Raw genomic sequence first — 144179 nt, 5'->3', positions numbered from 1 at the left:
AAGTACATTAACCCTTATTATCTCCATATGACAGAAGAAGCAACAGAGGCACGAATCTGTGAAATAAATTGCCCAAGTTCATAAGGCCACTAAGCATCAAAGCCAGGATTTGAAGCCAATTAGACTGACTCCATAGTCCATTCTCTTAAGCATTACATATACTGCCTTCTTGCAACTGCTCAATAGTGAGCTCTTTGTAGGTAGAGAACACATCCTGTTCATTTCTGTATCCCCAGGGAAGCACCTGGCTCATGAGAACACTCAGTAAATGCTCACTGCAGGAATGAAGAACAGTTCTTCTTTGAGACACTAAGGGCCACTCTTTTTGCCAGTCTCATGACATCTCCCTATAAACCCTGAATATATAATGAAAATATACTATTCTTCCTCTGCATAGAGAACATTATTGATCTTCTGTCCATAAGCTATGAAATATAAGGCTGTTTTTCCAGAAATGGTGATGAATTTTCCTTGAACCACCTACTTGCATTTGAGAAGGGTCTGGCAGGGATTGAGCTATATTTTAAAAGTCCAGAAAATGTGGTGCCAACAAGACAGAACACATAACACTTCTCCTTTATTTTGAAAACCAATTAAATACCCCAACCACACTCAATACATCTCACTCAAGGCCTGAGATCTTCCACTCAAACATCTCTAACTCTTCACTCTTCTCAGGACTATTTATGAACATACTAGTTGAAATCTGAGTGGGCCACAACTGAAGGAGATGACAGAAGCTACTACTAACACTCCACTGTGTGGGGTGGAGGCAGAAGAAAGAGGAGCTCCCCTGGGACTAAGATTGACAGTTCAATAGAGCTAGCTAATCTGCACTAAATATGGCCAGTACTTGATCAGTAGTAATTATAATTATTATCATGTTATATTATATTAATTGAATTAATGGATTGTTATACATTATATTAGATGTTTATGTTTTATACTAATCATATTACTAATATAGTATATTATTATTATTATTACAAGTGCCATTTATTCAGAAAGCCTCCTAGGTTCCTTCTTTTTTTCATACTATCTCACTTAATCCCTTCAATTACCATCCATAGTAGCAGTATAATCTCTGTGAAGGAACAAAGTAAGTTCCTTTAACAAAGGCACCCAAAAGGCAGTGGTTTAAACATGATAGTTTTTCCCCTATTGTGTAACAATCTAGAAAAAGTATTATGTACCTTCTAAGCTGCTGTAACAAAGGTAGAAAAAACATGATTTAAACAAGATCAAAGTTTCTCTTCCACATAACAATCCAGGACTAGGAGGGCAGCCTACCATCACCAACACATGGCTTCCATTTTGGAGATCCAACTGGCTCCTTGACTTCCCCTGTCATATTCCAGCCAGCAGCAGGTGGAAGGAGCAGTGGGAGAGCATGCCCATTTATTTTAAGGATATGGTCCTGAAGTGGCACACATCACTTGCATCTCATTGGCTAGAACTTGGTCGCAAAGTTGTGATGAGGAGTAAACTGAAAAACCAGATGCCTTGAGTAAGGAATTGGATTAACGTCTACCTCTTTTCCTTGTCTTTTTGACATCAGTATCTTGAAAGGGAATCCTAGTATGATCATTTGATTATTATTCAGCAAAAAACTCACTTCCTTCCCCTTCCCATCGAGGACAGAGTATACTTCCCTGCTCCACTGATGTTAGGCTCAGCACGTAATTTGCTCTGTCCACTGGAAAGTTAATAGATATGATGCAAGCACAAGCTTTAAATGTGTTGTATGGTTCAACTTAGAGTGCTCCACTGATATGTTGTAAGAGGAGTTTATGCCCAGTGTAATCCTGAATTGAAAGCAAACTCCTATGGAAAATTTCTGAGCCCAGAACAGCCTGGAGCCAAACCCAATCACAAGCAACCTAAAACAGGTCCCCTTGCCGAACTCAGCCTAGATCGGCTGAATGACAATCCAACAGCAGACCTGCAAAAGTGAGATTAAGTGCTTATGATTGTAAGTCATGAGTTTTGGGGTAAGTTTATGACAGAGCATTATTGCAGCAATAGCTGGTCAACAGAGAAATTGGTATCAGAAGCAGAGTACTGTCATAATGAGAACCTAAAATATGAGACTGTGGTTTGGTGATTAGGCAGCAGATGATGAGGAAAGTGTTATAGAAAGCTGGAAACATGCCATCCATGTTATTTAGTGATGAAGCACTTGGCCAAACTCATCTGTGATAACATGGAGGACAGAAATCTGCCTAATGAACTTAAAGTACTGGACAAGAAAGTGTCAAGGCAGAATGTTGATAGTGCAATATGATTGTTACTAGCTGGATAAGGGATTGCAAGATGAAGTTGAGCTTGTAAAGGAAACTGACCAGTATGCAAGCAATACTGAGAGGAAATGTAGAAAGCCCAGAAATTCTAGGACTTGCAGGTTTGAAAAGTTAAACTATCTTTATCTTACCATCTTATCAGCCTCAGGACAATAACTAAATCACACATGTGATTGTCACATCCTTTGTTACAACTTCTTTTGAAAGGACTGAAGTGGTGCCTATCCACTTTTCAGCTGGACAAAGTGCTCCCAGAAATATAAAAGGCATGATCCCACAGAGGCCTAATCAACCCAAGGTAGCCAAAATTAAGTCTTAAGAGAGAGATTTGTCTCAAAATGAATCATAGATGTAACAAACATGGAGTTGAGTAAAATCAAATGTAGGAAACTCACAAAATTTTTGAGATACCTGTATTGGTAAATGTGATCAACCTGAGACTATAACTGTCTGAGATGGAAAAAGATCTCTGGCTCCCAGATTCCTATAAGCAGAAAATAGGCTGAAAAATTTGCTGATCCAGGAAGAAAGGCTTATTCTTTAAAGTTCTCTTCAGAAGTGTCATGCATGGTGTTGAAAAACACTGGAGCCAAAGACTGAAGAACAATGGACCAGTGGGCCACACCCAGCGAGAAGAACTAGGGCTTAGTCCAAGGGTCAGTGAAGCATGGCCCACAGACTAAACCCTATGTCACCTAGTTTAAATAAAGTTTTATTGGAACACAACCCCATCTGTACATTTATATATTGTCTATTGATGCTTTTGTCATAACACAGAATTGAAATGTTACAACAGATAACATGGTCTGCAAAGCCTAAAATATTTACTATCTGGCCCTGAACAGTTGCCTGGCCTAGTGAAAGAAGACTCTGTACCTACACAATAAGGAAATCTGGTTATATTATATACAGCAGGATTTCAGAATGGCTGGGGCCAGTGACTGCAATCTACTACCATTCTTCCTTTTTTTTTTTTTTTAGATTTTATTTATTCATTTTATTAGAGAGAGAGAGCAGGGCGAGGGGCAGAGGGTGAAGGAGAGAATCCCAAGCAGACTCCACCCTCACTGGGGAGCCCAATGCAGGACTGGATCCCACACCCAGTTTTGGATCATGACCTGAGCCAAAACCAAGAGTTGGATGCTTAATTAACTGAGCCACCCAGGAGTCCCTCTTCCCTTTTGCAATTAGGAATATTCATTTCAGTTATTCTGTCCGTGTCAATATTGTATATCGGGTGGTTAGAAAGCAAATAATTTGTCTCTTTATGTTGTAAATAGAAGTCAGTCAGTAGAAACCATATCAGGATTTGGTATAATTTCAAGATCTTAGACATCAAGCCTGATATTGACTGGATGACATTTAAGGGTATTGAGATGGGAGTAAATATATTTTGCATGCACAAAACAATGAATAATAAAACCCAGATTGTGATGGCTTATATTATTATTCACTCCCCTTCCCCTCCCATTGGGTAGTATATCCTTCCTCATTGCATGGCTGTGGCCATGTGACTTCTTTCAGCCAATGGAACATGACCAGGTGTGGGGGAATAGGGACTTTCTCTATGTGCTTATATGGTTCATCATAGATCTTGTATTCCAGCGATCTGTCCTGAGAAGAGCATCCTCTTCTATCCGGTCTTCAGAATAAATACACATGAAACAGATGTAAACCCAAGACATAGGCTTAAGCCAGATCCAGCCAACCTGAAACCTGAAGCAGGGCCAGCCAGGTGAGGCCTGGCTAGATTAGCTAACTTCAGTCAATCTTGGACAGATAAGTGATAGCATGAATACTTGTTTTGAGCTACTGAATTTTGAGGTGGTTTATTACACAGCATTATTGTAACTGATCAATCACTGATTGATACACAGGGCTCCCATAAAATGATAAGGTGGCTGGAACTTAGTAAATTACACTTTCGTTCTGAAATCAAAAGACCTCAGTTCAAGTCCCAGCTCTGCCAGTTACTTGTTATTTAATTGGAGGAAGTCACTATACTTTTCTGAATCTGTTTTAGATTTTATTACAAATGAGAGTATTCACAACCTAAATTAGAAGGTCATTAAAGATTAAATAAGATGATATACTTAAATGTTTTATAAATATAATAAGGTATACAAATACAAGATATTTTCATTATTAACTTCAGTTCACAGAAAGCAGCCCTGTTTTTTTTTTTTTAAAGATTTTATTTTTAAGGATAGCTTTATATCCAATGTGGGGCTCGAACTCACAACCCTGAGATCAAGAGTTGCATGCTCTTTTGACTGAGCCAGCCAGGCACCCCAGCCCTGGTCATTTTTAATGGATTGTGGAGAACGAGTTATGCCACTTCTGTCCTCTGACCCTGGAAGGTGGCCATGCTAAGTCTGGAAGGCTAAACATCTGTAAACTGTTAGCCTTGCTGCAGTGTTTTAATAATTCTTTCTTGATTTTGCTTAATATGAATGCTGAGTGTTTTTTTCTCTAATAAACATGTATAATTTCATAATAAAAATCCAAAACAATATAAAGGTTATTCTTTTTAAAATTGATTATGCTACCCAAGCCCGACACTTCTGAGCACTTTCTGCTTCCCCAAACCTCCCACATGAGGAACACACAGTGCCCCTGACAGCAGTAACCTAAGTATTAGAGTGGAAAGAAAATTCTCTGAGCCTGCGTTCCTCTCTCATTGCAGAATGAAAGAAAAATCAGAATGTTCCCCTTCCTATACCACCCACAAATCACTGAAAAGCCCAACCAGTTAGCTGGATTCCCAGCAGACAAGGAACCTCCATTAGAAATAAAAGCCCACATTATTCCACCAAATTATTTTCCATGGACTCCAGTGTACCACACATCCAGAGTTGTGTCTGGGGCATTGCAACACCATTATTTTGTGTTCATGTCAAAAAATCTTTTTCCATGCTGTACACATGAAACTAATGTAATATTATATGTTGATTATACTTCAATTAAAAAAAGTGTTTTTCTTTCTCCAAAATGTCAAAGGGAAGAGTGGGTTTCCTAGAAATGGCTCTAAATTGTCTTGCTGCACCCAAGAGAACAGAGCAGTGAGGGCCTAGACACTTCCCACCAGGATAGGGAAAAAGTCAGATCAATAACACTGACGATACCCATTTGTTCCACAAAGACAGGCAACACAGATTTCTCAGGAAGGTTATTTGAGAAATAAATCTACCCACACAGTTCCTCTCAATCCTCCAGCCAAAGTAGCAGAACCCACTAGAAATCAGATCATACCTCTCAGCTTGCTTCCTAACAGAGCAGCCAAGCTGGGCAATAACATGACAAAATGGAATCATTGATCAGATTAGCAGAGTGCTGAGAGCCGTGGGCCTGGGGTGCAGGACACAAGGGCTTTGGTGGAAAGGAGGGAATGGCCCCTGGGGAGAAGTCAAATACTTAGGACCAGAGTCCTCCCTAAGGCAGAGCAATTATGGTGCCCACCACGGGGCTAACTTCTGAGGGCCGCTATCCTGCTGTGGGCACCCCCAGGCAGAGAACAAGAAAGCAACAAGCAGCAGAGGAAGGAGAAGCAGAGAGAGTGGTGTTGCCAGCTAGTCCTCATGACGACCTCTAGACTAATGATAGAAGCTAGAACCCCGGGTCACTCATTCCCCCTGTAAATATCTGTTGCCCACCTACCACATGCTTCCACTATGCTAGGTGCTGGGTATGCAACGATACATAAGAGACCATTCCTGCTTTTACATTGTGTATGCCCCCTTGCACCTAGCACATAACAGGAGCCCAATACGTGTTCACTGTTACCTTACCATTCAGCTTTATGGGGCCTCTTTTCTCTGCCCTCCATGGCACTTTTTTAAATCCTTATTTAATGAGTACTTACAGTGCTCTGAATTTTAGTTACTGATGCATATTTTATTTCCCCCAAAATATAGGATTGCTCCGTATAGAATCTGTGTGTTCTTGTCACTGCATCGCTCAATACATATTTATTGAGTGAATGACTATGTAATCATAACTAGTGTGTCACCACCTGCTACTATCATCAGAACAGGATGGGAGGTCTAGGATCTGCAACTGAGGGAGAAAGCATGCTGGGTGAGAAGTCAGGAGACCTGCCTTCTAACAGAAGCTGCTCTCATCCACTGGCTGAGTGACTGTGGACCGCTCCTGAGTACCTTGTGCTCAGCTTTAAGAGGAAGGAGTGGGTAGATGATCGCTAAGGTAACTTCCAGCCTTACAATTCATCATTTTAATTGTAGATTACAGATGACATTCACTGAGCACTTGGCGTGGTTCAGGCACAGGGTTAAGAACTTTGTCTGAGTTATCTCATGTGATCCTCAGAATAACTTTTTGAGGTGCAATGACTATCCCTATTTTACATAAAGAAAGGAGGCCTAGAGAGGCTAAGTAACTTTCCTAATGCCACACAGACCAACTTGGAAACCCATACTCTCAACTACTAAGCCAGTCTGATTCCTCTTGCTCAGCCACATGCTGGGGACCTTTTGGGCCATCACCTCTCCTGAACAGCCTCATTTTCTATCATAGCCAGTTTTTTTTTTTTTTAATTTTAGAGAGAGAGAGTGAGAGATCACAAGCAGGAGGGAGAGGTAGAAGGAGAAGCAGGCTTCCCACTGAGCAGGGAGCCCGATGCAGGACTCGATCCCAAGACCCTGGGATTATGACCTGAGCCGAAGGCAGACACTTAACTGACTGGGCCACCTAGGTGCCCCCATCATAGCCAATTTTTAAAAAACTGTTAGAAACGCCTTTATCAGAGAGGCACAGCAGGCAAGCTGTGCATACCTCACAGAGGCAGGTGGGGAGTTTCCTTATGTTTTTCAAGACTCTGGAGCACCAGTCCAATTGCAAGGATCCCTACGACAGCAAGAGAACCTCAGCAACAAGTCACAGGGGGTGCCAGCCGTGGCCCAGGCATAAGGCTATTTGAGCCTCATTGAGAAACCATCGGAGAAGGCAAGAAAAAGAAAAGAAAGATAATATTTGGTTCAAGGAGCTTTGGGGAACTATAAAGACTTTGACCATATTCCAGATCCATCTGACAGATGCTTCTATTCATTCTCCCCCATATTTAAAGCATAGAGAGGAGAGATGTTTACTCTCCAACAGACAACTGGCAGAGTCTGCTTGGAGTCCAACAGTGAGCACTTTGAGGCCCTTCCCAGTTTCCGGAGAACATGGTACCTCACACATGGGCCTCAAAACACCCAGAGGTGACAGAGATCAATGGCACTGATGAAAGAATGTGGGACAATATAGGAAAAAAAAAAAAAAACAAGATTTCTCCAAAGGAACATATTTATATAAGGAGGCAGAAAAGTCAAGTAAAGCTCTAAACCTCTTAGGGTTGTACCTAAATTAAAAAGAAAAAATGAGGACATCTGGGTGGTTCAATCAATTAAGCATCTGCCTTCAGCTCAGGTCATGATCCCAGGGTCCTGGGATCGAGTCCCACATTGGCTTCTTGCTTAGTAGGGAGCCTGCTTCTCCCTCTGCCTCTACCCTGCTGCTCCACCTGCTTGTGCTCTCTCCCTCTCTCCCTCTCCCTCTGACAAATAAAAAAATAAAATCTTAAAAAAAATAAAAAGAAAAAATTATAAATAACAACAGTGAATTCAAGAACTGAAGGATAAACGTATGACCCCCAAAAGTGAGGATCAAAAACACATGCCACTTAAAGGAGAAAGGAGAGGAAAACAGCTCCTTTTTAGGAAGCAAAGATACTCAGAAATTTGGCAGGAGGAACGGGTCTGATTAATTAACCACATGCAAGTGAAAGGACCTCCCTTCCAAACCAAATGACCTTGAACCCAAGTCAGGCAAAGAATACAAGTATGGAATTTGGAAGAAGATGAATGCATTTTAATTGTCTCAAAGAGAAATGTGTGAGTAGAAATCCAGGAGTTCTTTGGTGTGTGTGTGTGTGAGAGAGAGAGAGAGAGAGAGAGTTTCTCTTGGTGACAGAAAAATAGAAACCAGTGGTGCTGGGTGGCTGCTATTCCCATAGTGAGAGGGAAGTCCCATTACATCTCATAACAAACGAGCACAGTGAGCCTTCCTATTAGTATTGGGCAAATGATCTTCCAGATATGCCTAAATCCAAACCACACAAAAGGAGCCAGGGCAGAGAAAGGCAGTTTGCTCCGAAGCAAAATGACATTTTTCATGCTTAAATTACCAATTCCTTCCTCCACCATCTTCCTTTAAAACGCTGAATTGTTAGAGCAGTGGGCATTCTGGAAAAATAGGCAGGTAGAGATTTAGATTTGTTACCAGAGAGCAAAACCCGACTGCATTCCCTGCCTTTGTTGGAGCTGGCCACGTCCACCCTCCGGGGCCCCGCCACCCTCAGTGAAGTTGAGCTCCCAGCAAACTCAGCCACCCTCCTCCTCGTGAGTTGAATGGAAACATGGCCTGATGATACAACCTCTCGTGCCCTCCCTAAACCCGGTTGACAAGTCAGTTTTCAGACCTGCCCAGCGAAGCCAAGTGCTCGGCTCAGCTCAGACACCCAGGACACGTCCAAAAGTGGAGGTAGATAGCCAGACGTGATGTGAGGCCATTTTGAATTATTTACTAGGCTGCTTCTAAAAACAACTGCTTCCTATCTCCCCTTCTCTGAAGATCATAATCCCCCACACCTCCAAAATTTAAATTGGATCTATTAGAAATATTAAAATCTACAATTCTACATGAAGGGTGTGAGGGAAAAGGCAGGGGTCTCCAGCCAGCCTTGTATGTTTTCCTCAGTGCTTACAATTATGCTCTGGTGTTTTTAAAAAAATCTGTGAAGAGATTTAATAGATGAAGAGAAACAGAGGTGGGAGGAGGCGGGGCGAGGGGGAAGAAAGGAGGAAGGGAAGGCCAAAGGGAGGATGGAAAGACAGAGAGAGGAAGACGAGACAGGAAGACAGGTACCCTAAGGGGTTGATACAATTTCCTGGCCTGCGGAGCAACTCCCTCCCTTTGAGCACAGTAACACTGCCATCTAGAGGCTAAAAGTGCCTTCCAGAACTTGTACAATAGTGAGCAAGATGTATTTATATGTGTAACTCAGCCTGCCAAGGATCTTTGAGAAGGGGGAGGTATATGATGGGGGGGGGGTTCTATCAAGAACTATAATATTTCAAAGTGGTTAATATTTATTAGGCGCCTACTGTGTGCCAGGGACTGAACAAAGCGCTGAGAATACAAACACAGGAAAGACATTCCCCTCCTCAAAGACCTCAGTGTAAGGGAGGAGACCGACACATGTAGAAATCATGCAGACGGTGATAATAACCATAACATATGGAAACATTGTGCTAAAGTATCAGTGAGATTAATTCTGGCTAGATCTGCAAGGAATTCAAGGAAGAGATGTGGGTGAGCTGGGTCACAGGAAATCTGGACAGGCGAGCAGAGCTCCAGGTGAAGGTAACCATCCAACTAGGCACGAAGAAAGGAGTGCCCAGTATGACTGGACAACAAGGAATGTGATATTACCTGCAGATGTGCAGAGAGACCATAAAGGCCAGAAAAATTAGTTAAGCCAAATTGTAGATGACATTGAATGTTTGGCTGAAGAGTGTGCACTTTTTAAGTGGCTCTGTAACTGCTTTGTTCACTCTGGGATGCCAGCTCCTAGAAAAATGCTTGGCACTTAGCAGTTGCTCAATTAGCATCTGAGGAATGAATGACTATAACAGGAAGAGGAGGAAGATTTTAGAGAAAGAGAATAATTAGATAAAACCAATGTTTCTGGAAAATATAACGAGATAATCTGTAGGAATGGAAGAAGAGTGGAAAGGCTCCATTAGACAGGTCCTGCCAAAGCCAGGTAATGAGGGTCCGACCTAAGGCACAGTAGTGGGAATGGAAAGGCTGGAATGGCCATGAGCAGTCTTGGTGAAGTCAAATCTAGAAGTCTTCAATACCAACACGCCCTGGATATGTTGAGCCTGAGTCATGGCGTTGGGCCAAGATAGAGAATGCAAAAGGAGGGACAGTGCCGGGGAGGAGATAGGGAGTTTAGTTTAAGAGATAGAGCATTTCAGTTTCCTGGAGAATAGCCAAGTGGACATGGCTAGTAGACAGTTATAGATACAGTGTGGAGCTCTGGGAGGGCTCTTGGCACCCACATACCCTGTGCTCACATAGACATGCACATCCTTGCCTAGCTGAATGCGACAGACATTTTTTTTTTCATCCTAGTGTCAAAGATAAGGTAAGCCTGTAACAACCTTGAGAGTCAATTGTAGTCTATGCTTTGGTAGATCCAGAAGCTAGAGGGAGCACTCTCAGCTTCCACATCTGGAAAATGGGAATTGTTCTAACCCGTGTAAAGTGCTTAGCCCAGTGTCTGGCATAAGATAAATACACAATACGTGTTGGATTACAATCTAATCTCTCATTATGACATGATAGACTCAAGATTAAAGTTCAAAGTCCAGCTCATCCCCTCATGATCTGTATGACCTTGGACAGGAAACATGGCATCTCTGAGTCTCAGTTTGCTCATCTGGTGAATGGGAAAAGTATTACCACATCTGCCTCACAAAATAAAATGAGATAATGCACATAAAAGAGTCTATAAACTTAAAGTTAACTTATAAATATTATGTATGATTTATCAAATGGAAGACCGAAGTAGAAAAATCTCCGAATTCCTTCAAGATACCGTGGTTCTAGGGGCGCCTGGGTGGCTCAGTCGTTAAGCGTCTGCCTTCAGCTCAGGTCATGATCCCAGGGTCCTGGGATCGGGCCCCGCATCAGGCTCCCTGCTCCACAGGAAGCCTGCTTCTCCCGCTCCCACTCCCCCTGCTTGTGTTCCCTCTCTTGCTGTGTCTCTTCCCTGTCAAATCAATAAACAAAATCTTAAAAAAAAAAAAAAAAGGATACTGTGGTTCTAGACAAGCATGTATCTTTTTAATACCTTTCAGCCCAAAGAGAGAGATTCTTCTCTGCCCCCATTTCGCAAGAAATTCCTCATTTGCCACGTTTCTATGTTCCAGACATTCTTTCATCACAGCACATTTCCTTTATCCCATCTTCAATTGAGATTTAAAAAGAAATCTTTGAAACTCCCCAGCTGGTAGAACCACTAGGGAATCAAAGTACATTTTTTCTCTCTTCTACATATTTTGCACATGGTTGACCAATCAAACTCATGCTGTTAATCTCAACTGACAGGAAATGGAGTATTATTTAAAGGAGACAAAGATGACCATAGCAGAGGATTAGAAACAAATAAGATTATTCAACTTCCGACCCACAAAGTGTTTTGTTTGTTCTTTGTGCTATCAATTCCCTCTAGAACATACCTGTAATGAAAGGCCAAGAACCTGGACAGCTGCTGGTTTTAGCCTTGTGGCCATCAACCCACCTCTGCACCTGTGTTGAGGCAACAGGAAAATCACAGAATCATTGGGCTGGAACTGAAGGAAATAGAATATGATGTGACTTTCTTCAGCCCAATTTATAGCACAACCCAGGAAGTCTTTTTGCAGTCAGTGACCAGCAAGCATTTAGCTTCAACTTAATCCCATTCAGGACCAGGTATTCATCAGTCGGTAAGAAGCTCATCCCACCAATAGGCAGACTGAATCAAGCGCTAGCCAGCTGGCCCTATTATAAGTTGAAGCCTACTCCCTGCCGCCTCCACTCACAGCTCACGGAGCTGCCCTCCGCTGCTGCATGGAATGAACCTCCTTTTCCCCTCAGCCTTCTCTTCTCTAAGTAGCCTTCATTCCTTCACGTGTCCTTGTTTGATGTGTTTTGCTGCCCCAACTCCTTGCTAAATAAAAACCATGACTACAAAAAATGATCTGAGATCTCGTTGTGGTCCAGCTACCCCCAGGTGGGCACTGTGTGTTAACCCCCTAAAGTACCCAAACTATACAGGGTGACCACTGCATTGCCCCCTTCCACCCCAGGGCAGCATCTCTGTGTGGTATTGTCTGCGCTACAACAAGCCTGGGGGTGACTGATGAAACACTTCATGTCCCCACAGCCCCTCCGATGGGGGATAACCATGCCCACAGTTTTTAGAGGAAGGTTGGAGGCATTTTCAACTTATCTCAAACCGAACGTAACGGCAACTCCCCTCCCTCCCCTAGTACGGCTTGTGGCACCACCATGCCCTCAGTCAGCCTGGTCCTGGGGACGTGGACCCAGCCTCAAAGGCTCCTTCTCCACATCCACATATCCGGTCGGCCACCCACTTCTGTCCATTCTCCACCTCACACCATCATCAGAGCATCATCAGAGTAGTCCCTGCTCTTCATTCTGACTGTTGCCACCTACCTCCGCTCGAGTCCTCTTGTGTTCAGAAACACTGAATGATTTCCAGGTTTCCCGATTAAAAAATATGTATCTAAAATCTTGAGCACAGCCCTCGATGTTCTCCAAAATCTAGCTAAATCCAATCTTTCGGGCCTAGTCTCCCACTACTCTCTGTATTGGTCAGGGAAACCAATGGCACACACACTACAGGGTGCAACTCCAGAGAATCCACTCAGGGGAGTGTCTGCAGGGCTGTGAGCAGGGTTTAAGGAACCAGCAAGGGAAGGTGAACCCCACAGGAACCAGCACTTGATGGGAGGCCACACTGCGGCTAGGTCTGAAGGAGCGAAGGCTAAGAACAGTGTTCCCCATCCCTGGGAGAGTCACAGGTAAAGGAAGAAGAGAAGACCAGTGGATTGTAGCTCTGCAGGAACCTCAGCAGCTTGGAGGTGGGGGGAGGGGGAGGCGAGAAGGAAGGAAATAAATAGCCCCACCTCTGCTTCCCCCATCCTCTGACGGCTTGCTGTGCCTCTTATTGTTCAATTCCAAATGGAAAACACAGGGCTAGGGAGTCCCTGTGATGGAACCACAGAAGTCAGCTTCCTGGGGCACAGAGCAGGGATGAGAAAGGCAAAGAACAGATAGACATCAGGGGCATGGAGAATAACCCAGACATTCCCTCCCTAGTATCCTATCTTCTGTCAAGTGCACGAGCTCACTATTTCCTAATGACATACACAATTTCCTGATCTTATGCCTTTGTTCCCACCACCTCCTCTCTTTGCAATGCCCTTCCCCTGCAGGAGAGACTTGCTCAGGGTCATCTGAGAGCCACTGAGGGTGACACATTCACTCAGGGGATCCTTGCTGCAAGCGTGGTTCACAGTAATACAGCTAGTAGAATGAAGGCTAGAGGAGGGGGGCAGTACTTGCAGGCAAAGCCCCGAAGGTGGGATTCATCAACTAGGAGGGATGCTCAAAGGAATCCCTGTAGGCCCTCAATATACTCTGTTCATTAAAAAAAAAAAAAAAAAAGGAGAAGCAGGTACTGGAAATGAAAAATGTGGACCTGTGTGTGATGACATCTGTCATCAGCAACTGGAAGGCAAAGCCTGTCTCTCTGCAGCACCTCTCACTCCCCAGGTCAGGGGCTGATGGCAGGACCACTGGCTTCAGATCCTGGGCCCTCTTGAGCCAAGCCCCCTGCCCCAGCTGCCAGGCTCCTGAGTCCTCTGAATTGCTCCATGGAACAGTAAGGCCGGCCCTGCACTTAGCAATTCTTTTCAGAGTAAAGGTTTTCCTCCCCACATAGTTCTTCCTTTTTGTCAGGGAAAAGAAAAGAAGAATCCACCCAGAGTGAATTCCATGTAGCTGGATGTTTGTAGGCAGCAGATGCTGCCAAAAGCACACACAGCATATTTGTCTGAAACTGGCTCCCGCTGCACAAAGGCAGGAGGTCCCTTCCTCCACCTCATCAGGGCCACCCTGGGGGCTGGAGCTTGGTTTCCATCCTTCGGGGGCCACAGAAGCCACATTTCCCTCCAAGTAGGGTAAGTGGGGCAAGGTGGGGGGCATCTAGGCATTCTAGATGGATCTGAAAAGCTGACAAGCACTTCTGCTATCATGTAGAACACTTTCAAAGAAAAATCAGGAAAGCTGATGAGGAAGCTCCTCATTTATATATTCAACGAACATTTGCACTTATCCTGGCAAAGCAGTAAAGAGCATGGGCTTGGAAGCCAAACTGAATGGGTTCAAATTTTGTCTACACCATTAACAAGCTGTGTGCCCTTGGGCAATTTGGGCAGTCTCTCTGTGCCCCTCTGCTGGGAGGCCTAAATCAATCCATGTTAAATCATTTGCACAGTACCTGGCATCGAGTAATAGCTCTCAAGAAAACTATCTGCATTTTCAAATGAGGTTATATGGGTGAAAGTTGGTTGTATAATTTGCCCAAGGTCATTCAGCCAGTAAGTGCCAGACCTTAGATTTGAAGAGTAGCAATGAACCAAAAGGTAAATTCATAACTACAGCTGGTAAGAAACACTATGAAGAAAATGCAAAGCATAGAGTGATAGAACACAGGGGAGGGAGCACTAGTGAGGTTGGTCAGGGTATCCCATGCTGAGACATGAAGTGAGAGAAGAAACCAGAGGTGCAAAAAGCAGAGAGAAAGAATTCTAGGCAGAGGGAGTGGCAGAGAGGAGATACTCAAGTGGGAAAGAGATCAGAAACTAAAGGAAGAGGGTGAAAGAAGGCTGGCATGGCAGGAATGGGGTGATTAAGGAAGAAAGGGAAGTGGGATATGTCCAGAATGGAGGGCAGGATCCAGATCATGGCAAGAACTCATAGGTAATTACAGAGACCTCAGATCCAAAAGCAGCTGGAAGCTGCTAGAGGGTCTTAAAATGAAGAGCAACATGATCTGAACGTTCGTGGCATGAGCCAAGAATGAAAGCATGGGGATTCTTAGAAAGCAACTGTGATCACGTTTAGTGATTTGGACTGGAGACATGTCAAGCTTATTACTGATAAGGGAAGTGCCTTGTGACCAGTATAGAATAAAGGCATCACTCATATCCTCAGCCTAGACTTGATACAAATAAGAAATTTTGTGTGTGTTTTTTTTCCATCATCACCATCATCATCACTATCAAATCATGGGTGGATTTTGGAGGGAAGATGGCGGCAGAGTAGGAGGACTCTAGGCTCATCATGTCCCAGGAATAAAACTATCAAATCATGGGCAAAGATCAAAATGGCTCTGGGCTAGTGATGACTCCATTCAAGCTCCCAAGCATAGGGTCTCCCCTCTGGGATGACAGCTGACGGCACCGTGCCCCAGCCAGCATGCATATCCAAGCACCTAAAGAAACCTGAAACATAAAAAGCCCAGAAAGAGAGTATATAATTAGGGCAATCATGGGAGTTACCTGTTAGATACAACTGTCCTTTTGGCTGTATCACCAGTGAGGGACCATAAGTGCCCGCCGCCCCATTCTCTCAGTGTCTGACTGTCTGATACACTACTGCCGAATATTAGGATGCTTATCCATTCATTCATACACCAAAAATGATTGAATAAACATGCTGTATCCCCTGTACTGGGTATTGGGAAAATACTAAGACAAATAAAACACCATCTATGCCCTCAATAATCATAAGTTTCTTACTGCACAGACAAGTAAAAGGGCAATATGATTGGAGCTAGGATAAAGGGGGGGACACATTGCTGTGGAAGTACTTAAGATGGCCATTAACCCAGGGGCAGGGACAGAGTCTCAGAGAAGGGGTACAGGGAAGACAAAAGAGGGGTGGGGCAGCATGTATGAGACTGGAGGGTACCTCTGGGATACAGAGGGACTGGAGGCACTTAGTGTGATTTAAGCCCAATATCCAAGAGGTGATAAAGGGACATGGGAAGAGTTTTAGGTTATGCTAAGAAATTAGGACTTTTTCCAGATACTATGGGAAGCCATTAAACATTTAAGGAAGGGTACAATGGTTGTATTTCACTTTAGAAAAGCCTTCTGTGTGTAATATGAAGAGCAATGTAGAGGGGGAAGGACTAGGGGCAGGAAAACCAGGGACAAGTCTTTTGCCATAATTCAATAATCAGGAGGGTGTGAGCCAAAGCAGGAGCCAAGAAAGTGGGCAGAAAGAGAGCCAATCAGTGGCATAAGAGCAGGGTAAATCAACAGGAGATACTGAGATACTGTGACTAATTGGATTTGGTGAGAAGACAGAGAAGGGTTAAAGTTGCCTCTCTCATATGAGAAATGAGGTCATACCTGAGAGGTCCTGCCTGCCAGCCTAGGGTGTCTGGGCTTGATATGGTAGGCAGTGGGGAGACACTAAATGCTTTTGAGCAGAGGAGTGAGAGACCATGGCTGTTACTTAATATGATTAATAGGCCAATAATATATAAAACAGGTTGGAGGAAAGACTGGAGGGGGCGAAGATAAGTAAGAATTCTCTTATGACAAACTACTACTAAGTGGGAGGAATCAAGGGGCCTGAACAAAGGGTTATGCCCACGGACAGGAAAAACTACGCAGTAGAGGCAGAGCCAAGCAAGTTTCTTGAAGGGAAGGTGATCAAGAGCAAAGGTAGAAGCTTTTGCCTTGACAAGGACATAGGGCTCATCAAGCCCTGAGGTGGGACAAAGGAGAGGGAGGTAGCTTCCTTACGGAGAAAAGCAAAGCTGGTGAACCCCTACTTGCCCCCAAGCTTCTCAGTGGCATCGACAGCCATGAAGAACCAGCTAAAAGCGCAGGGTATACATTAAAAGTTATGTTGAAGGCAAATATTGAAAGACATATAAAAATGTTCAGAATTTATTGTAAGTAAAAAAGCAAGTTACAAAATGGCATAGGTGTTATAATCCTGTTTGTTGGAAGCATGTGTGTGGACGGCAAAGGTCCATGCCAGAATGTTAACAGTAGTCATCCCTCAGAAGGGGAGTTCTAGGTGATTTTTATTTTTTTTCTAGATGCTTTTTTTTTTATTTTCTACAATAAACAAGCATGACTTTTGTAATCAGAAACCCAGCAGAGTTTAAAATATATTTGTTAAGCTTATAACAGCATGGCTGTCTCCCAGAACTGAAGAGAGAGACCTGTTTGTTAACTCCCTTTTCCAGTACATTTATGGTTCTTAGAGACACAGAGTAACTTAAATGCTCCTGAAAGGAAAAGTTGTGGGTTCCATTTACAGCATACATGATCCTCCCTCATCCCCCTGAAGGATGTCACTGTTCACCAGGGCATCTTCAACTCCCTTCCCCAATTCATAGGGTACTGGCTTCAGGCCTCCCTCCAGGGAACTCCATGCTGGAGCAGCCAGGCCCAGGAGGCTCTGAGCCCCTGAGGTTCCCAACCCTCATCCACAGCCCCAGCCCTCCCTCCTAGTCCCCGCTCCCTCCTTTCATCCTTTGGCCACATCCTTCCTCCCAAAACACAGCACCGTTCTTTTTTTCCCCAAGGCTCAACCCCAAAAATTCCAGTTCTGATGACCAACTTGCTTCTCTCTTCTCCCTAATCCCAAATTCTTCCTTTCTGAAATTATTAAACATGTTATTCAGATCCAAATCCCAGTGGGAGCCAGAGACAGAATAAAATAAAAGAACTCAAGTTTCTTTGAAGGGGAAGGGAGGGTTGGGGGGAACATGGGCATGTGAATCAGAAACATCTGGGCTATGTACCCCACTAAGGCCAACTGTGTTCACAGAAGCTTCTTAAATATTCTGCGTACAGTAGCCCCCCTTATCCATGGGGGACACATTCCAAGACCCCCAATGGATGCTAGAAACACAGATGGTATTAAACCCTATAAATACTATGTTTTTCCTTATATATACATACCTATAATAAATTTTAATTTATAAATTAGGCAGGTAAGAGATTAACAATAACTAACACTAAAAAAGAACAATTAGAGCAACATACTGTAATAAAAGTTATGTGAATGTGGTCTCTCTCTCTCTCTCTCTCTCTCAAAATCTCTGTACTGTAGTTACCCTTCTTCTAGTGATGATGTGAGATGATAAAACACCTACAGGATGAGATGAAGTGACATGAACAACGCAGGCCTTGTGACACGGGGAGGCTGCTATTGATCTGACAATTCAGCGAGGGAGGATCATCTGCTTCCAGACCTCAGTTGAAGGCAGGTAACTGAAACCACAGAAGAGAAACCCCAGATGAGCAGGACTGCTGTACCTATGGGTGTCTTGGACCCTGGTCATAAGTAGTTGTTTGCAGAGTATCTCCAAAGAAATGAAGGCTCAGGCCTTTTCAGCAGGATAAATTCTACCTGGTGGTGATGTAGAAATAAACAGGGATGAAAACAGGAAGTCCCTGGAAGTGCCCCCAACTCCAGGGAGGATTTTCTCAGAAACCTGCAAGTGCCAGGAACAGGCATGCCTGGAGCTTCTCCACATCCCCATGAATGGCAAACAGTAACAATGGTCCCATCCCATTTACTTCTCCAGACAGCCTGAGGTCAGTGAAGAGGGGGATGTAATCTCTTCTTACACTACCCACTCCTCAAGAGCAGGGACGCTTTTTGTCTTACATCTCACCCAGAGCCCAGCCCTGAATATTCTGAGTTAATGAAATAAGACATAGGGAAGTTAAACAAGGTGCCTAAGATCACCCAGTTATTTATTTTTATTATTTTCCTGATTATACTTTCTTTTATTTATTATTAGGTATTTGTTATATTGATGAGCACCGCAGGCAGCAGGGATTCAGTCCAGGTGTTCTTCTGGGAGCTAGGGAAACAGAGCCCTGCCCTCAAGGGGCTTAGAGTCTAATTATGACAGAGCTGGGATGTGAACCCAGGACCTCTGACTCTGGTCTGGTATATTTTCTCCTCTGGGACATCACTTTCCCTGCATTTGATCTCCTTACTTATGAAAAAGAAATCATTTTAATTATACCAAAAATTTGCAAACATCTTATAAAAACTTTTAACTACAAAAACAATTATTTATAACTCTAAGTATACAGGATGAAAAAAAGTATCCCTAAATTCTGGGGGAAGCATTTCCTGGAGACTCTAAAAACAAATAAACTACTCTTTTGTTACATCAGAGAAATCTTAAAATACTTATAGCTTAGATTTATAATAACTTTCTTATTATTTCATGAAACCCTCAAAGACTTTCCGCCGATGGTATCCCGTTTCTTCTTACAATACTGCTATGACTTTTAACAGAAGATTCTATGAGAAAAAAAAAGAGATACAGAATTTGAAATCATATGATTAATGAAAATATTAGCCTACATACCAGTTGCCTGATTTCCTGCCTATATATTGCTTTTTGGTTCCATGAATCTGAAGTGGAACTTCCTAAAACCAGCATTTATAGAATCATATAAAGTTAGTGCCAAAAGGACCAAATGTCTTTTAGAACAGCCCCATGCTTCTGCAGATAGGGAAACTGAAGCCATTCAGTAAAGTGCCATCCCCAATTCCCAAGTAGCTGTTCAATATCACATCCACCATTAAAATTTGGCCCATACTTGGCTTCTGGAAATCAGGTCACAGACACAGCCTTTAGGACATAAAAAGTAAGAGGAGGTGTCAAAGGTCGATGATAAACTGGGCATAGGAATTGAGAAGGGGAGTAGACCAAAAGAGCACAATTATTTGGGGACTGTATTCTCCTGACACCCCCAAGATCAAAAATCAACAGAAGGAGGTCTGCTTGGCAGGGTTAACAGGAGCGTGGCTGCCAGGCTACCCTCCCAGGCCACAGCCGAATGAGGTCCACATAACAAGCAGCAGGGAAACCCCCAAGGACCTTCTGGCAAAGGAAAGCTTGCACTCTCCAAGGAGAATGCAGTGTAGCTAGAGAGGGAGCTAGGTTTTATTTAAAATATAACCAGAATGAAAGGAAATGTCTGACATGTTCTGATTTCTAGCTTTGTGTTTTTCTGATTCAGGTCAGCCCAGGGCCACCACCTTGCACAAATCCAGGTCTCCTTACCAAGTGTGATGTGGTGGTCCTAACTAACGTGGCCAAGGGCACAGTGACCTTAGAGAGGTTCCTCGGTCTCTAATGTGGAATGAGGAGCCCCTAGTGGAGGGTCTGTAAAGGGGGAAAAGCAGGGACAGCAGCAAGCCAGAAGGCCCAGAGTTGCTGGCTAGGCTGACAGGGGGTCCCTCTGTGGCCACAGGCCCACTGGGGCTCAGACAATCGACTCTCATTTATCCATGGTAACCACAAGAAAGGTAGCCCAGCTAATTTAAATCCATGGCTATAATCAAAAAACCCCACTATAGCTAAAAGTCAGCCTCCCCATCTACCAAATCTTTTAAAAAGAACTGCTAATAAGGGGCAAAACTGAATAGCTTAAGTTTTATTTCCCTTTACATTTCCTTTCTGGTAGAGGTGTTAATGAGGATGGAAAGGCCCAAAGAACACAGAGAGAAGAGATGATAATGGCCTGGAAAATATAAACTGTACAGTCAACCTTCAAATAAGAGTGGGCTGATGCTAACATTAGTAGTGACAGACATTTGCAGGCAGTTCCAAGAGTTTCCTTATAGATGGCCGTGGAGATTGTAATGCAAGCGAGGGGGAGACATTGAGGAACAAAGGAGACCTGGCCTGAGAGTCCCAGTTCATGGCTTCTCTTGTCCTCGGCTGTTTCCAGTATAAAAAAGTGATTTACTGTTCTAAAATCTAGGATATAAATTCTCGCAACTCTGTAATATTGGGTTCTCTTTGTAGAATAGCAGTATAATCATACTTACTCTTCAGGATCTTGTGAAGATTAAATGAGAGCAGACAATATAAATTTATGATGTGCCAGGTAATATAAGCACTTGATATGCGTTAAGTCATTTATTTCTATCAGCCACCTCCCCAGATAAGAATTAATATGATCCCCATTTCACAAATAAGTGTGTTGAGGCTTGGAAAAGTTAGTGTCCGTGTCTAACATCACACATGTACCAACTCATAGAACTGGGACTTCAAACAGATCTGTTTAAGTTCCAAAGTCCGTATTAGTAACCTCAGTGCAACACAGCCACTCTGATAATGTGTGTGCAAGCTCCTGAAACATAACAGATTATCAATAAATATCAATAATGCTTAGACTATCACCCAGTATGATGCACTATTTTAACCTATGTTTATTGAATGGATGAAAAAATGCAAATGCAAATAAACCACATGTCACATAAGATTGCCACACTGAGACCCTGGACTTCCAGTGGCCATCCAACCCCATTGTATAACAAATCCAATTACTAGGGAAATTTTCGGGCATTTGCCTTTTCAAAGAGGAGGTAGAGTCAAGGAAGTTGTGTCTAGCCAAGGACTAAAATATGGAAGAGTCTCAATGAAACACGGCAACCACATTATAGCACAAAAGCACCTAAAATATACTTGGGCACTATGATTCTGGCTTTTGTTGAATTTTAAGAAGAAACAGACCAGGAAAGAAAGCATCTAATTTAATGACATTTTCCTGCTCAGCTCATTCAAGAAGGAAGGAAGGAAGAATTAGAATTCCAATAAGGAATTTTCCTATGTTCATATTGCCTTCCTGAAGTTCTTTTGACTTTATACAATCATATGCAAGACACGCTCTTCAGAACAGCGGTGACATTTAATGATGATCTGTTGAGCAGGGTATGTGCCTTCACTCACCTCCAGAACAGACAGAACAAGAGCTGAGCAAACCCCTCCCGGAGCTATGGTTATAAACTTGTCCCCTCACACCCTCACCCCCCATGGCAATCACAGTCTCCATAGCGAATAAGCTGGGTAAGAGATTGTCTCAAAGAAAAGAGGTGGGCTTCCTGGAAGCAGCTATCTGTGCAAGCAGCACCCCCTGCCTTTCCCTCCTTCCTGTTCAAATCAGCCCCATCTCTCCCTGTCCTCTCTTACTTCTATTGCTGCAGACCTGGGTTACTGGGTGCTAAATGGCCCTCTCTCAGCTCTCGGAGAACTCTCACAATCACACACAGCATCCAGTCCCAAGAGGTGAATTCTCTCTACTTCACCAACAAATTGTTTGAGAAACAAGAAAGAGGAGAAACTAACATTAGAAGTAAATAAATCACTAGAGCATGAAAGTAACCTTCTCAAAACATACAGACACAACAGGGAAAAGGAGGCTGGGGACCCAAGAACAATGTGTGCTGTCCTCCAAGGCACAGAAGAAACAAAATGTGTGTTGGAGCCCAGAGAATGCATTGTTTCAAATCGCTAATCAACGTTAGACACCAACACCAGCAACTGCTAATAACGAAGGAAGGATCACCTCTCTTCAGCTGTAGTTATTTCTGACACGGGTCTCCAGGAGGAGTGTCAAGACTCAGGTTAGCAGCTCAGTGTGATAATAACCCAAGATTACCAGCCATCCTCAATGTCTGAAGAAAAGGAGGGCTTGGAGGAAGGGAAGTGGCAATTAGAAATACTTGTCATGGTAATTGCATTGTGAATAGCAGGCATCCACTTTTCTTCCGCCTGACTTTAGAAATACATCTTCCAGACAGGTAGAGCAACTGAAGGAATACATCACATTTTCAGAATAGTGTGAAAAAAAGTATTTCTGTCCAAATAATGGTGTACTGGATAATAAAAACTCTGGAAATCCATAAGGCTGAGAATTGTATTATTCGATCAGACAGTGAAGCTGCCTTAAGCCAACTAGCAGCCCCCTAATTTTTTCATTCAGAGTGATAATTTCAGTCCATGTCAACATATTGTCCTCTGCCAAAACCAAGCTAGCTCTCTAAGGACAAAGAGTTGAGGCCCTTTGACATTATTCTTCAATTACTCACTTTGTCAAAAATGGGCACATCCAAAGCTCTCCATGCTGGAGCTGATCTAAACATTTAAACTGAAAATGGTCAACCAAGGTCTCTCAGATGCCAATCCTGTAGGATTCATAGCAGCCCACTCATGGCTCCAACAAATGGGACAATGTTACTCTTCCATGTGCTTTGAAAAACCATGGAGAAACCAGGAAATGTAAATACTCATTGGAGTCTCCAACAGACTCCTGTCTGAGCTCTAATACTGAATGATGCAGCTACTATTAAACTTGGAGCCTATGTGAGCAGTGAGCATTCTAAAAAGCATCTCTAACCATGTCAACCCATGTTTAAAATCAGTCAGTGGTATCCTTTTGTTTTTTTGGACAAACCATGGTCTCCTTAACATGAAATCCTTCACCTATAAGGCTCTGTATGATCAGGCTTCTCTCCAACTCTCATAACTCAGCCCTGATACACTCACATCAAAATTTCAAACTGGGACATGTGGATGGCTCAGTTGGTTAAGTATCTGCCTTCGGCTCAGGTCATGATCCCAGATTCCTGGGATTGAGTCCCACATCAGGCTCCCTGTTCAGCAGGGAGTCTGCTTCTCCCTCTGCATCTACTGCTCCCCTTGCTTGTGCTCTCTCATTCTGTCCAATAAATAAATAAAATCTTTTTTAAAAAATTTCAAACTGTATTGAATTCATGACAATTCTTTTTTTTTTTATTTTGTTATGTTATGTTAGTCACCATACAATACATCATTAGTTTTTGATGTAGTGATTCATTATTCATTGTTTTCATATAACACCCAGTGCTCCATGCAGTACATGCCCTCCTTAATACCCATCACCGGGCTAACCCATCCCCCCACCCCCCTCCCCTCTAAAACCCTCAGTTTGTTTCTCAGAGTCCATAGTCTCTCATTGGTTCGTCTTTCCCTCCGATTTCCCCGAATTCATGACAACTCTTTAGACACACCATGCTCTCCAAGGCTTCATTCTTCTGTATATGTTGTTCATTTCACTCTGAGAATCCCTTTCATCTAATTAACACTCATTGAGCTCACCTCCAGAGTCACCTCCATTCTGAAGTCTTCCTTAATCTTACCCTCCACCCTCCCCTGTCAAATCAGGTTCTGGTATCTCTTCTATATGTTGTTACTGCATCTAGTGCATTTCTGTATAACAGCTATCATACCCTATGCTGTTTACTTGTCCATTTCCCCACTAAACTATGAGCAACTTGAGGGCCAGGGCTTGCCTTCCCATCTCATTTTCCCTTGGGCAAATTATCATGAGGAACTCATTTGCCAGACTCAAATTGAATGGAATCCATAGATCAAGAAAGGAAAGAAGGAACAAAGTTAAATAATGAAGATAATGAAGAGTAATATTACTCGGTACTGTTGAGGAGAAAAATCTCTATACCCTTCTAGGTTCTTTGGCTGGTCTAATAATTAAATCAACACAAGCCAGATTAACAGGAGAAAAACAAACAAAAGTTTAATAACACATAAACCTCCTATATACACGGGAGAAACCCAGAAAAACTAAGTCCCAAAATGGCTGAAACCATCCCCTTAAATACCATCATCAGCTAAAGAGAAAAGATGTTGGGGGTGTGGAGTCAGTTGTGGGAAGCGAGCAGGAAGAGCATGGTAAACAAAGGCATAGTTGTTGTACAGATTTAAATTGTTGCCTTCTCTGATAAGTGTTTCTAGAGATTGAGTCAGCCCACCTTTCTGGCACAGTGACGGAGACACCCTTAGAAGGGGAGATTTCCTTTATAAATGTAACTATCTCTTACAAAAGGCTAACAGCTACCCAGTTTCACAGTTTCACCTGTGTCTGCTGTCTCTTAAAAATAACCAGCTTATAATAATCAATATGCCAGAGAAGTATATCTTAGGGTAGCAAAATCTGTTTCCCTTCAGGACATTCAGAAAGAATTAAATTTCTTTCAAGCTCTGTGCTCAGCACAAAGTCTGCTCCAGATTCTCTCCCTCCCCCTCTGCCCCCCCAAATAAATAAATATATCTTTAAAAAAAAAGAAAGAAAGAGGGGCGCCTGTGTGGCTCAGTCGTTGAGCATCTGCCTTAGGCTCAGGTCATGGTCTCAGGGTCCTGGGATCGAGCCCCTGCTCCACAGGAAGCCTGCTTCTCCCTCTCCCACTCCCGCTGCTTGTGTTCCCTCTCTCGCCGTGTCTCTCTCTGTCAAACAAATAAATAAAATCTTTAAAAAAAAAATAAAAAAGAAAGAAAGAAAGAATTAAGCTTCTTTAATAGAGAATGGTTTTGCAAAGTCTAGGCACCAGAGGCCTCTATTAGTCACATAGTACCCTCTCTGGCCAGATATCTGTATTTTAACAATACTTAAAGAGTTTTTCTAACATGGAAATTTATTAAGGATTTTTTTTACAAAAGGACTTACTGAGAATTTATAGAGAGAGGCAATGATTTCTGATATTCCTCTCCTCTGCCTCCTCCCTGAAAAATAGTGATGAACAGTAAAGCAGAGACTATCCTGGGCCTGCTTGGACTCTCTTCTGCAGGCCCCACATGGTTCTGCCTAAAGGTTGGAATGTAGTTTGAGTCTTGTCTTAGGCACTTGCCCAGTGAATAATCTTTTAAGAACTGACTTCAGTTAATTTCTAGAAAGGTGCTGCTCTTCTCTTCTCTGCAAAATGCCGGCTGTGCCTCTATAAGCCTACAGCACCAAATTCCCATTCTAAGCTCCATTTCCATGGTCCCTCTAACTAGTAGATTCTCTGGAAAGGCGCCATATTACTCTAGGCAAAGGGTGGTTTTAAAGTCTGTTTGGTAGAAAAAGTCTTTCCCTGCTCTGATTCAAACTTATTTGGACCACATTTGCATAATGCCACATCACTTCCTGCACACCACCAGTAAATATCCCCTGGGCAAGGCATTTGAGACTTGACATTAGTTGAATTCCTTGATGCTAAGTGATTGTGGCCTGTGTGGGACCAGAGACACTCAGAGCCCTCATGTCAGATACTTGCTTGCATGGGGAGAAAGTGGCTTACAAGGAGAGAGAGTTGGGGCTCCAGCTGTGGAGAGATAAGGAACGTAAGGAAATAAGATCCTATGTGTAAGATTTCTAGTTGGGCTTTGCTTAATACAGGCTGCGCCTACAAGCAGAAGTGAAGGCGCTGTTTTCATAGGAACACTTGTAATACTTCAGGCACAGGAGTGCCACACTAGGGCACAGAGGACAAAGTGCAACCCTGATGTACTTTATTAGCTTAGTAATGTCAGGAAAGTTTGCAGGTAAGAGTATCAGAAGACAGCAGCCCAGTCAGGAAAGCAATCTCCCATGGAAGTTACCAGCCATAGGGTACCCTCCTCGCAGTGTCTTTTGGGCTAAAGATACCATCAGGAGCCTGAACCAGAGAATATGAAAGGCCATTCATGATCAGTGATGAGACACCCCCTGCAAATGCCCAGAAATACCCAGATGGAGGATGGTGTTGGGCAAGACTTTAAAGAGGCTGCGATCCTGCACATGTAGGAGGGGCTAAAGTCTTGCACATGCAAATTAGCACTCATTAACCAGGAAACAAAATTAACATTATTGTTAAAGCAATTTCAGTCATACCTTTCATGTGCAATATTATCAAACGCACCTGAAACCATTCCTGGCATAAAGAAGGTACTCAGTAAATGTTACTACATTTGGAGCTGAAGCAGATCATGGAATATGAAACCAAAGCTGATATGCAGCTAGTACGCACCACAGGGGCCAAACGCTCACCGCCAATGTCTGCTCTGAATGGTCTCTGTGCTATTCCATTCATTCTTTTGAATACTGCCCCTGAACGAGACCCTAAGAAGTCTGAGATGACCCCACCCTCTCCTCTGGTGATTGTCAAAGCAGTTCTGGAGTGGCTCAAAAGTCTGCCGGTTCAGCAACCTTCCCTGAAAGAAGAGGCTGGAAGCAGTTCTCCCCCAACCCCTCCTGCCCCCACCCTCCGGCTCACCCCTCCCCGTCCACACCACACCAGAACCGGGTACATCCCAAACCAAGTTCTCCACAGTCTTCTCATGGAAAGACTCAACATCTGTGGCTTGGAAGTAACATAGCTCATCTTTTGTAGCATTTTGTAAGTTTTGCCCTTAACGTGGGTGCCGGCCCATCTGACAGTTGTTTTGTGAGGAGCGGGGAAGGGTGTTTTATAGCTCAGCTGCTGGGAAGCACAGATGTTGCAGGCTGTGTTGTGGTGAGGTGGTAAAGGCTGCAAGGAAGGTGGGAGAGCATTAATTATCTTCCTGCAGCTGTTCATTAGCCCGCAGATGCCTTGTCTTGCCATCTTCGGGACTGACAACCACATGATTCCAAAGCAAAGCAAACCAGGAAATTAGAAGGAGGAAGGAAAGAACTACACGAAGGTTAAAAGCAACATGCAGAACACCTTGAGAAGACATCCCCAATCTCAGCTTCTGGGAGCACCAGTGATCACAGGGGTCTCTGGGAGATGAGCTGGGGCTCAGCCCATCAGCGCAGCAGTGAATCCCAACACAGACTGCAGGTAAATCTCTCTATCCAGCTGCTGGAAGACCAGGCGTACAGGTGTCAGGAAACAAGACGCAGGGGCAAAGCTTCTCCTGTTAAAACTTAACTTGCAAGTGTTGATGAAAAAATGCTGCTTCACCGGCCTTGTCAACTCAAAACCTGAGCCAGTTCAGTCTGCATAGAAGCAGAGTTCTTGCCAACAATCTGAAGGACGGCATTTCAGACCTCAGTGTATCTTACCTGCTGAGAATATCACATGAGCTTCATCTCATTTTGCTCCACACAGGGAAGGCACACGTGATAGCCTCAAACACCGGTGGAACAATGCTCAAACCAGCACCCCTGAGTCAGCCTGCCCGTCCTGTCACCAAGTGCCTGGTTTGGAGATGGCATAATTCTATCAATATCTTCATTCCCCACATGTGGTGCTCCTTTGCTCCCAGACCCTCTTCCCAGAGCAAGTGCCTTTCTTGCTTCAAAAATGACTTCAACCTTCCATCATTTTGTGAAACCTTGAAGTCAAGGTGGAAAGATGAATACCTTTTCTTGCCTACCCTGTGCCTCATGTGTTCATCATGTGTCCCACTCAGAAAGGAATGAAAAGGATAATATTGTATTTGGCGCAGATTAAGAGTCTCCATCTGACCAAGCCAGATACCCCTAAAGTAGAGTATGTAATGTGCTTCCTGCCAAGGCTTGAGGGCAATAAGAAGGGGTCTCAGGCAAAAGATGAAGCCCTTCTCTGGCATTTCATGGGAGTTTCTGCAGGCTGGGATATGGCCTCAACCTGTCAGGCCCTCGGCTGGTTCCCAGCACAGGAGATTGCCCATCCTGGTCCCATGTGTTGAAGCCCCACTGTGAGCAAGAAGCAGGGCTCTGTCCTGCCCCTACCTCTTCTCCCTTCCTGCAGGTGATCGTGCTGACTGTCCTTCCACTGGGACTGTCACATCCCAGACAGCCATGTGGGTTTCTACTAGCCACAGAATACCAGTCATGGACAGTATGTCACAGCTATTTCTTTAATGACCTTGTGTATGGTCTTGGTTTAAGTGTTGCCCCATGCCCTGGAAAGCTACGAGTGTTAGTTTGGAAACTAGGGAGCATCCCAAGCAGGTGTAATCTGAAACCAGCCCCTGTACTCAGAGGGCAGGGAGAGATGGAAGAAAGAGGCAGCCATGCACGTTGGCAGGTGACAGGTGTAATAAGCCAAGAGAACTTACGAATGAGGCTTGCCTTGGATGGTCGCAAGATGAGTAGATCCCCACAACTGTCTGCACATCTTAAAAGGGCTTTTTTAGAGGCTTTCAATGGGTTCAGCCATGTATACCAACCAGATGGTCTCAGCACCACATTGCCATATCAAGGTTCTGTCCTTGGGGCCACCTCTGAGCGCCAGAAAGGCAAATGGAACCCGTATTCCCAGGACACGAGTTGGGGTGAGGAGCCTCTCTGAGCGCTGGGGTCCATCTCATGGGTCAACCAGAGGCCACATCCTTTCAGTGACCTCCCCAAACATAACAGAACCCGGGCTGAGGGGGAGTCCCAGGTGCCATCTTGTCCGTCCCCCCACCCAGACCCAGCCTAAGTCATTTGAAAGAACTGACTTTCATTTTAAAGATCTCTGGGCAAAGAAACTCATTCTTTCCTCTGTCATCAAGTCACCATTTGGCCTTCTCTAAAAAAGTTCTCCCTCGTGTCTAACCTGAACTCTGTCGAAGCTTTGAATCCTCTCTCCCAGCTGTGCACATTCCCTGTCTCCGTGAAGTTTCATGATCTATTTCACATATAGGCAACAGGGGTTAAAGGCTGTTCTCTGACAAATTAATATCATCAAGGACAAGGTATTAAAAGCCTGTCTGCATCCCAGGGGCAGTCACTCAGCCACTTTTCTGGTCCAAAATCCCTAATCAAATCCCTAATCAAGATCTGGGCTCTTTCGAAAGCAAGCACTGAGTCCTGCCCTTTTCCTCGTCTTCGTCCCTGAGTGGTAACTCAGAGCTATCCATTTTTAAGTGATTTTCTTCTTTCTCAGTAGTTCCACTTTGGGCATTTTGCTATTTTTATATTATTTATATGGGTGTGATCTTTTTGTGATGATTATCTGTGATTAATCCTCGCAGCTATGGGAAAATCAGTGTAACAGCTTGTACCGCATCTAACAAGAGTTGATGTCTGCGTAGCTTTTTTGTGTTAAGCAGCTTTGCAAGTTCACTTTAATTGACAAGAGAAAAAGAGGATATGCAATTAAAAAGGTGTTTATTATTTATTTTTAATTTATAATTTATAGAAATTATGTGTATAGTAGATAATAAGGCACACTTTCAGTGGGATTTAATGAAGCAAGGTGGCACATCAGCAGGGCCCTAGTGCCCTCTAGCAAAGGGCATCGCACACTCTCCTTCCTGGGTCTGGGTCTAGGCTGCCGTCAGAATGAAACCACCCTCTGCCAGTGGAAGTCAAGAGAAAGGGAGATGCCGTGATAGTCCAAGGAATATGATCACGGCATGGATCTCCAACTCCTGTTTAAAACAGGAGCTTCATCTAAATCATCACACCTCTGTGCTGACAATGTGGGACAAGGAGAAGCCAGTTCTCCCCCTCCCTCCCAAGATAGTGGCTAGCTGTTCAGACACTGTCAGTCAGGCAAAAACAACTCAGCCCTTGAGTGTAAAGGGTTAAAGAGGAGATCTATAGCTCCATATTTCTTTCCCCGAAACATCAGGCAGTTCGTATGTACACGTTTCTCTCCACTAAGACCTAATTTTCCACAATTTCCCTTGATTTGCAGCTCCCTTTTCCCCATTTCCTTGATTTAATGCCCAATTATTTTTTGTCCCATTGCCAGTAAAACAAAATATTTCATAACTGCTTCTGTGAGGTTTTTGGATACTGTTTTAAACACACGACTTACACACCTTATATTGCAAAATTTAGAGAAATCTAGTGAACGCTTCCATATGAATTCTGCATTTTTCTTAACCAGCTGACCTAAGCTTGACATTTAAAAGCACCGTGCCATTCTTTAACTAATCCTCTACATTCGCCTCTCAGTTCCCACTCAGCATCGTTGGTGTCCACTTGGGAGCAGGGACGTTTAGACCCCATTTCTCCTCCTTTCCCTCCTCTGGTCATGAAGGGACACGAGAAGACAGAGAACTAGCTGGGAAGTCTGGAGATTGGCACCTGGTTCCATGCCTGCCACCAACTGATTGTGGAGCCTTGGCTGCCTCATCTCACCAATTTGGTTATTAGTTACTTCATGTACAGAACGGGGGTTTTGAATCAAATCACTTCTAGTTTTCTTACAGCTCTGAAAACTCTAGATTCCCTTCTGTGTCCTAGAAACAAAAACTAAACACCCAGACTTACGGGTCTGGTTTTGGTATTTGAGGAGAGAGAAAATAAAACATCAAGAGGCAAGGTTTCTCTACTATTAAAATCTTTTTTCCCTACTTAAGCCTCTTTTGGCCTAATTTTCACATGCCATAGACACAAGGACAGTGGGACAGAAAGGAATCTTATAGAAGTTGTCTCTGATTAGTTTGATAATCCTATTTATTTTCCTGCTCGCCAGCTTTACACCTTATTGTTCAGTTCTCAATAAAATAAAAGTAAAAGCAACTTTGTTCTGAGAATGTCACAAAAGCTATAAAAATACTGGAGACAACCTGGAGTATCCAAAACCATTATTTCCAAACCCACTCTGGAAATATCACAGAATGTGGCCACTCAATTGCATACCTACCAGTAAGAAGGTACTACTTATAATTCAAGGCAAAGCTTCCCCACGTCAGCCCCCTGTTCTGTGGCATTCGCTATCAGGCACCTGCCTGACTTCCACCACCCAGGGAGGGCAGAGCTGGCTCCAGCCAGGTCCCCAGCCAAGGGTCCAAGACAGGAATTAGGTTCTATAAAAGACACTTACAACCAGAGACAAGATCTAGTGGGGCAAACACAACAAAACCCAGGGAAAAAATGAGCTTCAAATCTAAGCCCAGAGACAGAGGGACCAAAGGCAAGGAAACCAGAAGTGCATAGCTGAGTGGAGAAAGCCCAAAGGGAAATCAGATGGGACTAGATAAGAAGAGATTCCCAAAACCATCAAGGCAGGAGGGCAGCCTGGACAAATTACCAGACCCAAGCTAGGAAGGGGTCAGATTATACTGCACATCAATCAAATCAGCCCTTGCTAGAGGGCCTGATTTTTTCCCCCCACTGGGTCCAAACACACTGTCAAGTACCTGGGGATTCTAAGGTGATTACTATAAAGCATTGATGGTATTTGCTTCTTGGGGACAGACAAGGGCCTGATACCTGGTTGGAATAGGCTGGAATTAAGAGGATTTTGGTAAGATGGTGGATTGACCACACAATGTTTCCCCCATACTTCCATCTCCAACTACCTCTATTTCCTGAGCAAAGGAGCTACTGGAGCCTGAAGGTACCAGGATGAATATGGGGGAAGCCTTCAGGGACCCTTTGGGAGAAGCTGGTGGAACTTTCTCCACTGGGGGCCTCTACTGAAACCCAGCTTCAGAGTGCTCAGGTCAGAACCTGCAGGTCCTAGCACAGCTTGATATGCACAGTTGCCCTACACACACACACACACACACACACACACACACACACACACACACACACACACACTGGCAGGGGGAGGTCTACAGCTGTCCTGGGTAAGGGTCCTGTTCTCCTTGCCCCTGGGAAGAGGTGAACTAAGTCCTCCCTACTCTTGGGATTGGAAGGGCCCAAAGAAACCAGGAAGAAAAGAGAGTCTTCCTAGAGTTTAGCTGCAACACGGGTCTTCAGGGATGATGAACCTTTGGCCTTTCTCCAGAATACCTCCACTTAAGTTTCTCCAACAAGCACACTTGAGCCTCAGTGAGGAGGCAAAGAGAGATAGCAACACAACCAACAGTGAAAGAAGGTGTGATCACATTAAACAACATAGTCCTACCCTGTGGGAGCTTATGTTCTAGGAGGAAGTAAGTATCGCAGCAAGAGTCGTGCATTTCCATCAACTCTAAAAAGAACCCAACATGAGAAAATCATCCTCTTTTATAAGGGGCAAGTAGAGCCGTTCACAACCCGCTTCCACAAGCAGGAAATGGGCATTTTTCTCTTTTGCCATATTTTTGGAGGAATTTTTAAAATAAAGGGATAGGGCCAAGGAAGACTTTCTCTCTTGTGGCTCCTTACTTTTTACTATGTCAGGCTTAACTGTAACACAAGGAAGCTGGTCTCATAATACAGGCAACAGAAATTTACACATCCAAATGAACATAGTCGATGGTGTTTTAAAAGGCTAATAAATAACACCTCTTTCTTTATCATCTGGAGATTAAAACCAAATGAGAGAGATACACAGGAGTCATACAGATAGAATTCAAAATATCACCAACATTATTGACAGTGAGGTTTTAGATCTGTGGCCAAGAGAGTTTACTAATCCTTCACTTCCAAGTTAATCAGATCCACCCATGCAGACTTCCCCAGGGCGTGTCTTACTCCAGACCAAGACATCTGCAGCCTGGCAGATCTGAAAGTAGGGCCCAGAAGAGACTGGAGCCACCCATGCCCAGTCCTTCTCCCTAACTCAAGGTCAGGTGCAATTATCCTTTGTTCCTGGAAGGAATGGGAATGGGTGGGGAGAGGGTGGAGAATGGCCAACCGTGCTATTCTAAAGGATAGCCCTCAACACAGGTGCATATCATCAGGGAAGACGACTCCTCTGCCCCCTACCTAATAACCATCTCCTTCCGGATGGACCCCTGTGCACAAAGTCTCTCTTTTCAATGCGACAATTGTGCAGAATATTTTGGAACTCCTCTCTATGAATCCTATTCAGAGTCTGCAGCTATTCTGTCCACACCTTCAGCTACAGCAAAATTTCATCTCCAGACAGGAGACAGTCTAAAGTCGTTGGAGTAAAGCAAGCAGAAAACTTGGGGGCCAGTATGAGGATGACAGTGGAGAGATGAATGTGCTTTTCTTGTATGGCATACAGTAGTCCCCCCCTTATCTGCAGCGGATACGTTCCAAACCCCCAGTGGATGCTTGAAACCACGGAGAGTCCAGAACCCTATTTATACTATGTTCTTCCTATACATACATACATACCTATGGTAAAGCTTGATTGATAAATGAGGCACAGTAAGAGATTAGCAACAGTAACTAATAACAAAATACAATTACAACAATATGTGTAATAAAAGTTATGTGAATGTGCTCTCTCTCTCTCTCTCTCTTTCAAAATATCTTATTGCACTGTACTCACCCTTCTTGTGATGACGTGAGCCATTAAATGCCTACGTGATGAGATGAAGCCAGCGAGTCGTGGTAAATGACACAGTCGGTGTGATGTAAAGTTAGGCTACGACTGACGGGCCGATGATTCGTCAGGAAGAGGATCCTCTGCATCCAGACAGCTGTTGACCAGGGGTAATTGAAACTGTGAAAAGCAAATCCGCAGATAAGGGGGGTTTACTGTATAAACTGATCCTGAAGTTCAATCATAAGAGCAGCACCCTGGGCTTGAGGGTATGGTTACTGTGGTGATACTTTCTGAAGCTAAAACTTGAGACACATGAGCGGACAAAGACTTTCTAAGCCACTTTCACGTGGAGAGAGCGATCTTGCAAATATAACTTAGACGCTGAAATACTGAACTTTCTGACATATTTCAGTGGTTTATGAACAGAACCAGATGAAACTTTGATGGAGAACTGCATTATCAATTCTAAACACTCAAGTGGCATGTGTAGAGAGTACTTATAAAGGTGACAGCTTTGAAGAGGCTAGTTTTCATTTCACAAAATTCTGGTATATTTATATTTTAAAAAATCACCCTTACCGCTTTACAGTAAAACCTCAAATGTGAACACTGGTGAGAGACTTTGGTCAGCTCAGCTGCTAGCAGAACAAAGGACTGAGCTACAAACAAATAAACCATTTTTAACCGCATGTCAGTTTTAGAAGAGGAATTAATCATATTTTCTACTACATTTACATTTTCCATTGCTTTGCAATTAATTTTATGGGATGGCCTCTTTTATAAGATGGGAAACAAGTAATAGGGTTCAAGTAATAGGGTTCAAGATGGATAGAAGAAGATGAGGCATTCAAAGGTAATTACAAGTTAGAAACCCAAGAGCCACAAGGAGGTTCAGTAGCCACATTTGAAAAACCCTGGCAGTTAGAGGGGCTTGCCCCTTCTTGATGGAGAAAAAGCTGCACATAGGGATCTGAGGAAGAGAGAGAAAGGCCCAAGGTTGGGGAAAACAGACTGGGTACAGCTTGTAATGGTCAGAAAGAAATTAGGTTTTTTTTTTCCAGCTACCTCCTCCTAAGGAGGGCAGGAGAGCAAGAAGGGGCTGGAAAGTATGGCAATAGGAAGCCCAAATAAATAACATTTCTTAGAGAATCATAAGAAATATGGGACTTATTCCTCTTGGCAAATACTGACATTTAGGAATGCTTTGTGCAACGCAGAACACAGAGGCCCCCAGGGCCACGTTACCATAGCACACGGCTCTTCTATGGCAATCCTGGAGGACTTCCATTAGAACTTCAGACTGTTCACCCCTCTGCTCAGAAGATACTTCAACTGCTGTCTGGAAGACAAGAACAGCTGGGCTGTTAAAGTCAACAGGCTCCCACTTCCACAACGACCAAATTGTGTCATAATTGGAAGTGTGAAATATGCCTTCCTCTGTTGAGACTTCTGAGGCAGGGTACGGCTTGTTTGTGTTTCCTCCAAACCCCAAAAAGAGACAGTTCTGAGCTTGCATAAATGCTGTAGGCTTGCTGGTGAGGAGAAGGGGCCCTGGCCCCTGCCAGGTGCAGTGAAATGTACGGGCTCAGTCGGAGGGGGTAGGAGGATCGGAGACGGGAGGTTCCAGGCAGGCTAGAACTGAGAACATGCCATCTAAGCCATATTAGTCTTGCACGTGGAATGGCTCACCAATCCCCTCCACCTGTCTACAGAATCTTCTGGTCTTTCAGGTTCAGCTCAAATCCTGCCTGTTCCACGAGGTATCCCTGGTGCCTCAAGAAACCCTCACTTCTCTGAGGTTGAACTCCCATAATGCTTGCAGTTCGCACATGGACACTCCCTGGAGCCCAGAGAAGTCTTCTGTGGGACCAAGCCCTCTGTCCCTACACTGCTTTTTCTTCCTTTTCCTTCAGTCCCCATCTTATTTAAACCTTCCCTGAAGTTCCCCTTCCTTATCCTCCCCCACCCAGCCAGAACCCACTCCCTCCAACCACGTATCACATAGCCCCAAGACCTCTATTATTTAGGCTCTGCTATCTGTGGCGAGTCAAATATAGGCCTACTCTGCCCCCAGTTTCTGCTGCTGGACATGTGTTCTGGGGCTCTAGGTCCATGTATGGGAGGAAAGACTTTAGGGTTTACCATTCAAGTTTGTAGTAATGGTCAGAACCCCAATACAGTAATGCTCTTTCCCCAAATCTCTAGACATACTAGATACATCTCAAACTGCAAGCATTCATTTCCTGCCAAAACTCATCACCGGGGCTGAAAAGACACACATTTATCCCGTTAATGAAATTTTGAGCTGATTATTCTGCCAAAAGCCTTTGTCCCCTCCCAACCGTCCTGCATGGTGAAAGACATGGTGCCTAGCTCCTCCTCCTCAACTTCTGGGTTTCCCTCTGGCTTGTTTAGGGGGTAGAGGTGAAGAGAGTAAGACAACTATCCTGCTACCCAGAAAGTTAAGATTTTTTTCTCCCCAACCAGAATGCAAATTCCTTTTTATTCCTCTCAGGATATAACATAGCAGCAGGCACGTTTAGTTGCTTCAGAGCTAGCTGAGGGACAGAACGGGGACTCAGACTCAGGTCTGTCACACTGTGGACTTCCACACTGTCTCTGCTCGACGTCATGGTTTTCCATGGCTGGACTGACTGGAAGTTTCTCTGAGAAAAAAATATTATTATTATCATTATTATTATTATTGGATCTGGGGAAAAGATGAGAGGAGTGTTTGGAACTGGCAGAAGTCCCCTGCCTCCTGTCCTGCTCTGCATGGCCTCCTAGCAAGCACACAAGTCCTCAGGTGAAGAAGTGGGGTCCAAGGCCATTTAACGTTGGCGGCAATGTTATCAACAGCTCCATCCTAGCTTTGGCCAAGAAATTTGACCCCCAGCCAAAATTCAGCCCCATGGCTAGGGAAAAAAAATGGTGAGGAGGCCAGCCCAGGAACCCTACTCCTCCATAATAATTTGGCTGAGAGTAAGAACAGAAAGCATTAGTAATTGGTACTCTTTTTTATTGACAAGAATCATGCCACAAGTCACTCGAACCTGCTAGGGCCCCACACCCACACTGAGATCTGGCCCTGGGTCAGTAGACAGAGGCTTTCATACATTTTCTAGTACTACAACCCCTCTTCTCCAGTGAAATCTTACACAGAACCCCAATACAGAAAAGCAGTGAAGGCAGGGGAGGTAGGGACAGGGGTCTCAGAGCCCATCTAACAGGTCCTCCTCTTTGGTTCTCCTCGCATCCCATGCCCCTCCCCCAGCCCCGGGGACAGGCCAGGTGAGGAGCAGTCCTAGAACTACAGAGCAGAGTGGCAGGGAGCCAGGGGAGGGAGCGGACAGGCAGGAACCTGAACGGAACATTTACTCTGCACAAGGCCCCTGCAAGTGGGGCTACTTCTGTTTTTAGAGACTAAATAATGGGCTGAGGGATCAGAATGAAGCCTGACACAGGACCTGTCAATGTTTCTAGCATTCATAGTCTTTAAATATTCAAACACCATGATTTTGAAGGATCTTTGACTTTTCTCTTCATTTTTTTTTTCCAAATGTCAACAAACACTGCTTCTGCGGAGTGAAGAGTCTGGCCTTGCCTTTCTTGGTGGAAAACAAAAGAAGGGGAGTGAGAGAGAAGGTGAGGAAAAGCAAGGACAAAGAATGAGTCTCCTCAAGCATCCTGAGAGAGAGAGACCCAGAATTCGGGGAAGGAATATGATCTAATGGTTATTTGGGGGGAAAACCAAACAAACCACTTGGGCAACAGAAAGAGTGTGGGTTGGAAGATAGTGAGCTTGGAGCGAGACCCACGTTAGGAGGTTGGTGCAGTGACCCAGGCAGGAACACATGGTGCTGCTGGGCTGTTCATTCATGCCCTTCACTCTACGGATCAGGAAACTGGGGCTCCAAGAAGTAAATGGACTTAGGTTAGGTCATAAGGCCAAGTTAAAAAATAAAAGTGAAATTGAAACTGGAACCCCCAGTTTCTGATTGCACAAGGCAAATGGTTTTCAAAGGGAAAGGCTGTTCTCACAAACTAAGGGAAAAAAGGACCCATAGATGTGAATTAATGCTGTCAGCAAGCATTTATTGAGCCCCTATTGTGTGTCATCCGTTGCCTTGCGGGCTGGGGAAGAGGGATGAACAAGACACAGTCCCCACCCCCAAGGAGTCCACAGGCCAGTGGATGAAGCAGACAGATAATAACCACTGCAGTACAACCCTTATGAGGTGCTGTGTATACGGTGCTATGGGGGTGTCAGCAAGACCAGATACATAATTTATGGGCTCCAGTGCAAAATAAAAATGCAGGGCCTCATGTTAAAAAAAATTACTATGAATTTTAAGATGTTGAGAGCAGAGCATTAAACCAAATGTGGGAGTCTTCTGAGCATGGGGTCTTATGTGAGTACACAGGTGTCACACACCACTTCACAGAGGAGGGGCTTCTACAGCCAAGCCGGGAAGACAAAGAAGTCACCAGCGTACAGGGGAGGGAGAACATTCTAGGAAAAGATAACAGCATGTCTCAAAATATGCATTTGGAACAAGTTCAGTTAAGCCAGAGTAGGAGTTAGGGGGTGGGAGAGTAATAAGAAATGAGGCTGGGAAGGAAGCAGACCCCAAGTAGCAAGACGCTTTTAAACCATACTAGGCTGGGCCACCTGGATGGCACAGTCAGTTAAGTGTCTGACTCTTGATTGAGGCTCAGGTCATGATCTCAGGTCTTGAGATAAAGCCCCGTGTCAAGCAGAGTCTGCTTGAGATTCTCTCTTCCTCTCCCTCTGTCCCTCCTGATTGAACTCTCTCTCTCTCAAATAAATAAAGAATCTTAAAAAAAAGAAAAAAGGACACCATACTAGGCAGTTATCCTGTTGGTATTGGTGAGTCATTGAAGCTGCTCAGGAATATGATCTAATGGCTACTTTGGGGAAAAGCAAAACAAACCACTTGGGCAACAGAGAGAGTGTGGGTTTGGAAGATAGTGAGCCTGGAGCAAGACCAAAGTTAGGAGGTTCATTCAATGACCCAGGCAGGAACTAAAGACAAGTATCCAGAGGGCATCCAAATACTGAAGAAAGAGTGTCTGGCTGGAGATGGAGATGGAGATTTAGGGGCTCATCCGTGCATGGGGCAACTGAACTCTTGAGTCTAGAGTTGCCCAGAGTGAGAATAAGAATGGGCACCAAAGGTAAAGATGCAGGTGAAGGAAGGAGACTTCCAAGGAGGAGTGTTCCAAGAGGATGATCAAAGGAGCAAATCACATGATTCAAGAGACAAAAGAGCTTCATGGGGGACAGAGTGGCGAGCTTGTAAAATAATCCCAGGGTAAGGTAAAGACTACAAGTGTCTGAGATAACTGAAGGGACCAAGAGAGGGTGAAATGTCCAAGGATGCAGGTGGAGTTGGTGGCTATTTCCCAGGCAATGGTGGTCCAGACAATAGAAGGTTCTGGCTCTGTATCTCCACCTGCCCAGTGGCTGGACTCCTGCTTCCCCACAGGTTCTCAAGGGGCTGCAGTGGCCTGAATCACTGGTTGTCCCTAGAGCTGGAGTGAAGTGGCTCCTCCTCCCACCTTGCTCCCATGTGGCCACCAGGTGCCCCTGCAAGGGCTGACAGAGGCCACATCTGAGCTTGGGGAGGACACTGAGGTATGCAACTGCTCCATGGCCACCCTCCCTCATCCTCACAGACACTGACCCAGTCACTCAGCCCATTGCCAGCCACACTGTGGCCTCTGTAGCTGCCCAAGCTGTTCGCACAGAGGTTACACTACTCCACCACCAGCCGTGAAACTCTCTCATGAGGCCCCAAATAGGAAGACCTCCTCCGCCATCCTTGTTAGAATGCAACAGTACTCTCATTTGACTTTCTCTCAGAATAATAAATAGCTCCTCTCACTTAGAACTTAGTACAAGTCTCCCATAAGGACCTGCTCAAGTATCAATGAGCAAGGTCCGTACAGCATCCCAGGTAAAACCCCCTCCTCCACTGGTGTTCAGGCAGTAGACTGAGCCCCCTCCAAGCCCCAAAGAGCTCTTGTCGCATTAAGTACATGGCCTGGGAGATCGGCAGTCCAACACAGAGTTTTCTTTCATTAAGTTCCTACTGTGTGCCGGCTGTGTCCCACTGATTAGCTCATTTCCTTCTCAATTCAAGCCAATGGGGTAGGTACTAGTATTGTCCTATTTCCCAGAAAAGGGAAACCAAGGCAGCCCATGGTTGTGTGACAGTAAAAAGGGTGTTCAGGTCCTCCACTGTGTCTAGGGGAGGAGTCCTGGCTTTATACACTCTTTTGTGCTTCTCAATATCTCGGGCAGTAGTTTCTATAAATTCAATACATTCTATATATTCAAAAGCTTCTGGCCTTGCCTCTCCCCAAAGATAGCATAGTAAGATGAATCAACCAGTGAGATCCTCTCTCATTCTTGATTTCACATCCACTGGCTACCAGATTGTGGAAAGGGAGTGGGATGGGCCAAACTGGCCATAGTCCAAGGCTTTCAAAAGAGCTATCCCTCCTGACCCTGCAACAGAGAGTGTGTGTGGCTTCCAAAGGAAAGCTTCTTGCTGTTTGCTGAAAGCACAGCGTGCACGCACACACACACACATACACAAACACACACACACCCCGATCTTAGTAAAACCCATTTCCCCTGCACAGAGATAAGCCACAGATGGAACCCACACCATATTTGAAAATGCAAGCCAGTCCACACTGGTTCTGGCTTATTTACAGCAGGCATTGCTTCTGATTTGGCTTCCATCCATTCTGACTAGCTGATGCCCATGCCGTATCTGTTGGCTAAATATTTTTTATATCAGCCTCGATTCTGAAGACAATGAGGCCCAGACAAGTTAAGTAATATGCCTATGGACTCTCAGCTGTTAAATGGCAGAGCCAGCATTCATAACAGCCCTATCTAACTCCACAGCCCACATTTCTTAGCCCCAACGCTCCATACATCATGACTCTGACTGAACGCGTATTGGGTTGCCATGTAGATGGACCCTTAGTGGTCCACCCAAACATGCTTGATGTCCCATGATAAAAATTCAAAGTTGACCCTGCTTGGAACCTTGGCTGTGCACATTTAAAAAAAATACATCTCTAAGGAAAGGCACATGGTGAATCTCATTTCTACAAATCTCATAAATTTTGGATAAACCATCCAGTTGGAAGAATGAGCCAGGGCTTTTTTTCCCCCTCTGAAGTGGATTACTAGTTCCTGGGAAATGCCCATAAATCAACATGCTTTCAGTTTCCAGGCCTTTACTTAGGTTACTGTATGCTTTTAAGGTCCTCAGCTTGTTAGCAAGTGACCCTCACAAGTTTAGGGCAGTGGACCAGCCAAAGACACACTAAATTGAAACAGACACAAATAACTACCCTTCTGCTCTCTGGAGAAACAATGTTCAGGAAGCACTCAGCAAGCCACAGGTGCAGGAGCAGCATTACCCTGCTACCACCCCTGACCGGAGGGGCTGGGAAATGGGTGCCTTGCTTCCCACACTTCCCAGCTTCCCTAATCCACCAAGACATTCGTTCTCAAAGTGTGGCCTGTGACAGCGGCAGCAACATCACTTAGAAACTTGAGAAATGCAGATGCTCTGGCCCCACCCCATAACTGTTAAATCGGTGTTTTAACAAGCCCACCCACTGATTCTGATGTGCACTAAGATACAAGAGCCACTCCACTAGAGGCCTGCAAAGATTAAAATTGTGAGAGTCTGTCCCTTTGGCTAGGAGAACTTAGGAACTGTAAGCCCTTAAAGAGAAGCATGTCTAAAAGAAAGTGGCATGGGAAAGGTATGAATTTAAGAGTTCAGAGTATGAAAATCAAATTGTATCCCAGCTCAGCCACTTGCTAATCATACGGCCTTGAGCACATCACCTAATATTTCTAAGAATTAGTTTCATCAGCTGTAAAATGGAAATCATAAAACCTATGCCTGTCATACAGAAGGTGCTAAATAAAAAGTAACTGTTATAATGACATTTCATTATAACATTTCAATCAGCAACTGAGCACAACAGCCAGCAGCTACTGAGTACCTCTCTCTCTGGAAGGTAGACCACAGGGAGCATCCATACAAGGGGAGGGCTAACCTCCCTGGGCGGGGAGGGGGGAGCGGGGAACAGACTCCTCCACCCTCACCTGGAGAGCTGGGTGAGGGAGGTTCAAACTTGGATGAGCTCTGTTTGTGCTCAACAAGGAGAATAACAGGATCACAGTGATCTCATCAGCACAGTTGGGGAGCAACAGATATGAAGCCCAGATCCAGATTTTCAGGGACAGGATGTCACCAAGGGAAAGCTTCCTCACTCCTTCATGCCGACATTCTCCCAAGAAACCATTGCTTGGAGAAACTTCAAGTTCTGTGCTGAAGTGCAATGCAAAGCTAAACAAGACCCTGAAATGCAAATGTCTTCTCAGCACAGAGCAGGGCAAGTCTTCACAAGGTAAACCAAAGGATCTCCAGCTCCCATCTTCCCAGGAGAGAAGGGGCAGAGGACAAGATAGGAGGCAAAGAATCAGAGGCCATATGGACACCTGACACAGGGTCAGAAGGTAAGGCACAAATGAATGTAATTTACAGCAGAGCTTCTCAACTACTCAATGATGAGTGTAACTCTCTCATTAAAACGCAGATTCAGATTCACCAAATCTGGAAGTGTGCCTAAGACTCTGCATTTCTACAAGGGGATAAAATTGGGCTAGATAACAAGATTATTTTTGATGGGTTCGAGAAATAAAGAGGGAAATTTATAAATGCTGGCAACTTAATAAATTTTCTCTCCTTGCATAGGAACATGTCCTAGCCCTATGCTTCACACAATGTATTGCTTAATAAAATAAAGGATAAATTATAAAATAGTCTGCAGAAAAAAAAACACTTGTAAATGAAATGTTATTGTCAAAATCATCACTGTGTTACTCTGGACTCTCCCTAGCACGTGGTATCTTAGAGTGCCAATCGATCCTCATTTATTCAACATCCCGAGGCTCTAAGGACCTCAAAATGAGCCCTGATTTTAAACCAGAATTTACTCTGAATCCACACTATTATTGTTTAGTCCATAAATATTTTTGCCTGCAGTTAAGCAGGATAATAGAACAATATATGTTATTCTACATATTTTTCATTTCTGATAATTTTATAGCTTGTATTGCCCACCAGCCCTCCATCCTCAGAGTCTGAGTTATCCATGACATAGGGTGGGGTGAAGTAGAAGAGTGAGCAAGAAATAAAATTTTCCAAGAAGAAGAAGGCTTTGACATTCAAGTTCAATTTTTCAAATTCACAGAAAAGATATTCATCTTGAGAGCCCTGGTTTTCCAGTGCAAGAACTAGGTACTTGAGAAGATGAAAGAGTCTTTCTGAATTCTGTAGACTAGGAAGGATGGAAGACATGAAGTGGGAACATTTTATCTCCACTGAAGGAGGAGAAGCTCGAGAAAAAAAACACAGAGAGTTGTGTAAGGTGAATGTCCTGAGAGGACTCCACCTGTCCCTTCCAGGGCACCTCTCCAGGTGGTTGCTTACAGAATTCTGAGTGAAAAGGAAGTCCCCCTATCATGTGTTGATTGGGCATTGGTCAGGATCCCTTGTTCTGAACCAGAAGAACAGACCATACATTACACCAGCTGCAGATATGGAGGCAACCAAAGCAGTAATAACAGAGGGTAATGCCCCCAAACCTGGTAGGACCAACTACTCCTCCTCAAAGGCCAGCCAGAACCAGAGGGAAGAACACAAACCAGACAGGAACCTTCCCACCTCGGGTTGCCATGATTCCGTAACTCCTTCCTGCAGGCAGGTGCTATCTCAGGTCAAAGAACACTTGCTAAGGGACAAAGGTGCTGATAGAAAGTTTACATTTAAAATAAGTGAGTTTTAACTGTCTAATTAGTGGAAAAAGACTACAAATTGAACCAGAATTTGACTAAGCTGACTTTAATTGTCAAGAATAAGTCTTTTCCGAGGGGGACTAGGAAAGATGGCGGAGGAATAGGGGACACTATTTCAACTGGTCCCCGGAATTGAGCTGGATATCTACCAGACCACTCTGACCACCCACAAAACCAGCCTGAGATGTAAGAAGATCTGGATTTCTACAAACAGAATATTGCAGGCAGTTGGTGTTGAGGTACAAGCGGGGAGCCTTGATTCTGCAGGCAGATATCAGAGGATAAACAGCAGAGGGAGGGTGCCTGGCCATGGGGATCCTACACCGCCGGTGAGCGACAGCCTCGCATGCTGGGGACGGGGCACAGACTCGCAGGCTGGAAGCGGCAGGGAAAGGACTTTAGGGCAGCCCCCAGGGCGGAAACCCAGAGCGGCAGGGGGTCGCACATGCGATCAGGAGGCGGCTGGCAGTTTTAGAAGCGCAAAGGGCAGAGGCGAGCCCTGACCTAGAGGCAGGACTGGGAGCACTGCGGAGGGGTGCACAACCCAGGCCACTGCAGTTTATAGCAGCACAGACAGAAACGGAGACAGTGTGGCCTGGAGAGCTCACTGAAGAACAGACTGCAGTCTTTCTGCTCTGAGGCAGAGGGTTGGAAACAGTCTCTTCTGCTCTGACTCGCGGAAGGGACGCAGAAAGCCACCAGAGAACAAAAGCCCCAAAAACTGATTCCCGCTGAGCCCATCCCCCACCACAGGGGGGCAGGGCAACTCCACCCAAACAGGGTTGCCTGAGTAACAGCGTGGCAGGCCCCTCCCCCGGAAGACAGGCTGGGAAAACAAGAGGCTAGCAACCCTAAGGTCTCAAGAAAACAGGAGCATCTTGCTTGGGTTCTGGTCAATAATTTGGACTCTATAAATTCCCTCAAACACCCATCAACAGAATGACTAGGAGGAGGAGCCTCCAAAATAGAAAAGACTCAGAGATTATGACTTATGCTGCAGATTTACAAATGGATGCAGATATAACCAAGATGTCGGAGATGGAATTCAGGCTAGCAATTGTGAACACAATGGCTAGAACGGAGAAATCAATTAATGGCAACATAGAGTCTCTAAGGGCAGAAATGAAAGCTGAATTGGCAGAACTTAAAAATGCTATCAATGAGATCCAATCCAATCTAAATAATCTAACGGCTAGAGTAACTGATGCAGAAGAACGAATAAGCGACCTGGAAGAAAATATAATAGATAAAAAGGGAAAAGAGGAGGCCAGGGAAAAACAATTCAAAATCCATGAAAATAGAATCAGAGAAATAAGTGACACCATGAAGCGTTCCAATGTCAGAATAAATGGAATCCCGGAGGGAGTGGAGAGAGAGAGAGGACTAGAAGATGTATTTGAGCAAATCGTAGCTGAGAACTTCCCTAATCTGGGGAATGAAACAAACATTCATGTCCTGGAGGCAGAGAGGACCCCTCCCAAGATAAAGGAAAACAGGCCAACACCCCGGCCTGTAATAGTAAAACTTGCAAATCTTAGAACCAAGGAAACCATCTTAAGGGCAGTTAGGGGGAAGAGATTCCTTACGTACACAGGGAGGAACATCAGAATAATGTCAGACCTATCCACAGAGACCTGGCAAGCCAGAGAGGCCTGGCCAGACATATTCAGGGTACTAAATGAGAAGAACATGCAGCCAAGATTACTTTATCCGGCAAGGCTGTCATTTAGAATGGATGGGGAGATGCAGAGCTTCCACGACTGGCAGAAACTGAAAGAATATGTGACCACTAAGCTGGCCCTGCAAGCATTATTAAGGGGGGTTCTATAAAAGGAGAAAGACCCCAAGAGTCATATACAACAGAAAGTTACAGGGACAATCTATAAAAACAACGTCTTCACAGGCAACATGATGACAACTAATTCATATCTTTCAATAATCACTCTCAACGTGAATGGCCTAAATGCTCCCATAAAACGGCACAGGGTTGCAGATTGGATAAAAAGACAGGACTGCTGCCTACAAGAGACTCATTTTGAATCTAAAGATACATCCAGACTGAAAGTGAAGGGATGGAGATCCATCTTCCATGCCAGCGGACCTCAAAAGAAAGCTGGGGTAGCAATTCTTATATCAGACAAATCAGATTTTAAACTAAAGTCTGTAATTAGAGACACAGAAGGATACTATATCATTCTTAAAGGGTCTATCCAACACGAAGATCTAACAATTGAAAATATCTATGCCCCCAACATGGGAGCAGCCATCTACATAAGCCAACTGTTAACCAAAATAAAGAGTCATATTGATAACAACATGTTAATTGTAGGAGACTGCAATCCTCCACTTTCAGCAATGGACAGATCATCTAAGCAGAAAATCAACAAGGAAACAAAAGCTTTGAATGATACACTGGATCAGATGGACCTCATAGATATTTACAGAACATTCCACCCTAAAACAACAGAATACTCATTCTTCTCGAGTGCACATGGAACTTTCTCCAGAATAGACCACATACTGGGTCACAAATCAGGTTTCAACCAATACCAAAAGATTGAGATTATTCCCTGCATATTCTCAGACCACAGTGCTTTAAAACTGGAACTCAATCACAAGAAAAAATTTGGCAGAAATTCAAACACTTGGAAGCTAAAGACCTCTCTGCTCAAGAATGTTTGGGTCAACCAGGAAATCAAAGAACTTAAACAATTCATGGAAATCAATGAGAACAAAAACACATCGGTCCAAAACCTATGGGATACTGCAAAGGCGGTCCTAAGGGGGAAATACATAGCCAACTAAGCCTCACTCAAAAAAATAGAAAAATCCCGAATTCACCAACTAACTCTACACCTTAAAGAACTAGAGAAAAAGCAAAAAACGATGTCTAAGCCACGCATTGGAAGAGAAATAGTTAAAATTAGAGCAGAGATCAATGAATTAGAAACCAGAAACACAGTAGATCAGATCAACGAAACTGGAAGTTGGTTCTTTGAAAGAATTAATAAGGTTGATAAACCACTGGCCAGACTTATCCAAAAGAAAAGAGAAAGGACCCAAATTAATAAAATTATGAATGAAAGGGGAGAGATCACGACTAACACCAAGGAAATAGAAACAATCATTAGAAATTATTATCAACAACTATATGCCAATAAACTGAGCAATCTGGATGAAATGGAGGCCTTCCTGGAAACCTATAAGCTGCCAAGACTGAAACAGGAAGAAACTGACAACCTGAATAGGCCAATAACTAGTACCGAGATTGAAGCAGTGATCAAAAACCTCCCAAAAAAACAAGAGTCCAGGGCCTGATGGATTCCCTGGGGAATTCTACCAAACATTCAAAGAAGAAATAATACCTATTCTACTGAAGCTGTTTCAAAAAATAGAAACAGAAGGAAAACTTCCAAACTCATTTGAGGCCAGCATTACCTTAATCCCCAAACCAGGCAAAGACCCCATCAGAAAGGAGAATTTCAGACTGATATCCCTGATGAATATGGATTCCAAAATCCTCAACAAAATCCTAGCTAATAGGATCCAACAATACATTAAAAGGATCATCCACCACGACCAAGTGGGATTTATCCCTGGGATGCAAGGGTGGTTCAACATTTGCAAATCAATCAATGTGATAGAACACATTAATAAAAGGAGGGAGAAGAACCATATGGTCCTCTCAAATGATGCAGAAAAAGCATTTGACAAAATACAACATCTTTCCTGATTAAAATTCTTCAGAGTATAGGGATAGAGGGAACATTCCTCAAGATCATAAAATCCATCTATGAAAAACCCACAGCGAATATCATCCTCAATCGGGAAAAGCTGAGAGCCTTTCCCTTAAGATCAGGAACACATCAAGGATGCCCACTCTCACCACTATTGTTCAACATAGTATTAGAAGTCCTAGCAACAGCAATCAGACAACAAAAAGAAATAAAAGGTATTCAAATTGGCAAAGAAGAAGTCAAACTCTCTCTTTTTACAGAAGACATGATACTTTGTGTGGAAAACCCAAAAGACTCCACCCCCAAATTACTAGAACTCATACAGCAATTCAGTAATGTGGCAGGATACAAAATCAATGCACAGAAATCTGTTGCTTTCTTATACACTAACAACGCAACTGTCGAAAGAGAAATTAGAGAAACGATTCCATTTACAATAGCACCAAAAACCATAAGATACCTCGGAATAAACCTAACCAAAGAGGTAATGGATTTACACTCTAGGAACTACAGAACACTCATGGAAGAAATTGAAGAAGACTCAAAAAGATGGAAAAATATTCCATGCTCATGGATCGGAAGAATAAACATTGTTAAAATGTCTATGCTACCCAGAGCAATCTATACCTTCAATGCCATCCCGATCAAAATTCCAACGACATTTTTCAAAGTGCTGGAACAACCAATCCTAAAATTTGTATGGAATCAGAAAAGACCCCGAATCACCAAGCAAATGTTGAAAAAGAAAAACAAAGCTGGGGGCATCACGTTGCCCGATTTCAAGCTATATTACAAAGCTGTGATCACCAAGACAGCATGGTACTGGCACAAAAACAGACATATAGACCAATGGAACAGAACAGAGAACCCAGATATGGACCCTCAACTCTATGGTCAAATAATCTTTGACAAAGCAGGAAAAAACATGCAATGGAAAAAAGATAGTCTCTTCGATAAATGGTGCTGGGAAAATTGGACAGCCACATGCAGAAGAATGAAACTCGACCATTCTCTAACACCATTCACAAAGATAAACTCAAAGTGGATGAAAGACCTCAATGTGAGACAGGAATCCATCAAAATCCTAGAGGAGAACATAGGCAGTAACCTCTTTGACATCGCCCACAGCAACTTCTTTCAAGATACATCTCCAAAAGCTAGTGAAACAAAAGCAAAAATGAACTTCTGGGACTTCATCAAGATGAAAAGCTTCTGCACAGCAAAGGAAACAGTCAACAAAACAAAGAGACAACCCACAGAATGGGAGAAGATATTTGTAAATGACACTACAGATAAAGGGCTGGTATCCAAGATCTATAAAGAACTTCTCAAACTCAACACCCAAAAAACAAATAATCAAGTCAAAAAGTGGGCAGAAGATATGAAAAGACACTTCTCTGAGGAAGACATACAAATGGCTAACAGACACATGAAAAAATGTTCATCATTAGCCGTCAGGGAAATTCAAATCAAAACCACATTGAGATACCACCTTATACCAGTTAGAATGGCAAAAATGGACAGGGAAAGAAACAACAAATGTTGGAGAGGTTGTGGAGAAAGGGGAACCCTCTTACACTGTTGGTGGGAATGCAAGTTGGTACAGCCACTTTGGAAAACAGTGTGGGGGTTCCTCAAACAGTTGAAAATACAGCTACCTTATGACCCAGCAATTGCACTCCTGGGTATTTATCCCAAAGACACAGATGTAGTGAAAGGAAGGGCCACATGCACCCCAGTGTTCACAGCAGCAATGTCCGCAATAGCCAAACTGTGAAAGAGCCGAGATGCCCTTCAACAGACGAATGGATAAAGAAGATGTGGTCCATATATACAATGGAATATTACTCAGCCATCAGAAAGGATGAATACCCAAGCTTTACATCTACAGGGATGGGACTGGAGGAGATTATACTAAGTGAAATAAGTCAAGCAGAGAAAGTCAATTATCATATGGTTTCACTTATTTGTGGAACATAAGGAATAACATGGAGGACATTAGGAGAAGGAAGGGAAAAATGAAGGGGGGGGGGAAATCGGAGGGGGAGATGAACCATGAGAGACTATGGACTCTGAGAAACAAACAGGGTTTTAGGGGGGAGGGAGGAGGGGGGATTGGTTAGCCCGGTGATGGGTATTAAGGAGGGCACGTAAATGTACTGCATGGAGCACTGGGTGTTATATGAATACAATGGATCATGGATCACTACATCAAAAACTAATGATGTATTGTATGGTGACTAACATAATAAAATTTTTAAAAAAAGAATAAGTCTTTTTGCAATAGCAAAAAATGATGGCTAGTGACAGCTGTAAGAAAATATTTGTTTTTCACATCTGAGTTGTGACTAAGTTTCAAACCCACTATGTGTCTTGGTTATGGGCAACAGCAAGAGCAAAACAGATGAAGTCTCTATTCCCCTGTGGAGCCCATAGTTCAGTGGGAAGGCAGTTGTTAAACAGGCAATCCCACAAATAGAGGACAAAGTCATGCTCAGTGCTATGAAGGGAAGGAGGAAAGTGCGGAAGACCCCTGTCCCAAATCATCCTGCCTGCTTATCCTGATGGGTTGTTGTGTTGATTATGCAGAACACTTTTTACTTACCTGCTACTTACTGGAGTTCAGAGAGAGGCAACGGTGTGAAGCTGGCTGCAGCCTTCTTGGCATGTGCACCCCAGCATCAGCATCACCTGGTGCTTGTTACACCTGGGCTCCACCCCAGACCTATAGAACCAGAATCTCTAGGAATCTGTGTTTTAACAAACACTCCAGGTGACTTTCATGCCCTCAGGTTTGAGAAGCATGACCCTATAACCACAGATAAGCCTGAAATCATCCGTAGTATCCTTAATGTGTGAGTAAAGCATTTGGGGAGGAGCAGGGGTGTGGAACTCTTGCTGGCAGAGTGTCTTAGGCAAATCCCTGCTTCTCCAGAGGCAGTGATAAGATTGATGAGAGCACCCCATCATATGCCTGAGAGGGCTTTGTAACACATCAAACAACGTGAGAGTGGAAAAGAATGCTTTTCTCACCGCCACATCTGTAATAGAGTTTTTTAAAGGGAAAACAGCCAAGTCCTTGGCTTTCCTTCACTGCTCTTGGCAAAACCTCCTACTGCTCTGGGAGGATTGCAAGAACACTGACCCAGAATTCCCTGCATGTTTCCTTGGAAAAGCAAGCTAACCCTGACAGCTAAAACTGCTACACGGTATATCAAAGGATCCCCGAGGCTCAGACCTGACAGCTATTCCCTGGGGTCTCTGGCCTGCACAGCTGGCCCACCACGGTGGGGGTCCCTGTGCCTCAGAAGCTTTCTGCTGATAGAGCATAGCTTCCAGGGAGCCCCAGGATTTGAATCAAGACCAATAAGTGGGTAGAAGCTACAAAGGGTTGGGTTTCATGCCCAAATAAGAAAGAACTCTGCAGCTGTCAGAGCTTCCCAAATGTGGCATGAACTTCCCTAGGAGGTGGTGAGTGAGATCCCTGACCCAGGAGAGGGTCACTCACAGGCCAGTGAGTGTGGCGAGGCTCTGGCAGGGCTATTTTATAGTTTTTCTTCTTACCCAGCTCCAGTTGCGGTGTGCTCTGCCTGCCACCTTGAGGGGCCTTCTTCAAAACCTCCCTGCATCCCTTCTTTCATTCAGTCAGTATTTGCTTATCACCTCCTGCGTGTCAGGCACTGTCCTAGACACTCAGGATGAAGGGCCCTGCTCTCAGTTTAGACAAGATGCGCAAGGAAAGCTTCTATGCACAAGTGATGTTATAGGCTGAAATCTAAATCACAAAAAGGAGCCAGAAGCAGGAAAATCATGTGGAAGAGCCTATCAGGCCAAGAAAACAAGTGATGGTAAAGCAGGTCCTGATGCAGGAATCCTGGGACACAGTCGGGGGGTCAAACAGCAAGAGAAGGCAAGGAGGGACCCAATCCTGTATGGAAGGCTTTATGAGCCAGTATATGGAATTCCTTTCTTTCTTTCTTCCTTCCTTCCTTCCTTTCTCTCTTTCTTTTTTCCTTTCTTGCTTTTTTCTTTCTTTTCTTTCTTCCTTCCTTCCTTTCTTTTTTCTTTTCTTTCTTTCTTTCTTTCTTTCTTTCTTTCTTTCTTTCTTTCTTTCCTTTCTTTCTTCTCTTTTTCTTTTTCTTTCTTTCTTTTTTCTTTCTTTCTTTCTTTCTTTCTTTCTTTCTTTCTTTCTTTCTTTCTTTCTTTCTTTCTTTCTTTCTTTCTTTCTTTCTTTCTTTCTTTTCTTTCTTCTTTCCTTCCTTCTCTGCTGCAGCACTTAAACAGGCCTACTGATTGCCAGCATCACCAAAATTCCTTTGTTGATAATGAGGTACTGTATGGTGACTAACATAACATAACATAATAAAAAATAAAAATAAAAAATTCCTTTGTTGAGCACCTAGTTCCTGCTACAAGCCTCAGGGAACCAGGGCTGTGTCCTCCCACCCAGCTGCTACTTCCTCTGAACACCCTGGAGCCTGGCCCTTGCTTTCGGCATCTTTCTTCACCCAGGATCATCCAAGAACTTGGATCTGACAGCCAATTGCTTACTTTTTGATCTACCGGCTGGTTACAGAACCAATATCCTTTTTCTTCTTTTATCTGTCTTTTCCATGTGATGAAACACAGGTGCATTGTGGACATGGGTCCAAATACAACTGGGAACAGAAAACTCAGTCTCTTGGGGTGGGGTCGAGGGGTAATGTAGCACAGTGGTTAAGACACAGGGTCCGAGCACAAACACCTGGGTTTCAAAGCAGGTTCCTTTTCACTTGCCAGCTGTATGACCTTGGGCAAGCCACCTCCCGGAGTCTGTTTTGCCATATGTAAAATAAAGATACTGATAGTCCCTACTTCATGGGAGGGTGAGTAGGGACTGACATTTTACAAGTGAAGAATTTAGAGCAGGGGCTGGTGCTTAGTGAGTGCTTAATAAACATAAAGACTTATTTGGCCCAAACTTAGGCATTTTGTGAATGTTAACATGTGATCAACACTGAACGAATATTTGTTGAGCATCTACTATGTGCCAGGCACTGCACCAGGCATGGTTTCACAGAAACAACTTTGGTCTAGAAGTCAGACAACCCACGTTCAGGGCTCAGTTTTGCCATGAGCTAGCTGGATAATCAAAGACCAACCTTGCCATTTCTTAGTCCTCGGGTTTCTTCTCCCTTAAAGGAGTCCACTGGGATCCCATGACTTTCGAGGGCTTGGCTGAATGACTGTCCTCAGGAGGACACAGCCTGCAGTCCTCCCCAGATGGGGCTGACCCCTCCAGCCACTCATGTCCACTGGTCCCAGTGTGTGCACACACCCTGGAGAGAAACAGGCCTGATCACTGTCTTGTGCTCACCATAAAATATTGATTAGGGAATTTAAATTTTTGAAATGATTTAGGAGCCCCGAGCCAGGGACGTAATGTGCTGTGCCCAGCTGTGTTATGAGCCATATATCTCCTGTCAGCAAGCAGCAGGAAACTGACAGAATCAATACAAACGTGTCTGAAGAGAGGCTTAACTCATTTCCTTCCTCCAGGGGCTGTGGTTGGAATGGTTCAGCTCTGGGAAATCAGTGTTGAAGCTAGAGCCTGGACACCCATCTGCCTGGTACAAGGGAAGGCAAGGCTGCTGGGGTACTGCCTATTTTCACTCTCTTCATTGGCTCCTACCTCAGGAAATATTAATGAATCTAGAACTTCCATTCTCTCTTTTCCTTTTCCAAGGCTTTAAAGAGGATCTTCTGGGCAGTGACCTGAAAGGAATATGATAATTACAACTTCCTCATATTTAACACCTGATGGGCACTAGGAATCTTCTAAGAATCATCTTATCTTCTCAGACCCCAGTTTCCTTATCTGTGAAAGGAAGAGAATGGTCACACAGCCTCATAGGCTTGATGCCAGATGAAGGAGATACATTGTGAATGTACTTCATGCCACTGACTTGTACGTTCAAAAATGGTTAGAATGGCAAGTTTAATGTCATGTGTATTTTACCACTATAGAAAAAATAATAAAAACATAACAAGGTTAAAGCAGAGAAACAACAGTGCATCATACACAAAAGGTTCTCCAAACATGGCAACTATTGAAGAGACTGGGAGGCAGAGTGTAACAAGTAATGTGTTCAAGGTAACAAACTTCAAAGCCATGGAGCTAGCCTCTGAACCCAGGGCTCCTGATGCTCACACAGAAGCACTGTCCTCCCAGCTACTCTGTGCCATGGAAGTGTGCTATAGAAAGGTCTTCTACATCCTTCTTTGCCAGGTTCACCTATTTCCAAGGTGCAGGCCTTGCATTCCTCAGCAAGGTTAATAAATATGTCGTTCCCAAGGAATGGCTTTGCTCCTTCCTGCCTCACACATAGTTCTATGCACCTGAAGCATTTATTAAACACACTGAGAGGCTTGAATAGGAATTCAATTTTTCTAGCTAAACGATGGTGTGTGCAGCAGACAAATAGAATTACTAGTTTAATCTTACCTTTGCACACCTATTCAGCTTAAGAGGGCTGGCTTATCCCCGGAGCAGTGTGACATCTCAGGATTTAGGATACTAAAGAGCACATCTATAAAGGACCTATTTACTACAACAAGGGAAAGCCAATCCGTAGATCTTTTAAACTCAGGATATTTTTTTCAGGATAAATTTATCTTCCTAAGGACATATATACTAAAGCTGCTTTTCCCAAGTCTGTGTTGACCCCCTCACAGTGCAGAGTATAGACCTACTCCCTGTTTTGTCACCCCAAGCCTCAAATCCTAAAATCTCAGGTGGCTTTTGCTTATCATAACTTACCTTTTATTCAAGCCCTTTCTGCTCTTTATCATTTCTTTACTCCAGTTATCACATTCATTGACTGAAAAAGCATTTGTTGGGCACCTACTACAGCCCAGGCAATATGGACCAGATGGAAAAATAATTAAGACAGAGTTTTTGCCCTCAGAAAACTAATGGCCTAGCAGAAAAGACAAACATGAAAAGAAAAGAGTGCAATATAGTATTGGAAGTGATGCAATTCAGGGGTGCCAGGGGAGGGAACAGTTAATTCTCCTGAAGGGTCAGTAGCAACATCAGACTATGACTGACCTTTGAAATGCATCTTCATGGTAAGCAAAGGCACCCAAGTGGACTGAGTGAGGAAAAGCATTCCAGAGATGGCACATGGGCCGTGGCATGGAGCTGAAGAACAGGATGGCTGATTAGGGAACTGAGTGTAATTTGTCAAAGCTAGAGTGTAGGGTGTGGGTAGGGATGATGCGGTGGAGATTGGGGGCCAAAAACAGTTGCTTTGGTCATTAGCAGCCAGAAGATCTGAACAAACATTTTTCCAAAGACATGGCCAACAGGTACATGATGGCCAACAGGTACATGAAAAGGTGCTCAACATCACTCATCATCAGGAAAATGCAAATCAAAACCAAAACCATTCTCACCTGTTAGAATGGTTATTATTAAAAAGATAAGAAATAACAGCTCTTGGTGAGGATGTGGAGAAAAGGGAACCCTTGTGCACTGTTGGTGGGAATGTAAATTGATACGACCACTAGAGAAAACAATATGGAGGTTCCTCAAAACATGAAAAATAGAACTACCCTATGATCCAGTAATTCTGCTTCTGTGTATTTATTTGAAGAAAACAAAAACACTAATTTGAAAAGATATATGCACCCCCGGGTTCATTGCAGCATTATTTAAAATAGCCAAGATATGGAAATGGAAATGACCTACGTGTCCATCAATGAATGAATGGATAAGGAAGATGGAATATTACACAGTCATTAAAAAGAATGAGATCTTGCCATTTGTAACAACATTGGTAACAACAACTGAATTGCATCACTTCCAATACTATATTGGTGAAACTCGAGCATTGAGCTAAGTGAAATAAGTCAGAAAGAGAAAAACAAATGCCATATGATCTCACTCACATGTGGAGTTAAAAAAGAGAAAAAAAAACACAAACAAACAAAAAAACCAAGCTCATAGATACAGAGAACATATTGGTGCTTACCAGAGGTGGGGGCAGATGGAAGAATAGGTGGAAGAGGTCAAAAGATACAAATTTCCAGTTAGAATATAAATAAATCTTTGGATATAATGTACAGCACGGTGGCTAAAGTTAATAACACCGTATTGCATATTTGAAAGTGGCTAAGAGAGTAGATCTTAAAAAATTCTCAAGAAAAAAGTTTTTTAATTATGCAAGGTTATGAATGTTAACTAGACTTTTTATGGTGATCATTTCGCACTGTGTGCAAATATGGAATAATTATATTGTATATGTGAAACTAATAAAATGTTACATGTCAGTTTTACCTCAATTTAAAAAAAATATTGTGCTAAATTATATTATTGTTCTCAACTGTTTCCTCTCCCTTTCTGTAAGAGAAATATGCTATCCCTTCCTGTTGCCAAGCAATATCAATTTAGAGAAACTTCCTGTGAAAGTATATTCCCTGTCCTCATTGACCACAGGCTACATGAGACTTGCTTTAGCCAACTGAATGTGAACCAAAGTGACATATGCCACGTTCTTCATAAGAACCATTGTGTGATTCAGCCATATCTCTTTTTCATTTTCTGTAAGAATAGTTATCCCAGATGGTGGCTGTTTCTTCAACCTAGATTCTTAAAGGAAGAATATATTTGTTGTAGGAGAAGTGCCATTCCAACCCACAGACGATCTGAAACGTGATCAAGAAATAAACTTCTATTGTAAGCCACTGAGATGTGGGGGTTGCTTGTTACTGCAACATAATCTACTGAAAACTGACTAATATAGTTGGGAACCTATTCGCACAAGGTTCCAAGAAACAGGCAAATGGAGCTTTAATGTCTAAGACTTTGCCAACCAGAACGGAAAATGTGGACAAATGAAAAAGGGGCCTTCATTCTCCAAAAGTCATTGTCCATTTCGAGCATGATATAGTTTTCTCGCTTGCATTCACTGCACAAAATCTCTCAGATTTCTCACTAAAGACCTTTGATCATCATCTTTCTGGTAGGGGAGAGGCACTAGTAGGGTTTCCAAATTCTCTAAATTGAAATTATTCAGTTGAAGTCAAATACTGAATAAATTCTAAGAAATAAGATTGAGCTCACTGATTTCGTTACTTTAAATTTTTTTCATTTCCAAACCTGTTTCTGTCTGTAAAACACCAAGGCAGTAGACCATCTGCCACTTAAGTTTCTGCAGTAGCACTTAAAGCAGACAATGCTTTTTGCCCGAGGAAAGTTATCTTCCTTCTTGTGTTAGCTTATCCAAGAGAGACAAAGATAGAGTTCTGGTATTATCCAGAGGAAGACATTGCTAGAAGGGTTTTCACAGATTATTCGAGCTTCCTTTTTAGAGATGAGAAAATCGAAGATGTAATGTGACTTATACATAGAAGCTGGCACATAATACATACTCAATAAATAACTGTTGAATAAATGGATGAATTAAAACCTGAATTGAATGAATGAACACTCACCTGATTGCTGATGGCAGGAGTGGCCCTAATTAGACCTGGTATACCATGTCAACTGCACTTTTCACCAGGATGAATTGTGTTTTACCATTCATTCACCTGTTCATTCAATATCCAAACTGTATTGAGCTGTCCCTGTGTGCTAGATATAATGCTGTACACTGGGAAAGAGAAAGATGGCTCAGGCAGGTCACAGCTTCTGCTCTCTGAGAGCCCTGGTCTAATGTGAGCGCCTCACCATTCTAACTTCCTCACCAATACCACTTTTGTATTCTATCTCGTTAATTCTTCGATCATCCTCCCTTTCACAAAGGAAATTTTCTACCAGTATGCTTTTCTTTAATGCAGTTTTTTTCATTTTCCATAATAACTGTTAACACTAACAATATTTACCATATTTGAAATTAAAAATAAGAAATATGTATTTATTTATTCATTTAAATATAGCTACAATAAACCCACTACATATATAGCATTTTTCTTTTTAAAAAGATTACATTTTTTGAATAAAAATCATTTCAGTGAAAAGAATGGCATTGTTTTACATTTTTTCAAATATCTTTAATGCCCAGCTTAAAGAAAATCACTAGGTTCTCATGTCTGGTTCATATATTTAATCTCTTGTGATATCACATGTCATGTAGCCTTTGGAAAATTCCCTGGTACAGTGTGAGAATATGAAAAGGAGAAATAGTAAATAATGTCTTAATATTGTTCTGAACATAGTTTTGATCTCAGGGACCTGCTAAGTGGTTTTAAGGACATCCTAAGGATCCCTAGACCACACTTGGAGAACCAGTATTCTGAAGACAACTTAATCTTCCCTTCAAATGGGGAGGAGGAAATTTGCAAAGTTAAAAAGGAAAGGAAAATGCTAAGGGACCTGGGTGTGTCAAACCTCTGAACACATGTCCATTCAGGACATAGAGAATCAAGGCAGAATGGGGCCTCCCCCCATGACCACTTAATTATTTTTTTAAGGTTGGACAGCAACTCCCCAGGAACATTTAATACTCTTTAAGGCAGGGTCATTGCTATACCAGTGTTTCTCCTCCATTAATCCTGTTTCATCCTCTTGAGGACCAAATGACTTACAAGGATAAAGGAAGTTGTTTTAAAGGAAAAGGTACAATCAATTACCCATACACCAATCATAAATAAATGTCACCTTTACGTTAGTGAAGACAAGAGTAATGCACCCAAAAATCACGTCTAAGCCTACGAAACCTTCCTTTTGTGTATATATAATCGAAGAGCAACCCTCTGTACCAAAAAGATATGTGGGAGATTATGAAAATATGAAAAATACATAATAATAATAAAAACAAAAATAGTGACATTAAAGTACAGAAATAATCAACATCTAGCAGTAATATGAAGTCATGGAGGGATAGTAGACAAAAATGCAAGATTAATTCATTTAAAAAAATTTAAAAAATTAAAAGACCTTTACAATCATCTAAATCATTTAAATTTGAGGTCCGGCTTCCTTTTAGCCCTAGCAAAAGCAGAAACACAAATAGTGACAAGATAATATATGCTAACTTTATTTAACATAGCTTTACTGGCACTGAAACTGTAGGTCCTCATGCCTCAAACAGTAAGTGGCATGGAGAAAATACATTTCTTATAACTTCCCTCAGTACAAGCTGAGACCATAACAGCAAGGCCATTAGACCACAAATTTAATATCTGTAATATATTGAGGGTTTCATGATTCTCAGTAATTCCAAAACTACTTGTACAAAGGTTTCCGGTAGCTTTTCACCTTCAATGACTCACATCCACACTCCCGAGGCCAGCATTCAGAGCCATGACCTAATTTCCTGAAGTTATCTCTCACTGCCCTCATACTCAAACCCTCTACCCTAGACAGGCTGCAATAGTCACCCCTTCAACCTTGATTCCTGCCACCACACTTGTGTCTATGTCACATCTCCCACTGAGTGTGTTCCTGCTGGGTATTTGTTACTTCAGGGCTTATGCCATGATCAGAGAAATATATATGAGTAACCTGCCTTCCCTTTAAGCTCTTTCTCACTCATTTTTGTTGGCTTGTTTTGTTTTGTTGTTGTTTTGGGAAGAATAGAATGAAATGGAGCAAGTCATATGGACCAGGGTACCATGTCTATGATTCATTTAGTGTCTCCATACAACATACCCTCTCACCCCTATCCCTTTCCTGTCCCTAGATCATTGACTAAGTTCCATGAAAGGTGGTAATTCATTCCATTATTCATCCATTCAGCAAAGATTTAAGAGTCAGGTGCTGTTCTGAGCTATGCGGATATAGGAGTGAGTGAGAAAGACATAATCCCATTCCATGCAGACAAAACACAAGTGAACAAAGAAATTGCAAGTTATAATTGATGCTATAAAAGTCAAAACAAGGGACTGAGAATGAAATTAGCACTTTAGATAGGGGAATCAAAGAAAACATCCTTGGAGAGTGATATTTCAGTTAAGATCTAAAAAAAAAAAAAAAGAGGAAATTATTACAGGAAAAGGGAGAAGAGCATTCAGATGAGTAAATGTGAGTCAATTTTCTCATCTGTTAAATAAAAGAAAAACAGTTCCCATCTTACGTGGGTGATAGGAGAACTTGATGTGTTAACCCATGGAAAGCACTTAGAACTGGCTGGGCTCATAATAAATGCCATTAAGTTAGTGATGTAAATTACCATTCCTGGCAAAGGTGAAAGCTTGTGCAAAATCCTTGATGTGTAAGGGAGCATATGTTCGCGGGATTAAAAGAAGACCAGCATGACTGGAGCATGGTGAATAAAGAGGAAAATATGGCAAGAAAAATTGGAGAGGTAAGAGAGCGAGCAAAGGCAGGACACATTATAGGAACTTGGGTTTTATTCTAGAGGCAATGTAAAAATTTGAAGGTTTGTGAGTAGGAAAATTGCTGCTGTGTGTAGAACGGACAGTAATATAGAGTAAGACTGGAAGACGAAAAGCCAATTAGGAAGTGGCTCTACAAGTCCAGGTGGAAGATGATGATGTAGGCCAAGACTAAGAATGGCAATGGACATTGCAAGGTATATTCTAGAATTTGGAGTGACAGGACTTATTGATGCATATGATGTGAAGAGTTGGGAAACAGGCACTAAGAGTACCCTTCTGGTCTTACTCAATTTTAAATGTCTATAAGCAGCAATGCCAAGTAGACAATTGGATTTATAAGTCTAGAACTCAGAGGAGAGGTGAGACAAAAGATATAAATATTGTGGACATCAGTGTAAACATATTTAAATACATGGGACTTGAGTAGATCAGCTAGGACAAGACTTTGGAGAGAACAAGAGAAGAGTCAAATCTAAGCTGCAATGAACCTCAGTATTTAGAGGTTGGGTGAAGGAGAAAGAGCCAGCCAAGGAGACTGGAAGTCATGGTCATGAGGTCAGAGAAGAGTCAGGAAGAAAGGGGTACCTGGGTGGCTTTTCCACATGTCCTGGCATGGAGCCCCACACTGGGCTCCCTGCTCAGGGGAGTCTGCTTTCTCCCTCTCCCTCCGTCCCTCCCCCTGCTTGTGCTCTATCTCTATTGCTCTCTCTCTCTCTCTCAAATAAAAAAATCAAATCTTTTTTTACTATTATAATGTTATGTTAATCACCATACATCATTATTTTTGATGTAGTGTTCCATGATTCATTGTTTGTGCATAACACCCAGTGCTCCACGCAGAACATGCCCTCTTTAATACCCATCACCAGGCTAACCCATCCCCCCACCCTCCTCCCCTCTAGAAACCTCAGTTTGTTTTTCAGAGTCCATCGTATCTCGTGGTTCGTCTCCCCCTCCGACTTACTCCCCTTCATTCTTCCCCTCCTGCTATCTTCTTCTTCTTCTTTTTTTTCTTAACATATACTGCATTATTTGTTTCAGAGGTACAGATCTGTGATTCAACAGTCTTGCACAATTCACAGCCCTGCCCTCTTTAATACCCATCACCAGGCTAACCCATCCCCCCAACCCCTCTCCTCTAGAACCCTCAGTTTGTTTCTCAGAGTCCATAGTCTCTCATGGTTCATCTCCCCCTCCAATTTCCCCCCCTTCATTCTTCCCTTCCTGTTATCTTCTTCTTCTTCTTCTTCTTCTTTTTAACATACAATGTATTATTTGTTTCAGAAGTACAGGTCTGGAATTCAACAGTCTCACACAATTCACAGCGCTCACCATAGCACATACTCTCCCCAATGTCTATCACCCAGCCATCCCATCCCTCCCACCCCCCACCACTCCAGCAACCCTGAGTTTGTTTCCTGAGATTAAGAATTCCTCATATCAGTGAGATAATATGATACATGTCTTTCTCTGATTAACTTATTTCGCTCAACATAATACCCTCCAGTTCCATCCTCGTTGTTACAAATGGCAAGCTTTCATTCCTTTAGATGAGTGCATAATATACCATTGTGTATGTACACCACATCTTCTATATCCATTCATCTGCTGATGGACATCTTGGCTCTTTCCACAGTTTGGCTTTTGTGGACATTGCTGCTATAAACATCGGGGTGCACATACCCCTTCGGATCCCTACATTTGTATCTTTGGGGTGAATACCCAGTAGTGCAATTACTGGGTCGTATACTAGCTCTATTTTCAACTTTTTGAGGAACCTCCATACTGTTTTCCAAAGTGGCTGCACCAGCTTGCATTCCCACCAACAGTGTAGGAGGGTTGCCCTTTCTCCACATCCCCGCCAATATCTGTCATTTCCTAACTTGGTAATTTTAGCCATTCTGACTGGTGTGAGGTGGTATCTCATTGAGGTTTTTTTTTGGATTTCCCTGATGTTGAGTGATGTTGAGCACTTTTTCATGTGTTTGTTGGCCATTTGGATGTCTTTGGGAAAATGTCTGTTCATGTCTTCTGCCCATTTCTTGATTGGATCATCTGTTCTTTGGGTGTTGAGTTTGATAAGTTCTTTATAGATTTTGGATACTAGCCCTTTATCTGATATGTCATTTGCAAATATCTTCTCCCATTCTGTCGGTTGTCTTTTAGTTTTGTTGACTGTTTCTTTCGCTGTGCAAAAGCTTTTTATCTTGAAGAAGTCCCAATAGTTCGTTTTTGCCCTTGCTTCCCATGCCTTTGGCAATGTTTCTAGGAAGAAGTTACTGTGGCTGAGGTCAAAGAGGTTGCTGCCTGTGTTCTCCTTTAGGATTTTGATGGACTCCTGTCTCACATTGAGGTCTTTCAACCATTTTGAGTCTATTTTTGTGTGTGGTGTAAGGAAATGGTCCAGTTTCATTCTTCTGCATGTGGCTGTCCAATTTTCCCAACACCATTTGTTGAAGAGACTATCATTTTTCCATTGGACATTCTTTCCTGCTTTGTCAAAGATTAGTTGACCATAGAGTTGAGGGTCCATTTCTGGGCTCTCTATTCTGTTCCACTGATCTATGTGTCTGTTTTTGAGCCAGTACCATACTGTCCTGATGATGACAGCTTTGTAAGAGAGCTTGAAGTCCGGCATTGTGATGCCGCCAGCTTTGCTTTTCTTTTTTAACATTCCTCTGGCTATTCGGGGACTTTTCTGATTCCATACAAATTTTAGGATTATTTGCTCCATCTCTTTGAAAAAAGTTGATGATATGTTGATAGGGATTGTATTGAATGTGTAGATTGCTCTAGGTAGCACTGACATCTTCACAATATTTGTTCTTCCAATCCATGAACATGGAACGTTTTTCCATTTCTTTGTGCCTTCCTCAATTTCTTTCATGAGTATTTTATAGTTTTCTGAGTACGGATTCTTTGCCTCTTTGGTTAGATTTATTCCTAGGTATCTTAGGGTTTGGGTGGAATTGTAAATGGGATCGACTCCTTAATTTGTCTCTCTTTTGTCTTGTTGTTGGTCTATAGGAATACCACTGATATCTGTGCATTGATTTTATATCCTGCCATTTTACCGAATTCCTGTATGAGTTCTAGCAATTTTGGGGTGGAGTCTTTTGGGTTTTCCACATAAAGTATCATATCACCTGCAAACAGTGAGAGTTTGATTTCTTCTTTGTCGATTTGGATGCCTTTTATTTCTTTTTGTTTTCTGATTGTTGGGGCTAGGGCTTCTAGTACTATGTTGAACAGCATTGGTGATAGTGGACATCCCTGCCGTGTCCCTGACCTTAGGGGGAAAGCTCTCAGTTTTTCCCCATTGAGAATGATATTCACTGTGGGTTTTTCATAGATGGCTTTTATGATATTGAGGTATGTACCCTCTATCCCTATACTCTGAAGAGTTTTGATCAAGAAAGGGGGCTGTACTTTGTCAAATGCTTTTTCTTCATCTATTGAGAGGATCATATGATTCTCGTTCTTTCTTTTATTAATGTATTGTATCACATTGATTGATTTGCAGATGTTGAAGCACCCTTGCAGCCCAGGGATAAATCCCACTTGGTCGTGGTGAAGAATCCTTTTAATGTACTGTTGAATCCTATTGGTTAGTATTTTGGGGAGAATTTTTGCATCCATGTTCATCAAGGATATTCGTCTGTAATTCTCCTTTTTGATGGGGTCTTTGTCTGGTTTGGGGATCAAGGTAATGGTGGCCTCATGAAACGAGTTTGGAAGTTTTCCTTCCATTTCTATTTTTTGGAACAGTTTCAGAAGAATAGGTATTAATTCTTCTTTAAATGTTTGGTAGAATCCCCCTGAGAAGCCATCTGGCCCTGGGCTTTTGTTTGTTGGCAGATTTTTGATGACTGCTTCAATTTCCTTAGGGGTTATAGATCTGTTCATGTTTTCTATTTCTTCCTGGTTCACTTTTAGTAGTTGATACATCTCTAGGAATGCATTTCTTCCAGGTATCTAATTTGCTGGCACATAGTTGCTCATAATATGTTCTTATAATTGTTTGTATTTCTTTGGTGTTTGTTGTGATCTCTCCTCTTCCATTCATGATTTTGTTGATTTGGGTCCTTTCTCTTTTCTTTTTGATAAGTCTGGCCAGGGGTTTATCAATCTTGTTAATTCTTTTGAAGAACCAGCTCCTAGTTTTGTTGATCTGTTCTACTGTTCTTTTGGTTTCTATTTCATTGATTTCTGCTCTGATCTTTATTACTTCTCTTCTCCTGCTGGGTTTAGGCTGTATTTGCTGTTCTTTCTCTAGCTCCTTTAGGTGTAGGGTTAGGTTGTGTATTTCAGACCTTTCTTGTTTCTTGAGAAAGGCTTGTATTGCTATATACTTTCCTCTTAGGACTGCCTTTGCTGCATCCCAAAGATTTTGAACAGTTGTGTTTTCATTTTCATTGGTTTCCATGAATTCTTTTCATTCTTCTTTAATTTCCTGGTTGACTCATTCATTCTTTAGTAGGATGCTCTTTAGCCTCCGTGTATTTGATTTTTTCCAACTTTCCTCTTGTGATTGAGTTCTAGTTTCAAAGCATTGTGGTCTGAAAATAGGCAGGGAATGATCCCAATCTTTTGGTACCGGTTGAGACCTGATTTGTGACCTAGGATGTGATCTCTTCTGGAGAATGTTGCATGGGCACTAGAGAAGAATGTGTATTCCATTGCTTTGGGGTGGAATGTTCCGAATATATCTGTGGAGTCCATTTGGTCCAGTGTGTCATTTAAAGTCTTTATTTCCTTGTTGATCTTTTGCTTAGATGATCTTTCCATTTCAGTGAGGGGGCTGTTAAAGTCCCCCACTATTATTGTTTTGTTGTCGATGTGTTTCTTTACTTTTGTTATTAACTGCTTATATAATTGTCTGCTCCCAAGTTAGGGGCATAGATATTTACAATTGTTAGATCTTCCTGTTGGATAGACCCTTTAAGTAGGATATAGTGTCCTTCCTCATCTCTTATTACAGTCTTTGGTTTAAAATCGAATTTGTCTGATATAAGGATCGCCACCCCAGCTTTCTTTTGGTGTCCATTAACATGGTAAATGGTTTTCCACCCCCTCGCTTCAATTTGGGGGTGTCTTTGGGTCTTAAATGAGTCTCTTGCAGACAGCATATCTATGGGTCTTGGTTTTTTATCCAATCTGATAGCCTGTGTCTTTTGATTGGGGCATTTAGCCCATTTACATTCAGGGTAACTATTGAAAGATATGAATTTAGTGCCATTGTATTGCCTGTAAGGTGACTGTTATTGCATATTGTCTGTGTTTCTTTCTGGTCTCTGTTACTTTTAGGCTCTCTCTTTGCTCAGAGGACCCCTTTCAATATTTCTTATAGGGCTGGTTTCGTGTTTGCAGATTCCTTTAGTTTTTGTTTGTCCTGGAAGCTTTTGATCTCTCCTTCTATTTTCAGTGACAGCCTAGCTGGATATAATATTCTTGTCTGCATATTTTTCTCATTTAGTGCTCTGAATATATCATGCCAGTCCTTTCTGGCCTGCCAGGCCTCTGTGGATAGGTCTGTTGCCAATCTAATGTTTCTACCATTGTAGGTGACAGATCTCATCTCCCGAGCTGCTTTCAGGATTTTCTCTTTTTCTCTGAGACTCGTAAGTTTTACTATTAGATGTCGGGTTTTGACCTGTTTTTATTGATATTGAGGGGGGTTCTCTGTGCCTCCTGGATTTTGATGCCTTTTTCCTTCCCCAAATTAGGGAAGTTCTCTGCTATAATTTGCTCCAATATACCTTTTGTCCCTCTCTCTCTTCTTCCCGGATCCCAATTATTCTACTGTTGTTTCATTTTATGGTGTCACTTATCTCTCGAATTTTGCCCTTGTGATCCAGTAGTTGTTTATCTCTCTTTTTCGCAGCTTCTTTATTCTCCATCATTTGGTCTTCTACCTCACTAATTCTCTCTTCTGCCTCATTTATCCTAGCAGTTAGTGCCCCCGTTTTTGATTGCACCTCATTAATAGCCTTTTCGATTTCAACTTGGTTAGATTTTAGTTCTTTTATTTCCTCCAGAAAGGGTTTCTCTAATAACTTCCATGCTTTTTTCAAGCCCAGCTAGTATCTTTAAAATCATCATTCTGAACTCTAGTTCTGACATCATACTAATGTCCATATTGATTAGGTCCCTGGCAGTCGGTACTGCCTCTTGTTCTTTTTGTTGAGGTGATTTTTTCCATCTTGTCATTTTGTCCAGAGGAGATTAGTTGAATGAGAGAACAAAATGCTAACAGGGTAAAACGTCCCCAGAAAATATACACTAAACAAATAAGAAAAGACCTGAAACTGAGGGAAAAGAAAGGGAAAGAAAGAAAAAAGAAAAAAAAAAGATAAAGATAAAAACAAACAAACAACAAAAAAATAAAAACCAGAATATGGTCAAATATGATCAGGCTGGTGCATAGATCAGTGCCACACACTAGATTTTGGGCGTATTTTGGTCTGTTAGAAGAAAGTGCCTCCCAAAATTTTAAAGAAAGAAAAACTTATATGTGTACAAAAATAAGGGTTAATATGATGAAGGGATGGAATATGACTGTAAAGATGAAAATTATAAAAGATTTTATAAAAGGAATTGATGATAAGAAGTTGGTTGAAAAAAGAAAGAAGAGGATTTTAAAAAAAGGGGGGGAGAGAATGTGATCAGGCAGAAGACTAGAACAAAGCCATACACTAGAGATTTAGGGTATACTTTGGTCTGTTAGAAGAAACTGTATTCCAAAATTTTAAAGAGAGAACAACATATATATACCAAAAACAAGGTTAACTACTATGAAGGGATAGAATATGACTCTAAAAATGAAAAATAAAAAAGATTTTTTAAAAAAGGGATTGATAAGATGTTGGTTGAAAAAGGGAAAAAAAATTCAAAAACAAAAAAGAAAAAGAAAGTTAAAAAAATTAACTTTGAAAGACTAAAGAATCATGGGGAAAAAAGCCATGAATTCTATGTGCTGTATTCCGCTGCACTGGATTTCTGCCATTCTCATTGATCGGTCAAACTTGGTCTTGGCTGGCTGTTCTTTGCTGATCTTCTGGGGGAGGGGCCTGTTGCCATGGTTTCCAAATGTCTTTGCCGGAGGCGGAATTGCCCCGCCCTTGCTCCTCGGGGCTAAGCAATCTGCTCGGGTTTGCTCTCGGGAGCTTTTGTTCCCTGCAAGCTCTTGGTACAGCTTTGGAGGACCAGGGTGAAAATGGTGGCCGCCCAATCTCCACCAGGAGGAGCTGAGAACTCGTGGCCCCGCTCCTCAGTGCGCCCCCAGAGAAAAGCAGTCAGTCACTCCCGTCTCCCCGGTCTTCGGCCGCACTCCGTGCTCACCCAGCCTGTGACCGAGCATTTCTATCTCTGGCACCCAACTCGGTGTGGAGTCTCCAAACCCAGCAGATCCCTGCGGTGCCCTCCCGCACCACTCCTCCTGGGGGAGGAAGGGGAGTCTCCCCGGATCTGCCGCTTGTTGGGTCCCTGCTGGAGGAGCAGTGGCCCGACTGGGCCGCAGATCATAGCTTATGGCAACCCCAAGCTGGGAGCCCGTGCCTTGGCTCCGTTTCTGCAGCCGGCTTCCCCACTCCGATACCTGGGAGCTCTGCCACACTCAGGCACCCCCAGTCTTTCTGTGACCCCAAAGGTCCTGAGGCCACAGTGTCCCAGCGAGGGTTCCACCCCCCATTTAGCCACTGGAGTGACGTCCCTCCACGGAGCCGACTTCTAAAAGTTCCGATTTTGTGCTCCGTTGCTCTATCACTTGCCAGAAGCAGCCATCGGCGGCCCCCTCCCTCACCATCTATCTTCCCGAATATCGCCTCGGATTCACTTCTCCACACGTCCTACCTTCCAGAAAGTGGTCGCTTTTTAGATCAGAGAGTTGTTGCTATTCTTTTCTTTGATCTCCTGTTGAGTTCGTAGGTGTTCAGAATGGTTTTTTTTACTTTTTATTGTTATGTTAATCACCATACATTACATCATTATTTTTGATGTAGTGTTCCATGATTCACTGTTTCTGTGTAACACCCAGTGCTCCATGCAGAACGTGCCCTCTTTAATACCCATCACCAGGCTAACCCCTCCCCTCACCCCCTCCCCTCTAGAACCCTCAGTTTGTTTTTCAGAGTCCATCATCTCATGGTTCATCTCCCCCTCCGATTTCCCCCCCAACCTTATCCAGATGATTTCCTCGGACCAGGCGAAATCCAGGTCTCCTACTCCTCTGCCATCTTCCTCCTCCCCCAACAAGTCAAATCTTTAAAAAAAAAAGTCAGGGAAAAAAAATTTTTCAAGGAAGCCAAGAAAGGAGAGTGTTTCAAGAGAGAGGAAATGCCTCACATTGCCCCAAGATGTTGAGCGTTCAAACAAGGTGAAAATGAAGAGATAACATTGGATTTGGTAACTTGGAGGTCACCAGTAATCTTGACAAAATTGTATTCAGCCAATTGGTAGGATCAAAGGTTTGACTTGAGTGGATTTAAGAGAGACTGGAAAGTTCAGATATAGTAACAATGCGTGTAGACAACTTTTGAAGAATTTGTATAAGAAGAATATCAGAGAAATGAGACAGTGGCTGGAGAGCATGTGGAGCCAAGGAAGGAGTTCTGCCATAACTGATCACTGGTATTTATGGGAAGTGAACTTTGGTTTCCATGATTTTACCTCAGAAATTCTATGCTCAATCAGCAAATGGGTTACATCTTTTGTCCCCTAAGGGGAAACATGCAGTTGTAGGAAAACGCTGACAGATTTAAGTAGTCTCACCTAGGCATTCCTCCTAATTTCCTGCCCCCACCCCAGCTATTACTTTACTTTTCCAGCCTCAGTAGGATATTCCTAAAGTTCCCTTATCCCAATATCAAAATAACCTTCTATGATACATCTCAGAAATTAATTCAATTTGCAACTATTCTTGGTTGGAGGACATGTGTTCCATATGCCCTCATCCCTGCCTGAATGCCACATCCCCCCTCTCTCACCTGGATGCAGAGTAAATCATTAAGTTTCAATGCACCAAAGCAGTGTTCATTTAGATAGACACCACAGTGAGCCAAATATACTCATTTAAACGTCAATAAACTCGATCTCCCACTGAGTTCATTTGTGTAGAGGGAGGTAGGATAGATTTGAGGAACATCAGTGAACCCCGTTAGCTCTCAAGATGTTATTAAAGCAGTGGAAGCACCAACCTCCCACCAATAGTTCCTAAATGTGATCACTTTCAATTTGTTCAATTCAGCGGATAAGTGATACACAGATTTGAGGTTTAGAATAAATTGTAACAAGAATTCCAACACTGTAATGTTCTAGCAGGAACTGAGAACACATATTCCCATCCCACTCTGCTGAATTAATTTGGACCTGTTGTAGTATCACATACCAGCAAACTTGTGAAAAGCAAAGTCTGCTTCTGTCACCAACTGACCTAAATACTAATGGCCCTACAACCTCCAAATGCAGTTGATTACTGATTTTTTCATTTCTGTACTTTATCAAAGGGCTGAACAATGTCCATTGAATATCATGCCATAACAGAAGACAATACAAACCAATTCCCTAAACAAGATTCTGTTCAAACTCTCTACATTAAGGTAATCTTTGGTTAGTTTGAAGATAGAGGTTTTGCCTTGGATTGGGTCAAGCACCTTTCATTTCACCCAAAAACATAGGCTCAGTAAACATTTTCATTAAAGCACTTTATCAAGGCAGAGGTTTATTCTAACCTAACAAATGAATAAAACCATAATTAATTAATGTGCTGGATATTCATCCTTGGTATAAACATTAATCATTGTAAAATAACATGGTGGGGAGGGAGACTAAAAGGAATCTAATCTTTGTTTGGGTTTCTGATGTGGGCTAGGAGCTGCATTAGGCACTTTCCTTTTAGTAACAGACTTAATTCATGCACCTCTCATATAAGGTAAGTATTATTACCACTGATTAGGAAGTGGGGTCTGGCATGTTAAGTGATTTGCTCAAGGTCACACACCCAGTAAAAACTGAATCAAGATTTGGCTGATCCCAAAGTCCATATGCTCTTCCCACTCCACTGGGCAACCTCCCCCACAAAATGACCCCAAACATATTACAAATGAGAAAGGGGAAGAAGTCAAAACAATTATTTGTAGGGTCAAGACCCTAGAGCATTCACCTTTGCAAGAAATAAATCATGCTACCACACCGATCCATGCCAGTGAGTTAACTTCTCATTTATTCATTCCACAAAATAATCTAATTATTTCAAGCCACCAGAGAACACGAAATTACCGCTCTAGTGCACTAAATTGCTCGCCAGTAACTTTAAAAAGCTAACGAAAAGGTCTAAGTTATTCCTAGAAAACCCATCAACCTATCAGTCAGGGAGAACTCATCCACTGCCCACCATAAATTGAGGTATTGCTTCCTATTCAGCTCCTAAAATTTCACACACTAAATAGCTGGACCTGTGCAGCCACAATATCATGGAGTATTTTTCTTAGAAGAGGTTACTTGATCAGTCCTACTCACCTAAACCTGAAAATGGAGAGGCAGGAAGGGACAAAAAGAGAGACACAAAGAGAAAGAGTGCTAGTAGGCTGCATACGTGCATGCACATGCGTATCCACTATTTATTTTTCTCTGTGTTGGTATGTTTAACCATCTCTAATGGACTCCATAAATGCTTTCAAATCTGGTTTCAATGGTCTATTTGCTGCCTAGTATAGCATATAATCTTTTCCAAAAGTGGTATTGATCTTGTTAAGTCTCCTCTTCATCTAGACTTTGAGCATCCCTCTGCAGCATCATTTCTGTGGACAAACCAGGCGCTCCTTCCATACAGCTGTCCATTCCTAGTATCTGAGAGCTTTGCCTACTAAATCCAATCAGGAGGAAGGGGGATAATCATGATAATAGCCACCAGGTATTGAGATGTACTGTGCTAAACACTTCACATGCATCTTCTCAAACGAGCTTCACAACAGCCTATCGGGGAAGTATTATTAATCCCCCTGTTAGGCCAGGTGTTAAATGTTAGCCCTATTTACGAAAGGGAAACTGGGCTGAAAGAGTTAAGTAGCTGGCACAAGCACATTCATTCCGCTCAGAGGCACCCTCCACTCGCTCCTTCCCACTGTCCTTTCTTTCCCTACTGCTCATCATCCCCAATTTTTATGAAGCATCCAAGAGAACTGTGTGATTGTTTCCTCCCTCATCTCTAAGGGCAGTATCCAATTCCACAGAGAATCCTGCAATAAGAGACGGAATGGAACGTGAAGTAGCATTTTCTCCCCCAACCCACAGCTGAATATGGAATGAAATTCAAACTCCTATCGTTGTGCCCAATCTTTTCTCCCAACCATGTTTAATGAGTTAAACTGACTGTTTGGGTCCCACGTGGCCCATCAGCAATGGATATTGAAGGCAGAGGCCCAGAGAAGATCTCAGCTCAGAATAGGACCTATGAGTAAAGGAAAGCTTTTCTTTAGGCAGACTGAAGAAGGAAATTGAAAGTGAACAATTACCACCTAGAATTTAAGAGGAAAGAATGGAAAGATCCATTGCCTGGGCTGATTGGCAAGACCCAGGCGGGGTTTCTGGGTGAGAGCCAGAGATGAGGTGAGCCTCCTGGGTATATGGAAGGACTGACAAGAAAGTGTGATCAACAGGGCAGGCCTGGAAAGAGATGACGTTGAACGTTCAGGACAATCTTTGCCTAGGACGAACTTCCTTTGCAAGGTAACTCAGTTGTCTCTGCTGAGATAGCAGGAGGCTCTGTAGACGACCTGCTTGCTTGCCCTGTGCCGCTGACAGGGAAGATTCATAAGGCCTGGGGAGGAGCAGTGACCTGCTTGCTATCTCTTTATGATCTCCAGCAACATAGTATGTACGTGGCAGAGAGGGAGGGGGAGCCAAAAGAGGAGCAGACACCACCCTCACCCCCTCGACATTCACATGACCTGATTGTGTCAGCGCCACTTGTCCCCCCCATCTGTCACAATGTCAGCTCCTGCTGGGGCCCCGGGATCCACAGAGGTTGCTCCACGTGTCACCCCATTTATCTTTTCAGGCGGCAGCGCTGATGTGTTTGACACTTCTATTTGTTATCCTACAAAGCAGGGTCCCCACTCTTCAAAGCAAAGGGGAGAGAAGTCAGGCACGGCATAGGACCAAGACAGAAATGAGCACCAGGAGAAATTTGGAGAAGGAGGTCTGCAGCATCTGTACATCTAAAGGAGATGAGAAGGGAGATCAGGCAATTTGGTTTCTGGAGGACGGCTGAACCAGGAGAAAGTGTGTGTGTGTGTGTGTGTGTGTGTGTGTGTGCCCTTGGAGAGACTGTGGCATCACACTATGACTCTGGTGACAAGAACAGTCTGGTATGCTTTTGTGAGACTAACCCCAGTGTCTGGTAGCCACCACATTCAAGTCCTCCCTCCCCATCTTCCCCTCCCCCCACACCTTCTTCAAAGAGGGGAACAATGGAGACTTGGGTCCTCTGCTAGGCATTTGCCAGCTATGGCATTTGTTCAGAACAAAGACTCTGCCTTTGAAAAGATGCTATTCCTGGAGCAGCCCTGGATCCCCCCACATTCCTCAGAGCTCCCATTGTCATGAAAAGCCCTCCACCTGGATAACACACACCCCACAGGAAGTTGCCCTGCAGCTGCATAGAGGGGCTGGAACTCTGTACCAAAAGCAGACACCAGAGAGTCTACTGGGGTCTGGGATAGACTAGACTCCAGAAATAGTGCCCATGGGACTGGGCTGGGAAGTGTTGATTGGTGTAGAAAGGAAACCAGGTGTGACCAGCAGGTGATGAAACTTAATTGTCTTGTGTCTCCCTAGCTGATTCCAAATGAATAAATGATCTGAAACTCCAGGACTTGAGAATCCATTCTTTTTTTTATTTTATTTTATTATGTTATGTTAATCACCGTACATTCCATCATTAGTTTTTGATGTAGTGTTCCATGATTCATTGTTTGCGTATAACACCCAGTGCTCCATTCAATACGTGCCCTTCTTAATACCTGGGGGAATGGGTTAGCCTGGTGATGGGTATTAAAGAGGGAATCCATTCTTAAGGATGATTCCATAAGGAAGGCAGGATAATCTGGCCCCCACGTTTGGTCAAGTTTAATGGAACAAACATGGTCTTGGAGTCCAAAAGGATTAGGATAAGAATTCAATGACATGATAAGGAAAAGCACCTAAACACAGCAGATACTATATAATTGGTATCTATTTTGACATTTTTATCATTATAATTATTAAAACCATCTGTAGCCTGGTCAAAAGGCTTCTATCTGGGCACCAAACATCCCCCTCTCTATTGCTTCACACTGAGCCCTGGGAAGGAGTGGGAGGGAATGAGCAAAAGCACCCACATTCGGGAGTGTCTGGAGCAGGCTGGCAGGGTGTGCTGCGGTGCATTCACAGAGCTGAGTGATCGTCTTTCTCAAGGGGACAAGAATGAGCAGTTCCTCAAGGACCTGTCAAGGGAAGCCCAGCAGTGAGAGTGTGATGGGGACTGGGACGGGGAAGGGAGAGCCCAGGGGAAGTCAGAAAGCAGGTTCTGCTCTGGAGCCTGGGGACAGAGGGCAGGGGTTTTCCCTCACCTCACCTTCATGCATCCCCACTGACCACTACAGGAATAATAAATAGAACGATCACTGTTTTTGAGTTCTGATTGCAGCCGAACATTAAGGTAGGAATTCTCCGTACATACTTATTTCATTCCTTACCTTAGATATGAAATTACTTCTAGACAGTGAAACTGGCTCGTTCAGTGTCACTCAGTCAGCAAAGGGGGCTGAACCTAGAGACTTAAGATGCTAGTTTGGGCTCTTCTCACGAAGCCACCCTGCCTCTCAACAAAGGAATGATTTCTCAACTGATTCAGACCAAGCTAAAGAAAGGGTATGGTTTGGAATATCAAAAGACTTGAGCAGGAGCTCCTGAGCATGGACCATGGGCTATGAAAAACCACAAGTTCTTTTGTCTCCTGCTGTCTCCCATCTGCTGCCTGTCTCCTGCCACTGCCCAGGCCATGAAAACCCAAAGGGCTTCAGGGAGAAGTGACCAGGAACCCAGTGGGCTTCTTTGTGCTTCTTCCATCCCTGGGGCTCTTCTCAGACAGTATTTGCTTGTCTTTGAAGCTGCCATACTTCCCCTTTATATCCCTCCTCTCCAAACTGTTCTCAGGTATCCCGATGACATTCCTGCTTGAAAGAGTGAACTAATGAGAAATTGGGATGAGATCATAAAACAGGCCCGTGGCCTAAAGAAGACTGAGAATTTGGTTCATTGACTCCTAGCCAAGTGATGCTCAACCGCCAGGGCTCTCAGGGAGCCACTGGGCAGGGAAATATAGCCCAGGAAACCACCATTACTTGGCAATTTCTTAAGAAGTAGAGGATCTTGGGGTGCCTGGGTGGCTCAGTTGGTTAAGCGACTGCCTTCGGCTCAGGGCATGATCCTGGAGTCCCGGGATCGAGTCCAGCATTGGGCTCCCTGCTCAGCAGGGAGTCTGCTTCTCCCTCTGACCCTCCCCCCTCTCATGCTCTCTCTCTCTATCTCATTCTCTCTCTCAAATAAATAAATAAAATCTTAAAAAAAAAAAGAAGAAGAAGAAGATCTTGCCCCAGAATGAATAACAAGAATGGCACTCATTCTCATGAGAATATGCCCATTTGTTCATGCTGGAACTTGGTGTTGTATTTTTCAAACGACTTTACTATGGCCCATAAGTTATTCAAAGAATGCCTCTCGGGAACCATTTTTTCTAATATGTATGTTTAAACATATCTTTTCACATTAAGCATCTTTTAACTTACAATCCCTAAAGTCCTTTATCATTCTATTTCCATTAGCCTCCCCCCACCTTGCCGCCATAAGAGACTGGTTACTAAGTAATATCATTCCCATAATATCACCAGGGACATGGAGTTTGCCAGCAAATGTTTATAATATACCCTCTTATAACATACCCTCTCCTGAAAATTCTTTGTGAGTGCCTACTGTCTGCCAGGCAGATGGCACACCAAGGCTCATCAAACAAGTAACCAAGAAAAGTAAGATATTTTCAGCCCAAACTTTCTCCTGCTGATCCCTTGCCCCATCACCCTAGGCTGTAAGTGAAAGGCTGCCAAGGTGCGCATCCGCTTTGTCAGTTCAGACATGACGTTTAGTGGTGGTCTTTGAGTTTCACTAGCTATTGAGCTGGAAAGAAATATATGGCAAGGAAAAATAGCACCTATGCATAAAAGCAGAAAGTTATCATATATATACATATATATAAACACATATATACACATATAATTATGTATATATAATTAATGTATTATAATTTATTATAGAATAATTGTGATATATATTTCATTATATTATATTATATTATATTATATTATATTATATTATATTATATTATATTATAAATTAGTGCTCCCAAAAGAATTGTAGTGATTCCATTCTCTCCATACAACCTCAGTAAATGGTCCAACAGATGAATGCAACAGCTGGGCATAGCCTCTGACCAGGGTAACAACTGGAGACAAAATGGGGGAGGCTCCCTTCAGTAGGAAAGGCTGACATCACCCAAGTCAGATCACAACATGCTTACTTAGAGGATCCAATTTCAGGCCCTGTAGAGCACACCGTTTCTTGGCTATTCTTGCCCAAAGAAGGACAAGGTGCTGGGACAGAGGGAACATTGGACTTGGAGAAGCCAGTCTGGCTGCGTGTTCCAGATCTACTGGAGTGGTTAAGTCACATGCTTTCTCAGCCTCAATTTCTTCATCAATAAAATGGAATTCATATCTTTCTCATGGATATTAGAGGACTGTTGTGAGATACACATTGGATTTATAATTTATAAATTATAAAATATATAAAACCATAGAAGGGAATATCCCTGCACTGCAACTGGAAAACTATGTAATAGCTTTCAGGTTTGGAGGCAGATACAGAGTGGTTTACAGACCAACCCATGCCTCTAATCTCCAGGATGTGTGTTAAAGTGTGCTTGGAGATTGTACAGTCATTTGTGGATATGTAAGGCCAGTCACTGTACACATGCAGGTCTCTCAAGGGAGGATACAATGCCATCTAGGAGATAGTAGAGACATGCACAAGACTCCGTGTGAACATAGAAACTGTTTCAAATGCATCTTTCACTCTTTGGGTTTGGAGATTTGGATTTTGTGGGGTATGGGGAGGCAGGGATGAAAGCAGACAAAGAAAGAGAGAGAGAGAGAAGATAGGAATTGGAACAACCCAGAAAACAAGTCTTCAAGTCTTCAGGGTACACTTTGTCAGGCTAGATGTCTCATGGATCCTCCAACATGGCATGTCCTAAGCCAAACTCATCATTATCCCAACCCTAGCCTGCCTGTCCTCCTCTGTTCTCTGTGTCAGACAATGGCTGCACCAATTACCCATTGTTCCAAACCTAAGCATCAGCTTAGACTCCCCACCCAGTTAATCCAAATCCAGTGACAGCAAATGTCCTTAAAATGCCAGCCCCGTGACTATGTCTGGGACTCTCTGCTGGCCTGACTTACCACAATTACCTCTCAAAGTTCCCAGCTCTCTTCCTTGAATCCATTCTCCATATTCCTGATTCCTAAAACCATACCTGACCTTGTCCTTTCCCTCAGGCTCCTGCCTTCTTCTGTAAGTTTGTTTCTTGACTTTCTCTCACACACATCTAGACTTTTTCCTCTTGCTTCTGGGTTTTTGCATATGTTATTCCTCCTGTCTATAGGCAGCTTTTCCCACTTCCCATAAGTCCTTCTCATCCTGGAGGCTTCCAGAAAACCTTCCCATTCCCACAGACTAAATTCAGTGTCCCTCTCCAGTGCTTCCTGTTCACACCCTCTTTGACATGATCAAGTATTCAGAACATTGAATGGTAAGAATTGGTTTGCCAAGTGATTTCAAGCCCATGAACACGTCTGAAGCAGGGCCCAGATCTTATTTCAGTTCTGTTTGTTAAGCACCCAAAAAAGTGACTGGAGCATGGGAGGTGCTCAAAAACTATTTGTTGATTTTTTTAATTTAAATTCAAGTTAGCAGACAAATAGTGTAGTATTGGTTTCCGGGGTAGAATTTAGTGATTCATCACTTACATATAACACCCAGTGCTCATCCCAGCAAGCGCCCTCCTTAATGCCCATCACCACTCAGCCCATCCCCCCACTCACCTTGCCTCCAGCAACCCTCAGTTTGTTCTCTGTAGTTAAGAGTCTCTTATGGTTTGCCTCCCTCTCTGTTTATATCTTACTTTATTTTTCCTTCCCTTCCCATATGTTCATGTGTTTTGTTTCTTAAATTCCACATATGAGTGAATCATATATTTGTCTTTCTCTGACTGACTCATTTCACTTGGCATAATATACTCTAGTTCCACCAACACCATTGCAAATGGCAAGATTTCATTCCTTTTGATCATCTAGTGATATTCCATTGAATATATATACCACATCTTCTTCATCCATTCATCAGTTGATGGACATTTGGACTCTTTCCATAATTTGACTATTGTTGATAGTGTTGCTATAAACATTGGGGTGCATGTGTCCCTTTGAATCAGCATTTTTGTATCCTTTGGCTAAATACCTAGTAGTGCAATTGCTGGGTTGTAAGGTAGTTCTATTTTTAACGTTTTGAGGAACCTCCATACTATTTCCCAGAGTGGCTGTGCCAGTTTGCATTTCCACCAACAGTTTCTCTTAAACTTCCCCTTTCTCTGCATCCTTACCAACATCTGTTGTTTCCTGAGTGGTTAATTTTAGCCATTCTGATAGGTGTGAGGTAGTATCTCATTGTAGTTTTGATTTGTATTTCCCGGATGATGAGTGATGTTGAGCATCTTTTCATGTGTCTGTTTGCCATCTGAATGTCTTCTTTGGAAAACTAGTCTTCAACAAATCAGGAAAGAATATCCAGTGGAAAAAAGACAGTCTCTTCAACAAATGATGCTGGGAAAACTGGACAGCAACATGCAGAAGAATGAAACTGGACCATTTCCTTACACCACACACAAAAATAGACTCAAAATGGACGAAAGACCTAAATGTGAGACAGGGAACTATCAAAATACTGGAGGAGAAAACAGGCAGCAACCTCTGTGACCTTGGCTGCAGCAAATTCTTACTAGACATATCTCTGGAGGAAAGAGAAACAAAAGCAAAACTGAACTACTGGGACTTCATCAAGATAAAAAGCTTCTGCACAGTAAAGGAAACAATCAACAAAATTAAAAGGCAGCCTGTGGAATGAAAGAAGATATTTGCAAATGACATATCAGATAAAGAGGGTTAGTATCCGAAATCTATAAAGAACTTACCAAACTCAATACCCAAAAAACAAATAATCCACTTAAAAAATGGACAGAAGACATGAATAGACACTTCTCCAAAGAACAGTTTGTTAATTTGGGTAGCATTAAACTGAAGGGGATCTGTTTCGATTAGCCTGAAGAAATCAAAAGAAGCTTCATTCTGATTATACCCCATTCCAGAGGACACCCCTTGCATTCCCCAGCCCGGCAAGTTGGTGACTGACTGGAGCCTTTCCACAAGTCAGGGCTCTACCAGAAGTCAGGAAACTTATTCCAAAGCTGGCCCAAATATGGTGTCTGCCCCAGTGAACCTGGCTTCCTATACTCCCCAATATGACCCATCTTCAGAAGTGGTTGTTCATGATCTTAGACCCAGCAAGGGCCTTGATAATAGTCCTAAGACCATTACTTCAACTGCTTGACAGGCCCAATGAATGCATGTTTCCTGAATAAATCAATGAATGAATGCAAATCAGGTTTTGACACATGCCCTACGTATTCTGCAGCATAAAGGAATAAAATTGTTCCCATTCCTTCCAAGCTTTATTCCTCACTACTTCAACGGGGCTTGGGGAGAGAGAGCATTCCTCCACTCCCAGTAAAGTATATGGATGGGCTTTGTGATAGCTATTTCCTTGACTTTTTTTCCATGCAAGTGATGGTCTATATGGCCAAACTTGCCAAAACTCAGGTCCTATTGTCTATATATTGTTATATGAAACACAATCCTTAAGATTTCTTTGGATTTTTAAAGTCTCTTTCTTACTGGCCTGAATTGTCCACAGGCTTTAGGAGGTTGCACAATGCTGTAGATTCCCAAAATGGTGACAAGGCTTATTTCTCCCTTTATCCAAGCACTTTGCAATGTGGCTTTAGCTCCTCCCAGCAAAAGACAGTCTATTTCCCCTTCCTTTATATTCGGCTGCCATTGTCATGTGCTTTGCACCACAGAATGCAGTGGAAGTAACAGTAAGCTAGTTGAGAGCCTAGGCCTCAACAGACCTTTTGCACTTCCACAGGAACCCTGCTTAGCTACCCTGCAAACAATCCCCGTCGAGCCTGCTGAGTGACACCATAACTCCATTCCAGTTATCTGTTGCAGCATAACACCTCAAACTCAGTGCCTTAAAACAACAATTATCATCCATTTTCCTTACAAATGAGCACTTTGGGCAGGTCCTGGTAGAGACCGTTCATCTCTGCTTCTCACAGCATTAGCTAGGGCAGCTCAGAAGCTGGGGGTGACTCATCTGAGACCTGGAGTCATCAAAGTGTCACTCACATGTCTTCTGGCTGATGCTGGCTGTCAGTTGGGACCTCGGCTGGGACTGTGGGGCTGGACACCCAGCTGTAGCCTCTCCTTGTGGCTGCTAGACTTCCTCATAGCACTGGAGGTGGGTTCCAAAAGAAAAGTCATGACGGGAAGAAAATGGAAGCTGCCAGTTTCTCAAGGCTAAACCTGGAAATTAGCCCAGCATTCCTTCTGACGTATTCTATTGGTCAAAGCAGTCACAAAGTTCTTCCCGGATTCAAGGAAAAGGAGGAAACAGCAATCTCCCATTGTAAAAAGAACGCATGAGACAGGATATTTGTGGTGGTCATCTTTCGAAAATACAGTCTTCCAAACTCGCATACCCTAACCAACAGTTAACCAACTGCCAGACAGCAATGAGACCCTCCTGAACCAGTCAGACACACACACACACACACACACACACACACACACACACACACACACCAGTCAACTGACAAACCAGCTACAAATGCAGAAGCTAACTCAACCAAGATTAGCTGAACCTGACCCAGATCGGCAGGACCGCCCAGCTGCCCTGTCCATTAATACTGGCTGTAGACTTGAGGGCATTAATAGATGACTATCTTTGTAAGTCATCAAGTTTTAAGGTGGTTTGTCCCACAGAAATAATCCTGGTTCTACCATCTACTGGCAAGTTATCGACTTTGAGCCTTAATTTCCTTGTTTATGAATATACCTATGTCACAGGTTCATAAATTATTAGGATTCAGTGACATAACAGGACTCACGTGCCTAGCCAAGTGCTGGCACAGAATTCATATATGATAGTTCCCTTCCCTTCCTCACATATTCAAAGTTATAATGAAGGTCATGTTCTCATCATTCCCTATGACACATACACTAAGGTCGTAGAATCTTGCTGTGTGTCAATCTCAGTTCTGCTTTGCAGAAGGTGACTTTCAAAAATAACTCTCCTTACTAATCAATTAAACCAGTGAGAATTTTCAAAATCACTCAACTATTCCAGGAGAAAGGAGAAAGGGCAGGACAAGAGGTGAACTGTATGATCCTCTTAATGAAAATTTCAAGGAGTCTTGGTTTATAAACACTGCAAAAATCCGTTCTAAACAAAAACATCAGCTTTTCACTGTGACTTGGATATTAGCCAGCAATGAAGGAGAGATTGACCTGATTTAGGGTTGGTTGCACAATATGAAAAGTGATTTTTTTTTTTCCCTTTCCCTAGACCTAGAGCTAATAGCTTTGTTTGTCCCTGATCAACAGAACATTGTGCTTGTCCCTTTTAAAATCCGTAAGTGCACAATGGAACTTTGCTTATGGTTAACTCCACATGCGCTTTGGAGTTGCTGCAGTTGACATAAACTCATCCAAAGCAGGGAGTTCTGAATAAATGCATCACATTCTGATACTTTGTGCCTAAACTCCTGAGGGGAGAGGAATACAAAATAGAAAAGCAAAAGATGGTTGGTTGTCTCGGCTTTTGCCCCTGACAGTAACAACACAGGCTTACATTTGCAGGGAAATTTTCATCTGGCAGAGGACTTCAGGTCCCTGATTTCCTTTTACCCTGTACAACAGCCCTGTGGGACAGGAGAGTAAGTGTTAATATTCTCCTTCTACAGATGAGGACAGTTCTGGGATTTGACTACTTGTTTAATGGTTGCCAAGCTTTTAATGAACTCTCAAACTGGGGAGTTTGTTAAAAATTTAGATTTACTGGGTTCTACCTCAGATATTTGGACTTGATAAGGTGTAGGGTGGGGCTCACAAATTGGTATTCTGAACAACATCCTAGATGGCCCTTATGATAACATTGCTTCAGTCTGATACTCTTCCTACCATGAAAAATCAAAGGATGATTTTTAGAACTCATACACACAAATAAATCCTATTTTTTTCATGGCTTGTTACTCTTGAGAATTTGGAAATACCATGGGTCACATCATGCCCTCTTGAAACATAACTATTACCTTCAGTGAAAGCCTCATAGAGCACAGTTAATGCATTTGGTTGGTGCTTGATCTGACTGCCAACACCACAGTATTTGGCTCGGGAATGCAGATTTTTTTTCCAGTAGATTTGTCTTCCTAATTATGTCTGACTTCAGATAACATTAAAATTAAATTGCTTTTCCTTTTTTCCCGGGCTCACACCAGGGCAGGGAAGAAGTAAGGAGTGCTAGATGGCAGAAAAAACAAATGATGGACTCAAAGAGCTATAGTGATTATCTGGATCCTGCTTCTCATTGACTGAGGTAGAGAAACAAAGGAACAGACATATTGAAGGTCAAGACAATCCAGCCTTGACCAAAATAGTACCAAGCCATACATCATATAGCCCAAATGGCATTTGAAAACTCTATGAGGGCAGTCTTGAGTTCTTCCTCTGAAAGTTAATCAACCCTCTACCATATTTGCTCACACTTTCATGGAACTAATAATTCAAATGAGAAGCCAAAAGCCATATAGCATGATTATTCCTTTAGCACATTGTCTTGTGCTAAATTATAAATTACTGTTATTGAATAGATTGTTTCATGAATTGAAAGTTTCTACCTCTTTGTAAAGCCACATTACTATCTGAAGATATAACCAAAAACTACTCTTACTGTCTTTTCATAGTAGATACTCAATAGCTGTTTGATGGATGAATGAGTGAGTGAGGAGGGCAAGGCAAGAATCATTTTGATGATCCAGACAGACTCAGATGTAAAAGTTGAAGCAGGTTAAGGGAAAATTCTAGAGAAGAGATGGGCAATATCAGGTTAACATCAAGTTGAATTAGATCAGCCAGATGAAAAGGGTTTCAATATCCTCTGGAGGGGTCTTGATGTTATGAGAATATCTAGCAAGCATGAGGTTACTGCCACTTCTTCAGCATCTTGACCTAAGGAAGCAAAAATGAGTTCCACCTACCCCAGTGGATCAGGGGCCATCCAACTCAAAGAGGTCCTCACCGCTGTACATATTAATGTGCATATTCACATTTTGAAGTACAAAAGGCTCTTGCCTTGATCTAGTGGCCAAGGTCTCTGAACTTCCCTTGTGGCAAACCACCCTATAAAGTCTTACCCAGTACAAATCTCTTTAATTTCACATCAACAAAAGTCATGCATCAGAGGCTAACTAAATGCTTGCCAGTCCCTTTTTCCCATCATGGGAATACAGAAATCCTACATTTCCTAGCTTCCCTTGCAGTTAGGTTGGGGCCATATGACCAGGTTCTGGCCAAAGGAATATGAAAATAAATGATGATTGCCGTTCCCAAGCTGGATAAAAAATACCCCACACAATCAACCTCATTCTATATCTTTGCTCATCAGCTGAGGAAAGCTGAAGTTCCAATGGAAAACATTGAAAAAGTCCTAGGAAACATGGGAACCATGGGACAAAATGTGTCTAGGTCCCCATATCAACACTGGAGTAGAGCCCTCCAAAGACGTGCCTGATCTCCAGGAGGCTCTGGCACAAGGGAGAAGGGAACCTCTGTTAATATAACCCCCAATGAGGGATGCCTGGGTGGCTCAGTTGGTTAAGGGTCTGCCTTCAGCTCAGGTCATGATCTCAGGACCCTGGGGTGGAGTCCCACATCAGGCTCCTTACTCAGCAGGGAGCCTGCTTCTTTCTCCCTCTCCCTCTGCCTGCAGCTCCTCCTGCTTGATTGTTCACTCTCTCTCTCTCTCTGACAAATAAATAAGTAAAATCTTTAAAAAAAATAACCCCCAATGAGAGGTGGAGGATGTTGACAACAGCACATGGTGAGTTCTACTAATATGGGTCACATCTTCATGTGACTTAAGAATTGAGTCCATAATGGGCATATCTACAGACCAACATAAAACAACAGAATCAGAATATGAAAAAACTTTTGTGGACTTTTTTTCTCTCTTCTGGAGAAAAAAGAATTTATTATACTAAACTTTTTTAAAAAAAAGAGCAAACTGAACATCTCTCCCTCTATTTGTAGAAGTAAACACTTTCTCTGTCATACTGGTACTTCTTTTATATCTGAAACTGAGTCAGTTATTTATTTTTGTGATTATATAATCAAATCCAGTCAAGAGAAAATCTGGACTGCTGTCTGTTACTAGTTTGGATGAGTTGGTTTTATCTTACAGCTTCTCTTTGTTTGAAATGCTCATCTTTGTGTCAGACTCTTGGTGCCCCCAGGAGAAAAAAATATTATTACCAGATTTAGTAATATTTACTGAGCATTTACTGTGTACCAAGGACACTGCCAGCATTCTCACAAGCACCCTATGAGATAGGTTCCAATTTACAGATGAGGAAATTAAGGCAGAGAAAAGTTCTACTTGTTTCCAGGGCCACCAAGATCATAGATTATTTAGGCAGATTAGGATCTGTTCACTCTCACTATAGAAGCTGCTCTCCTGGGGCACCTGGGTGGCTCAGTCGTTAAGCATCTGCCTTCGGCTCAGGTCATGATCCCAGGGTCCTGGGATCGAGCCCCATGTCAGGCTCCCTGCTCAGTGGGGAGCCTGCTTCTCCCTCTGCCTCTGTCCCCCCATTCCCCGCTCATGTTCTCTCTCACTATCTCTCTCTCTCTCAAACAAATTAAATCTTTTTTAAAAAGAATCTGCTCTCCTAACCACCTCAGCTTATTTTCTTCCTTGATGCGGTTTTGGATGCTCATTTTCTCGGGGTTATCTGTGACTATCACATAGTAACCATTTCCCTGGAGACAGAATTCCAAATTGGCTATGAAGCCAGTTACTTTAATTATGATCTGGTCACCTTCCTAAATGTACCTCCTCATTGGCCCTTGTTGCTCTAAGCTCTACATATGTATGAATGTAACTGAGGTTCTTTTGAGTTAGGAATTCTTCAAACTTTTCCAACTATTTTTCAAAGGCTTGGGGCTACACACACTCCTTAAAGACTTAAAGGGAAATTTTCTCTCCATTACAAATTTCAAGCCTGCTTACCTTTTAAATATTTAATATTTAGGTATTATAAAAGTAATGGGATTATTTGATGTCCTAATTGCCTCGGGCCTTGTTTTCAGTGCCTTTGTAGCAAAAAGGGTGATGCTAGCAGTAGCATGCATCCTGCTGCTTAGTTTAAAGAACCCCCGGACAGCCTGCCTGATACGAGACCCAGGGTTGAACTCACAGGAATATGAGTGTGCAGACTAACTACCCTCTGGAGACTCATACTCTGCCCACCCCTCCCCACCACACACACACATGACTGCTGGTAAAATGAGATCACAATTCACATCCAGGACAGTATGAAAGAGAAAACAAAGAAGGCCAGTATGAGGTACAATCCCCTTACCCGCTTTTTCTTTGTTACTGGGAGTTCTCACATTGATGATATTTATAGATCAAGGTACACCAGTGTGTCCATTTGTGTGTGTCTGTATGGAATGTGAAAATGGGGCTTTAGGCTGAAGTCTTGAAACATAGATATCATTTTGCTATGGTATCAAATTTCAAAAGAGGGAAACAAAAACTATTCAACACTTAATCCCTTCACTCACATCAAGGGTGTAAAATCGCAAGATTAAGAGATGAGGAATATATACGTGTGTGTGTGTGTATAATGTAAATATATATATAAATATATATCCTATTGGTTCTAATTCTCTGGAAAACCGCGATGCAAAGGGAAACAATTAGTAACTAGGCCCAGGCAACAAGCAACTGGGGCCAGCCTGAGTAAACCAGGCTGCATGATCTCCTTCGTCAGAACGCAAGAGTTAGCCAAATGTGGAAGAAGGATTAGAAGTGCCAGTGAGGAGAGAGGAGTCTGAGAACACCGTTTCCCTGACCATGGCCTCCCGCCTGGAATAGCCTGAAGTGACAGAAAGGGAGAATTTTTTTTATTTTAAAACAAAATCTGAGGGGTTTTTGTTTTATTTTTTTAATTTAAATTCAATTAGCCAGCATATAGTACCTCATTAGTTTCTGACGTAGTGTTCAATGATTCATCCGTTGCGTATAACCCAGGGCTCACTTATTTATCTGAGAGAGAGAGTATGAGCTGGAGGGTGGCCAGAGGGAGAGAGAAAAAGAGAAGCAGACTCCCCGCTGAGCGGGAAGCCCGGCACGAGGCTGGATCCCAGGACCCTGAGATCATGACCTGAGCCAAAGGCAGACGCTTAATCGACTGAGCCACCCAGGCACCTCCAAAATTTGAGTTTTAACTATAATATGGGATCAGATATACTGATTTCCATCCTGAGATGATGTCAGTGCCTTGAAGTGATGGGAGAAACATTTGAGTTACTCTGGCTTGGACAGAAAGGTCCTAGGGCACATCTGTATTTAACTGAGTGAAAGAAGAAAAATTAGTCCCACAGAGTGGACTTAGAAAAGCAGTAGGAGACAAACTCAAGTGACACCTGCCTTCCCTCCCTGGTTTCGTGTATGTATATATCCTTCACCTTGGTGGAAAACCCACCTGAGTTACACCCAGCTACCAGCCCCTGCAGCACCAAGGCCCAGCCTTGGGGCCCGGGCAGGCACCTCTATCTTCCATACTCAGGGGCAGCTCTGGTGGGTTCCATGACCCGGGATGAGCTCAGCCACAACTCATGTTTTGGCACTCAGCATCTATTCTGCTCACACCTCAACTGACATGATTAACCCATCAGGGCATCTGGTAACCACAAAAGCTGTTGAACACATTCATACATACTCTACACATTCAATATCTATTTATTGAGCATCTCCCTGTGCCTGGTGTTATTGGTTAGAAGTACAAATATAGAGCTTCTAGCTTCAAGAAACTTGCAATCACATGTAAACTTTGACATATATATAAATGCGTATATATATATATATATATATTCTTGTATTCAATGTTAATCCTCTTTTGTATCTTAGTCAACATATTTTAAATTCTGAGAGTTCTGAATTTGATTTACTTGTTTTTCCAAACTTACCCCTGTAAGTTCTGTTCCTGGCTATAAAAATCAGAGCAAAGACTAGTTTTGTGGTTTGAATGAGAAACCTAACATAAAACACCACAAACTTTAAATTAGGGAGACTTTTCTTTAACTAGAGACTTAGAATGTGTGCAAAACCCTTTTATTATGTATAGTACACAGAGACACACACATATACAATCATTATTTTTAGATTTTTCAGGTTGCATTTAAGTGATCTACTTTCTTTTTTTTCTAAATGCTGAAAGAGGGCCTGAGGACTAAAATAAATTGCTCTTCCTAAGATATGGGAGTAGCACTGAAATTATCCTTTTGAAAAGCAGAGGGCCAGATGGCCAATCTATACAATCCTTTGAAAAAACTTAATTCCACAAGACAGAGCTCATGAAATGGCCTCAGATTTTCTTTCAGGAAGTGAGCTAAGATGAAACCAAGTGGCTAACGTTCTTAAGCACAAGATCCATGCTCTGATGGTGGGAAATGAGCAGGGGTCAGAGCTTTGTTCTGAGATACAAAGTTCAGATGTCAGTCAATAAGGAGAGGAACAGAAGCAGACAGGGGCATCCCCAGGGCTTGAGAACAGATCAGAATGAGACCCTGTGGGCTACACTGGGCAGAAGGGACATTGTCCTAAGTGTGGTATAGGCTCTCAGCACTTCCTGACTTATTTTGTGGAAGAACGAGCTACTGACACACTCCGGTCCCATGCCCCCTGCCCCTTACCTTTCCCATGAAGCCGCCCTTTAGTTTCCATTTTGGCCAAATCTCCTGTCACTGAAGCCTCACTCTGCACTGGTATTTCCAGAACTAAATCGGAGACCATCCGGAGACCTCGTTCATAAAGGAAATGGGAGGGATCCTTGAAGGGATCTTTGCTTGTTTCCTGTGAAGCCCACTACACCTGTCCCAAATAAACCAAACTACCCTTAGCCTGCTCATGGCCACTGGCAGCTTACTTCCCCCTCGTCCCCATCACCGTATCTCACGAGAGTTGCCCAGCCTTGATAAGCCTTACTCCCCTCGGAATTCAGTTAAGTCACCTTTTCCCCTCAAGGATACACATGGCTTCTGCCTCACGGAGTAGCCTTGGCACGTCACTGGCCCACGCCTGTCTTGTACCAGCAGAATCTCCCGAACATTATCAGAGATGATACAGATGTAATTAAACCTGAATTCTACTCTCTCCTTGTGACAACTCAGCGGACAATTAATGATGATAAAAGAGCTTGCCAGTTGCCGTCTGACATACCAATGTGAGCTTCCAACTCCGATGAAGATGGAGGGTGAAGGGCAGGTCCCGCAGGCTCCATTTCAATCTCTCTTTTATCTCACACTTGCTAAAAATTAACACTCATTTTGGGGAGATTTAGATTATTTCTTCTCCTTTCTTAAAAGCACCAAATAGACAATCTGGGGTAATGCAATGTCTATGAAATAAACAAGAACGCTTCCTGGAAGAGTAATTTAAGCTTTACCACCAGGGATGGTAGATTCAAGCCTTAAAGCCAGAGAAGCAGGCTCTTCATCCCTGACCCCAGTAGAAGAGAGGATGTGCCCACCGCATTTTGGTCATGGTCATGGGGACGTATCAGGTGGTAGGGAGGGATTTTCATAAGGAAGGCACGTCGTGGGTTTTTTCACAATAATGCTGTTCCCCTTAAAACTAACTTTGATCTCATCTGTCCCTCTCTCTCCCTCTCCAAAATCTCAGGTTCAGTCATGACTGCTGCCTGTTGCAATGAAATGCTTGGAGCGTGGCCAAGGCTGGAGGGACACATAGGCTGTGGAGGGAGATGACTGGAGAGAAAATAATCAAAAACAAGGAAGATGAGAGGGAATAAGAGAAGCGCGTTCCACGTTCACACTTCAAAACCACGAGGACGCTCTGTGGCAACAGAGTTGCGATGCTGGCTTCCTGTGCTGCTTTCTGTTCAACAGTTTGGTGTTTGGGGGGCTTGAGAATCCGTGTAGACAATTCCCAGGAGTAAAAATGCAAATGACTCATAAACATATGAAATAAATGTTCGAAGTCCCTTGTAATCAAAGAAATGCAAATATAAAACAAGAAGACAGCATTTTCACCTATCAAATTAACAGAGATTAAAAGGAATTCTAACAGTCAACAGGGACGGTGAGGTGGCCCGTCTCTTGCTGCTACGGTGCTGATTGGTACAACCTTTCTCCTGGGCAATTTGGCACTATGTAGCCAAAGTCTTAAAAATATTCCTACTTCTTGGCCCAGTACCTCCCCTTCTAGGTTCTACCCTAAGAACATAAATAGCCACCTGAGCAAATATATCATTGGGATGTTGTTTACAACAAGAAAAGGCACAAAAATAAACTATTACTTTGTTATTAAATACATAATATAAGTAGAAAATATATAATATAAATACAAAAATAGATTACAACATTCCTTCACTAATATCGCCCGGCAAATGTATACATTTTAAAGACTACTGATATATATAAATTTAAAAAGCAACATTGTACATATAATGTGATCTTAGTTTTTAATATTTAATATATATGTATAAGAGAAAGAGAGAGAAGTAAAATACATCAAAATATTCACAGAAATTATTTCTTTCTATGTGATTCAGTGCATGTTTATTTTTGATACTTTCCTGTTTTTTTCAAAATTCCTCATGAGGAACATATGATAATCAGAAAATAGGAGCAACATTTTAAAAACGTGTAAATAAAGAATTAAAAGCATATGAGTCAGGATGGGATTTATAACAAACAAACCCCAAACCTCAGTTGCTTAAAACAATAAAGGCTGCAAATCCACTAGAGACTCATCCTCACATTGCGTCACTCGGGAACAAAATGAATAGAGACTCCATCATCTGGAGCATCATGGTCACCGTGACAAGGGAAAGGAAATGTGACAAATCCTGAACTGGCTCTTTCGTTCATCCACAGGTGACGCATGTCACTTCCACTTATATTTCATTGGCTGAAATCAGTCATATGATGAGTCTTTTCGAATGCAGATGGAGAAGTTCAATCAGCCTAGAGGGAAGAGAATCAGAAATATTTGTGAACAGAACCAGTATTTACTACCCCAAAAATGTTCATTGTTTTCTCAAGAATTAATTAGATGTCAGAGCGGAAGTTTTTCCTCTCTGCTTCATTAGCAATTGAGATGTGACGTTCGTTATGCATCATTCATAAAACCCTAAACGACTTGGTTCTGCCTCTCAATGCAGGGTATGGAATGTTAGCCATTTGGGAGATGTCAGTATTGCAAGCAAGGTAAAAAGGTAAAACCAACCAGCATTCTAAACACAGAAAAATCAAAATAAGCAATGTTGGAAATATCTCTCACTTTTTCTTCAATGTTGGGGAATGGGGCCTAAGTATATATACAAGGTTGTTAACCCAACCACTGAGAACAATTTTTTATTCATGACAGAGAGAGAGAGAGAGAGAGCGTGCACACAAGCAGGGGGAGGGGCAGAAGCAGTCTCCTCACTGAGCAGGGAGCCCGAAGTCGAACTCAATCCCAGGACCCTGGGACTACGACCTAAGCCAAAGGCAGACGCTTAACCAACTGAGCCACCCAGGGGCCCCACCACTGAGAACATTTTTCTAGTCAATAGAGTCTGTTTTCTTTTTAAATCTGTATTCTGCCAATATAAGAGATTAGAACACACCAATTCCAAAATACAACTATCAATGTTAAAGAAAATGCCATTTTAATCCCCTGCACATTCAAACAGTTTATCATACTCTATTCAGTACCTTTTTGAAATGCTTTTGTGTTAACAAAAAACGAATATGACTTTATGAATAACAAAAATGGAAGGCACCATCATTTGGACACTAATTCACATTGTTTTGTTAAAATATAACTTGAACCATGTTAAAAATAAAAGTTAATTATATGGAATGGTAGCTTGCAGCTTGCATTGGTAGACCTCTCTGAGGGATTCAGGTAATTGTAGAAAATTCCATCCAAGCTAGAACCCTTAGGGTTATCATGGAATCTTTTCATCACCCACTATATCTAATTGGTCTTCAAATCTTACAGATTCTAAACTTCCTAGATGTCCTTTTATCTGATTCTTTCTCTCCATTCACAATTGCTACGTTCGGGGCTTTGTCATCCTTTACCCAGGCTATTTCAATTGCTTATTTGCTTGTCTTCTTCCTTCAGACTCCCCTCCCTCAGCCACCCTCTGCACTGCCACCAAAATATGTAATCCTGACAGTTCTTATCTTAAAATCCCTCAGTGCCCCCCCACACCTGGAGGATCTAGTCCAAACTCCCCCGCAGAGCATGGAAAGTTCTTTGCCTCATGGCCCTAGGCTACCTCCCAGGCCTACAGTGGCTTTCTTCAAAATGTGTTCAGTGGAATATCATTTCCAAAGTTATGTAGAGGAATGTGGGTTCCGTGGTCAAATAGACTGGGAAAAGACAGGTTCAACCTGTTTCGTTTCTTCAGGGATGGTCAGAGTTGAGAACTCAAACGTGACTCACTGCATCCCAAGGCTCAGCCCTGGCGCTCTTCTCTTCCTTGCCTACACTCATATTGTGGGTGACTTCACCCAGTCTCTTAGGCTTAACTACTCATATATGCTGACAAGTCTTCAGTTTGTATCTCTGGCTCACACTCTGCTCTGAGCACCAGACTGCCAATTCCCAATCTCCCGCGAGATATCTGAGCGACATCTGAAACCTGACGTTCTTTCAACCTCCTCCCTCAGTCTTGCCACCCCACGCAACAGCAACTTCATTCTGTTAAATTATTCATGTCAAAAAGCTTAATGCCATTCTTGATTCCTCTGTTTCTCCCACACCCCATATTTTGTTTATCAGTAAATCTCATCAGCTCAACATTCAAACTATATCCAGAATTCGACCATTTCTCATAGTCCACTCTGCCACCTCAGTTCAGGCCACCATCATCCTTCACCTTAGATTCTTGAAAGGGCCTCCTAACCAGTGTCCCTGCTTCTGCTCTTTCCTGATGGCGTCTATTCCCAACCCAGTCCCCCCGAGTAGAGTGCTTCGTTGACTTTAACAGGTCACCACACCCCTTTCCTTAAAACCCTGAAGTGGCTTCTCCTTTTACTCAGAATGGAAGCCAGAGTCCTGATTATGATCCCAAGCCCTAAATACTGTTCCTGCATGACCTCTCTGCCCACATCTCCCATCCTCTCCCCTCCCTCCCTGGGCTGTGGCCACACTAGGCTCGGTGCTCCTCTGTAAACCCTGGATGCTCACAGCTCCCTCTTCTCTGACTGCTTGTTAGCCAGAGATACACCCACCTCACTCTCTCTCTTCTTCTGTGTCTCTCCTCAAACCTAACATCTGGTGAGAATGTCCCTGACCTCCCTTTCCAAAATTCCAACACTCCCCTCCCCCACACTTCCAATATTATTTCCCTCTTTATTTTTTTCTCTCTGTAGTATTTAATACCTTTCTCTAAAATACCATATGCTTCAAATTCTTATTCCGTTGATCGCCTGTCTGTCACACTAGATAGAATGTAAGCTCCAAGAGGAGAGGGACCTTGATCTCTCCCAGTCACTGCTGTGTCTCTTGTACCTACAACAACGCCTGGCACATAGTAGATATTTAAAATATATTTGCTCAGGGGCACCTGGGTGGCTCACTTGTTAGGCGTCTGCCTTCGGCTCAGGTCATGATCCCAGGGTCCTGGGATCAAGCCCCCGGTCGGGCTCCCTGCTCGGCGGGAAGCCTGCTTCTCCCTCTCCCGCTCCCCTTGCTTGTGTTCCTGCCCTCGCTGTCTCTCTCTCTCTGTCAAGTAAATAAATAAAATCTTTAAAAAAATAAAATATATTTATTTCAATGAAGGGATGAATAAATAATAATGAATGAACAGAAAAGAATAAACAGCATTTCCCCAAATTATTCTAAGTATTCTAATTGATTTTTTTCTAACTATTCTAATTATTATCCTAAAAGATCTCTTTTTCATGGGGCACTTCACAAGACAAGTTGTGAACAAGCCACTACCCTCTTTGCCAGAGCTGAAGTCACACACCATGTTTCCAGTAACGCTCAGTCTAAGTAGGAGCAAAAAAGACCAACGAGGTGCAGCCCTTCCTGACGCTTCCCCCCTCTGATGTGCTCTAATTATATCACCTTCCCCACATCACACATACCACGCATATGAAACAGCTCCCATATGCCAGGCATTGAGACAACCATTGGTCCAGTACTAAGTCCTAACTCTTCAGCCATGCTTCTGCTTAAAATTCCTTGGAGCTGTAGACCTTCACGGAGTCAGCTTCCCATTCTACTTCTTTGTGTACAAGTCCGTCTCCTTTAGCCAGTCATAAGGTTCTTGAAATCAGGAAGAATGTTTTAGGCATCTGCAAGTCTATCAGGTACCTCCCGTGATGTCTAGCTCATGGTGGGTGTTCAATAAACATTTGCTGCATTGCAAGTCATTGTGCAAGGGTGGTCAATCAGAGGTAGCCATTGAGAACGGGCTTCACTAAAACTGTTCAATGGCCCATGTGAGTCTCACACCTGTACTGCACTGTGACTCCAAAGGGGAGCCCTGAATCCAAAGGAAATTAGGATTCCCAGACTTCCATTAGAGGGCAGCACATTTATAACGTCTAGACATAATCTAATGCCTAATCACTGGTCTGTGATGGTAGGAAATGTGCCCCAGCCCGATAGACAGAAGGAAAACTGCAAAGAAAGCATTTATGGCTATAAACAATTTTTCTTTATTCCTCATCTGGGTCCTGAGGCCTGTGATTTGGCTCCAATTTTTCATTTGTGGTTGTTTGTTTCAGATAATAAAACTGTTCCTTTAAAATAATGGAGACTATATTGAACCTAAAAATAAATATGAAAACGCCAAAGTCCCCGAGTGGGAGCAATTATTGCAAAAGGACCAGCCAAGCTCAGAACAGCTGTGAAGGGATCCTGGCCCAGGTTGATCTGGAGTCAACGTGAGCAAGTTGACAAACCAAAGTATACAACATTTTAAAATACAGAAAACAAACACACGTAGCGATGGTAAATATACTACCCTATGAACATCGCTCTTATTTGATCATTACTGACCACTCACTCCTTGCAGTATCTTTAGGACATTTCACAGAATGGAGAGAGAATGAGCATCCGACATGTGAAGGAAAACAACAACAAAGAAGCAACAGGAAGAGCTACTTGTGAATTTCCAAGAGAAAGGGCACCAGGGTTCAATTTTGCTATTAGATATACTAAGACCCAGTGAGTCAGCAAATGAGAAGTAAGCCAAAGTGATGTGGCTTCATTTCAAGGCTCTGGCTGTGTTCTTCTCTGCTGCATTCAGAGGAAAAAAAGTGACAAGATCATTCAGTAAGTTTCATGTACAATAGTTACCAGGAGTCTGCAGCAATTTTACTTTTTTTAAAGATTTTATTTATTTATTTATTTATTTATTTATTTATTTATTTGAGAGAGAGAGAGCATGAGTGGGGGGAGGAGCAGAGGGAGAAGGGCAAGCAGACACCACACTGAGTGCAGAGCCCGATGTGGGGCCGGATTCCACGACCCTGAGATCATGACCTGAGCCGAAATCAAGAGTCAGAAGCTTAACCCACTAAGCCACCCAGGCGCCCCTGTGGTAATTTTAAAAATGACTTTCTCCAGAAGATCTGGGTCTAAACAATTCAAAAGCACAACCTATATTTATTTTTCAAGAAACCCCTATGTAAAGACAACTCCCTAAAAAGTTACAGCATCTCTAGGCATACGTTGTCCCCTTCTTAAGTGAATGTTTCAATATTTATGTTGTTTAGGGATGCATTCCAACCAATAATCATTTGATCAATTATTTTTAATAATAGGTTTTCTCATCATTCATTTATTTAATAAACATTTATCGAGCACCTACTAGGTACCAGACACTCTACTAAATGATACCAGAAAAAATGTGTTTCGTTTCTGTCCTCAAAAAGCTCAGGGTCGGGGCGCCTGGGTGGCCCAGTCGTTAAGCGTTTGCCTTCGGCTCAGGTCGTGATCCCGGGGTCCGGGGATCGAGCCCCGAATCGGGCTCCCTGCTCCGCGGGAAGCCTGCTTCTCCCTCTCCCACTCCCCCTGCTCATGCTCTCTATCTCTGTGTCTCAAATGAATAAATGAAATGCTTTAAAAAATAAATAAATAGGGGCGCCTGGGTGGCTCAATCGTTATGCGTCTGCCTTCCGCTCAGGTCGTGATCCCGGGGTCCGGGGATCGAGCCCCTCATCGGGCTCCCTGCTCCGCGGGAAGCCTGCTTCTCCCTCTCCCGCCCCCACTGCTCGTGTTCCCTCTCTCGCTGTGCCTCTCTCTGTCAAATAAATAAATAAAATCTTTAAAAAAAAAAAAAACAAAGCTCAGGGTCTGGCGGAAGAGTTGCAAGGAAAGAGACATGAAGGATTAAACGAGGTAAGTGCTGTGATTTGGGAACGCAGAGGATTAGCGCTGAACCCAGCCTGGTGGGCAAGGTCTGGGGTCAGACTTAAAGGAGACATAAAGGAGGTCTCCCTTAATCAGGTGGCTTTGCCAAGACCTGCGGAGAAAATAAGAGACTTATTGTCATGTGCTTACCAAAAGCAAAAACAGAAGCTAATATTGATCGAGAGCTTACTCTACACCAGGCATTGAGTTCAGTATTTTGAATATTAGATCTCATTGAGCAGACATTATTATATATTATCAAAAGCCCGCCATCAACATCTGCTTGTGGTAGGAAGAATAATGCCCCCAAAGATGTCCACGTTCTTATCCCTGGAACTCGTGACTGTATTGCGTTGGCACAATATGGTCACACGCAAAAGGAGCTTTGCAGATGAAATCAAGGTTACGGACTTTAAAGATAGGGCTGTGGATTAGCCCAGATTATCCAGGTGGGCCCAATATAATCAAATCACATGGGCCCTTATAAAGGGAATAGGGAAGCAGAAAAGGAGGTCAAGGTAATGCAGTGTGAGAAGGATTCCCCCAACTGTTGCTGGCTCTGAAAATGGAAGAAGGAGGCCACGAGCCAAGCAAGGTGGGGGGCTTCTAGCAGCTGAGAATAATGCCCCAGCTTCCAGTCAGCAAGGAAATGGGACCTCAGTCCTACAGCCCCATGGAACTCAATTCTGCCAACACGATGAATGAGCCTAGAGGCAAATTATCCCCCAGACCCTGCCAACACCTTGAGTTCAGTCTCACAAGACAGGCAGAGAAACCAACAGAGCCCACTGGATTCGCAGGACACAGACATAAAAAAGAGATTTATTATCTCTTAATAAATATGTATTAAGTAACAAAGTTTGTGGTTATTCATTATGACAGCCTAGAAAACCAATACAATGGCATCATCTGATTAAATGACAAAATAAAATAAATGAGAAAATATTACTACTGCACCTAACGATGTGTGTGGGGCTTCTCAAATATCATTCCCTTTAATCCTCATAAACATGCAAAGTTGATATTACTCTCCCCATTTCACAGATGACAAAACGGAAGCACAGAGATGTTTAAATAACTCAGGTCACAGTTAATAAGTGATAGAATTAGGATCTGAGCCCAGGCCTGTCAGATCCCAATGCTCCTGTTCTTTCCACTCTGCCATGCGGCTCCCGGGTAATTATTCTTCGTATGTATATATGCTGGGTCAGAAGCACTTCTCTGTGCATTATCTTAATTGAACCCTGCAATGGTCTGCGAGACAGACCGGGCAGCAATCATTTACCACTTTTTCCAAATGAGGACACCCAATGTGAACATAAATTGCGAGCTGCCTGTGGGCGCTCATAGATGAGAACCCAGGCCTCCCAATGGCCAGCCCCACCCTCTCTGCTCCACCACCCCAGTGGTGCAGGGTGTAATTCACATACACTCTGACAGGTAAGGTTTGTCGCAAATATGCAGCCTGTTCTCAGGCCACATAGTGACCTCAGACCGGTCAGGTTTGCCTCAAATATGCGACCTGTTCTCACAAGCGGTGGGAGTGGGTCACTGCTAGGAGAAACAGTGTTGATGGGGCCCTGGGTGAGAAGTCAGTACTCTCCGTGAAACTGAAACCTAAGAGCTACATTGCTAGAGCTATATAAGCATTCTTTGTTTCAGTTGGGATGATAATTATCAATAAATGCTGTAATATGACTTCAGTGCAGAGAGCCACATCTTTGGTGTCCTTCACATCTGTGCTAGGGACAAGCAATGATGCCCCAAATGTCTCATTTTTACTCAATTATTTAATATATGTGTTCCTGTAGTCCTTTTGCATCATGTGCTTTAAAAAAAAATCCTGGTTTTGAGAAGGTTCCAAAGAAATATGCTTTTTCCATAACAGAATCCATTTACTCAAAGGTCTTTCTGGAATGCCTCTATGGGCCAAGCAGGGTGCTAGGCACCAGCAATGCTGGTCCCTGCCTTCATGGAGCTTACACTCTATCAGGAAGACAGACAATAAGCAAGTCAGCAAGTGAATAAAAGAATTCTATTTGAAAGATAGAGTGAAGGCAATAAATAGGATCTGAAATAGATGGGAGGTGCCTATTTTAAGAGCACATAGGGGCAGAGGCTCTGACCGTGCGGACTAGAGCCTGGGACAATAAGGCTTCTGCACATAGTAGTAATCTCTGCCAGCTGTGCCCTGGGAGGGGCAGGGTCAAAAACAATGGAGAGATCCTCCATAGAGAGCCTGGTATTGCAGGAAGGTAGGGGTAGAAGGGTTAAGTAATTCAGTTCCTACAAAATATACCTGATCTGCTTCTCTTTCCTTACCATGTAAAGCTGGGCTGTGTATTGACCCCGCTGGGCCTCAGTGTCTTCATAGGATGGTGTCAATGCTCGTAAATCACTAAATAGTGTTCAATACACAGAAAGTGCTCAAGAAATACAAACAGTTCCTGGTACATAGTTATTGCTTGAAAAATGGTAGCTGTCTGGAGGGTGTGTCGGCCTGAAAAGTGAAGAAAAGGGAACCATTCCCCATACTGGGTACACAATGAACATGTATGAACATTCTCACTATCATTATCATCCCCATAAAATGAGGCATGCTCTTATGGGTTGAATTGTGTCCCCCAAAAACAAGATGCTGAAGTCCTAACCCCCAGTACCCCAGCATGTGACCTTATTTGGAAACAGGGTCATGGTAGTTGTAATAAGTTGAAATGAAGTCATACTGTAGCAGAATGGGTCTCTAATCCAATATGACTGGTGTCCTTATAAAAAAGGGGAAATTTGGACACAGACATAGACGTGCATAGAAGGAAGACAATATGAAGAAAATATGGAGACACAGGAAGAAGATGGCCATCAACAAGCCTAGGGAAGGAGCCTGGAACAGATTCTTCCTTATAGCCCTCAGAACGAATCAATCCCGCATCCACTTGATCTCAGAATTTTAGCCTCCAGAACTGCGAGGCAATAAATTTCACCCAGGTTATGGTACTTTGTTAGGCAAGCCCTAGCAAACAAATACAGATTCCTTAAGGGTCAGAAGTATATATTGTCACCTAAGAATAAACTTAACCAAGGAGGTGAAAGACCTGTACTCTGAAAACTATAAAACACTGATGAAAGAAATTGAAGATGACACAAACAAATGGAGAGATATTCCACACTCACAGATGGGAAGAACCAATATTGTTAATATGCCCATACTACCCAAAGCAACCTACAGGGTTAATGCAATTCCTATCAAAATACCAACAACATTTTTCAAAGAACTAGAACAGATAATCCTAAAATTTGTATGGAACTACAAAAGACCCCTAATAGCCACAGCAATCTTGAGAAAGAAGAGCAAAGCTGGAGGTATCACCATCCTAGATTTTTGTAGATTACTATAAAGCTGTAGTAATCAAAAATAGTACATTACTGGCACAAAAATAGACACATGGACCAATGGAACAGAATAGAGAGCCCAAAAATAAACCCACACTTATATGGCCAATTTTAATCTATGACAAAGAAGGCAACATCATACAATGGGGAAAAGACAGTCTCTTCAACAAAAGATGCTGGGGAAACTGGACAGCTGCATGCACACTCGAGTGAAACTGGACCACTTTCTTACACCATACACAAAAATGAATTCCAAATGGATTAAGGGCCTAAACATGAGACCTGAAACCATACAACCCCTAGAAGAAAACATAGGCAGTAATTTCTTTAACATCAGCCATAGAAACATTTCTCTAGATATGTCTCCTCAGGCAAGGGAAACAAAAGCAAAATTAAACTATCGGGACTACACCAAAATGAAAAGCTTTTGCACAGCAAAGGAAACCATGAATAAAATGAAAAAGCAACCTACAGAATGGGAGAAGGTATTTGCAAATGATGTGTTTGATAAGGGGTTAGTGTCCAAAATATACAAAGACCTTTTGCAACTCAACACCAAAAAAAAAAAAAAAAAAAAATCTGATTTAAAAATGGACAGAGGACCTGAATAGACATTTTTCCAAAGAAGACATACAGATGGCCAACAGACACATGAAAAGATGCTCAATATCACTCATCATCAGGGAACTGCAAATCAAAACCACAATGTGATATCACCTTACACCTGTTAGAATGGCTAGAATAAAAAAGATGAGAGCTAACTCTTCTTAGTGAGGATGTGAAGAAAAAGGAACACTTGGGGCGCCTGGGTGGCTCAGTCATTAAGCGTCTGCCTTCAGCTCAGGTCATGATCCCAGGGGCCTGGGATCGAGCCCCTCATTGGTCTCTCTGCTCAACGGGAAGCCTGCTTCTCCCTCTCCCACTCCCCCTGCTTGTGTTCCCTCTCTCGCTGTCTCTCTCTGTCAAATAAATAAATAAAATCTTTAAAAAAAAAAAAAGAGGCAGACATGTGCTTTACATTGTGATGAAGAAGAAATCCTTGGAAGCCCCAAACTGGTAGGGGGCAGAGACACACAGAAAAGGCCTGTGAGGTCTGTGCCTGGGAGCAGACACCCTCATCACAACAGGCTAGGGTGAAGCCCCAGGCCCTGGTGAGGGAAGCTGGCAAGAATGAGCAGCATCCCTGTAGGAGTAAAGAGTCCGAGGAGCCAACGGTGTGTGCAAAGACCATCTTCAGAATGAGGGATGTTCTAGAAACCCATGCCCCCAGTCTGAGAAACCAATGGGGATGTGGGCTCCCACCTGGGAAATGAGGTGACATTTCAGGGGTTGGCCTGACACAAGGGGGTGCTCAATTCTGAGCCCGCTCTCTCTGGGGGAGTACGACCGTGAGGCCTCTTCCGGAAAGGAGTGGAGAGGGGGGCTAGGCGAGCCAAGGAGCCACAGCCATCCAGTTGAGAGGGTTCCAGGGTCAGCAGAGGCAGAAGGATAAGAAGGAGCCTCCACGCAGGGCAGATGGAGGATGGAGTAGCAGGAGTTAAGGTGATAAGTCTACAGAGCAAAAGAAGAAGGGAGAAGAAAAAGATTTTTGTAATTGAACTATTCTAATTGACTGCTGACTCTACAGTGTTCAGATTCACCAGGTAATTGCTCAATTCCCCATTTCATTTCATCTGTTGTGATAGAGCGGCAGCAGCTCGTTGGAGGGGGGAGGGCGGCTTTAGGAACTGATGAGGGGAAATCACTCCTTGCAGGCCCTAGGTTATTCTTGTTAAAAATGATGCCAGGAAAATCATAATTAAAATGGGAACATGGTGAATAACAAGTGCCCCTTTCCTTGAATGTGAAATAAATTTTAACAGCTACCTTAGCTAAAGAACCTAACACATTCGACCTTCCAATAAGGGTAAGCAGGGTTTTCTATCAGAGTGAAATAGAAACTATAAATCAAACGTTTCATATCTAAAGTCCAAGCTGGCTCCAGTGAGTAAAATTCCACTCTCCAATAGTCTTACGCTTTTTTTCTTTTCTTTTTTTTTTCTTTTTTTCTCGCACTGGCTGGCTATCAGACTTCTTGACTCCGGCACTATATGGATACTGTTTCTTCATCTTAAATCTGTGAAAGTACCTTCAAGAGCTATAGTCTTGACTACTTGTGACATACTATACAAGATAAAGAAGCTGGTCAACAATAAACGCGCCTGTGTGCGAGATTCTACCAAGTGCATATGGTTGAGATGGAATCGTCCTTGGGAGGAGAGCGGGAGAGGGAATGGGGTGGGGATGGGGAGGGTTGCAGAAGGATTCCAGAGGAGGAGGCAGGCAGCAGGAAGCACAGAGTGCTGGCTCAGATGCGTTTTAGAGAAGGGTTTATGTTGATAATCTAATTCTCCTGCTTCGAGAACAATGAAAATTTTCCTTCCCTGAGCCTACGTCTTCCCTGGTCTCCTCAAACTCAGTAAGGGACCCTGAAACATCCTACACTGAGGGAGGCTTTACATCCCAAAGGAGACAGGCTGCCTGTAGAAATTCAGGTAGCTTTTTTGGGATGCTGTTTGCTAACCAGAAGAGTACTCAGAGCTGTGTGACTGACCGCTACCTTCGTCCTGTTGAAAATACAAGTGCATCATCCCTCAGCAGTTTGGTTCAGGGCAAGATGAAATATGCTCCCATGGTCACAGTCACACTCCACAAACTCTTCAGAGGCTCTCACAACTCTCCAGTGACTCTTTGATCATCTTAATGGGCTTGACAGTGAGAGTCCCAGGGTGCAGTACAGCTACTGAGGGGAGCCAGATCTCAGGGGAACTTTTGCAGCCTTTGCAAGAGGCAATGGAGCCTTCTGCTGACCCAGCCCAGTGCCTTCAACGAGACCAGGTGTGGGGCTCCAGGATACCTGAGCACCCTTCCCCTTCTTTACATCTCCCCCACCCCCGCACTCCCCCCCCCAATCCCAACCAGGTACTTAGCCTCAGGCTATAGGAAATCTCAAAATTATAGCAATGAAGTAGTTGAAAATTCAGTGCCTGTTCCAATTACTAAAGCTTACCTCCTTCCTCTGCAGCCATCCTTCCAGCGCCTTGTCCCTGTCCCTGTGCTGGGCTGTCTTCAGTCCAAGCTCAGAGAGGTCTCTTGGAAATAATCCTGGAAGCCTAAGTGGTGGCCGACACACTTCCACCCTCATGCAGGTGAGACTTGCAGTTTATTACCTCTGGCCAACTGCAAACCAAGCCTTCTGGCAAATGCCACCCACCTTCCCACCTACAGACGTCTTTGTCCGTCGCTTTGCACCCCTGGATCCCATTAGAATCGCCTGGGGAGTCCTTGAAAAGAAAAATGTCAACACCCAGGCCCTGCGCCCAGAAATTTTGATTTGATCAGTCTGGAGTGAGGTTGAGCCTGGCAACCGTGTTTTCAAAAGCTCCCCAAGTGATTTTAAGCCACAGCCAGGCTGGGCTACCAGATGCTCCCCCCACCAAGTCCTCTGGGTCATTCTTCACAAGGATAGGTGACCGCTCTAAGGGAACTTCCGACAAAGGTGGTCTCACTTATCCCTTGTTTTCCTGAATAAATTCTCAGAGAGTAAACAAATCCAGAATCTGCCAGTCGTAGAGGTCATCCTCAACATAGGAACGAGAATATAAACCATCTATTTACTCAGAGTGAGCAAATATTTGGTGAATGCCTGCCACACACCAGACAGATGCGCTGCTGGGAACCAAGGGAGGTGCGTGTACATCAGTGTCTACACTTGCTATCTTCTCCTTCTGCCCCTTCAGATTTGGAAGACTAGCTTTCTGTTTTGAAATCCTTCTCTCTCTCAACTTCTATACATGACACATCAACATAGACACATCCACTTATAGATCATACAGCTCATGCTCACCAATAAAGAGCTAATCTCCAACATATTCCTGAGGTCCCGTGTAATTAGAATATGAGGAAACCCCCACAGAGGGGATAAGCACACCTCCCGCACTCTCCTTTCCCAACTTCATCCCCTGATCAAGTTTCTATTATATTAGCCTAAGGATTGAATTGATGTTTAAATATTCAAGAAGCCCACATAAAAGACTGTGTCTACTCTCTCTCGGCCCTGTCCTTTCAAGTGTTAAAATTGGACCAAGCTGTCAGGAAAAACACAATCATGAAACTCCCAACCAGATTTCATAATTCTTGTGTATGTGTGAAACCTGAGGGAAAGGAAGGAAAATCCTGCAGCTGTAAACACGCTCCTACCAGCGCCAGAAAGACCAAAGATCCAGGACCACAGGCTTGAAGGGCCTTCATCAATCACGAGTCACTCCGCCTCCAAGATGCGGCTCAGCCTCCTGCCTGCTTTCGCCATTGTTTCCCATTTGGGTCTACATTTGTCTTCCGCACTGGACTGCAGCTGAAGCACCAGCTGCGACTTATCTTTTGCTGTACTTCCACCCCTCCAGCCCTACAAGAGAATGCATATAATAATTGCTCACATGTATTGCGCCCTCCCTATGTGCCAGGCACTGCCCCACATGCTTCTCGCGTGTTACTTAATCTCCAACTCTGTCTTTCTCCGTGGAGTACAGAGTTTAAACAGCTTGCTCACATTTATGCAGGACCCAGGAGACAGAATTCTGATTCAAGTCCAGGCCATCTACCTTTGGATCCAACTCTCTTAGCCATTACTATACAATGCCAGGACTTAGACAAAAAACAAACCAAACCAAACCAAACCAAACCAAACCAAACCAAACAAAACAACCAAACCAGTTGTTTCCAGGGTTTTTATTCAGTAGGAGGCAGCTGCAGTAATTACTAGACACATGACCTTGAGAAAATTACTAAGCTTCTCTAAGCCTCAGTGTCCTCTCCTAGAAAATGAGAGTAAGAGTAACACTGAGCTCATGGGGTTACGTGATGATTAAATTAGATGATGCATATAAAGTACTTAGCACAGTGCCAGGCATTTAGTGAGTCCCTGAAAGCTGGATGCGGCTATTGTTATTTGGTACATGGGTTTCTATCGTCAGGAGCATCTGGGGTCACTCCCCAATCTGAGCGGCATTGCCTCTCCATGAGAACAGTGGACAGTAGCCACTAATTTTCTTATAACTTTATTGAGATGTAATTCACACAGCATACCATGCACCCATTTAAAGGATACAATTCAGTGGTTTTTAGTATATTCACAGGATTGTACGACCATCATGGCAATCAACTTTAAAACCAATTCTTTTTTAGAACCAATTTAGAACCAAACTTAGAATCACTTCTGGGAGACTTTTCATCACACAAAATGAAGCTCTGTAACCATTAGCAGTCACTCTCTGTTTCTCCCACACTCCCCCAACCATCCCCTGACAACCATTAATCTATTTCCTCTATATTCTGCACATTTTGTGTAAATGTGCTCATGCAATATGTGGTCCTTTATGACTGACTTATTCTACTTAGCACAATGTTTTCAAGGTTCACCCAGGCTTAGCAAGGATCAATACTTTGTTTCTTTTCACCATAAATAATATTCCACTGTGTGGGTAGACCCCACCTTATTTATCCCTTCATTAATTGATGGATTTTGGAGTTGCTTCCACTTTTTGGCTCTGATGAATAATGCTGCTATGAACAGCAGTGTACAAGTGTTTGTAGGGATGTATGTTTTCATTTCTCTTGGGTCTATACTTAAGGAGTCAAATTTCTGGGTCATTTGGTAACTCTGTGTTTAACCTTTAGAGGATCCGCTAGATCATTTTCCAAAGTGAATAGCCATCGATCTTGCATTTGCTTTGAGGTGACCTGGAACAAACCCCTCAACCTCAACAAGCCTCAATTTCCTCATCTGCCAAATGAGGACATTATCTACCAGAGGAGGTATTGTAAGCACGGTGCCATCTATTGCCTGACACGTCATCAGGTGCTTCACAGAGGGCGGGTACTCAGTTGCCCTGGCAAATGCCTGTTCCTCCCCCTCTATTTTGGATTCAAATTGGAAGGCCTGTACCACGGAAGACTTGAGTACAGCCTGATGCAGGTGTTAGGTGGAGAAAATCAGAGTACCAAGTCACACTTGGTACTTTCCTGGACCATGTCACCCGTCTCTAAAGTAAAGAAAATAAAGAAAGGAATGACTCTCCATTCAAGTGTGTGGATGTTCTCTTTGCTTTTCTGTAAACTGAACTTTTGCCCAGAAACCACAAGTAAAGAAGAAATCAATAATCCAAGTTTTATATGCTAATGTAATTTGGTGAAAAATGTACTAAAATGAGCTCAGTTAAAGCAACATTCTCTCGATTGCCCAAATTTCTAACTGACCGCATCTGCAGAAGGACCTACAAAAACAAGATTCAGCAAAACTGTTGTCCACGTGGGCCTAAGCCAAGCGTGGAAGTGTGAGTCCCCAATCCCATCACGCTGATGGCCCGATTAGCATTTCTGTTTCTGGCAGAAAAGACTGACAGTCCATCAGTCCCAAAGAACAATAAGATAGCTCTGCAAAAAGAAGCTCTTCAGTTCTTAGGGGAGTTTGTGTTTTTTCAGGGTAAAAAATATCCCTTGGGCCGATTCACTTCACTGCCGAAGTTGGTTTCAGAGTTACTTTGCAAAACCTGGGGGGAGAAGAAAGAAAAAGAAAAGCAGAAAAAGTGCGTGCAATATTTCACACTGTGAGGACTCTTTTTGCTTTGGGGACAATAGACAGGACATTTGGAGAGAGACCTCTCCGGGCATAGGGGAAAATAGAAGGAATTTTATCGTTAGCTGCAAAGGACTAGAACAGACTTGAAGATTCAATGCAAGTGAGGCTGCCCTAATTAACAGGCGTGGGGGTCACACACCAGCTGAAGCCCTTGTCCAAGACTTGTTTTCATGGGTTCCAGCTTGTCTCCCACTGCAGTAATGCTAATTATGGGGTGAGAAAAATTAATCTTTCTTTTTTCTAAAGACATTAATCAAACCTATCAAAGAAGTACAAAAAAAAAAAAACTTCAGTTGGGGATTGCAATGAAATATTTAAGAGAAAAAAATATATATAGGATTTGCTTACTATTAGCCATGTGAAGGTTAAGAGGCAACATGATAATTGAGTAAAAGCCAACGGGGATGTTCTTTATGTGTTTTCTCCACACACACACACACACAAAAAAAAATGTAAGCTGAGTATCATAGCCTACTTCTGAGCACTCAGTTGTCACTGAGTAAAAATATATGCCAGATAAATACACTGACAGCTCCCACAGGTGGTATTATTGTTTTGAGGCTAAATTCTGTATGAAGCAGGTGTGCCATAGAGCCCATCAGTTACTAAAGGACTAACCCATCTCAGTAGGAGTTGGTGCCTGATAGGCCTGGAAACACTACCGGTGGGGGGGCGGGGGAGGAGATGGAGGGTCTGATCTTAGAGCCAGAGAATAAGTACAGTGGCCTTCTTAAATGAAATTGAGGAATGGTGGTGGAAGGACGGGTGGATTTTTTTCCTGGAATATTGCAGCTCAGGATCAAAGAAAACTCTAGTCTCTAAATCTAAAATGTTCTCTGTGGTCTCCGAGGCTTTGTTTAGGTGGTTCCTTCTGCCCCACCCCACGCTAGCCTACTCATCCTGTGGTCTCTGCACAGATACCACTTCCTATAGCCCGAGTTCCCCAGCTCGCCAAGGTTGAGTTCCATGACACCACCATGTGCTTGCCTAGCACCCTATAATCACTTGGGTGAATATCCTCCTAAAAACTGCTTACTTCTTCATCCCCCCACCCTGCCGCTAGATTGTAAGTTCCTAGAAGAAACAGAAAAGGCATATCTTGTTCACAGGGTATCCTGGGGGCCAGTACAACATGTATTTAAGGGGCTGAATAATGGTGCTGACTTCACAGAAGTCTCTAGCTGAGTGGGAGAAATAGAGCATCTGAACCCAGGAGGGGAGCAAACCCTGAAACAGCCCACCAGTCAGGGTAAACGGGGCCAAGTACTAGGGGACAGATGGGTTCTGGAGGGATGGTTCTAGAGATAAACATCTCAAGGACAAGATTTTTTCCCCTTGCCAATCAATATCCATTGGAGCTTCCTTTTAAGAATCTGTGGTTCCTTATGAACAAACAATGAATCATGGAACACTACATCAAAAACAAATGATGTAATATATGGTGATTAACATAACAATAAAAAATTTAAAAAAAAGAATCTGTGGCTCCTTAAAGAATGGGTTCAAACTTAAATGACCATCAACTTAATATAGACTACTATATGCAGAGGATGTTATATACAAACCTAGTGATAGCCATAAATGAAAAACCAGTAATACATATGCAAACGATAAGGAGAAGCAAATCCAAGTAGATCACTAAAGAAAACCAGCAAACCATGAAAGAGAGCAAGAGAGGAAAGGATCAGAGAAAAACTCTAGAAATAACCACAAAACAAGTAACAAAATGGTGATAAGTGCATATCTATCAATAATTACTTTAAATGTAAATGGACTAAGTGCTCCAGTCAAAAGACATAGGATGACAAAGTGGATTTAAAAAAGAAAAAAGGCCCTCAAGCTCTATTACAAAGCTATAATCATTAAGACAGTATGGTCCTGGCACAAAAACAGACACATAGATCAGTGGAACAGAATAGAGAACCCAGAAATGGACCCTCAACTCTATGGTCAACTCATCTTTGACAAAGCAGGAAAGAAGATCCAGTGGAAAAAAGACAGTCTCTTCAACAAATGGTGTTGGGAAAACTGGACAATGACATGCAGAAAAATGAAACTGGACCACTCTTTTACAACATAAACAAAAACAAATTCAAAATGGATGAAAGACCTAAATGTGAGACAAGAATCTATCAAAATCCTAGAGGAGAACACATAGTAATCTCTGTGACCTCGGCCGCAGCAACTTCTTGCTAGACACATCTCCAAAGGCAAGGGAAACAAAGGCAAAAATGAAATATTAGGACTCCATCAAGATAAAAAGCTTTTGCACAGCAAAGGAAACAGTAGATAAAACCAAAAGACAACTGACAGAATGAGAGAAGATATTTGCAAATGACATATCAGATAAAGGGCTAGTATCCAAAATCTCTAAAGAACTTATCAAACTCAACACCCAAAGAACAAATTATCCAGTCAAGAAATGGGCAGAAGACATGAACAGACATTTCTCCAAAGAAGACATTCAAATGGCCAATAGACACGTGAAAAAATGCTCATCATCACTCATCATCAGGGAAATACAAATCAAAACTAAAATGAGATATAACCTCCCACCTGTCAGAATGGCTAAAATCAACAAGTCAGGAAATGACAGATGTTGGCGAGGATGCTGAGAAAGGGGAACCCTCCTATGATGTTAGTGGGGAATGCAAGCTGGTGCAGCCACTCTGGAAAACAGTATGGAGGTTCCTCAAAAGGTTGAAAATAGAGCTACCCAATGACCCAGTAATTGCACTACTGGGTATTTACCCCAAAGATACAGATGTAGTGATCTGAAGTGCCACCTGCACCCCAATGTTTATAGCAGCAATGTCCACAATAGCCAAACTATGGAAAGAGCCCAGATGTCCATCGACAGATGAATGGTTAAAGAAGATGTGATTATACACACACACACACACACACACAGACACACAGTGGAATACTACTCAGCCATCAAAAAAATGAAATCTTGGGCACCTGGGTGGCTCAGTTGGTTAAGCCGACTGCTTTTGGCTCGGGTCATGATCCTGGAGTCCTGGGATCAAGTCCCGCATCGGGGTCCCGGCTCAGCGGGGAGCCTGTTTCTCCCTCTGATCCTCTCCCCTCTCAAGCTGTTTCTCTCTCTCTCAAATAGATAGATAAATAAATAAATAAATAAATAAATAAATAAATAAATAAATATTTAATCTTGCCATTTGCAACAACATGGATGGAGCTAGAGAGTATAATGCTAAGTGAAATAAGCCAGTCAGAGAAAGACAAATACCATATGGTTTCATTCATATGTAAAATTTGAGAAACAAAACAAACGAGCATGGGAAAAAATAAGAAAGAGAAGCGAACCAAGAAACAGACTCTTAACTCCAGAGAACAAACTGATGGTCACCAAAGGGGAGGGTGGTGGGTGGGTGGGTTAAATGGGTGATGGGGATTAAGGAGTGCACTTTTGTGATGAGCACTGAGTAATGTATAAAATTGTTGAATCACTATATTGTACACCTGAAACTAATATAACACTATGTGTTAACTATACTGGAATTAAAATAAAAATGTAATATAAAAAAAAAAAAAGAATGTGAGGGGCACCTGAGTGGCTCAGTCGGTTAAGCGTCTGACTCTTGGTTTTGGCTCAAGTCATGATCTCAGGGTCATGAGATGGAACCCCTCTTTGGGCTCCACACTCAGCGGGGAGTCTGCTTGAGATTCTCTCTCTCTCTCTCTCCCCCTCGGCCCCTCCCTCCCCTCAAGCGCTCTCTATCTCTCTCTCTAAAAAAAAAATAAATAAATAAATCTTAAAAAAAAAAGAATCTGTGACTCCTTCTTTATCTTTGAGCAAAGAAGCCTCTTGGCTGTTACCGTTAAAAAGTCAAAAACCCTTTGCAATTGTGAAGTGTTGTTATTAAATGGAAGCTTAGATCCTGAATATAGAGTAGAAGAACAGAGGCAATTAGACCTGAGTTCAAATCCTGACTTTGCTTAATATCTCAGTGCCTCAGGGATTTGTTTTTATTGAAGTAGTGTTGACACATACAATGTTACATTAGCTTCAGTGTGCTTCAGTTTTCTAACCCGCAAAATAGTGATGATAATAGTATTTTAATTGCAGAATTCTTATAATGATTAGGTTACATAATGCAAGATTATATTGGTCACTCCATTCAGTGAAATTTGTTGGTGACGGATGTGCGTGTATAAAGATGTGTTCCAGCAACATGTAAAGGTATGACCCCGAAATGTTAACTAAATTTGTTCCTGTTATGTCAAGCACTATAAAGATAAACAAGCTGTTATTTCCTACCCTGGGGGAGGTTATAGTGTACTAAATTCTACTAACCCAGGACCAGCTGCAGCAGAGAGGTTGAGGCGCTTGCCTAAGGCTCCCATGGGACACAAATGGTACAAAAATATAGGTCTAGTAATTCCCAGACACTGCTCTTTCCAACGGCTCCCATTTCAGGTGAAGAGAAAGGGAATTTCTTTAGCTTTCGTGCCCCCTCTGTGGAAGGTAAGCAAAAGAAAGAATAATATGATGTCAGATGGTACCTTAGTCCACTCAGGCTGCTCTAAGAAAATACCATAGACTGGCTGGCTTGTAAACAAGACATTCCATCTCTCATGCTTCTGGAGGCTGAGAAGTCCAAGATCGAGGCACCAACAGATTGAGTATCTAACAAGGACCCACTTTCTGGTTCATAGACAGCCGTCTTTTCCTCTGTGTCCTCACGTGGTAGAAGGAATGAGGGATCTGTCTGGGCTCTCTTTTATTAAGGGCACTAATGCCATTGATGAGGGCTCTACCCTCATGACCCAATCACCTCCTAAAGACCCCATTTCCTAACCCCAGCTTGGGGGTTAGGATTTCATCATATGAATATTGGGAGGACCAAATATTCAGTCCCTAGCAGATGGCAAATGGGGTGTTTCCTAATCAGGATGCATGGAGGCTTAAGGCAAAAAAATACGTTTGAGTTTTATTTAACAGTGTTGCCTCATGGGTCACCCAGAGCAGAAAACCTGGACCAGTGAAGACCAAGGAACTATTTTTCAGCTATAGAAGGAAATGCAGACAGGCTTCCATTTCCAGCCTCCCCACACCCACCTACATTTCATGACTCCTCTTTCAAAAAAAAAAACAAAAACTTCCTGTTGCAAAAACTCTTCCATACCCTGACAGGGAGAAATTTATATGTGAAAGTAACAAAATCGTTTATTAACATTCTACCTCCCACTTTCCCTCTTCAACCTGCCGCCACCCAGAAGACTAGATCCTGATAGCCAGAAGGTTCTCTGTTTAACGGGTAGAGTAGGGGTGTTCAGATAGGAGTTGGGAGCAATAGATTCCTCTGCATTAGAAAGGAAGAGCTATTTCCATGGCAGGCGGCTGGGCAGTGCTCCTGGAACAGCTTGTACACAGCTTGCAGGAGCCAGGGTGGGCAAAAATGACCCTGTCCTTCAGATATTGTGAATCAGTGCTCTGATCACTGAAGGCTCTTTTAATCTCAGAGGTGCAGACAAAATGGTGGGTGGCCATTGTTTTTGTACCACCCTCCACTGTTACAAGCCTCTCCCCTCCAGCGGAAGTGACTTCTGGGGGATTTAAAGGGCTGGCACACTTCTCTCTCCCCTTTTATTTTTCTCTTTTTCCAATTTTTAGAGCCAGACATCAAAGACTAAGATATTCAAAAGCAACTGTGTATATGGGGGAAAATCAGAAAGTCACTGCATGCACACGGGATCAGAAAACACCCGAGAATATCCTATATTCACAGCTCAGGCTGGTCTTCAGCAGAAGCCACCGACAACAATCAAACAAAAATTCAGCAAAAACAAAAACAGTAAACCCTAGGGAAGGGGAGAGATCTGATTTTTGGAGTTACCACCTTATTAGATTCAAAAAAAGGAAAAAAAAAAGAAAAAGAAAAACGAAGGAAGGAAGAGCTATTGAGAGCGGCCTTGAGGAAAGTTCCCAACCTAAAATCCTCCTACTAAATGCATACTGAGTGTCTACTCGTCTTTGGCATTGACTGGCTGGGTTCACACGCAGTCCTCACTGTAAGTCAACACGCCGTGAGTCACAAGCTAGGCGTCACTGTGGTGTATCATTTTTTAACTGAGGAAACAAGCTCAAAGGTAAAATGATTTCCTGAAGGTGAGACTAGGATCTGTAAACGCAATGGTGGGAATTCAGCTTATACAAATTGTATGCTTTTAGGACTGAGCACAGAGCTTGGCAGGGGTGGGGAAGGAGACTGAAACATTTGCTGAGGCACGGGGAGGGAATGGGAGAATTTCCAGAGAATACTATGAAGTTAGGAATTCCAGGGCATTGGGGGAACTCTTCAGGGCAGCAACAGGAGCTGGGAAAGCAAAGGAAGAGAGGAGACTTCTGGAGGAAGACCAGGGCGGGAAGGCAGTCTGGGCCTCCTTCAGAATTTCCGGAAGACCAAATTTGGGCGAGAGCAGTGTGACGAGAATCAGGGGTCATCAGCTCTCGTCCCAGCTGTGCTACATGCTTGCTGTCCGACCCTAGGTGGGCACGTCACTGAATCTCCTCCAGTCCTGCCATTGTCTCACCTGCAAAATGGGCACTATGTGCTTCACCGCAATGATGAGTTACTACCTTTGCAGGTGGTTTGAAAACCACATGAGCTCGGGAACATGGTCTGTAGTGAAGCTTCCAGATGGTTTCTCAACCACCATTTCCACTTTGTCTGATGCCCCACCCTCTTTGGGGGACACCATCTACATCTCAAGCTTTCATTTGTCCAGGGTCCAATTATTTCAGAATGGTACCTGACTGGAAACTAATACAACACTGTATTATAATTATATTTGAATTAAATATATAATTATATTTGAATTAAAAAAAAAAAGAATTGTACTTGACTTATCTCCTTCCCTAGATAAGAGAGATGCCAGGTAGGGAGGAGACCTCTCACCCACACTGCAGAGCTAATCACCACCTAACCCTTGTTCTAGTCCCGGTGGTGCAAAGTCATTGTCTCCTTTCCACTGGGTTTTATCCTTAAGTGAGAGGGTTGGGACCAATGATCTCGAAGGTCCCTTCAGGCTCCAAAGCTGTGTGGTGCTTGGAAGACCCCTCCTGAGGCTGTCCTGCCAGCCCAGTGTTCCAGCTCTTTCTGTTGCCCAATTAGCAGCATTTACCCAACTTTTTTATCAGGTATGTGCTTCTATTCCAGGCATTCTGAGCCAATTCTGCAAATCAGACTTCTTGGAAGACTCAAATGTTTTAACAGTCTTCAAACATATGACATCAAACGTGCCATTTTCCCTTCATCCACCAACTTTGTACTTTTATCCAAAAAAAAAAAAGAAAAGAAAAGAAAGAAAAGAGGTACTGAGTCCATCTGGCATGATGTGCTTTGAATAAAAGCCCATCTGCTTATTATTTTTAATTTCATTGTCCTCTAGAATGTTTACAGAAGTTTCTTTCAATATTTATTGCACCGTGTTTCTAATTACTGATCCAGACCATCCACGCAGACTTGGTGGGGTGCCGGGCTGGGATGTAGGTGTCTTTCTCATTTTCATCTCCACACTGCTTTACTCTGGGGGCACCGTGTGGCCCTGGGCCGTCATCACCACCCTGGTGTAATGCTGCAGAGGCGGATTCTGACAATCAGCCCCTTTATCCTGAGTCTCCCTGGGGACTTGCAAAGCCGCCTCTAATGAATTTTTGCCTGCCTCAACACCATTATTGTCACAGGAAGGATGGAGATAATTACCTGGTTTATTATCCTGAGGCTGGCTTCATCTGGGGTCCCCATGATCACCGGGAACAGAAGGCTCATCTCTGTCTTCGGGAGTCCTGAATAGATGGGTAAAAGATTCACATTCTCCAAATGGTGGTGTCTCTGAAAGGCAAGGGATGATCTCTGCAATGAAAATACTTCCAACTGGATCCTTTTTAAATTACCTCCCCCCTCCGAAATACCGCCCCAAACCAAAATGTTGTTTTAAATTAAGCTCTTTTCCTCCCCAAATAAGTTCCCATTTCTGATCTCCCCAGTTCTCTTATGATGCTTTATTCTCCTCATCTCACGGCACATCACCCCCCACAACAAAGCAAGTCCTGCCACTCCCTCTTTGTGGCATCTTAACGCCTTTCCCATCTGTCCCATTCCATCGTCTGGTTTCCACCCAATATCGCATTGTCTCCATTCCTGAAGGACCTCCTTCCTGTCTCCTAGTCTCTCGCCGACCCCACCCACCATGTACCTGAATCTGCAATAGTCCACATAAAATCCATCAAAATCCACATATTGATTTCATCACTCTCCAATTCAGCAACACTGTGTGAGCGCCCTTTGCTTTCAGAATGACGTCTCCATACCAGCTGCCGGGCAGGATCTCCACCATCGGGCCTCACAGCCCCCCACCAGCTGGGCATCCACGGAGTCCTCCTTCCAGCCACATAGGAGTGCTCTGGGCTCTGCAGTCTCAGCTCTTGCTCACACACTGACTTCCCAGGCATGTGGAAAACCTGAGAAAGAAAAAAAAGGCAGTATTTGAGGGGCGCCCGGGTGGCTCAGTTGGTTAAGCGTCTGCCTTCAGCTCAGGTCATAATTCCCAGGGTCCTGGGATGGAGCCCCACATGGGGCTCCCTGCTCGGTGGGAAGTCTGCTTCTCCCTCTCCCTCTCCCCAACTCATTCTCTCTCTCTCTCAAATAAATAAATAAAATTTTTTTAAAAAGACAGTAGTTGAGGTGATTCTTAGTGCAGACAGACATCTGGGAGTTAAAAGTGAATTCTACCCTATTTTTGTATGTGGCATATCATGATGCTCCTGATTCTGACACTCCCCCAGATCCTGGAAAAACGTTTGCACTGTTGTCGTCCACTAAATAGGCCACAGCTCTCCCTCAGTGATTCAGAAGGAAGTTCTAGCCAAAAAAACAAAAAAGGAAAGAAAAGAGAAGAGAAGGCATGATACAGGAAAGGCAGTGAGAACAGGTTAAAAAGAAAGGATTTGGAATGAAGTATTCAAACCCTAGTTCAGACACTTACTAATGCTTGGCATTAGTTGAGCGCATCACTTCATCTGCCTGAGACTGCCTCCTTACCAGCAAACAGGGCTAATATTGCCTTGCAGGGTTGGTGTGAGAGCCAAAGTCAACACACTTGGAGTTTATTTGTTAACCCAAGTGAGAGCTGGTAAGAATCTGAACTAAGACCTATTGGTAAGATTGAAAGGAATGAAGACATCTCAGAACTATTTAGGAGGTGAGATCATCAGGATACGGGACTCGTTAGGAAGAGAAGGGAGAGGAGGCAGTGATGAATGAGTCCCAGATTTCTGTCATGAATGAAAAGTCAAGATTTGATTGGCAAGTTAGAAATCCTAAGAGTATTAGGGTGCCTGGCTGGCTCAGTCAGTGGAGTATGTAACTCTTGATCACAGGGTTATAATCTCAAGCCCCACATTGGGTGTAGAGATTACTTAAAAATAAAATCTTTAAAAAAGAGTATTTAGATTTATATGATACTTTTTCTGTGCAACATTACAGATATTCTCAATTTTCAGACAATGCTAAATCGAGGTTTCATCATACCAAATGGATAACAAAGAAAATACTTATTTCTAGATACTGAAGCCTCAGATGGACAAGTTTTTCACATAGCAATATATCTTGTATAAAATGGAAGCATCTACTACTGATGTCCAGTCCCCTGGAAATGACAACCTCTACAAAGAAGACCAGATGGAAAGGGAGCATCCATCTGGAAGCAAAGACTGTCATACTGGTACGGGATAAATGCCTGTGGTCCCAATGGTGGGAATGTGATCAGAACAACACTGGAGAAAGTGGGCAAGTGAACCGCTGCAACTTGACTGCACTACTGCTAACAAGTCCCAAAACCAGAGCGATGAAGGACTACACCTTGGGGCTGACCCTCCTGGAAACTCTTCATAAAATTTTCAATCATAAAATAGTCCAACACGAGTTCAAGGTTTCCCATCTTGGTCATTCTGGATCATTCACTTTTTTTTTTTTTTTTTGGTCAGGCTCTACTAACTGGAACCAGAAAAGTCTACATGAGAAAATGGGAGATGGGGGGTTGGAAATGAGTTTTAGAGGGAAGGCAAATGTCAAGCTTAGGGATGTGGTCTGTATTTGTAAGCAATAGGGAGTCACTGAAGGTTTTAGAGCAAAGCCATGATGAGATACAAGCAAATTCTTAAGAAGAATAGTCTGGCAGAGCTGGGCAAAATGAACTGACCTGAAAACCACTCAAATACTGAATTATTGTTGTCATTCTAATTAGACCTTTCACTTTCCCCATTAATTGCATCTTTAAACTCTGGTCCCTCTAAACCCCCGACAATATTCTTTCCTGAGAGTTTCTAACTCTCTTGTCTCAACGATTTTCAACAGAGGAGAGGCACAGGATTTGGAAATCAGTTGGCATTTCTTATTGAGATAGTTGCTGTATTCACAAGTTGGGGCGGAGAGTGAGGTAGGTAAACCGGGGTTTATTTCCACAGAAGTCAGTGATGCCAAGTATCCTCAAGACACTAAGAAGCCACATGCAAAGACTCGTCCTGCCCAAAATGCCTGCAGTGCCCTGGGTGAGAGGCATGATATTTGAGCTCTTTTGCTGCCCCTATCTTTGTCTTCCATAAATTTTCTCCTTCTGTCTATCACCAGGCATCCTTCCAGTTGCCTGATTAGCAGGTTAAATGGTCACTCAACTGTCATCGAACTCCTCCCTTGATTCAGGAGCAACTGGAGGAAAGCCAACATCCATTATTGACCTAGTTGCACAGCACTTAAGATTTCCACAGTGCTTTGCAATGGTTGCTATTAGCTAATTCTCATGTCAACACATGCATTGAGTTAGTTTTGTTATTCGTGGTTTGCAAGTGGAGAGACTCAAGTCCAGAAGATTTGGAAACCTGTTCATGTCTCTTACATTTAATTCATAGAACCAAATTGTGGGAAGCTCTTTTCAAAGTCCCAATAATTTTCTCAAACCTCTAGGACATTCACTTAGTAGGGTGCCATTGATGACAAAATTTAAATATAAATGTCCCTTGCTTTTTGGCATTTAAATACTTTGAAGACCTAGTGATGAAAAGTGAATTGCCCTCTCCACTGGTTTTCATTATATTGAAGATATATTCAAGGTTTTTTTTTTTAAATCTCTCTTAAAAGCTGAACGTGTTTTATTGCCATCTCTATGGACCTCTCTTTTGATGTCTGTTATGTTTCACTTTGTATTACTTGGCCCCTTTGGGGGACTATTGTCCTTCCTAACAGATGAAAAGTGTTTTGAGGGCAAACTGTCTTTTTCTTTGTATTTCTCCAGACACTATAATAGTGCCTTGCCTGCAGTAATGACTTATTAAATATTTGCTGATAGATTGGTGCTCAAATTGTTGGCCAATTCCACAGCATAAAAGGTTTTACTTCCTGGGAATCTACTCTTTGAAAAAAAAAACCCTCACAAAATATTTTGCAGAATTCTGGCCCTATGATGTCCCTGTTGTGATTAGTTAGCTTTCATCAACACCATCTCTAAGCTCTGGATATTTCTCTCATGATGAAGGAGTCTCTAATGCCACAACTGCCAATCTAATCATCTTTTTTTCACCCAGAAATTTACTGTGCCAAATATGGCTAATAACTTACCCAGTGGGGGTGTTGTAGATAGATGGTCACAATGGGCAAAAACGATCACAATTTTCCACTTGTCACTATGTCCTTGACCTTTGCAATGTAACGTTGCAGCTACTCCTATCAAGATGTAGGGTCTATTTTCCCATCCCTTTGAATCAAGAATAAAGAGGAAATCCCTTAAGTTGATAAAGGAGAAAGGAGATCTGCCCCCAAACCCAGAGGAAACGTCATACATAATCAATGCATTTTTTTCTAATTCTTTTGAGTATAGTTGACACAAAATATTACCTTGTTTCAGATGTACAACATAATGATTCAACTTCTCTATACATTACGCTGTGCTCACCACAAGTGTAGCTACCATCTGTCACCATACAACGGTATTACAATATCATAATCAATGCATTTTAAATGCATTCCTTTAATGCCAGAATAAGACAAAGGTGCTCACTATTGCTGCAGGTGCTCTGCAGCGTTCTCAATGTCTTGGCCAATGAAATGAGACATGAAGATTGTAAGGGAAAAAAGCAAAACTGTAGGGCACCTGGGTGGCTCAGTCGTTAAGCATCTGCCTTCGGCTCAGATCATGATCCCAGGGTCCTGGGATCGAGCCCCGCATCGGGCTCCTTGCTCAGCGGGAAGCCTGCTTCTCCCTCTCCCACTTCACCTGCTTGTGTTCCCTCTCTTGCTGTGTCTCTCTGTCAAATAAAGAAATAAATCTTTAAAAAAAAGCAAAATGTTTTCAAAAACAACACACACGAATTTTATAGAGAAATGTTAAAATTTTACAGAAAAATTTTTAAAACCCATTAAATCATATAAGTTCTGATAAGTGGAGAAAAAACCCATGTTCATGGATGAGATTATTTAACACTGTGAAGGTATAAATTCTCTCCCCAAATTAATTCATAGATTTAATGGAATTACAGACAAAATTTCAATAGGCTTTTTTAAACATCTCATCAAACTGATGCTCAAATGAGTATGAAAGAACAAAAGTCCATGAATATTAAAGACAATTTTGAAAAACAAAGGGCAAAAGCCATCAATATCTGTATCTAGTTTCCCAGGACTGCTGTTAATAAATTACCACAAAGTGGCTTAAAGCAACAGAAATCTATTTTCTCAGTTTTGGAGATGAGAGGTCCAAAAGCAAGGTGTTGGCAGAGCCACATTCCCTCTGGAAGCCCAAGGGGAGAAGCCATTCCTGGCCCTTTCCAGCATTCTTCGGCTTTCCTCGGCTGAGGCTATCACTCCTTCTCTGCCTCTGTATTCACGCGGTCTTCTTTTCTGTATGTCTCCATCTTTCCCTCTTCTGTCTCTTGTAAGGATACTTGTCATTGGATTTAGGACCCATCTAGGTAATCCCGGTAAATTTCATCTCAAGATCCTCAATTTTTTGTATCTGTAAAGACAAGACCTCAAAAGCACAAGCCATATGGTAAAAAAAAATGGCAATTTTGATTACATTAAAATCAAGAATCCCGGAGCGCCTGGGTGGCTCAGTTTGTTAAGCGTCTGCCTTCGGCTCAGGTCATGATCCCCGGGTCCTGGGATCGAGCCCCACATCAGGCTCCCTGCTCGGCAGGGAGTCTGCTTCTCCCTCTCCCTCTGCCTGCCACTCTGCCTACTTGTGCTCTCTCACTATCTCTCTGTCAAATAAATAAATAAAATCTTTCTTAAAAATAAAAATAAAAAAATAAAGTTAAGAATCCCTTCTTCTTTATAGAATTCCTAATAATATATGTAGATACTCAACAGTCTAGAAGGTGAAGCTTAATTCCCCTCCCCTTCAGTGTGAGCTGAACCTCATGACTCACTTCCAAGAATAGCATATGGAAAGGAAAAAAGCTTAACTTTACAATGGAGAAAACTAGCAGACATTCCCCCAAGTGGTCAAGGTTAATATTTACCAGTGATAAGTCATATTGATATCATAAACCCCTTAATATATGATAAGAAGCACATTTTACTTCTGCAATGTTCTTCCAAGAAATGCATAAGCCCAGTCTAATCATAAAGAAAACAGCATTCAAACTCAAATTGGAGACATTCTAAAAAATGCTTAACCAGTACTCTTCAACACTATGAAGATCATGAAAAACAAGGAAAGACTGAGACATTGTCATAGATCAAAGGAGACTAAAGAGATAAGGCAATTGAATGCAATGTGATATCCCCGATTGGATCCTGGGGCAGTAAAAGGACATCAATGGGGGGGAAAAAAAGAAAACAGAAATCTGAATAAATCTGTGGTTTTGTTAATCGTATTATACCAACATTAATTTCCTGGTTTTGACAAATGTGCCAAATTATATAAGATGGTTAACATTAGAGGGAGCTCAGTAAAAGGAACATGGGAACTCTCTGTAGTATCTTTACAAGTTTTTGTAAATCTAAAATTATTCTAAAATGAAATGTTTGCCATTTACAAAATAATCTCAACAAAAGATATCAGAATAAACTCGTACCAACTAAAACTCACAGAAACTAATGTCTAAATATACATAGAACACAGAAATTAATGAAAGAGACAAGAAACCCAGTAGTAAAATGGACAAGGATATGACCAGATAAATCCTAGAAGGAGAAATCCAAGTGACCAATAATATATCAAGGGAACCAGAAACATGGTAAATTAAACCAAAGAAATATGTTTATATGAATCAACTTGGGATCCAGATAAGAAGGGCGTTGCAGTACTTGATTTCATTACAATAAGATATACCCCACAGCATTGCATGACACTCAAGAGTAATTCTTTCCAAGACCTTTATACATCTCCCCAATTCACAAAGAACACTCAATCACATAAGTTCTCCCATAACATGCATATACAATGAGTGAAAAACATTGTTTCTTTGAGCAGCTGGGGGCAGGGTGTTAGACTCATTCTCCAGCATCCTGGCCAGCAAGTGCAATTCTAATTCATGCTTCAACAAAAATACAAATTATAATATATTTTGAACCTGGAGGGTCATTTGCAAATAATGAGAAATGCAAATTTTAAATCAATGATAAGTCCGGGGAGTGCTATAGAGTGATGGCCACTCCAGTGCCCTAGAAGAGTTACTGCAGCATTTTTAAGTGTTTAATGTAATTTCTGAAACAACGGAGGCCGTGAACAAACCCTGATCATTTTGATTGACCGTTCGGCCCGGGGCTCAGACCACTGCAGCACGGACTCTAAGCAAATCACAGAAGATTGAAATTCTAAAAGAAGCTGTTGATTTCAAAGCTTTTAATGATTCAAATTTTCAATCAGCAGTTTTTTTCCCAGTTCATTACCCACAGACTCTGTGGATCAACCAATGTGTGCAGCCCATCTCCTCCTTAATTCCTCTCATAATACAATCCTGTCCATCACGTTACCCAGCCCTGGAAAAAAAAGCCAAGATCTACATGTTAATTTTACCTTCATTTGCTTGGGCAGCATTCCAAAAGCATAGGAAGCAAAGTACAAACCCCCACCCTCTCAGAAAGCTTCTAAAATGAAGCTGCTGATCAAGCCGTTGATTCCTTAACACAACTGGACTGATGGGAAATTGAACGTGTGCTGGCAGCACGAGCGAGAGATGCCCGTGAACAAAGAGGAGGAAAGGAGAGAGTCTTCAGCCTTGAGTCAGAATCATGTCCATCCCACAGTGTCACTCTACCTCGGGAGTCAGGAGATGAAAATAACTTGGCTTTGAAACACACACAGGCTATTCGGGAAAGCAGCTGACAATTACAAGCATGAGGGGTGATATGCGACTGGGTTCCTACTGTGTAAAATTGTATGTTATTGTATTGACTGAGTTGTCATTCAGAAAAGCTGATTTTGGAAATGAAGCTAGCGGGGAAATAAAAAAAAAGCAGAAATTCAGATAAGATTCATTCAAGTCCTATCACTGGAATCTGTGAAATTAAAGGGTTGTAGCTTGTGAAGTAATATGATTAAACAGTGGGGTTGAAGGTTATTGCTTATTACCCTTTTCTATAAATTATTCCATTTTCTCTTTGGCTCAGTGACTGTCACTCAGCAGGGTCACTTGCTCACTGAGTCACCTGGAGCTGCAGGCATCCAGGCCTTGGCAATATTAAGTTACATGCAACTGATGAATCACTAAGTTCTACCTCTGAAACTAATGCAAAAAAAAAAAAAAGAAGAAGAAGAAAAGAAAAAAAAATCCCCATATTGTCTTAAAGGTTCCTTAGAACCCATTTCCCAGTCATCCCCCACCCTGAACTCCAGCCTTCTCAGTGTCCCCACCCAAGGTGTCAGGTCCCATGACTGACAGTGAATGGGAGATGTAGGGATCCCTGGCCCAGCCTTAGGGCTTCTGGTGAGCTAGTCAAGGAGTAGCACACAGTATGGTTTCTAAAGGCAGGTGGCAAACTCCTGTTTCATTAGGGTTACCTAGAGAGCCAAGGGAAATCATCTCTGGATTGTGTCTTGTATGTAGCAGGTGCTCAATAAAAATGAGTTCAGTGAATGAAGGAACTGGCAGTTCCCTGCAATAGCAGGAGTCAGAAGGAATAAGCGTCCAATCAGCATTCACTTCTGACAGATTTGTCCAGAAGAATAAAAGCCCAGCTGAGAGTGGGAACAGAAGGAACAGAGCTTCCTTCCTAGGGGAGAGAACTGGCAGGGAAGAGGCAGGTGTCCAGGACTTCAGCCACGGAGACGGGGGGTCAAAACAGGACTCTGGTCCCAGCAAGGAATGCGAACATGGGATGAGATGAACACAGCAAGCACAGAGGAAGTGCGTGCACACTCACGGTCCATGGGTGCCTTGGGTAGGGTCAGCCCAGGAACGGACAGGGAACACTGCAGAGGAGGAGAGGACCGCAGGACCCGCCCCAGCCGAGCAGGGCCCAGGAAGACTGCTGAACCAACTCTCCCATTCATATCTCCACCTTCCAAAACTGGCTCTCGGGCCGGTATGCATTTAAATCGTGAACTTTAATGCCAGAGCCTGCTCTGGTGGAAAGGTCACAAATGAGGCAGTTCTGCCATGACCTTCATGTGCCCTCAGACAAGTCACTTAACTTCTCCAAGTCACAGGTTCCTCCTCATAATTGGGGGCAATGATCTGACTTATTGGAGCGTTTGAGGAGCATGAAGAGTCCACATATGGAAGCACTCTGTAAAGAATGTAGCTATTTGTGTGTTTCGTATTGATTTCAGTGTTGAATTTGTCAAATTGAATTTTCTGTAATCATAGAAATAAAGCTTTAGTTTTGAGAAATTTTAAGCATCATGCAGGCAAAATGAGCTTTGGAGGGAGCCAGAGAGGTCTTCTCTGGGCCCCTAAAAGCACACTGCAATTGGCATCTACCTGACGCAGCCCCACTTAATCAGGCTCTGCTTGAAGCCATGATCCGCAGACTCAGACGAAGTACAGCTAAGTATCTGCTGGAGGGCATGTAAATAAAACCTTCACTGAGGTAAACAGTTGTTCAGTTTTACAGCCTATTCACATGTAACTTTTATGCTCCATTATAATATATGGTTTCTCTGCCTTTAGAAGTCTTGGAACATCATTCCATGTCGTGTCCTCTAAGTGATGGGCTGATAAATGGTTATTTATTCACTAGTTTTCCAGGCCCATGAACGCCTTTAAACTGGAATGCTGTCGCTGTCCCTAACTCCCAATTAGTGGTCATGGTAATTCTTCCCAACTGGATGCAAGCCAGTTATCCTGACAGCCTTAGTGGCCCAGGGCAGAAGGTTGGGTGCGATGAGAAGGAGCCCATGGTTCCATCATGTTGTCTAAACCAAAGGCCGTGTCTGCCATTGGTGCATCCCATTGTGAGAAAACAGGGCATGCCTGCAGTCTTCCTAGCACATGGTCCACGTCACGAAGGTTCCTGGAAAGAACTTGAGTGCTATAAACAGCACCTGCTACTGAATCAAGTGACTGAAACCTCCATACTCACCTTCTGCTGGTTTCACGCCAAAATGACTGTTCAGCCGCCTGACACAATTGTCAGGCACAGACCGGGAAGTCAAGTATGTCTGTTCCTCTTCCTGCCGACACCACGGATGCTTCTGTGATGGACGGCAAGTCCCTTCTCCATTCTGGGGAAGGGACAGTCCACAGCTTGCTCTCGGAATGGATCCAAATTTTAACTTGCAAGATTGTTGGTTGGAATCTGCAAAGCATTTTTAATAGAAGTAACATTATAAATAAGAGTTTGAAATGGTTACCATGGTTATCATAATAATAGTTCCCAAGTATTGAGTGCTTATTACTTGTGAGAAACTATGCTAAGCATTTGCCATGTAATATTCATGAGATACTCACAGTGAGCCCACAACCTGAGGTTGACCCTTTCTATTCATAGCTGAGACTACGAAGGCTCAGAGAGGCTAAGTAACTTGCCCAACATCACAAAGCTGAAGTTTGAAGTGCGTGCTCTTGACCACTCCTCCACGGTCAGTGGAGACCCTTGTGTTTTTCAACCTTCTGTATTCTCTAAATTTAAAAATGAACAGTTTGAACTGTGCAGTCAGGAAGATATTTTGTCAGCTTTCTAGGCTAGCCCACAAAAATCAATATTAACTGTACATAGGTGATTTATGAGGACATGCGTCTACACAGAGGACCAGGTGAAAGATGAGAAAAAATATGGAAACCACGTGTAGAAGAAGAAATTAGAGACAAAAGAAAATAGGGAACACAAGTGGAAATGGGAGAGAAGAGTGCTTCATGAAAGAGAAGGTAAAGTGTAGGGCATTCCAGGCAGAGTGGGCGGTTTGAGCAAAATCGTGAAGAAGGCTGGAGGGTGGAGAACATGGAGGATCTGTGGACGGAGGTTGGGGGTGGATGGTGAAAGCTTTGGGTGTCCTATCCAGAAGGCTAGGTTTTATTCCATCTCCTGACTAGTGCCACTTTCCACCTCATGTGGATTCCACAAACAAAAATATCATGAACGTTGGAACTGCCATCAACTGGAAGACAAAAGAAACAATTGTTGGCACCTACACCAACCAGATTTTTTTTTTAAAGAAGGGTGAAATTACTTAAAAGTCATATTTATCTTAAGAACCACTTTGTCCTTTGAAGTAATGAAGATGATTTTCACATTTTCAAAATACTAATGATAATCCAGCACATTAAATTATTACAAATGCTCGGTGTATGTGATCACAGGCCAGGTCGTCTGGTATGTTTTTTTATTCTGTACGCCATCCTCAACATCCTGACAGTGTCTCTGCACTCAGCAGGTACTCAGTAAACCCTGGAGACTGGAGTTTCCGGGCGAATCTCCAACCTTGGCAAGTAACTGGAATATTAAGCAGGGAAACTGAGGCAGAAGCCCACTTATGAACGAACTCATTAGCATTTCAAAAGACTGCCACCTGGAGCCTCCTCAGCTACTCAGGGCTCAGCCTACCACAAGAAAGAATCGAATGCCAGGCACTGCTCCAGGCACAGCAGAGACACACACATGCGATGAGCACCCTGCATGCCAGGCACTTGAGAAACTCTGTCTCCTAGCACTTCCTTCATGGTCAAAATTAACCCAGGGACCAGTGGAGTGGAGCTTATAGGTGGAGGGCATCCATGAGTCCAGTGCTAAGAGGCTGACGGGGAAGGAGGGGAGGCAACAGGTGCAGGGACCAGGGAAGGGACCCTCCTAGATGAGACCCACATGGTCTTCACTGGCCCTCCAGCTGTGCAAGGAAGGAGCCTCCTCTCCGACACCTAGTGCTGAGACACAAGACAGGATGCTTATTTTAGCTCTGATTTGTTTTGACCTTGTGTCAAGGGAACACATGGTCCCTTGCCAGCCCAAAAAGGGCAAGCCCAAACTCTTGGGCTTCATCCCATTCCTGCTGCAGCCATCCTGGACAACTTCTCGGTTTTTCAAAAGTTGGTCTTCTGTGTAGTCTCCTCCCTCTGAGGGGCACATTCTTCCCACCTTGTTCTCCCCTCCACCTTCACCTGCCGGCTTACACAGGACTTCCCACAGGAAGCCTTTCCTCCCAGACCAGGTTGAATAGCTTGCTCTGTACAACCCATAGGACCTGTTGGCACCCGTTTTCATAACTCTTAGCACACTCGTAATTATTTATCTCCCACCCCCCCCCCAGACCATGAGCTTTATAAAGCAGGGCTGGTGTCTGTCCTATTTCCCACCATATCCTTTGCATCAAGCACAGGACCAGGCAGAGGACAGGTGCTCAGCAAATATCTGAACAAGTGAGCACGTAAGCCTGAGTCCCATCTTTATTGAAGATTAAGTTTCTGGGAATTTGCATCGGTCTGTTGTGAGTTCCTGAGTCTGGGACAGAGCCTGATCTACAGCGTAGCTGTGGTGTCTGGCTTTGCTGCTGAAACATTATAGAAACTCGACTTAAAAGTGGGGGACAGGGGAAGGGAGAGCCCTCTGCCCAACCCTAGAAGACCAACTCGAAGTTCACCTACCACAGGAAGTCCCTCCCCACAGCAGGCCCAAATCGGCTTCCTTTTCTCAAGCCCTACAGGTCTTAATGGCTGTGCCATTCATTTGGCACTCGTCACCCATTTTTTTATGTCTCTCCCATGAGCTCCTTAAAAGTAGAAGCTGTGTCTTCCCTTTCCTTTAATCTCTTGGCTCCTAATTCCCCGCACAAATTCTGTGCTCGATGTATCTTCATTGAGATTTAATAAGAAATTGAATTTGTTCCCAAAAAGATTTTTATAAACTCCTTCCCTGACAGACTTGGAAAAATAGGGTAGATTTATAGGTGTGTGAGAAAGCTGAGTGAAGGGCTTTCTGGAAAGGTGAACTATGGTGAGTCCCTCTCCAAGCCTACCATTCTAGGAAAATAGGTGTCCTATCAATACTATAAAAATGAGAAAATGCTCTTTTTGTCTTCCTTCATTTGAGACAAAGCCTGGCTTGTCAGATATGCTCTGGTTTCAGAGGGTTCTGGAACAATGGGTGGCATTCTTCACTCTGATTTAAGGTAAACACAGCAGGCTCCTGTCCGATTGAGGAAACGCTAAGGACAGGTTCCCCGTCGCCCAGGAAGGATCGGCAGCACCACAGAGGTGGCCCTGTTGCTTCGTAGACGGGGCCTGGCTTCCCCAAGGGTCCTTCCCTGAGGCCCTGTCCCCACAGTGACTGGCTCGCTCCCCTGGCCCGGGGATCACACAGGAAATTTTTCTGGGTCTTGGCAGCACAGCTCCCCGCTAAAGGGCTCTGCAAAACTTCTCTCTGCCTTCCCTCATGGGCAGAGACAGAAAAGGCCCCCTCCGAGGGACCCCTGGGTGTGCCGCTAAACCATTTGATGGCTTCCATGTCACATTTAATTATTCATTCAATACAGAATTATCTGTGCCGCTCCTCCAGACTAATGAAGTGCTCTGAAGCCTTCCAACTGAGGATTACACCATGCAGCAGTGGCACCAAGGTCGGTTGAGATTGTTCTAAAGCTCTGATTACTACACAATCACCTTCTCTTTAACCTGAAAACCTTTATTTTTCATCGTTCAAATGGATAAAATTATAGAGTACTCCGGAGGAGGCATACGGTGTTGCTTGGTTGTTTGTTTTAACTACATGAAAGCCTTCGTGGTCAATGCCTAAATCCTAAAAGCTGCATCAAAGCAAACTCTTGCTCACTAATCTCCCAAGGGGATAGGCTGACCTTTGCCTCCAGAGAGCAGGAAACTACAATGTTGTGATGGCATTTTGCAGGGAAATAACACAAGGAGTTCATAGATGTTGCCGGAAACACACTTGCAGACCTACCTAGTTTAATAATCCAGGAGACCCTGTGCAATCCTTTTATCCTAATTCCTCATCGTGTGAATCTGCCACCGGTGGTAGGACCCTGCATCTCACCCAGAAGACATTGCGTCTCACCAAATTTACTGTGCCCACAAAATTGAAGTCATGGAGAGCCGCCTCGATTTTACTAGACACTCCTTACACCTGGGCTATGGCTGCTAGGTACATGTAGCAGCTCAACAGTTGAAACATGACGGCCCAGGACGCCTCGGTGGCTCAGTCAGTTAAGCGTCTGCCTTCTGCTCAGGTCATGATCCCGGGGTCCTGGGATCGAGCCCCGCATCGGGCTCCCTGCTCGGCGGGAAGTCTGCTTCTCCCTCTCCCACTCCCCCTGCTTGTGCTCTCTCTCACTCATATAAATAAATAAAATCTTAAAAAAAAAAAGAAAGAAAAAAGAAAAGAAAAGAAACATGATCTCCCTGAATGGAGATGTGTTGTAAGCATAAAATGCACACAAGATTTTAGAACTTAGAACTTTAAAATATGCAAAATATCAGATTCATGATTTTTTTTAGATTTGATGACATATCAAAATGAAACATTTTGGATATATTGGGTTAAATCAGGGTTTCTCAACCTCGGTACTATTGACATTTGGGGACATATCATTCTTTGTTGTGGGGGGCTGACCTGGGCCTCATAGGAGGCTTAGCAGCATCCTGGGCTTCTACCCGCTAGAGGCCATCAGCACCCTCACAGGTGTGACAATCAAAAATTGCCTGATGACATTGGCAAGTACATTACTAGATATTCGTAAATGCCCCCTGGGGAAAAAATAATCTTCCCTGGCTTAGAACTACTGGGATAAATAAAATATATTATTAAAATGAATATCCCTTTACCATTTTACTTTTTTTAATATCATTACTAGGAATTCTAGAATTACATTTGTGGGTTGTGTTGTATTTCGATTGGACAGTGCTACCCTGGCCTGAGCATCTTGAGAACAAGGCTCTCGTATTTTCATTGCTTCATCATTAATGCTGAGAACAGGGACCCCCGGGGCCTGGCAGTGGGCAGAGGGGCAAGGCAGACCCACGGTGGGTAATGCTTCCAAGTAGGGTTGGTAGGTATTGGCCCACTGAACACACCCAAAAGAGTAAGAGGAAGGAAATGGGACAAATACCAAAAGCGTTCAGATCATGGCTTCTGGTGATGGAACACACCAGAACATACACATTTACAACAAGTCCTAGAGTTTGAGGAAAGGAGAATTCTTAGTAATTATTGTGAAGTCACTGGCTGCCTTGGATGCATATATATATATACCACTGGATAAAGGCCACTCCAGGACCCCACGCTGTCTTCTAATGGACAAAAATGTTACCAGTGTCAAAACAGCAGAAAAGAATGTATCATTTGGGGACATAAAAATCTCATTCAGTACATAATCTTTGAGGTCCCCTCTCCATGTTTTTCTTTTCTGTTTTCCAGTTCTGATCCACCTAGCCTGCCTTTCTTTAGCTGTCATTTCCAACCCTGGGCTCCCCTTCCCACCCATCACGGTCTGCTCAGACCACAAAGTCCTCAAGAGTTTGCTGTTCTTAAGGGACCCAGCATACCCTCCACCCACTCTGTGCTCCCAACCTATTCCAATATTGTCGCATCTCCCAGCTTGTGAGCCCTTCGCTCCCACGGCCTCCACCCCTCCCTAAAATCATTCCCTTCCTGACTCTCCTCCCGTTAGACCCTGACATAGGTACATGGCTTCTGGCTGACTACAATCGCTAGCGCCCGGTCTCTCCCATCACCTCAAATAAGGTTCAGCACTCCTGTCACATAACCTACCCCGATGTCCCCATAAGGGGAAAGAAACTGTAACATCATCACTTTATCCATTAAGGTCCCTTTGACTGAAAGTAACAGAGAACTCCAACTCAAATTGTCTCAACAAATAAGAGATGTACAGCTCCAGTGATTTTGGCAACCCAATGACATTATTAAGGACCCAGATGCTCTTTATCTTTCTTTATTAGTCATTCTCGGGATGCCCCCTTTGGCCTTAGGGTTACTTCCTTCATAGTCCCAAATCTCTGCAATAGTCCCAGGTGCTCCATCCGGAGACAAGGTCCAGAGGTAAAAAAGAAGCCATCTCTTCCCTGGGTTACATTGGAAGAGTGGGGACACCTCTCCCATAAGCCCGCAGCAGACTACTCACATCCCATTGGTTAGCACTGTGTCATGCATCTTTACCTGACCAGTGACTGGCAAGGAGAATGGGACCACCATGAGTGGCTTAGACAGTAGCGCTCAGAGCGTGGTCTTCAGAGGAGCAGTATCAGCATCACGGGATGCAAATTCTCTGACCCCATCCAGACCGACGAAAGAGAAACTCTGGGAGTAGAGCCCAGCAACTGGTATTTTAACAAGCCCTCCTGGAGATTCTGGTACACATTAAAGTTTAGGAACCACTGGCTGAGACCAAGCAAGATTTGCTTCTTCTTAAAACCCACCTCCCTAGAAACATGTGGTTATGATGAAGGAGGGTGTATGTGTAAACAAAATCAGGGTTCTTTCACAAAGAAGAAAGGAGTGATGAGAGAACAGAGCCAACATTATCTGCTATAATCACTGTGGCAATTTTTCCCCCTTTTGACTGGAAAAGTACCCTTCCCATACAATCAGCTTTAATTGCATATACCCTGTAACCATTTTATGGGTAGTTCAAAGAATGTTCTTGGATATCCTGAGAAAATTTTCACCTAACTCTATTTCTACACAATATCCAACAAAACAACAACGCTTTAGCAATGCAAAGGTTTCCTATTATCCTCAGGACAATTCTTTAAGGTGCAAAGAGCCGTTGTTACTACATTTTCATTTTATAGATGGGAAAACTGAAGCTCAGAAAAGAGAATCACACAGCCAGCAAATTTCAGGGCCAGGATTCTCATTATAGATCTTTGGTTCTGACTCTTTCACTCCTTCCACAATGATACCAAGCTGAATCCCAAGTAAACATGGGTAGGCAGAAATGGCCATGATCCAAAGCAACCTAGTTCAGAACTCTGCCAGGGGAACAGCCTCCTGCAGTGAAGTCTTTTAGGGAGAAAGTCATGACCGTTTCAATGGACTTTCATCTGTATGGTTGCATCCTATGCAAGACATTGGAATTTCAGCTACAAGAAAATCTGACAGCTAGAAGGCATGGCAGATTTCCCCATCACTGTTAATTGTACAACGGAGAGATTTTGCATGCTTCTGCCCAAGAAAATGAGCATTTTCATTAATACCATAGATTTGATGAGTGACCTAAAGTTCAGCAAAACAGATGCTGCCTTGATCACATTGAAATTACATAAGAAGATCATTTTCTCGAGAAAAATCCAAAAGATTTTTTTATTTCATTTTTGTGAGCTAGAGATATGGATGATTTTTAAGTCTTAATTTTTTTAAGATTTTATGCATTTATTTAATTGACAGAGACAGAGAGAGACAGCAAGAGAGGGAACACAAGCAATGGGAGAGGGAGAGGGAGAAGCAGGCTTCCCGCTGAGCAGGGAGCCCGATGCGGGGCTCGATCCCAGGACCCTGGGATCATGACCCAAGCCGAAGGCAGTCGCTTAACCGACTGAGCCACCCAGGTGCCCCAAGTCTTAAATTTTTTAAAAAGGCACATTCAAATACATTCTATCAGTGGCTTTCAGCCAGGGGACCCAGGCTGTAGTGTTCTCGAACAGCCATCAAATCAGGAGCTCAATCCTCAAAGATCACATAAGGTTCCCGGGGCAATAGAACTCAAGAAATGGAGCCGTCATGTTTCTCAACCCGGGGACCCCAACCTCCTAATACTGTAGCCATTCTACAATCCTGTCAGGAATTCCCTTCAGATCCTGGGACCACTTTTTACTAGAACAAGCCTGCCTGAGATGGGAATCCTATGAGCTCTGTCACAGCCCAGGTCAACCCTAGGAGATCCTCAGGAGGGATCCGGAGACCCAGGGTGCAGAAAATGCCATGTATTTGGATATTTACAAGAGAAAAGGACTTTCACTGAGAAGACATGTCAAGATTTCAATGGAAACCCTGAATAAATGACAAGGGTGACAACTGCCCTGATGTCTCTTGTCCTAGGATTCTCCAAGGGAAATGGTCATCTCCAGATTCTCTATTCCTGGCCCTGATGCTGATTTTCTTCTTACTTGTAGAGCCTCAGTTTACCCAAAATGATGGTCTCTGAGCTCTGCAGTTCTATGAATCTGTGCCGGACCAGCTCTCCAGCTTCGGATTTTAGCATCACTCCAACCTGACCTGGCTAAGATCAAATGCACCTGCTCACCAAGATGCTGTCAACAAGGAGAACTTTCTTTTTGATAAAGAAAAAACCCCTGCTCCTGCTCCACAAGGTCCTGGCATATCTGCAGGATCCTGTTCCTGACAGAAGTCAAACATCTTCATGCGGGAACCCGGGTGGAGGAGAGCACATTCTGCCCCTCAGTCCCACAGGATCACTGGAGTTCAAAGTCCCAGAAAGAGCTTCGCCTAAGCTGGGTTCATGAATGCTTTATCATTGTTCTGCTGAGCAGTTACCCCCATGCCAGGCAAGTCAGAACAAGCCTTCTAAGCCATGGTGATGGATGTTTGCAGGAAACCCATGGGAGTTATTAATATTCATGTTCCCGTCACACTTTTGCAAGTAATGGAAGCTTGTTTTCTGTAACACATCATTAGGTGAGGAAGACAAGTGACCTCCTAGAGTTTTGAAGCACAAAGGGTGGTTGCCCAAGACCCAGAAGGGAGTAAGGGAAAAGCAGACAAGGTAAGGAGGTTGAAGGTGTTAAACTTTCTCATTTTGGAAACTCCCAACAGACCCTTGCAGTGAATGCAGACCTTCACGGGCCCCTGCAAAGCGAGCAATCGTGGAATGTGGGGCTGTTCACAGTCTCTCCCCTCTCACAGAGGATACCAGGAGTCGATACGGGGTATCTAAGGTCACAGCTTTTGAGAGCACAGCGTGGCAAACTGGAATATCTAGGCCGAGCCATCATGCCTGCTTCGGAGCACTGGAGGGGCCTCAGACTCAGGGTCCAAACGGCCGGGAGTCACGAGGGTCAGAATGAGAGCATTTGCTGAGCTCAGGGGAGACCAGGTGCACAGCAGCAGGAATGGGAGCACCGGGGGGTCAAGGTGTGCAGCAACCAAAAGAGCTGGTCAGTGGGGCTAGGCAGCAGAGCGAGGATGACACGCAGGTCTCACACGCCGAGCATACCCCCCTAAAACGTGAGCTGTGTGCACACGCCCCACTCACACCTCAGAACACTCCCCACACTGTACTCTAATTAGGCACATGGCCCCTCTGTGCCTCTGTTTCCTCATCTGCAAAAGGAGTCAAAGGGCAATCCCTCGTTGTGTTAAAGACTTCGAAGAGTTACTACTGCGTACATGAACGTGCACAGCACACTCCCTTAAGTGTGAGTTACCATCATCATTACCGTTCGTATCATTTCTGTGCCCTTTGCCCTCAGTAGACTGAATTCTCTGGAAGCCGAAACCGCCTCTCATTGTACCTGCTGCCCCAAAGCCCAGCACCATGCTAGACACAATAAATACCTGGGGAATGAATGCATCAGTGAATGAATGGTCCGTTCCCTAATCCTGCTGGTAGGAAAGACCTCCCTCCACCCTCCAGCAGCACAGTCATTGCTTTCTAATAGTACCAAGGTTAATTCATTCAATACATAATCATTGATCATGTGCTCTAGGCCAAGTGCCTGTTCTAGGGCCTGGGAATACCACAGGGCACAGACATCACAAGACTCCCAGGCCGTGTGAAGCTCACCTTTTATGGGGAAGACAAATGAACACACAAAATAAATAGGTAAAATATGTCATCTTAGATGTGGATCTGTGCTGTGGAGAAAAACTGAATGGCAAGAATGTCAGGGAGCAGGGGTACTCCTGCCTAAGAGGGGGATCCTAGCAGTCAGCCCAGGAAGGAAGGATGCCAGCCATGAGGATGTTGGAGAACAGCCTTCCAGAGGGAGGGAACCGAAAGCGCAAGGATGAGCTCATTTTCACTGTGCTCGAACTGGTGATGTCGCAGGGACTGGTGTCACAGTCTTACTAAAATGAAGAAGTCAAGCCCCTGAGTGGTCAAGGTCAGTTTATGGTACCGAGTTTTCCACAAAGGTCAAAGCACAATCCTTTATTAACTAATGCATGTTTGTGGAGTGAAACTGGGTTTCTCAATCTGATGAGGAAGGGACACTCTGAAATATATATGGAGATAGTGCCTAGTACTCCCGGCACATTGCAATGGTTTTCAATGCTTATTTGTGTTCTTCCGGTCAGATTCCCTCACCCTCCTCAACTCTCACTCTTCCAAAATGCCACAAAGGAGGAAAAACACTGGAAGAGGGGTTGTTCTGTTGCTACTTGGGAGCATGGATGGGGAGGGGGAAGGAAGGGGTCATTGGCCATTCGTGTAGAGGTTCTGCACCCTGACTGTGAGCAGCTCGAGAATACCAATCTCCAGCCTCATGAGGACGCCCAGCAGAGGGCTCGCCGTGTAGTAAGTACTCAGTAAATGCCGGATACAAGAATAAATGGAAACGACAGTGCAGGAACGAACAGGTCATGGGGCACATTGCTGTCGTGTGGTCGTTTCATGAGCCGCGCCAGGCTTCTGCACCAGCATGAGCCAGTGACTCCCACAGAGCGAGCATTGACCGAGACCGAACATCTCAGGAGCTCAACTCTCTTACTGCCTCGCATGTGCACTCCCTCAAATGCTACCTGGCGTTTCGGGTGGTGAGTGAGTGGCAGCCCACAGAGGGGGGTTTGGGTGATTTTACTGCAGTTTAGCTTTGTTGGCATTTAGATAAATCATCCCCTTCTGTAATTTTAAACTTTAGCTCAGTGTTCTCAGAGAAGATATAAATTATTAAACAAAGGAAAGCAACTCTGGCTTCAGATCAGATGGCAATTAGCATCACCTAGCACTGAGAAAAGTCCCTTCATGTGGTCCACGTGTCAGCATAAGGAGCTTACAATTTGGCTACCAGGCTCAAGTTCTGGCTGATATTAATCTCAGATGTGCCTGGAACCCAGAAAAACTAATTGACATTCACCCCGACTAAAAGAGAAAAGAAAAAAAAAAAAAAAAAAAAGAAGAAAGAAAGAAAGAAAATCTTGATATAAGAACAGAGAAAATTTACATTAACTGCTCATTTCCTATGTCCCACGTAGGATACAGATGTCTCACTTTGATTTTTAGATCACAAGGAAAGTGCTACGATCTCTGCTTTGCAAACGAGGAAACTGGGGTTCACAAAAGCTAAGTAACTCACCCAAAGGCACACAGCAGGTGGAGGAGGAGGAGTGGAGTCTCGATCTGCTTCATACTGTGCTTGTCTGAGAAGAAAGCAGGGGACCCCGTAGGCAGCCACAGAGTCCACCCCAAAGGGCTTATGGGCCATGAGCCACAATGCCCCAAGAAGGGTTTAAATCCGGGCTACCTGCTCTGAATGAGTACACTAGGAAGGAGAAACGAGTCTTCACACATCAATGACATCAGAATTCTTTCCACCCCTGGAGAAGATGTTCCTTTATTACAAACTCAGCACAAGTCCTGAGGTCCTAGGGCGCTATTCCCCGGCGTTTTCCTCACTCTGATCTCCCACTTCGGCACGTATTGTGTCTTCCCTATTAGATTATAATCTATGTTATATGTATAGGTGTAGAGATGGAAATATACATCTTGTATTCCCCTTCAATGTTCGAACCAGCCTCATCCCCAACACACACTTCGTCAATATTTGTTGAATGAATATTCTTATGGAAAACTTATCATAGAAATAAAAGGTTATAACTGACCCACCTAAATCGGGTTCAAAAACTGAGAAGTCTTTAAGCATTGATTTTTTTTTTCTGAGTCCAAAAGTAAATCTCCTCTTGGAAATCAGAAAGTGGCAGGAGTTACTGACACTGGAATATGGGGAGAGGGGAGGTTGAATTAATCATGTATCAAAACAAAAATCTTTATTTACCTAAGAGTCCCTCTGCCCCTTCCAGATGCCTCGTACAATGAATGATCTTCTCAGAAATAGGCGTGGAGGGGGTGTGGTTTAAAAAGGCAAATAAAAGAATTCAAAGGACACCATCAGAAAGGCACGTAGGGCTCCCAGGTCAGAGTTCTAACTGGTCAGACAAGTGTTAAGAGGATGGAGGAAAGCTGAGCATCCCAGGACCATCAGTGTTCACATCAGCCAGGGGACTTCAGAGCCTGAGGAAAGAGCCAGCTCAAACATTTCACTTGGGATCATGCCAAAAATCAGCTGCCCAAATAACAGCCCCATAACCAGCTCCAATCAGATGGTCCCTCTGGATGAGAAGGGTCATTCATGCTGCCAAGAAATGGGCCACGTGGCAGTGAGAAATAGGTAAAAGACACTAACAATGTGATAAAGTCTACATCTTTCTTCCTTGGAAGTTTCAAACCTTCTTCGAACAAAGACCTAGAGATGTCCCCTGACGTAGCTACTCTCTGCCATTCTATAACTAACTCACTTTCATAAAATAGCTAGAATGTATCCAAAATCACCTCTGTACCCAGCACTCAAAATTTAAGTATTTAGAAGTATTAACTCATTTAATGCAAAAAAATTCTATGATGTGAGAAATATTATTACTCCCATTTATGGATAAGGAAACTGAGGCCCCAGAAGGTTTAACTTACCCAAGATCACAGAGTTCCAGAGCCTTCACTCCTACCTGCTCCATTATACTGTATCTTATATTAGGATCACAGGGAAAGCCTCTTAGATTTTTTCTCTCACTTGCTGTTATTGACACAGAGTAACCTCTCTGTCTTTCCATTGGGAACATGTGTGTGTTCCTGAGGATTTATTCAATTCAGCAGAGCCAATGAAACTTTATTCGGCACCTGCCAGGAGAAAATCAGGATTAGATGCAAGACAGGCTCCACCTGGTGGTGGGATTCAGGGCTCTCCCCACTACAGCTCGGTCCCCAGATGTGGGACATGGCTTCGGACACTGCTGTATCATAATGTAGAGTGGGATATCCTGTGCAATGAACAGGAAGTTAGATGCTCTTGCATCCCTGCCTGACCTGCTTTCTCTCCTCCTTATTTAGTCCCTGACTTTATTTCCAGATTGTGTCCTCATATCTAGTTAAGTGTGAGGAGTTAAGCCTCCAGCTTCCTACCAACTTCCCTCTCCCAAGTCTTTCAGGGTCATGACTTAGGCCAGCTCTGCTCTAGGCCATATTTCCTTAGACCTTCTCTCTGTTAGATTCAGTTGTTCTAGCCCTCTACCTTCACAGAGAGTAATCAAGACTTGGAGGTGGGCCTCAGAGAAAGGAACCTAGGAAGCTAGTTTTTAGTCCAGCTTTTGAGCTCTTCAGGAGGCAAAGACACTGTGACTCATATATGGTAAAGCCAGCTCACCCAGGCCATGAGTTCCTCATGGGGGTTTTGGCTGACACCAGTGGTTATCAATAGTGTGTTGTTACTGTCTGGCCATGTCCTCCATGTGGATCTGCCTCAAAACCAATAGTGAAGAAAGACTAATTGAGAATTCTGGTTTTCAGAATTTTGAAACCTGCCATGTCTATCTCCATCTTGGAAACATCTTAGTGATATAAGGATCAATGAAGCATGGTCCTTCTCTACCATCAAGGAACATACAATCTAGAAGGAATATAGACTTAAATGCAAGTAGTCAGGTGTAAGTGGAAGAGGACACACGGTCTACCCGAGAACACAGATGGATTTCAACTAGAACAATCAGAAGAAGCAATCAGGATTAACAGGATTTTTGTAGGCAAAGAGGGAAGCACATTCCAGGTCAAGGGAACAACATGAGTGGAGACAATGAAACATGAAAGGCATAGGGTTTGGAGAATATCAGTGATTGAAACATTGGTTGTAGGAGAAGCTCAATGAGAGATCAAGCTGAAACCAGGTCATAGAAAATCTTAAATGTCATATTAAAGGACATGGTCTGTGTCCTTTGACAAATAAGCAGACATTCTAGGTTGAGTATTCTCTGAAGACTTTCCCCTACTTCTCTCTTGAACTCGGGACTAGCAAATCCAGCTACATGGACTTGGCACATCCTCACTTGTAATTCCCATACACATCTCAGGCCTAATATGTCCAAACTCCTGATCTTTTCCCCACACTTGCTCTTCCTGTGGTCTTCCCCATCTTCCTGCTGCTAGATGCCAAAACCTAGGTTTTTACTCCTTTGTTTCTCTCACACCCCATAGCCAACCTCTCAGCAAATTCTAAGAGCTCAACCCTGAAAATACATCCAGAATTCTACCACTTCCCACCACCATCTCCACAGTGACCACCTTTGTCCTAACTCCATGATTTCTTACCAGGGTTGTGGCAAGAGCATCCTGTCACCCACCCGGAATCTAGTCTCCACCCAACAAGCAGAGTGATCCTTGGAAAATGTAGGTCAGATCATGTCAGTCACTCCTCTGCTCAAAACCCATCAGGAGTTTCCCTCTCATTTGGAGTAGAGGTCAGAGACATCCTACATGACCTGCCCTTGCCCTCTTCTCTGAGCGCTCCTCTTCCCGCCCTCCTCCCTCGCTTTACCCCCAGCATGCTGGCTTCTTGACTGTTACACACCGAACACGCTCTACCTCAGGACCCGGCACTTGCCACTTTCTTGGCCCGGATCTTTAGATGGGAGATTATTCAAAATTATCCGGATGAGCCCAGTGTAATCAAAGACTCCTTACAAGGAGGGGACAGAGAGAGAGAGAGAGAGAGAGAGAGAGAGAGAGAGACCTGCCAGAGAAAATGAGAAGGCCACATAATAATGGAAGCAGAGGCTGGAGTGCTGTGGCCACAAGCCAAGGAATGCAGGCAGCCCCCCGAAGCTGGAGGAGGTAAGGAACAGAGTCTCCATAGAGCCTCCAGAAGGATCCAGCCCTACTAACACCTTGATTTTAGCCCCCTAAGACTTATCAGGCTTCTGGCCTCCAGAACTATAAATCAATTTGTTGCTGGTTTGAGCCACCAAGTTTGTGGTCATTTCTTATAACAACAAGAGGAAACTCATACACCCAGAGAACCAGCAATGTCAGTCACAAATAGAGAGGACACTGGACAGGGATTACTGGATCTCCTTTTACTCTTAAAATTCTAAGAAACTAAAGGGGCTTTAAAAAAAAACAAAATCACTGTAGCCTCTCCTGCCTTCTGGCTCCTTCCATGGCAAGATGGTGGAGGTGGAGGCCAGCTCTGCCCCAGTCCACATCAACTCAGCTGGACCCCTTTTGTAGCAAGGGCTTTAGCAAACACAATTTCCAGACCTGACATAGAGAAATCGTCTTATTTTTTAAGAGCATTAGCCTTCCTAGCTTTTTCTCTCTTTCTTTTTTCCCTGATGGGAGGAGGAGAAAGAGAAGACTTCATGCCCCGAAGTAGAAATAATTACCTTCAGGACTGCAAGACCGCAGTCCTACTGCTTATGCAGCTCTGATCAAAGTCAGTCGTGAATTAAGCACAAACCGTAGCCTTCTATTCACTATTTCTTTAAATAATCTTTCTGCCTCTCCCCTTTGAGGAAAAAAAATGTAAAAACTGAAGACTAGCATTAGCCATAATGATAATGTTTCACATTTATATTCTCAAAGAGCATTAGCATCATTAGGCAGTTAATGCATAGGGCGCGTCTCTCGGTGAGGCGGGCCAGTCCTGTCATTCCCTCTTAGCGACAGGGGTCTGGGGTCTGTGAGATTCAGCCCTCACTCGTCCAGTGTCATCCGTCAGTCACAGAGTCAGGGCTGGAAACCAGGTCAGCAGAAACTCACATCTCTCCGTCACGTGGAGAACCATGAGCGGCCAACAGCCTCCAGAAAAGATTGTGTTTTCAAAAGACGGGGAGAGAAAAGGAGTTTCTCAATGAAGAACAGGACTCGAGTTGTGTGGTTCCTCTTCTTTAGGAGAGATAATAATAAAAAACACAGAACAGACGACAGTATAAAAACCCAGGGCTAGTCTGTTCAGCATAGATGGTAAGAGCTAGGGGACTTTGGAGAAAGGAGACGTTGATGGTGAAGGTGTGTCTATGCAGAGCTTTCTTTTCCCACAGTTCACACCAAGTCGAATCCACATAGCTCTGAGAGGGGCTCTGCATTTGCACAATGGGGGCATACACATGGCCCACCGAAAGACAAACGTAACTCCAACTGCAGCAGAAAAGAATGCGTTAGACATTAGTAGACCAGCCTCTTTGTTCCTCTGTTCTAGCAACTGACCCGGATTTAAGAAATCTCCTATCACTCAGTGATGTCATTACTACAAGATTCATGTGATCCAGCCTGGATCCCTGCTCAGAAGAGACAAGACAGAGAGGTACTCTAGTACTTGACTTGTCTTATCATTTGCTGAAATGAACCAATATGTTAAGTAGTCTGACGTCTCACTTAAGGCCCCTAGGTGATTTCAGTGATTTTTTTTTTTTTTCCTCAAAGGGACGGAGATGAGTTAAACCAATGGTTCCAGACTTCGGGATTTCACAGAACAATTAAACCTCCCCTCCCCCACAACCAAAAAAAAATGTGAAGAACTCAGAAACTTTTTGTTTGGGCAAGTAAAGGCATTTTTTTTTAAATGCTATCATCTATTACCATAATTTTATAAAAGAAGTGGCATTTCAATGTCAAATAATGTAGAAGGACCTAATCTCAGAAACCTAACAGAAAATTCACTTAGCTCTATGAAAACGCACTACATTGTGCTTGTTTTTCTCATTTCACTGAAGGCTGGCAAGAACTTTGCGATGTTCTGGCCACAGCTGCAGACCGTGTCTGCGAATCTCTGCGTTAGAGGCTCCTTACGTCTCTGACAGCTTTTAGAGATCTCATTAGCCATTTCGTCATTTGTATGCAAATCCAAGGAAAGTCCAGCCATCTACCTATGTTGCTGCTTTTGTTTTTTAAAGATTTTATTTATTTATTTGACAGAGAGAGAGAGAGAGAGAGAGATCACAAGTAGGCAGGCAGAGGGAGAGGGAGAAGCAGGCTCCCCGCGCGCGGAGCACGGAGCCCGATGTGGGACTCGATCCCAAGATCCTGGGATCACGACCTGAGTCCAAGGCAGCCGCTTAACTGAGCCACCCAGGCGCCCTTACCTATGTTGCTTCTTGAAGCCACAGTGACAGGTAGACTGTGCCTGCAGAGGGTGGTCACTGAGGGGACACTTTATTTTTTTTCCTTTTCTTTCTTGAAGTACAGCTGGGGAAGAACAAACACTTTCATCCATCTACCGAGCCACTCATTCATTCAAAGTTTATGGAGCACCTCCTGAATGCCGGGGTCTATTTTAGGAAATGGGGAAGCAAAGAAGAATCTTCGAGCCCTACTGATCTATCCATCACGGAGCAAGGGCGACAATGCAGCACAAGGCACACCGCAACGCCAGCGTCTCTCCAAGCAAAGTCAGAGCTGGGGGTCTTGGGGTGGGGGGAAGGAGGGGCCGTGTGCACGTGCAGCACCCACCAAAACTCCATTTCCATTGTGCACACCCTGGTAACAACGCTGACAGCAGGCATATCTTCAGATAAGGCAGACAATGATACATCCCACTGTTCTAATTCTGGAACTGCTATGCCACCTCATTAATATGTGAAAATGTGTTAAAAAGCTGCTGATAAACAGCTGCACAGAGGCAGAAATAGTGGCTCCCATCACATTTGCAAGCTTAATTGGCTCTCAAGTATGGCATGAGAAACGAAGCTTTGCCTGCATGTACAAACCGGGTAATTTGCTATAATACTCCACTTTATTGGTAGACATTTTGCCATATCATGTCTCCCCAACCACAGTTTTGGGACACTTCTGATTTACACGGCTCTGTTAACTGCCTCTTTCTTAGAAAGAGCTGTCATATCTACTGGCACAGTTGCTTGAAAATTCCAATTTATCAATAAAATGGAAGATTGACTAGCTCCCATGCATTGCACAATTTCTAATAACAGAATTTCTATTCACTCAGAGAGCATTTGATTAAGGAATTAGATGCAAGTTATATATAAATCAGCGTGAGCCGAGCCCCAAGTCAACTGAGGCCACGGGAAGTGCATTTCTCAGGAGGGAGGAGTAAAATGTGATCCCAACCCAGGATCGGACCGGGAGTTAGCAAAGAGGTTTCTCTGAAATGTTATAGCCAGAACAGATTTTCATTCCTCACCGCACTGCTCCCCAAGGCCGGGGCAGAAGCCCCAGTTTACCTTACCCTTGGGGATGGCTCTACTCCGTATTTCTCTAGCTACACTTCCTGTTGGAGGAAGAGTCCCAAGTGAAGCTCAATTCCAATTACCTCCTTTCTCCCCCCCACGTCTCCCCTTTCACAAGACAGATTGATGGCCTCCTCAGGTGCCTCTCGACTGCACCCAGAACAGGGGACAGCAACACCGAGCTCGCTGAATTGGTTTCCACCATGTCCCTATTTAAACCAGCACTGGGCAGGTGAGTGTCATCACTGCCCTCCCTTCAGCCTCCCCCATTGCACAGAGGAATTACAGCCGGTTGGGGGACCTTCTCTTCTGGATAAATATTAAACTGCCAACTGGCAACTGCTCTTTCCTTCTGGGTCGGGGATTATGTATTCGTGTAATTTTTATATTGTGTTTGTTTTCTTGGCAAATGGCTTACTTCTCATTATTGGGTGGCAGGGTGGGGAGAGGAAGGATGTAACTCTAGGGGCACGTTCTGCTTGATAAAAGGCAGATAATAAAAAGGTGGCTTTTTTTTTAATGCACGGAGTGCAAAAGTATATAATTTAACTGAACCCGAAGAGCCTTGAATCCTGCAATTATCCAAGCAATATCCAAGCAGTGCTTGGAGCAGGGTAACTTAGAAATGGGATTTTTCTTTTTAGAAGAATTTAGATGAGTCTCTTGGCACATACATCTCCTTTCACCTAGCTCTCCTGGACCCTGTCTGCACCGCCAACCCCTGGAAGAGTGCAAAAACAGTCTCTGGGGGTGCCTGGGTGGCTCAGTCGTTAAGCGTCTGCCTTCGGCTCAGGTCATGATCCCAGGGCCCTGGGATCGAGCCCAGCATCGGCCTCCCTGCTTCGCAGGAAGCCTGCTTCTCCCTCTCCCACTCCCCCTGCTTGTGTTCCTGCTCTCGCTGTCTCTCTCTCTGTCAAATAAATAAATAAAATCTTAAAAAAAAAAAAAAACAGGCTCTGGGTCAGCGTGTCCCACATCTAGAAAATGTGAATGTTTCCTGGCAATGCCCAGAGTAGGGTACCTTAGAATTGCAGATGCAGGAGGATTAAGTTAAAGCCCTTGGTATAAAATCTGACCTAATTAAGACACTACCGGGGCAAAGCATTCCAACAGCAATTACACAGGTTGTAAAGGGGTGAAGTACCTTTTAAAACCAAGAAATGCTTCTGCCAAAATTATGAACCCCTGAGGGTCGAATGAGGGGTTGTAAATGCAGGACATCACTCTCCTTGTCCTCAAGCGGGGGTGCCTTTCTTCCATCAGCTGCCATAAAGCCTGCCTGCCTGGGGGTTTGTGCAAGGGGCGCCGGGCTCCCTCTTCCAAACATCTATCATCTCTCCCATGGACAGCTTCTCAAAAGCTGCTATGATCCTCTCATTTGTGCCCCTGGCCTCCCTTACAAGGCCATTCATTCATTCACTGACAGGTTGTTTTTTTTTTTTTTAACATTTACTCTATACCAGGACCTATCTCAGCTTCTAAAGATGCAGAGATGGACCAAAATTTAACAATAAGATGACTTCACATAGCAACCTCTAGGCCAGAAGTCATTTGGGGGCATTTTCTTACAGTTTTGAGGTTCTCATGATAGGAAATTATTCATTCAGGTCTATTTTGAATTTTGAGCCCTCATTAAGCACAGACATCATGCAAGGTGCTGAAAATCAAAAGATGAGTAAGTTACATCACCTTGTCCCTAAGAAGTCACAAGCCTAATGGAGAAAATAGACATGTGCATAAACATGCAAGATCATGAGTAATATCCCTCGGCTGCAGATGGGAAACAAAGGAACAGAGATTCACCCTGGCTGAGACTGGGAACAAGGTTCAGTAGTCCTGCTGAGGTTTGCAAAACAGGCATGACCACCTTAAACTAAGTGAATAAGAGGTAAGGGCCTGGGCTCTGGGGTCAGACGAAACAGGTTCAAATCCCAGCTCCTCTACTTACTGTGTGATCCTGAGGAAATTATTAAACTCTCTGTGCCTCTATTTCCTCTTCCGGGAAGGGAGGCTAATAAATCCACCTCTTTGAGTTGTTTTAAGGATTAAAGAAGAGGCACCGAACACAATGCTTGCCCAGCCCCATCATTGGCTGTGCAATGTTATGCAAGTTTTTGGAACTCTGTGCTTCATTTCTACAAAATGCCCACTTCATTGTATGTTGAGAATTTAATAAAAAACACATGTAAACTTATACACTTGTATCAATGCGTAGCATGAAAACTTATTGATGTTTTTATTACTACAAACACACCCCCAATGCAATAAATAAAAAAAGCTTTACATTTTAAATTATGTTTTCATATTCAAAGGAAAAAGCCTGGAAATCAGAACTTTAATTAAAGGGATTTAGGAAGGCTCTGCGGTGGGAGCAAGATGGCGGAGGAGTAGGCGACCTGGATTTTGTCTGGTCTCAGGAATTCAGTTGGATAGGGATCAAACCATTCTGAACACCTACGAACTCAACAGGAGATCGAAGAAAAGAATAGCAACAACTCTCTGAACAGAAAAGCGACCACTTTCTGGAAGGTAGGATGTGCGGAGAAGGGAATCCGATGCGATATTCGGGAGGATGGATGGCGGGGGAGGGCCGCTTCTGGCAAGTGATAGAGCCAGGGAGCACAAAATCGGAACTTTTAAAAGTCGGCTCTGCTGAGGGACATCGCTCCAGTGGCTAAGCGGGGTGTGGAACCCTCATGGGACAGTGTGTTCTCAGGACCCTCGGGGTCACAGAAAGACCAGGGGTGCCTGAGTGCAGCAGAGCTCCCAGGTATCAGAGCGGGGAAGCCGGCTGCGGAGACGGAGCTGAGGCGCGGGCTCTCAGCTCGGGGTTGCCATAAACTGTGATCCGAGGCCCAGTTGGGCCACTGCTCCTCCAGCAGGGACCCAACAAGTGGCAGATCCAGGGAGACTCCCCTTCCTCCCCCGGGAGGAGCGGCGCAGGAGCGCACCGCAGGGATCTGCTGGGTTTGGAGACTCCACGCGGGGTCGGGTGCCAGAGAGAGAAACGCTCGGTCACAGGCCGGGTGAGCACAGAGTGCGGCCGGAGACCGGGGATACGGGAGTGACTGCCTTTCTCTGGGGGCGCACCGAGGAGCGGGGCCCCGAGTTCTCGGCTCCTCCTGGCGGAGATTGGGAGGCCACCATTTTCACCCTGGTCCTCCAAAGCTGTACTGAGAGCTTGCAGGGAACAAAAGCTCCCGAGAGCAAACCCGAGCAGATTACTTAGCCCAGACCAGCAAGGGCGGGGCAATTCCGCCTCCGGCAAAGACATTTGGGAACCACGGCAACAGGCCCCTCCCCCAGAAGATCCACACGAACAGCCAGCAAGCCAAGACCAAGTTTACTGATCAATGAGAACGGCAGAACTCAATGTGCTCGCTTCAGCAGCACATATACTAAAAATTGGAGAACGGCAGAACTCCAGCGCTAAAGGAATACTGCACATAGAATTCATGGCTTTTTTACCATGATTCTTTAGTCGTTCAAAGTTAATTTTTTAACTGTCTTTTTTTTTTAATTTTTCTTTTTCCCTTTTTCAACCAACATCTTATCAATACCTTTTTTAAAAAACATTTATATTTTTCATTTTTAGAGTCATATTCTATCCCTTCATAGTAGTTACCCTTATTTTTGGCATATATATATAAGTTGTTCTCGCCTTAAAATTTTGAGATACAGTTTCTTCTAACAGATCAAAATATACCCTAAATCTCTAGTGTATAGCTTTGTTCTAGTCTCCTGCCTGATCACATTATCTCCCCTTTTTTTTCTTAAATCCTCTTAGTTCCTTTTTCAAACAACTTCTTATCAATTCCTTTTAAAAAAAATTTTATAATTTTCATCTTTACAGTCATATTCCACCCCTTCATCATATCAACCCTTATTTTTGTACATATATAAGTTTTTCTTTCTTTA

Source organism: Eumetopias jubatus, unplaced genomic scaffold (assembly GCF_037043125.1).
Source record: "Eumetopias jubatus isolate StellerSeaLion01/CBP00866 unplaced genomic scaffold, mEumJub1_p1.0 scaffold_12, whole genome shotgun sequence".
In the NCBI taxonomy this organism is placed as follows: domain Eukaryota; kingdom Metazoa; phylum Chordata; class Mammalia; order Carnivora; family Otariidae; genus Eumetopias; species Eumetopias jubatus.
The sequence above is the reverse complement of the archived record's forward strand: the minus strand, read 5'-3'. Positions refer to the sequence as shown.